Below are 123,808 nucleotides of genomic sequence, written 5' to 3' on the forward strand. Positions count from 1 at the left end.
CACAATGAAAAAGCCAGTGTAACCAGTGGTGGGCTGATAAATGTTTAACAATCAAATCTCTGAAGGAAGAAAATTAAATGATTTATACGGGCATACCTTGTTTTACTGCGCTTCACAAATATTGCGTTTTTTACAAACTGAAGGTTTGTGGCAACACTGCGTGCAGCAAATCTATCGGCGCCATTTTCCCAACAGCCTTTGCTCCCTTCACGTCTCTGCGTCCCATTTTGGTAATTCTCGCGATATTTCAAATCCTCCACCAGCAAAAAGATTATGACTCCCTGAAGGTTCACATGATGTTTAGCATTTTCTAGCAATGAAAAGTACTTTTTGTTTTGCGGTACGCAGGCTTCTCACGTTGCGGAGCACAGGATCCAGACGCGCAGGCTCAGCGGCCACGGCTCACGGGCCCAGCCGCTCCGCGGCATGTGGGATCCTCCCGTACCGGGGCACGAATTCGCGTCCCCTGCATCGGCAGTCGGACTCTCAACCACTGCGCCACCAGGGAAACCCACAATAAAAGTATTTTTAATTAAGGTACATACATTGTTTTTGTAGACATCATGCTATTGCACACTTAACAGACTACAGTATAGTGTAAACATAACTTTTATATGCACAGGGAAACCAAAAAATTCGTGTGACTTGCTTTATTGCGATATTTGCTTTATTGTGGTGGTCTGGAACCGAACCCACAACATCTCAAGGTAGGTCTGTATCTTTTGCCAATTTCCATGGTGTGAATACTTCCACAATGGCTGATTTCAGACTACCAGTATGATGACACTGAATGCAGAGTTAGAAAGAAACACACACCCCATCTGCTCTCATGTGACTTGGCTCCAGCACACCACTGAATAAAAGTGAAATGAAATAAATGGAAAGTAATTTATAATAAAAATACATATTTCACTAATTTTCGTGCCCAGGGCTGGCTACTCTAAGAAGACATAACAGAAGGATCTAACTGTGGGCTCACTGTGATTGAAACTGCTGTGCCTACAGACGTGCCAGGTCACTCAAACATCGTGAGAAGTACTGCCATCAAGTGATGTAATTTTTCCGAAATGGTGAATGGTGAACCAGTCTTAACAATGTTTTTTTTTTTTTTTTTTTCTTAACGATGTTTTGAACAAAGGACAGTCTTCCCTCAATTTACAAGGTAATTGTATTTCTGGAAAATTCAGGTGTATTCAGGGTGTATTAGAATCATGTAAAAAATACTTTGTGCTTATACATAGAATAGAGGTAGGTTTGAGGCACAGATGATTCCGAACAGGATTTTCATTCACACAAATGTCCCACAAGACTTTCCAATGTCCTCATTCTCAAAGTGTCAGTGGAGATCCCCAATCACTGTGACATTGAAAAATCACTCCACAGATTTCCAGTACAGTCCGTTGGTTTCGTACTTGGCATCTGTCGAGATCCAGTGTCCCAAACACATACCCCTTCACCCCGGCAGGCCACTCTCCAAGACCCCTACCACACTAGCTTTGTTAATTTGATCATGTACTATCTTCCAAATTGTGACTAGAGTTTATCCATCCATCCATCCATCCATCTCCTCGGTGCCAGGCCCAGTACTGAGACATAAGGATCCAGGATGAAGCCAACCTGACCCCTAACCTCAGGGATCTTCCAGGTAAGCGGGGAGACAGACACACAGAGAGACATCACAGAAAATGACAGCACAGTGTGCCAAACGAGATGACAGAGGTGAGTGTCTTTGGCGGGTGTAGTTTACAGGCACGAGCAGCAGCTTTGGTCTTAACACCTGAGCATGAACCCTACCTGGGCAGGTAGTCACTGTGTGACCTCAGCAGAGTGATCACAGTCTCTGGGCTTCAGGTTTTTTCCGCTATAAATTGGGGAGGTAAAAAGTCTGATTTCCCCTTCTCCCACCTCAGGGCTGCTGTGCAGATCAACTGATAAAGTTCATGATGGGCCCACATGCCCTGTCAGAGGCCTCACAGAATCAGAAATGACCAGTCAGTGGTCTTTCCTAGTGGACCTGTGTAGCTGGCCGCCAACCCCTGAGGTAAGAAGGCTATTCTCTGGAGACCAGATTGGGTGGATTTCCGCTGATGGGATAGTTAGGAGGTCGTCCTGGGCTTCCCAGACCAAGAGTCACAGTGACGTTAACTTCCAGGGTTGCCCCAGTGCCCTCACTGTGCCCTTGTCTGACAGGGCTGGGTAGCTGGGTGAGGGCCCACCACTCTGGGCCAGCCCTGATGTCCACTGACCATGTGGAAATCAAGAGAAGCCAGACAGTCCTAATGCCAGGGACACCTCACGCCCCGCCCCCAGTCAGTGGGGAAGGCAAACACCTCACGGGGTCATCGGCCCCTCCCCATCTTTTTGGCTTGTCTATGTCCCTCGCCAGCGACCTCCATGTTATCGGTGGCTAACGGCCACGTCTCAGTCCCTGTCATCCACAACGTCCCGGCTGTCACTGGGCCTGTGGCCTTCCTCCTCCTTGGCCCCTGTGACAGACCCCACACTTTCCTGAGGCCGGGGTGCCTCCCTCAGAGCCGGTGTCCCGGCTCTGGCCCAGCTCTCCTCTGCTGCATGACGCCACCTGGGGGAGAAGGAAATTGCCCCACTTCTCTGTCTTCCCCCAGCCCCGTGGCCTGCAAAATAGCAAACAGCTGCTGTGACCATGGGCTGCCCAGACCCCAGGGGCCCGGGGGGAAGCTGGCCAAGGGGAACTTGGAGAGAAAGCTCTTAATAACATACCTTCCCCAAGCTGCTTCCAAAGAAACTTCTCCTCACAAATCATTCCATAAACACTTAGCAGGCTCTCAGGAAAGCGTGCACGGCTCTCACCCAGCTATTAGGAGGCTCCTCACAAGTAAATTGAGACCAGGCAGCAGCGGCCTGTGCCAAATCCCCCTTCCTGCCCTCTTCCCACACGGCCCCCCTCCACCACCCCGGGCCCTTCAGCTCCAAGGGCCGGGGTCTCCTCCCTTGCTGCTCTGGCCTCTCTTCAGCCTCCGGCCCCCTCTCCCTGCTGGGCAGAGGGTAACCTGTTTCCCTGGAAACCAGCCCCCTACCACCCCCAGCTGCCGGGTTTCCAAGGGGCTGGTGTGTAGGCCTAAACCCCACTAAGACTCCTGAGGGCCACACCAGCAGGCCAGGCCTGGACAGACGGGGCCGGCCCACTCCCCACGCTGTCCCAGCCGTCCTCAGCCGAGGCTGCTGGTGCCTCTCAGGCTGGAGCTCCTCAATCGGGAAATAGCTCTGGGTTCATCCAAGTCACGAGCTGGAAAATCCCTCCCATCCAACAACTCCCCTCCAGGGAGAGTGTTGTGCAACTCAGCTGGCCAATATCCAGTGCTCGGCTAATATCCCACACGGATCGGGAATCACTTGATTGTTCGTTAAGTTGACACATTTGCTCACAGGTTAGCAGCTTGCTCGTGTAATGACTGCCATTAGGGTCTCTGAGAACAATAGCAGGGGCTGGCACCCCGTATCGTCCTCCATTTTCCAGCATTGGCTCTGGAAAATGCTTCAGGACTGACTTCCCCTTTTTCTAGGTTTGCCCGATATCATTTTGGAGAACAAAAAGCTCTATTGCAAACAAAAATCATCAGTGAAATAAATAAAACGTTTGGATGAAAATAAACATGCAGATTTGTGGGCACTGAAATTAGCATTAGATGGGCTTTGAGAGACAGGCCCCAGTCACAGATCTTGGGTCAAGCTCAGCCCCCCACTTACAGGAAGGCTGATCTTGAGCAAGCCTCTGTAAACCTCAGTTTATTCAACTCTAAAATGGGGATAAATCCTACCTACTTCAGAGAGCTGCCAGGAGAAGCTCACCTCACTCCACCATCCTTTACGAGTGGTCGGTGGTTCCTCCCGGGGAACTTGGAGTCTGGGATCCTTGCCCATGACCCCGAGTACTGCTGTCTGTTCACTCTGAGAGTTCAATCACCGGTCATTCATTCAGTCTCTCTTTCAGCAAATATTTGGGGAGCTCTTTTATACAACAGGCACTAAGCAAGACACAGACCAAAGCAGACACAGGCCCACCCTGTGAGGAATGAGCAGAACAGGAGAGACAAACACAAAAGGATTAGTAATGAATCACAATTGTGGTGAGAGTTACAATGTCCCTGAGTCAAAGGACTGAATATTTCCTTACGGCAGGGTAAGAATAAGACAAACCCAAAGCTGTAGGGAAACAGAAATCCAGGCCCAAAAGGCACCAGGGAGAGGAATCAGTCTGCAGGTCTGTTGTCTGCATGGGGAGAAAGAATGGAAGGAGGAATGGGTTCAGACATGTAATAACAATAATAGTGATGATGTTGAGGATAATAATAGCTACCATCCTTAGGGTGCCTACTCTGTGGCAAGCTTCGTGCTTTACTCTCATTATTGCGAATCCTCATCGCACTCTATAACTTGCAGATGGGACACCAAAGTTCAGGAAGGTGAAGTGTGTTGCCCAAAGTCACATGTTTTAGAAGCAGAAGGGCCAAAACGCAAGCCCAGGGCTGTCAACTTTGAGGTAGGATGATAGCAGAGCCCTTCCCAGATCTGAAACAGCGGGGTCACCACTGGAACCTGAGCAAAGTGGCATCACTCCACAGTGTGTGATCTAGGGGAGTCAAGACAGACCCTCCTGCCTCTTCCAAATCCCATCTTCTCAGACATCAGGGGCCTAATTTCCACCTGTGGTGCCCTGCCTCAACCTCTGCACCTGTCCTTAGTGGGTCCTAAGTCGCCCGTCCCTCTCCACCACACCTGCCCCTTCCACCTCCAGGCTTTTTCTCATGTGTTATTTTCCCCCCTGAAATATCCTTCCCAACTTCTTCTATTGGAATCTTACCCATTCTTCAAGGGCCAGCTCAAATTCCACTCTTTCTGACTCTTCACCTTCTGGGAAGGGGAGAAAAAGCATAAGTTTTCATCTTAGGAAATCTGTCCCTGGCACTTAAATAATGTGCCACCATGAACAAATGAAATCAAATCAGGCTCAGTTTTCTTATCTATAAAATAGGTGCATAATCTTTATGTTATGAGCTTAGCGTGATTATCACATAGAATCGTGGCTATAAAAGTTCTTTGTAAATGGGAGACTACTGTAAGGATATTATTTATAATCACAATCCCATTGCCACATAACAGTCCCGTTGCCCAAAAATTGGCTTAAGCAAAAATTAAAAAAAAAAAAAAAGTCTTGACCCATGTCACCAAAAAATCCAAGGGTATGAGAATTTCAGACATGGCTTTTTTCAAGGGATCAAATTCTGTCCCCAAGACCTGCCTGCCCCATCTCTAGATTCTCCTAGTTTCCATGCTGGCTTCATTCTTAGGCTCTATGTGGAGGAAAGATAACTGGAGTTATCTTCCAGGTTCAGATCCAGCTCTAAAAAAAGAGTACTCCTTTCTCAGCAGTCCCAGCAAGTATTGCAATAGTTCACCTTTTTGGTTCTGAGGTCACGTGTCCATCCCTGAACAAGACCTTGTGGTTAGGAACGTGTGGTGCTCTGATCGGTCAGGCCTGAGTCTCTAGAGTTGGAGGGTGGAGGAGAGTGGATGAGAGGAATGATTACCCTCAAGCAAAATCAGAGTGTTGTTACCAGAATAAAAGGGGAAAGGATGTTGCTGGCAAAAAGAATAACTGCCCCACACAGTTCACCCCTTTGATGGACTAACATCCACACACGCCCTTATTCACGTACAAGATACCTTCCCATCTCCTCCTCTCCCCCAAATGGAAGACAAATCAAAGACTCCCATATTTACTGAGTTCCAAATCTCCAGGTGACTTACATTCTTTTACTAAAGAATTACATGTGTTCTCAAGGTCCTGTAAACTGTGGCCTGAATGATAACCTCCCCAGCATGCCATTGCTCCACAATGGCCAAGAGAGAATAGAGTAACTGCAATCACAACTCCTATCTGAAAGAGGAAAGAAAGGAAACAGCACACAGGGCCCCTCGTCTACAGCATCAGTCAGTTCCTGATGAACAGGAATAGCATAGTCTCCCTGTCCTGATGGAGGAAACAGTTACTTGGACAGAGCAATAGGCAGAATAATGGTCCCCCAAAGGGGTCCACATCGTAACCCTCTGAACCTATGAATATGTTATATTACATGACAAAGGGAATTAAGATTGTAGATGGAATTAGGGTTGTGAATCAGCTGATCTTAAATAGGGAGGTTAGCCTGGATTACCCGGATGAGCCCACTGTAATTGCAAAAGTCCCTGAAAGTGGAAGAGGGAGGCAGAAGAAGAGTCAATGTCAGGGCAATGGGACGTGAGGAAACGCAATCAGCCACGGCTGGCTTTGAAGAGAGAAGGTACCATGCGCCAAGGAATGCAGGCAGCTTCTAGAAGCTGGAGAGTGGATTCTCCCCAGAGCCCCCAGAAAGGAACGCAGCCTTGAAGACAACTTGCTTTTAGCTCAGTGAGACCTGTTTTGGATGTCTGGCCTACACCATTGTAAGATCAAGCTGTGTTGTTCTATGCCACTAAATTTGTGCTATTTTGTTACGGGAGCCATAGAAAATGAATAGAGAGCAAAACAACAAAGCCCACTCCCCCAGGACTTCTCTGGATCCTATTTTTATGCCTCTGGCTGGGCATTTAACAGATACCGCCACTTTCACTCCCCTCGCCATCTTGGGAGATGGGTGTGACCATCCTTACATCACAGCTGAGGAAGCTGAGACTCTGGTAACAGCCCACTTGTCCAGAATCAACCAGCTAATAGAAGAGGGAGCCAAAATTCAAACTCTCGTCTGTCTGGCCTTGAGCCTGGCTGGGTCCCCATAAAACTTCTTTGTCCAGTGGGCCTCTCATCTCTGCCCGAACCCTCCAGCGATGGGGGCTCACGCCCTGCAAAGCCGCCTTCCTGCCCCAGGACTCCCGGCTCCTTCTTGGCTTCACTCCCTGCCCGGTCCTGATGTGCGAGACGGCCCAGTGGATGGCGGCTAGAATGTCGGACTCTGGGCCAGCCAGTGGGCAATAAATCCAGGACGGAGTTGCCTGGATAGCGGGACTGCGGCTGAGCTTTCCCATCCCCGGGGGAGCAAGTTCTTTTTATCAGAATCTAGATTTCTGCTCTCCTCTCTCCTCTCCAGCCTCCAGCCTCCCTCAGCTGTAGGGAGAAGGGCCTGGAATGCACCACTTTGTATCAAACGGAGGAAAAGTGGAGCTCTGTCTTGCAGGATTTATTCTTCTCTCTGTTGTCACCTTCACTCTGTTCTGACCCAAGAATGTCCCAGGAGTGGCTGAGGTGAGGAAGGGCAGATCTGGTTCCTCCAGTTTCTCCCTGACAAATGTGAAATGGGTCGGGGGCCTCAGGGGAGGTAAACAGATTCCTAAAAGCGCCTTGTGTGTAATTTGGGGCTGAAAGTTCACGCAGAGATAGAAATCCGTGTGTGCATCCCCAGGGCCTGGCCCAGCTGACTGCCAGCCAAACCCAGCCTCCCATACCCCAACACACACAACCCATGCAGAGGCCAGGCCTAGCCCCCCAGTGACTGAGTGGAAACACTCAAGGGCTCCCCGCTTCAGACCACAGAACCTAAACACAGACTCCAAAAGATCAGATGAGACCCAGTGAGCTTCTAATTTGATTCCTTCATTGGCCCAGAGAAGGGAGGTGATTTTCCAAAAGTCACATAGCAAAGCCAGGGCTCGTGCCTCCTCAAGCCTCAGTTTCCCCAGGGGTAACGTGCAGGCCTGTGGTGAACTCAGATGAGGCAGAAATTGCCAAGTGTCTGAATGGGAGAGGGAAATAATAACAGCCCCCCATGGACTGAGCACGCTCTGTGTACCAAGCACCACGCTAAATGCCTGACAAGCTTCATCTCATTTTGTCTTTGTAACATTCTATGGAGCTATTGCTTCCCCATTTTGCAGATGAAGAAACTGAGACTCAACAAGGAAACCTTCTTGGGGGATAAAAATCTGTATCTTAATTCAGGTGGTGGTTACACAGGTATATACATCTGGAGATGTATACTTAAAATTGGTGTACTTTATTCTCTGGCAATGACGCTTCCATTTAAAAGTGCTGTGATGAAAAAAGAATAAACTGAGGCTCGGAGAGGTTAAGCGACTTTCTCAAGCTCATTCAGCTGGCAGGCAGCAAAGCCGGGTGGGCCTTGAACTGGATCTGTCTGACCACAGAGGCCACAGTCTCTACCCTTGCCATATTGTTGTGTCACATATCTGCCTCACAGTGACTCTCCCCATACCTCAAGTCTGCAGCCCTGTTCCAATTTGCTGAACCCAGACTCAAGAGAGTGACTGGGGGGCCTGGGAGGCTCTGAAGAGAGGTCTGAGTCTGGACAAAGGGCAAGGGCAGGGCTGCTGTTGCCCCATGTAGTGGTGCCTCAGTGCAAATTAGGACAATCTTCTCTTTCCCCTGACAGTGCAGCCTCACACCAGGGTGCACGAGCATGGTATGGACTATAGCCCCCAGCCCCTCAGTTCTTTGTGCAGTGCACAACCTGAACCATTGTACATGGCCCTGGCAGGGTGCCTCACGCTGTGGGCTTTGGCCTTGGGGGACTGACCTTCCTTACCCACTGCACTCTCCCACCTAGCCATTTCTGATGTCCCCCCATCTGTCTGGGGCTTGAGGGCCCTCTTTTTTGAGTTCAGGCCCTAACAAAGGTCCTCAGCTGCAGGGCACATGGGAGGAGGGGTGGTGGCAGCACAGGGGTGTCACTCAGTCACTTGGCAAATGCTTGGCAAGGGTCCTTTCTGTACTAGGCTCTGGACAGAGGTGATCAGACCCAGTCCCTGCCTCGGAGCAGTCCTGTGCAAGTGCAGGAGATGCAGGAAGAGATAATGACGAAAGGAGAGCTAGCACCTTCACACGTATATGAAAGGTGTCTTTTCCTCAAAGCAGAAAAGCGTCTTAATAAATATACAAATCCCTGGGGCTTCCCTGGTGGCGCAGTGGATAAGAATCTTCCTGCCAATGCAGGAGACACAGGTTTGATCCCTTGTCTGGGAAGGTCCCACATGCCGCGGAGCAACTAAGCCCATGCGCCACAACTACTGAGCCTGCGCTCTAGAGCCCACGAGCCACAACTACTGAAGCCTGCGTGCCTAGAGCCCGTGCTCCGCAACAAGAGAAGCCACCGCAGTGAGAAGCCTGCGCACCACAACAAAGAGTAGCCCCTGCGCGCCGCAACTAGAGAAAGCCCGCACGCAGCAACGAAGACCCGATGCAGCCAAAAATAAATGAATAAAGAAATAAAAATTTTAAAACAGTTTTTTAATTAAAAAGAAAAAGAAATATACAAATCCCAGGTGACAGTAATGCAAAGGATGGCCCCCAGAGTGGTACAGAGCCAGCCTGCCTAGCTGTATAGCCCTCCTGCACCCCATACCTCCAAGCCAAAATCTGACCTGAGGTCTGTCTGACTCCAAAGCTGTACTTGCCCAACAGCGTGTCCCCAGCTTCTCTCCCTGCAGCGCACACGCTTTCCTGCACTTGCTTCTCCCTGACCTAGGCTGGTAGCTTCCTGACCAGGCCCCTGTACCTCCACTGCACGAGCAGGGTCTGGATGAGGGATCCCCAAGGCCCCCGCCTGCCTGGGATGGTCTGGGTTCTCTGTGTGGGAGAGTGTGCAGACCTGGCCCTCAAGCCAGGGTAATGGTCCTTGAAGCACCCGAGAGCATTCCTCTTCAATGTGACGTGACCACAGGGGTCACTAGGAAAGGGCAGGAGAAATGGGTCATGCGAGAGCGAGCGAACATAACGGGAGCCCCTCCCATCCACACAGGCTGTGCAAAGCCGATTTCCACACCTTGGTTCACTGAAACTGCAAAGGAATGGGTGAGGCAACAGAGACTCAGAGAGCTCCAGTAACTTGCTCAAGGTCACACAGCCATGCTGCAGCCCAGCTGAGCCAGGAATGCCAGCCTGCCTCTCTGTTCCAGGCCTCCTTCACCACCCATGGCCCCTCTCTGGCTCGCACGGGTGGGCTCAGGGATGCAGGGGACTGAGCCTGGGGCCTGGGCCCCACCAAGCGCACTGAGGCATTGGAGCTGGCGATGATGACAGAGCTACAGTCTGCTGGGAGGAGGTCACGGTCTGTAGATGCCACGGTCTGTTGGCTTTGCGAGCAGGATGAACTGGTGAGGCCCACCTGGGGCTAGGCAGGCCTGGGCCAGGGGCTCTTACCCCAGGTTGGCCGGGGGGCTCTCGGCAGAGCCAGGGGAGACAGCAGCACCGCCTAGGCCCTCCTGCTTCCCCTCTCCTGTTGGGGGAGGGGGTGGCCACAAATAACCCCTCAAAGCCTCCTTTGCTGGGGCAGCTGGATGGGTGGCGGGCTGGGCAGGGGATGGGTGGAAGTGGACTGGAGAGGACCAGGGGGACCTCAGGCCCAGGGCAGCTTTCCCCAGCACCCTTGGAGGGCCAGCAGGCAAGCTCCAAGTAGGTTCCAACTAGTGAGGACAGAATAGCTAAGCCCGAGGGCTCTCTAGCTACACTCCTAGGTTCAAATCCCAGCCACCTCTGTGTGACCTTGGGCAAGCCACTTCACCTGTCTGTGTCTCAGCTGATATACAATATCTTGAGAGCTGATATCAGTGTTTACCTCATAAAGTTGTTAAGACGATTAACTCCTAACCCTCACAACTTGCAAGTCAGGGCCAGGGCTGCTACTTCCCTCTCAAAAACAAAAGTGTGGCAAAGTCTTCCTCTCTGCGTATGGATTGACAAAGATTACAGTGTGTTGGGGCCAGATAAATGTAGGTTCCCAGCCCACTTCCACTTAATGCTGTGTGACTTTGGGTAAGACACTCAACCTCTCTGTGTGTCCATTTCCTTGTCTGTAAAATGAGAATAATATCCCCTTGCTCACGGAGAAATGACACATGGGAGAGCTCTCAAACCAGAGTTGGTGCTCAGAAGACAATGGTTGCTTTCCCTCCTCTTGGTGATTCAGTCCAACCACCTTGATGCCCCCTAAAATGAGCTAGGCCCAGGTGTAGGCTGCGTACCCATATAGACCAGCCTCAGTCCCTGCTTTCCAGGAGCTCAAAGGACCCTGAGGAGGCCAACGCTGTGGCCAAAATGTTGGGATGAGTGAAGGCTTCCTGCTGGAGGTGGAGGTGACTGGATGTTTCCTCATAATTGTTGAAGTTGGGTGATCAGTACATAGAAGTTCATTATCCTATTCTATCTAATTGTGTGTATGTTTAAAATTTTTCCATAATTAAAGTTTGTAAAGCTTTTTCATTAATCACCTAAAATTATCTCAAGTACCACCAGCTATATGTAAAGTCTTTAAGAAAAACTAGACAATCTCTCTCTTCCCCAGTTCACTGCTATTATCCTTGAATCCAGGGGTTATCAATCCATGAGCCATGAGCCAAATCCTAGCTTGCTGCCTGTTTTTGTAAATAAAGTTTTATTGGAACACAGCCAGCCCATTCATTTGCATTTTGCCTGTGGCTGCTTTTGCCCTAAAGGCAGAGTTGAGTAGTTGCAACAGAGGCCCTATAAGACCCAGGCTGCCAAACCTAAAATGTTTACCATCTTCCTTTTAGAGAAAAGTTTGCCAACCCCTGTTCTAATCTCCCACCCGTCCTCCATTATTCACAGACAACTCTGCTATCAGGATTGCAATCGTGCTCTCCAGCCCTGGGGTGATCCTGGGTGATTTCCAGGACCAAGGAGATGATGATCCACGCCCGGCCCCTCAGTCCTTCCCACTGTTGTCTCCACTCCCTTTCTCCACCCCCTCCAGCCTTCATTCCCACAGTCTTACCTCAGACCTTGCCACCACCCACTATGGCTCCACCTTCAAAGCACTGATTTAAACCCCGACTCTTCCTTCCCGTTCATCTGTGCGGTCAGTGCCCTAGTTAATGGTTCTCTGACCTCACAGCGCCTTTCCATCAGTTGATCTCTCTACTTCCTCCCAGTCCATAAGCTTTCTCCTTTCTTTGCTTTCCTCCTGATCCACAGTCCATCATTTCAATAACACCCTTGCTAATACCCCAACCCTGTTCCCTTTTCTCTTTGCACCAAATCTAAAATAAATCCAGTGGTGGATGAACCCAGCTATCCCCTTTTTAATGCCTAGACCCAAGCAACTGTTGAAGAAAGAAACCACACAGGGGCAGAAATTGTTTTCACTAGTTTCATACCACACTCCAAACAGTCGACAATGACTCAAACTACAAATAGAATGACCTAGTTAACTCATTTCCCCTCTATCCACAGTGCCTATTTCAAGCCTTCTCCAGTCTCTGGTGATGGGATTTTTAACAGCCTGAGATGGGGTGCAAAGGGCATTGCAAGTGAAGGGAACAGCAAGAGAAAGGACCGGGAGGTGCCTGGAAGAGATGGAGCTGGGTGTGGCCAGAGTGAGGATGGAGAGGGAGGCCAGGCCCAGGAGACAGCTGCATCCTATAGATTTAGAAAAATGCCGTGGGCACTGGGGAGCCACAGAAGGCTCTGGAGCAGGCAGTGGTCAGATGGGAGATGGGTTTCAGCAGGGGCAGGGGTGGGGAATCTGGGAAGAGGTGTGGGGGGAAGGGGTGCTCATCCACCTCCCACTCTGCATTCATCTGACAGGTTGCAACTTCCTTCTGAGGAGAGAGTACGCTTCCAGGCACCCCCAGTGCAGAACTGCTGCCCATCCCCAGGGAGGCCCAGCCCATCTGCAGCACACAGCTTCCATGTCCCTCAGTCAGGGAGCACCAGCGGCAATGTCCTCTGGAGGGAGAGCCTGGCCCAGCGGCTGGGTGTCCTAAAACAGATCATCAAACCTAAGAGTTTTATAAAGCAGGAATGATGACATTTTCACGTACCAGATTTTCTGTGGGGTAGGGTAGGCATTCCAGAGCACCTACTGTGTGCTGGGCCCCATCTCATAGACTGTCCCACGGCCACGAGAGGTAAGCATGAGCACACCCACGTTACAGATCAGGAAACTGAAGCTCAGCAGGACGGGGGACCAGCGTCCGATCCCACAGTCCATGATGGCGCCAGACCTGGAGGCCACGGGTTAGGCTCCCTTGCAGCGCTTTCCCTGCAACCAGCTGCCCCGTGGGACTCACCAACTGTGAGGATTCAATACCCTGAGGCAGGAATTCACATCCATCGCCTTGCATGGCTTCCATGGAGGGAGGTCAGCCTCCCAGGGCCCCTTCCCACTGTGAGCTGGCTCCATCCAGGAGAATGTCATTTATCACGTGGAGCTGTGATATGACACGCTAGGGAGTCCCAGTTCATCCAGAGAGAGACAGCTGGCAAGGGTGGCCTCCCACCCTCACCTCCAAGACTGCCCTTCTCCAGGCGGGCACCCCTGCCGTCTCAGCCACATTTCACAGGATACACTTGAGGACCTATCCAACATCTTGTCTCCTCTGAACAAGCTCCAGTCTGTCTGCGGAGCCCAGAGGGGGCAGTTTTCCAGAGCAGGACATCCCCTCTTGTGGTCCTGGTCCCTACGCCTCTGGTGATGGAGCCAGAGGTTACTGGCATCCTTTGCAGCCTCACACTGTTGGCTCGTGGCCACCCTCCCCTCTGACCCCATCCTGGGTGGCCTGCAGATGCGCTGAGCCACAGGCAGCAAATATTTGCTGACCGAGGGAACGCACTGTCACTGAAGCCACTCAGCAGGTGTCTGCCTGCGTAGGAGGTGAAACAGGGAGCAGTGGCTGGGGAAGGAATTGCCCAAAAACTCACACCTGTGGGGAGGCCCAGACAGTATGTGACCCACCTCCAACCCCAGTCAAGTTCAAAGACTGAGGGAGAAGACCGGGCCAGATGGGACCCTTAAGCAACGGGGTACGAGTGAAGATGTCACCAAAGGCCAGGATGACAGCTCCACAGCTGCGTCTGAGCAGGGAAGAGCTGGGCATGAGAAGGCAGCTCCAGATCAGAGGCAAGGGCACCAGCAGCCCCCTGGGAAAGCCTGGGTATCCAGAGACCCGAGGGGTGCTGAGCACGAGGGGCCGGAGGGAACAGGACATATCAGTGTCCGCCTGGGGAAGGGCTGTGGCTGCGCTGTGTGCTGGACAAAGGGTCCCATAGACTCCCCATTCCACCCCGCACATCTGTTCAGCCTCAGCCAGGACACTCCCCCTCTCTGAGGTCCTCCTCCCCTACAAGGTCATCCGACCAGAGGTGATGACGGATATGCAGCGGGTGTTCAGTAGAGAGGAACTCACCCCTGTCTCTAAATCAGGCCCAGCCTTCACCTCTGGGGCTGCACCTGAGTGAAACTGGCCTGTTTACCGCTTGTTTAAAAATATTCATAATATTAGTGGCTGCATCTAGTAAGCGCCACCGCTCGTTAAGTGCTTGGCAATCCCTCACACTGGATCCGCAAGGCAAGGTCATCAAGTAGGCGCTGCTATCACCATCCCTTTAAAGACAAGGATCCCGAGACTGGGAGCTGGTGGGACTTGCCGCGGTGCAAAGCCAGCCTGTGACAAGGGACTCTGGGGCCTGCGGGTCATGCTGCAGGACCCTGTCCATCCTGTAGCAGTTCGCCCCCTGCAGCTGGCCGCCTGGGTCACTCGTCTGCCCCAGAACCACCTACCACCGTAGAACAATTCAGAAGTGGTGTCCTGGGTTTCCCACTGGTCCTGTGGGCAGAGACTCTGTCCACTCCCCCCACCGCCGCTCTCCCACTCTCGACGGGGAGAGACTGGGCGGCCTCGCGTCCCTGTGGAGAGATGAGGGCCTGGGTGTGGGAGGTCATGGCTGGGGAGGGGTCTGCAGAGCAGCCAAGAGTCCAAGGCTCAGAGAGGAGCTCCCACAGCTTGCCGCACGTCCGGGGACGGGTGAGGACCTGGCCTCCTGCCCGCAGCTAGCTTCCAGCCGCGCCCAGGGAAGGAGAGGCAGGGAGGAGGGCCAGCCAGGTCTTCAGCAGTGGGACCGAGGCCCCTGCATGGAACCTCCCCTGCTCAGCGTCTGGGTTGGGTGCAGAGGAAAGGGTGCCAGGCATGGGTCTCGGACCCTGGGACCGGTGAGGTGGCCTTGGCAAGCCCTGCCCCCTCTCAGAGCCTCAGTTTCTGCCCGCTGACGCTTTGAGCTGCAGAAGTGTCCAGAGAGACAATGTGTGTGAATGCCCTTGGGGGGATGGGGGAGCGCCCTCTCTGTTTTCTTACTGTCATTGTTGTTGATACGTAACCTCAGGGCACTCTTGAGTCTGTCCGGGCAGGGCTCAGATGGGGGGCAGAGGTATGCTCTGCTCAGATAAGGGGTCCCCTGGCTCCCTGACCAGATGGCAGGGGCACCACCGTGTGATTATAGGGGCCGTCAGAACAGTCAGGTGAGCCAGGAAAATAATAACACGGCCTGCTCCTTCCTGCCGCCAGAGATCGCAGCTGGGAGAGAGCAGGGTGGGACCGCGTGGCATGGCGGGAGTGGGGTGTGCTGGTGAGGGCCACTTGCCCTTGTGCCTGCCTGTTCCGTAGGTGGATATCCATGGGGAAAGCCCCAGCCCAGGGCTGGTCTCAGCTAATTGTGCCTCCAGCCTCCCACCCCCAGGATGGGCACCAGTGCGTGAGAGGGGGCTGGGCTGAGCTGGGCTGGACTAGGATAGACCCCTGTCTCTGGAGGGACCTTGGAGGTCCTCGGCCCTCTCTGGACATTAGGGTTCCCACCTGTAGATGAAGGATTTCTTTCTGACTACTTCTCCAAGATGGGTGATCCTGACAGAGGCTGAGGGTTGATGTTTGCAGGGCCCTGCGCTGGGAATAGGCTGAGGTGGCGAGTTAGGGCTGCCCGTTCAGGCCTCTGCAGATCACTCCAGCCCCACGTCTGTGGCCTGTTCCTTAATGCCCCTCATCTGGACTTTGCCACATCGTCCCCCAGAGTCCCTGTCTCCCTGCACCTGCCTCACCCCCTCCAGGGTGTGCAGACCTCACCCCCATGCAACAAAAAGTGCTCCTCAAGGGCAGGTCTCTGGCAGGTGCCTGGCACGGAGGACGTACTGGGAGATGTTTGCTGAAGGACCAACTCCAGGCAGAGAGAACAGCACGGGAAGTGCTCAGAGCCGGAGGAGACCTGGCCCACTTGGGCCCCAGCATGTCCCTGGTACAGTTCAGGGACCGAGATGGGCTGGGCACAGAAGTGGGAGAAGAAGGAGCTAGAGTGGGCATTTGGAGTAGACTGAGAGGGCCTTGAATGCTGGGCTGAGACCTGGTGTCGGGGAGGCCGCTGCACAGGACACATTTGTTCTAGGAAGGAGCCCCGTGTCCACAGTGTGGAGCCCACAGCACGGAGCCAGGAAATGAGGGAGAGACCAGGGGCAGTGGGCCTGGAGAGTATGGCGGGCGTGGGAGAGACTCCAGAGCCTTCACAGAAGTGCTAGGATGGTCACAGAATTGGTGCCCGCCCCGCTGGATGGGGGCCTTGCTGGGCCCTGGGGTCTCCCACCACAGGGCAGAGACAGGAGTGGTGCTGGGGTTCAGTAGCTTCAGTGCCTGGAGCCCGATGCAGCCCTGGGGGGCGGGGGGGCCGGGGCTTAGTCTAGGGAAGACCACCTGGGGTGGCCTGGGGCAAGGGCAGTCACCAGCCACCCCAAGACAAGCTTGGCCAGTGTGGGGCTGGGGTTCCCTGGGCTGAGGGCTTCTGCCTCAGCTGGAGACTGACGTAGCCCCTGTCCCATCCCTCTCTGACACCCAGAGCCTCCTGCCCACCAGTGCCTCCCGCCCTGATCTCCCCAGAACTGATCTCCATGCTTCAAGGCTGGGATCAATGATATTTCTTCCAGGCAGCCTCCCTTGAGCCTTCCCTGCTCTGGGTTCCCAGGATTCCTGGGCTTCCAGCTCTGTCATACTGTGTTGGCAACATCTGAGTCTTTTTAAAAATTAATTAATTAATTGTTTTAATCATTCATTATTAAATTAATTATTAATTTTAATAAATAATTGATTAATTATTTTTGGCTGCGTTGGGTCTTCATTGCTGTGCAGGGGCTTTCTCTAACTGTGCCAAGTGGGGGCTACTCTTCGTAGTGGTGCGTGGGCTTCTCGTTGCAGTGGCTTCTCTTATGGTGGAGCATGAGCCCTGGAGCATGTGGGCTCAGTAGTTGCGGCACATGGGCTTAGGTGATCCGCGGCATGTGGGATCTTCCCGGACCAGGGCTCGAACCCGTGTCCCCTGCATCTGCAGGCAGATTCTTAACCACTGCGCCACCAGGGAAGTCCAACATCTGAGTCTTTGTCCTTTGCCCTGTGCTCCCAGGATCACCCTGAAGTCTGGGACTCCTGGGTGTGACTGAATCAGGGGTGTGTGTCCCCAAGGTACTGGGTGACTGTGGGTAATTCGTGCGTCTCTGAGCCTTAGTTTCTCAGTCTGTAAAGTAGTGTGATGGTCATCATCAGGCCCATCGCACAGGCTGCCCAGGGCCTGTGCAGACTGTAGGTGAGAGCGTTTCTGGGTGTTCTAAGTATCCTGCCCAAGGAGCCATGTCATCACTAAGCATCCCCTGGGGTGCAGGTGCTACATGTGCCTGGCACCCACTGGGACCAGAAGAAGGGAGGCTGCTCCCTGTCTGGTCTGTGGTTTCATCTGAGCCACCCGCACCCTGAGGGCTCTGCCCAGCTCGTGCCCTGCCCTGTCTGTCCCAGAAGCTGCCCCCCACCCAGGCCCCCATTGTCCTCAGGGCCCTTCCACCTGGGATCCTGCTCTCAGTCTGGAGCTCTGGAGAAAACGCTCATTCCAAGGATTCCATAGCCCCTACCTCTGCCCTCAGCCTCCTTCAAAGAGGGCACTGGAACTGGGGTCCTCTTCACAGAGGTGCCAGGCCGCATGCCCCTCCCACGCCCCTCAGGCTTTACCAGCTCAGCTGCTTCTGAAGTTCTTCCAGGGGTGCTGAGGAGGGGCCCGTGCTGCGGAGGGCGCAGCTAGGGAAGCCTGGCTGGGATGGTGGAGCTCAAGCCAGGCCCAGAGCTCGGGCAGCCCCAGTGAAGCCACTGCCCTCTTGGGAACTCAGTTTCCCTGAGATTTACAGAAATAAAGCCTGTCAGAGGCAGCAGGGCGTGGTGGTCCCAAGCTTCGGCTTTGGCTTCGCAGTCAGATGCCTCGGGCCCTGATCCTGGCTTTGACCTGTGCAGGTCGTGAGGCCTCTGTATGCCTCAGTTTCCTCCTTCATCAAATGCGGATGGTACCAGCACCTACCTCACGGGTGGCTGTGTGGTTTAGATGAGTGATGTAGACACGCCACCCAGCTCAGGGCCTGGTCTGGTGAGCGAAAAGGGGAACAGCCATCCCTAAGGGGCCTTCCAAAAGTACCCCTCACCCGTGTCACCTCCTGCCACTCTTTGCTCCCCATCGCGGACTGTCCATGCGGTCCTGCCCTGTGCCTTTCCCCACACTGTCCCCCTGCCTAGCATCCTTTTCCCCTCTACAGCATTTGTCTCCCCAGAGCCTTGCTGGCCCTGCCCATCCCACCCTGCCCTCTCCCACGTCGACCTCCCCGTCTCTTCATTGAGCCCCATGGACCTAGCACAGTACACACCACACACACACACACACCAGGACACATACCCCCTCCAGCACACCTCCTTGACCAGAATCCTGGCTGACAGAGACATTCTCTGCTTTACAATTCAGCTCTCCTGCTGAGCTCCTCTCCTGGAGCTGCCCTCAGGTTCCTCCCTGCTGGGAAGGAAGGGGAGTTGGGAGGTCTGTTGGGAAGACAGGCACGTGACACCTTCTGAAACACAATGATCTGAGCATGTGGGAGGCCAGGAGCTCCCCAAGGAGGGGCCTTAACTCTGTCCCGGAAGGGGATGATCAAAGAAGGCTTCTCAGAGGAGGCGGTGCTGAGCTCGATTTTGAGTGGTGAGCACGACTCTTCAGGCAGACAAGGGGTGAGGGGTCCTGCCTCACAGTGGGAGAACACAAGCAATGCCCCAAAGCCTGAAGCCACAGGGAGGGCTGAGGTGCACAGGGTGGAAGGGCTGGGAGAAGGGGGAGGTCTGGGGAGGCAGTGGAGGCTGGATCGAAAAGGGGGGCATGGGACAGACTCAGGCACTGGGGAGCGGCTGGACAGATGTGATTGGCTGCTGGCAGCATATGGGTCGGAATGGGTGAGACTGGAGGCCCGAGGGGGGGCAGGGGCCCAGCCCAAGTCCCACTGTGGAGGGAATAAGGGAGCTTAAATAAGGGAGGAAATAAGAAGCATTCATGGGAGCTTCTCAGGCTCTGGGCTGAGCCTCTTCTAGACTCTCCTGGCACTTCTCCTCCTGGGCAATCTCATCCCCACCCCTCACCTGGACCTGCAAAATCCTCCTCACTCGTCCCTCTGCCCCTGCAGGCTGCTCTACCCAGGAGTCCAGGTGAATTTTTTTAAGTCTCTTTTCCAAGCCTCAGTGTCCCATCCAGGCTGGCGAAGCCTTGGGGCAGGGCTGGGGCATCACCTTCGTGCCCAGCTGGGCAGTGGCAGCGAAGATGCAGTCACAGAAAAAGCCTCCAGTGATTCCGACGCCACCTAGGATGGCGCCCCGCCTCTGGCGCCTCTCCCCAGGCTCCGCTCTCCAGCTGTGCCGGCCTTGAACTTGCGCTGCCTGCTCCTTCTTCTTCAGCCTCCACAGGCTTTTGTGAGGTTAGATGACGGCTCCCTCCAGGGTGTAAGTCCCACCGGGGCAGAGAGCAGTACAGCTTGGGCCACAGAGTGAGTTAGACAGAGCGGGGAGCTGAGCCTCACACTCCTAGGCCCTTGCTCAGGGATGTTTCCAGAGCCCCTCTCAGCCTCCACGGGCTGCACTGGGCAGGGTCCTCCTGGTGGGCCTCACAAAGAGACTCGGGCAGAGGCGGGACTGAACCGAGGCCAGCCCAGGGCCATACGGCCACCTTCCTGCCCCTAGTTCTCCCTGAGGCCTGAGGCTTTCCACCCACACTGCCGGGAGGGCCACATCCCCACCTTCTCCTGTGACATCTCCTTTTCCCACCAAGACCCAACTCAGATGGTACCCTCTCCCTGAAGCTGTTGCCGACCTCCAGGCAGGGTTGGCCACCCCTGCCTCAGGACACCCCTGTGTCATTCATTAGCTGTCTACCAGTCAGCCTCTCCTCCCCATATGAGGTCTGGGGCCTCTTGACGGCAGGGCCTGAGCCTGCCTCTGTCTCCGAGTTCCCCACTCCCAGCCAGGGGACCTCAGTTGGGTTTAGTGTTGACTGTGGTTGGATGGGGGAAGGCGGACGGATGAGTGGGGTGACAGAAGGAACACACCCATCTCCAAATGGCCTCCAGCCAGTCCTCCCGGCCCTTCCCAGTGAGCGGGCCTCATCCTGCCCTTGCTGGCCTGATGTGTGGGGGTCCCTGAGGTGGTGAAAGGAGCCTGGGCCCCTTCCCCTTCCTGCTTGGCCCACATGCACCTCTTGGAGGCTCTGAGACAGAGAACCTCCTCGGAGGAGGCATCTCTCAACAGCATCAGGAAAGGGACACGGTCAGCTCAGTCAGCCCATTCGTCATCCCCCTGGTCGACACCTGCCTGGCTCTGGCCTCCCTCCGTGGCCTGTTTCCCTTGGAGCCCTTTCCCAGAGCTGTCTGCTCCCCATGAACAAAACCCACTCATTTCCTTCTGAAAATACAAACCACTTCCTGGCTTTGCAGAGAACTGCCCGGGTGAAATGGGCCATGGCCTCAGAATAGTCTGTGCGCCCCTCTCCACTGCCCAGCTGGTCAGGGATGTGACCTGGCCCTTTTCTCTCCTCTCCCCATCACCCCCTCCCATCCCCCATCCCGGCTCATATACCTCCCCACAGGCATACACACTCAGCCCCTCCCCAGTCTCGACCCCAGGCCTCCCAAGTGTCCAGCCCTACACAGAGGACTGGGACAGGTGCAGAGTGTTCTTTTATGCAATAGACTCTCACCAAGCATCTTTTCCATGCCAGGGCCTGGGCTGGGCACTGGGGTGTCAGGTGGGCATGCCCTGGCCCTGCCCTAAGACTCTGTCAGTCTGGATGGGAACACTGAGGTATGGAGAAAAGTCAGATCCTGTAACCCCACATCTGGGTTTGCATCCTGACTTGGCCACTCACAGGGCTGTGTAGCCAGGACAAATCCCAGGACCTTGTCCCTGAGTGCCGATGGCACAGGGCTGGGCTGTGTGGAGGAGCAGAGGCGGTGAGCAGATGCCACAAGGTGTTCTCAGGGGGGCTTGTACCCCGTACAACCTACACAGTCCTTAGTTAATGAGCAGGCTACAAGGCGACAAGTACTCGGGGCTGAGGGAACAATTCACTCTAGGAAGTACGGAAGAGTTTCCCAAGTGGGTGAGATTGCCCAGAACCCCTGGAGGTGGGAGCCTGGAGTCTGCTTCTCACTCCCTCCAGGAGGGCCCGCAGCCCAGGCCTCCCATTGGACAGAAGGGAGAACTGAGGTTCAGAGAGGAGCGGGAACTTGTCTCAGTAGATTGTGGTTCAGAGCGGCTGGGGCAGGAGGGGCACTGAACCCGGGTTCACTGTAGGTGTCCCCACAATGCCAGGTGAGGCGGAAGAGGAGGGTGAGAAAGGAGGGGGAGATCTGCAGAGGAATCGGTGGCAGGGTGGCCGCACCGGCATGGAGTCCAGGGGGCTGATGAAAAGTCTAACAGCCCCTGGACATCCCGCAGGCCCTGCAGACCCAACCTGTCCAAAACCCTCACCACCCACCCTCAGCCCCGCTCTCCCGGGGTTCTCTCTCTCTCTCTCGGCAGGGTGATCCTACCCTCCCGAAGCCCAGCCAGAGTTCAGCCATTCCCCGAATGTCCTGCCTCTCCCTCCCACCCCACAGTGAGGCTGGTGGCTCCGCCTCCTGAAAACCTCTGGATGGTGAAGGTGGGAGCACCCGTAACTCTCACTCGCTGCTGGAGGAGCAGGAACTGGCACAAGCACTTTGGAAAACAGTGCTGCCATTCAAGATGAATATTGTGAGTTACGGCTCCTGTGAGCCAGCACTGGGGATGGACCCAGCGAAGGGCTGGTAAATGTTGACCAGCCAGCTCTTTTTAAAAAGCCCCAATCTGTAGCATTTGCTAATTCCTATGGTGTAAATATTTCCCCAGGGTCCGTTTTGAACTATGTACCAAGGTGATGTCACCGAATGCAGAGTTGGGGAGAGAAGCACATAACGGGCCCTAGTGCTGGCACCACGAGATACATCCCACACAAAGGACTAGAATATTCACACAGCACTGCTCCTAATAGCCCCAAACTCACGCTACCACATGCCCACCTGCAGTAGAAACAGTAAATAAACTGTGGTCTGTTCACACAATGGAATATCATGCAGCCACGCGAGGGGACAAGCCACTGGGGCTACGTGCAGCATCCTGGGTGACCGCCACTTGTTCTGTGTTGAACAAGAGCAGCCGGACACAAATGGGTACACACTGTGCTAAGAAGCCCCAACACAGACAAAATAAACCTGCAGTGACAGAGGGCAGGATATCAGTCACCCTGGAAGGAGGTCCTGCTGGGACAGGGCACAGGACGCTGTCCTGTTTCTGGACCTGCTTGGTGGTTACTCAGGTGTGTTCACTTTTGATAATTTGCTGAGCCCTGTATCTATGATTTGTGCACTTTCCTGTATCATGTTATACTTCAGTAACGAGTTTTCATGAAAACACCACCACCACCCAACCCCCTCGGCTGCCCCAGGCCACCCACGCTCTAGCTCCACCAAACTTCTTTTTTTCCTCATAGCATATCAATGGACAGAGCTTTTATCCATTTTTTTTCCTTTTTTATATTGAGATATAATTGGCATATGACAGTATATTAGTTTCAGGTGTACATAATCATTCACTACTTGTATCTATTGTGAAACGATCACCACAGTAAGTGGAGTTAGCATCTGTCACCATATACTGTTACAAAATTTTTTTTCTTGTGATCAGAACTTTTTTTTTTTTTTTTGCAGTATGCAGGCCTCTCACTGCTGTGGCCTCTCCCGTTGCAGAGCACAGGCTCCGGATGCGCAGGCTCAGTGGCCATGGCTCACGGGCCCAGCCGCTCCGCGGCATGTGGGATCTTCCTGGACCGGGGCACGAACCCGTGTCCCCTGCATCGGCAGGCGGACTCTCAGCCACTGCGCCGTCAGGGAAGCCCGTGATCAGAACTTTTAAGATCTACTCTCTTAGCCACTTTCAAATATACAATACAGAATTTTTAACTATAGTAGCACCAAATTTCTTAACATTCATTCAAGAGATAGTCAGTGAGTGCTTACCATGCGCCAGGCCCTCTTCTCCAGCCGCGCTGTGCCCTCTTAAGGACTGTCATTTTGCACACGCTGTTCCTCTGTCGTAAGGGCCTTCCATAGCTCAGCTGCCTGAGAACTCATCTTCAAACTTCAGGCCAGGCTTCATCTCCGCATCCTCCCACGGAACTCCCTGACCCCAGGTTGTGTTAAGGGCCCCCCTGAGCTTCCCTTTGTCCCAGCACTGAGCACTCCGGTTTGTCATTGTCATTGCCTGTGTCCACACCTGTCTCCCCACCAGACTGTGACCTCATCCTGGACAAAGGCCAGGTCTGACTCATCTTGCGGTCCCCAGCCCCACCTCAGGGCCTGGAGTGGAGCTGGCATCAGGAAAGGTGTGTGGAGGGACTTCCCTGGCAATCCAGTAGTTAAGACTCTGAGCTTCCACTGCAGGGGGCCTGGGTTTGATCCCTGGTTGGGGAACTAAGATCCCACATGGTGCATGGCGTGGCCAAAAAAACAAATAAACTGTGTGGAGTGAGTGGAGGAATCGGGTGATAAATGAGCCAAGGGAGCAGAGTCCTGGAGTTTTCTAGGCGGTTCTGATTTCACAGTTTCTTTCCAGTTGTCCCCATAAGAACTCAGCTATTGGCAGACCATGTGTCTCTACTGATGTTTCGGAAAGCACCGTCCCCATCTCCAGGTGGGCGCAGGGCCTGGGGTCGTGGGGTACACAGTGGGCTGTGTGGCTTGAGTTGAGGTTTGAGCTCTGGTTCTGCCTCAGTGGGTCCCCATTCCCTCCACTCCCCAAAACTTCAGTCCCCGATTTGTGATTGGAGACCAGAAAGTGTCTGAGGGTCCTTGCCAGGCAGCCATTTCTGCCCTTGCCATGTCTTCTCCAAGCTGCCCTTGGGCCTCACGCTCCAGCGCCTGTGGCTCTGGGAGGTGAGACCGACAGCAGCAGAGGTGGAACCCCCGGCGCATTAATGGCGCTTGTGTTTACCCAGGCTGGGCCCATAAAATGTCTCAAGTGGAACTGAGCTTGGCTTGGAGCTATCTGGCATTGTCCGTTCCAGCTCTTGAACCTTGGAATGGACCACCTGGGTGGACATCTCATTCCCTAGACACCTTGAAAAACTCCAGAGGGAAGCCTGGCAAGGCCTTGGAGCAGAGGAGTAGACAAGGTTGGGTTTGCAGGACTTGGGGACCTGAGAGGTCAACTTGTCCAGCCCCCGGTCCCATGCAAGGATCCCCTGCAGGCTGCATTATGGCCTAAGGGAAGAAGGACCTGTCCTGCGTGCTGCCTCTCAGCAGAGCCCTGCACTAGTACCCAGGAGGCATGGCTCTCTGACACGCCACCTCTACCCAGTCTGTGGCTTCTTTCCGTACTGAGTTGCTGAGTTCCTGAGGTCAGGAACTTGAGTCTCCTTATCCCTCTGTCCCCAGCCTGGCCCTTTTCTAAGTTCCTCCTCTGTGCCCTGCCCTGTGCTGAGCTCTTTGGACCGAGGAAGCATCAGACTCAGTCTTTCCTTTGGGTCACTTATGTCTAGGAGGAAAAGCACCTGGGTACCCAATGCATCAGAGGATAAGTCAGGAGTCCATCCCTCCATCCATCCACCCACCCACCCTCCATCCCTCCATCTACCCATCCATCCATCCATCCAACCATCTATCCATCCATCTCTTGACAACAGTCCCATCAGCTTCTGGGGAGCAAAGCTATAAGCACAGGCTTTGGGGTCACGTGGTTCTGAGTTCAGAACTGTCCCCCATTGCATGACCTCTCTGGGCCTCAGTTTCCTCCTCATTGAAAAACCTACCTCAGAGGGTAGTTATGAGATTCCCTGAGACAAGACAGGCGAACTGATGAGAACAGTGCCTGCACTGAGGCAGACTTACCTGGAAGGTAATGAAATCTGCGTTTAGGGGGCCTTTGCTTACACTTGTCTCTTCTCTGGAAGATACTCTCGAAATGTGTTCTCATGGTCATATATTTTTATAAAATTTTGTAAGAAGTAAGAGTTTTTAGCCACCAACGGTTGATGGTACTTTTTCTTCCTGAATCCCCCTCCGTCTTCCTTTCCTGTTGAGTAGTGTTGAGTGGCAGAGGCATTTAGGGATCCGGCTAATGGGAAGTTGAGTTGAGGGTATATTTACTGTATTGGGGGATTAGTGGCGTATACGTATATGCTTTGCAGTCACTTACGGGTATAGTTATTGTTAGCCGTCCTAGCATAGGAACAGCTTCCGGCATGAAGAACCCTGCTGCGCACCGTGCAGACTCATTTAGCGTTGGAACTGCAACCGGCCCTGGAAGCATGTGGATGGTGGGAGAGAAACAAGGTTTGACACGAATGCACCCAGAGGTTAGTCTGTGGAATATTCTTTCAAGCATCGGTTGTGCCAAACTGTAGGCGAATAATTTGGGCCTTATCAAAATAGAAACTCTCTCCTGTCAGTAATGGCACTGTGGCCTGAATAATTAGAAATGATAAATGTATCTTTTTTTTCTTGCTGGGAATCACGTGGAATAGAACTGATTAGAAGTTCTGTGTTTGCAGGGCACCATCTGTAGCAGTATACAAACAGCAAGTACCTTTGTGTCTAAAGTTGCTTATTTTATGAACCCCAACTGTTATTATGAGGAGGCAGAGAAAGAGTACGCAGTCCAAAATTACAAGAAAAAAGTGTTATGAAGGTATTTCTGACACTTAATTTTTAAAAAAGATTGTATTACTTTTCTGAATTTGTTGATGTTTGTGGTATTCAGCCGCTTTAAAAAATTTGTAATTAATTATGACTTCTTTTCTCATTCTGATTATTTACTTTTTTTTTTTTTTTTTTGTGGTACGCGGGCCTCTCACTGTTGTGGCTTCCCCGTTGCGGAGCACAGGCTCCCGATGCGCAGGCTCAGTGGCCATGGCTCACGGGCCCAGCCGCTCCGCGGCATGTGGGATCCTCCCGGACCGGGGCACGAACCCGTGTCCCCTGCATCAGCAGGCAGACCCCCAACCACTGCACCACCAGGGAAGCCCTGATTATTTACTTTTGTACTTGGTTGTTTTTTTTTTTTTTTTTTTTGGTATTTTCTTCTTAAAGAGGGCTCCCCAAATCGTATAAGTTTCGGGTCCCTGAAAACTTGATCAGGCCCTGCCTAGCACATAGTAAGTGCTCAGTAGTGCTGGAAATTTCTGACTTGGTCCTCTTGCTCTAGCCGGGAGGCCAGTCAAGGTCTTCCCCCTCCTCCCACCATTGAACCCAACGCCCCCTACCCACGTTGCAATTATAAACAGATACATGGCAGCAGATTTCAGGGCAGATGCAGTGTCAATGCTGGCACAGCCAGCCAATATCCCTGTCACACATCTGTCTCTCCCACCAGAAGGGAGGCTCCCAGGCAAAGACGTGTCTGACTCCTTTGGGTCCCCAGTGCCCAGCACAAGCCTGGCAGGGATGAGGTCCTTGATCTCACAGGAGGGATCTGTCTTGGACTCAGTGTCAGCCACAGCTGGGTGCCCCTAGCTTCCTTCACTTTTCACGTGATGGAAAGAGAAGAGTGTAGCTTGGTGGTGTTAAACTGAGCCCTCGGGACCCTCAGAGGGGCCCCAGGAGCGGCCAAGAGGGTGGAGGGAAGGCTAAGGGGTTAGGGTTCTAAGACCCCCTCACCTCCCTTCAACCAGAGCACCTTCCCTTTTGTTGGATGCATTGGCTGGGTCATAGCGTTACGGGTCACATAAGCGTTCATCTGGAAAATGTGTTGCAATGTGAGAAACAGGATGGAAAAGCACTGGTGTGCTCCTCCCTCCTGTGCACTGTAGGAAGCACAGAGCTGTGCTCCAGGCTCGTGCTTGGTAAGTAGAGAGACACTCCCAGCAGGCATTTTGTGAGTTGACCTCACCCCTTGCATCCTTGTATTTTTTTCTTCCCTTTTGGTCCCTCGTTCCTTTAAAAACTGGTTAAATTCTGTATGTCTGCAGTCCACCTCCTTTTGAAATGAGGTGGGCTAGAAATAAATTCATCAACACAAAAGTGTGTTGAATGAAGGATCCTCCAAACACATGTCCTCTTGCCCAGCCCAGTCCTCTTCACAATTCTCGTTCCCTCCCTCCCCGCTTCATGGGATAATTTTCAGCTCCCTGTCTGCTTTCCCCACTGGATGATGAGCAGGGGCCGTATGTACCCATCTAGCACTCTCCCCAGACAGGGCAAGTTCTCACTACATGATTATGGAAAGAAGGAGGGGAGGGAGGAAAGGATGGCCTATGTCACAATCCGTCACGCAGGGTGTGTGTCAGAGCACTCTCGGGCTCTGGACTGACACACACCCAGGTTCGAATCTTGCCTCCACAGCCTGCCAACTATGAAACTATGGGCAGGGACTTCCCTGGCGGTCCAGCGGTTAAGACTCCGTGCTCCCAATGCAGGGGTTCCGGGTTCAATCCCTGGCCAGGGAACTAGATCCCACATACCGTAAAAAAATCCCGCAGGTGGCAACAAAGATCCCGCGTGCCACAACTAAGACCCGGTGCAGCCAAATAAATAAATATTAAAAAAAAAGAAACTATGGGCAAATCACTTTCCCTCTCTGAGCCTCGTCTCTAAAACAGGAATAATAGGTGCTCAGGAAAGGGCTGGAGAATGAACTGAACTGGCTTGGAAAGGGACGGAGCCTCTGCATGCAGAGCCTGTCCCAAGCTGGGGCCTCCCCTCTCCCACGAGTTCCTCAGCCCCGCAGGCTCCAAGTCCAGTGGGGCAGAACCTTTTAATTGGGCCAGGCCCGGAGGGTGAGTGGAGGCAATCAAGCCTGCCCAGGCTTGGCAGGCGGCCTGGTCCCCCGAAGCCTGCCCGTGTGGCTGCCAGCATCCAACAACAGGGCATTCCAAGGCCTGTCTGCCACTGGCCACGCAGCCTGCATGGAGTTCTTGAGGCTTGGTGTACATGGTTAGGAGCCCAATGTGACAGGATGGACACAGAGTGGGTACCAAGCCAATGCCAGGTGAGCTGAATAGTTACATTCTGTGGGCACATAGATACATCTGGCCCTAAATGGGAAAAGTGAAATAATACAATACCAGCCATTTATTGAGTGCCTACAATAACGAGACATATTTGTATTATTTAACACTCTCTCTGAGTACTATTCCCATTTTACAGGTGGAGAAACTGAGGCTCGGGGAGGTTAAAATTTGCTCAAGGTCACAGAGAAGGCATGTACTGTGGTCAGGGTTTGAGCCCCACCATGTACTCCTCAAGTGTGCGCTGTTGCCCTGCCAGGGCCACCCAGCTCTCAGTGCACATCCATGTTAACGAAACCCTCCTCTGCCCAACCTGGTGCTGGGGCTGGAGGTACAAGATAAACCTGCAGGGCTCTGCCAGGGAAGGTTAGCCTCATACACAGACAATGCTAAGAGGAGGTAGCCACTCCCAGAGAAGGAGCTGGAAGAATCTGAACTGGGGGCATTAGAGGGCTAGAGGTGGCCTTTGTGCAGAGCTTCGAGGGCTGGGGAGAGAGGATGACCCCTCAAGATCATCTGCTTTGGATCACCCGTTATACAGAAGAGAGACATACATGCCCCACAGAGGGATGCAGGGAGCTGGAGCAGAGCAGCACCTGTAACCCCAGCCCTCATATCCCGCCTAGGGGCCTGGCCTGTGCTTCGCCTGCAGCTTCCTCTGGGCCTTTGATAACTGTTCAGAGGTGCAGCCAGGGGGCAAGAAGCTGGGGCAGAGAAAGAACTGACCGTTGACACTGGGGGCAGCCTCAAGAGGGCCCAGTCGGGGTGCTCATATCCCAGAGGGGCCGACTGGGCAAAGGGGATGGCAGACACAGGCGCTACCCACACTAGGCTCATAATTATTTGCTGAAGGACTTACCTGGTGGTCCAGTGGCTAAGATTCCATGTTCCCAAAGCAGGGGGCCCAGGTTCGATCCCTGGCCAGGGAACTAGATCCCATGTGCCACAACTAAAGATCCCACGTGCCACAACTAAAGATCCCGCATGCCGCAACGAAGGTCGAAGATCCCGTGTGTGGCAACTAAGACCGGGCACAGCCAAATAAATACATAAATATTGAAAAAAAAAGTATTTGCTGAATAAATGAACGAATGAATGAGTGAGTGGGGTCCCAGTGGGCAAAGTGAGGGCCAATAGATAGGTGGCACAGAGAGGTAAATGTCTGAACCAGTGTCTGCAAGGACCTTCTCCCAGGAGAGCGGTCCCACACGAGGGCGCTGCCCCGGGAGGAGTGAGCTCCCCATCAGGGGACAGAGGGAAAGTCACTCTGTGAAGGGCCCGTGGTCAGGACTGCTAGAGCCAGGGTTCTGGCTCCTGAGGAAATGGTATCTCTGGTTCTGAGATTCTTTCCACCTTGCTGCTGGGGACAAGAGCCAGTTCCCACGAGGAGGACGAAAGTGCTGGCAGGCTGGAGATCCAGCCAGCTGAAAGGTGACCCCGCTGAAGGTCCGGGAGAGGCGGGAGCCTGCTGAGAGCTTGAGGCCTCCACGCCAGACAGCCTCCAGCTCACTGTGTGGCTTCCTGTAAGTCTCGACCCCTCAGGGCCCTCATCTGCCCTGTAGGCTCTCAGGGCTATTCTGAGGCCAAAACAATTCCTATTTCCCTCCACACTTTGCAACATAAAAACATGTTTACATTATTCCATTTATATAGAGTGGGGGAAAAAAAACCACAACTCAGCTTTGGGTACAATTTCTTAGGTACAAGAATCTCCCACTATAGTTGGGGGTGGAGTGGGAAGTGGCCCCCAGAATAGGCCCGTTCTCATCCTCATCGTCCCCAGAGCCATCTCACTATTCAAGTCCCTTCACCTCTCTGAACATCAGTTTCATCTTCTGTGAAATGAGACTATAAACTATTTTACAAAATCAAAACAAACCACAAAAAGTTCTTAAGAAAGGGATGGGGACTTCCTTGGTGGCACAGTGGTTAAGAATCTGCCTGTCAGTGCAGGGGACACGGGTTTGATCCCTGTTCCAGGAAGATTCCCACATGCCACGGAGCAACTAAGCCCGTGCGCCGCAACTACTGAGCCTGCGCTCTAGAGCCCGCGAGCCACAACTACTGAGCCCGGGTGCCACAACTACTGAGCCTGCGCTCTAGAGCCCGTGAGCCACAGCTACTGGGCCCACGAGCCACAACTACTGAGCCTGGGTGCCACAACTACTGAAGCCTGCACGCCTATAGCCCGTGCTGTACAAGAGAAGCCACCACAATGAGAAGCCCGCGCACCACAACAAAGAGTAGCCCCCGCTCGCCGCAACTAGAGAAAGCCCATGCACAGCAACAGCAACAAAGACCCAACGCAGCCAAAAATAAAATAAATAAATTTATTAAAAAAAAAAAAAGGAAAGGGATGCTCTGGGGACTTTGAGGGCTGACAAGTTGCCTGGAAGACGCCCACCCTGGGCCTGGCTGCCGTGGACACCCCCTGTGCCCCCGGGTTAGGCGCCAGCAGGAGTAGCCCCACCAAGTGACGCTTCTGAAGCTGTTTGCTTCTCTCACTTTGGCCCTGGGCTGGGAAGACATGGAAATTCTGAGAGCCTCAGACTCCATGTGTTTTATGGGCCCTGAGAACACAGCAGCCCCATAAAGTCACTTCAGATGGCTTACAAGCCCCAAGACCATCCAGGATCGCCTGACCCAGGGAATCCTGAGCTCACCGGGGAGCGACTGGGCCCCCAAACCAAAGGACGAGACTCCGGGGCCGATGGGACTGGACCACCAAGATAAATCTTCCGCCTGCCTCGCGGCCCCTGTGGCCTGACGGACTTGGGGAGTGGCTCTCAAACCAGCCAGACCCGACTGAGAAGGTGCTGCAAGACTGCTCACCTGTGTGCTGGGTGAGCTAAAGGATGGCCTTTGTCCCCAAACCCAGGCTGAGCCTGTGTGGCTCTTGGAGACCTATTATAGAGAGGGAGCCGGAGAGGCTCAGGCTTTACGGTGAGCCCCGGGTTTGATCCTGCTTCTGCCGTTAGCCCTGTGACCTTAAGGCACCAGCAAGCCAGCTCCCAATTTTCTCATCCCTTCAGTGATAATGACCAGGGCAGCTATTTCTACCTCACGTGGTGTGTGGGAGTCAAACAAGGTACCCAACTGGGGCTATTATTTGGTCCCGGCTTTCCCCTCCAGGTAAGAGGGCGCCAACCGCTGACTCAATGGATGGGCACGTCCTGTCCTCACCATGGTTGCTTCTCTCTGCGACTTACCCCACTCTCACTGACGGTCTTCTTTTTCCTGGATTGCCAAGATCTTCCAACAGAAACCTTGGCTCCAGTGTCCTCTACCCATACCCAGTAGCCCCCCCTCAAACTCTCTAACCTGACTTTCAGGGTTGTCCTCCACCCAGCCCATGTAGACCTATCATTGCCCTCCAGTTCCCCCAACCAGAAGGACCCAACGTGTTTCACTCACACAGGTCATGTTACTACTATTACTAATATTAGTAATAATAATAACTAGCATTTATGGAGTGCTCACTCCCTGTATATTACATGTGACCTATCACTGAGTTACATGAACCAATGCAATTAATCCTCACAACCACCTTATGTGGTAAGTACCCAAATTATCCCATATTACAGATGAGGTCACTGAGGCACAGAGAGAAGTAACTTGCCCAAAGGTCACACAACTAAGAGGGAGCAGAGCTGGGTTTCGAGCTGGTGAAGTCTGGCTCCAGAGCCCCAGAATGACCATTCTTAGCTCATGCTATTGTGTTCCTTCATGAGACTGGAGGGCACAGAGAACATGGGGATGAGGGGTGCTGTCTGGCCTGGGCATTCTGGAGCTGCCCCGTCATCTGCAAAGTTATTCTCACCACAAAGTCATCAAGGTGAGGGTGGGGTTTCCCAGGACGTGCTCTCTGGACCACCTACCTGCACCGGAGCCTCCCAGGTGCTTATGAAAATGCAGAATCCTGTGCCCCACTCCTGATCTGAATCAGAGTTTTGGGGGGTTGAGCTTGAAGGTCAAAAAACAAAACCCACTAGACTAGAAAGTTCTGCCCAGGGAATTCCCTGGTGGTCCAGTGGTTAGGACTCGGCACTTTCACTGCCGTGGTCCCGGTTCAATCCCTGGTGAGGGAACTAAGATCCCACAAGCTGTGTGGCACTGCCCCCCCCCCAAAAAAGTTCTGCCCAGACACTGGAATCCATTCAAATCCTGAATCAAGGGCCCCTGGGCAAGTCACTGATTTTCTCTGAACCTCCATTTTCTCATCTGTATTAGGGAATGAGAAATTGACCCCAGGGATGGCTGTGAGAGCCAATGAAATAATGGATGTATAACTGGCATGTGGAACAGGCTAAATTCTGTGGTGTGCAAGTGAAAAAAACTTAATTTTTCACCCCTGTCTCTCAAACCTGCCCTGTGGGCTCTCCCTCTCCAGCCCTAACTGGGATCTAGGGTGGACCCCAGCCTTCCTGCTCTAGGTTAGGGATAAAGTGACAGTCTCATTCCCAGGTGGTGACAGATGCACCCAGTCTGACCTCACTAGGTCACTCTCATATCTGATTCAAAATTCCTCCTCCCCCTACTCAGGCCCATTTCCAGATTTAGCTGCTGGGAGAGGGAAGGGGCTTGGGGGCTTCTTCTATTTCCTCACCTCCCTCCACTCTGTGTCGTCCACTGCCTTCAGAACTAGGTCTGGATGCGGGGGACAGTGTGGAGGGGGGAGTGGGAGGGTAGACGCAAAATGATGACAGTAGGACTGGCCTGAGGCTGCCGGGACCTGGCTTGGGGACTCACTCCTTTTGCAGCGGCAATGACCCAAACCCAGCTTTCTCTCTTTGGGGTATATTGTGGATTTTTCAATGACCCCCACCCTTGCTAAGAAAAATTTACTGACATGGGTAATGCCCCCTCTTCCAGTTGATGTCTCCCACTCTCCCCTCAATCCCAGGCAGACACCTTCGGTTTGGGTCACATGACACTGGCAGGCAGCAGACCCTCAACTGGACCTTGCTACATGATTCGTGTCCCGATTCATTCCAGAGCGCCCACTTGGGCCCACAGGAATCTTGTTTCTTTGTCTGCAAACCCTAGCAGGGCGTGCTTGACCCTGCAGTCCCCTGTCCTCTCTCTCCAGCCTCAAGGCTTCAGACGGTGTTTCAGGCGAGAATCAGACACACAGCCCTCTGCCCGCGAACTCCAGGACCTACACGAGGAAGGGACAGTCCTTGCACACCAAGTTTGTCCTTCCAGCCCCTACTTGGGCTGGAAGCGGGTGCCAGACACAGAATTGGTTTGGGGCCATTCCTTTTTCTTGTCCTGCACAGATGCTTTGAAATGTGGGGTGCTGGGGATTGTGGTATGCAATTTGGGGCCTCAGCACCTAACTCAGAGAAGGTGTCCATAAAGAATTCCAGGCCCTTCTCTTCCTGAAACAAGGGGAGCTGGGGATTCAAGGAAGGAAGCAGAAGAGCCAAAAGCAGGGCTACACAAAGCATCAGGCAGCGCGGAGCCTGCCACAGGCTCCCAGAGATGCATGTAAAACCAAGGATTGGGAGGGATTCGTTTTTAATTAAAAAGCAATCGAGGCCCAGATATAAAGTATCATGACACTAATGGTCCAGGAAATCTGGAACCTTAAATCACAGCAATTTCTCCCCAGAGGGCAGGCCTGGGACCCCAGGATTAGATAGGGGGCTTGGCGTGTGCCAAGGCAGGTAATGCGGAAGGTGAGTGCAGATTCCTCCCTGCGAAAGCATTCAGATAGACGGCAGGTGAGAGCTCAGAGGCCTCTGGGTCCAGTTTGGCGCCATCACTTCAGAGATGGGGAAACTGAGGCCCAGAGAGTGGTAGGTTCTGCTGAGGGTCACACAGAGAACGGGAGCAAAGCCAGAACCAGAACCTGAGCTGGAGGCCCTGTCCCTGTACCAGCTTTGTGATCACATCCCAGGATGGACGCTTTCCCTGCCAGGGCCTTCCAGTGAGGCCTGGGGTCTGGGGATCTGCCGGGGTCACTGAGGCCAGAGATGTTTAGAATTTCCGCACGGCTCTTGGGTGGTGGTGGTGAATGGGGTTAACCTGGAAGCCTCGCAAATAGGGTGAGCCAGCTGTCAGCCCCAGGTCAGGGGCCACCTGCGCTTACATCATCCAATGTGGTCCTCACCACCTGCCTGAATTGCCTTGCATCAGGGACTCACTGAGTGACTCTAGGAAACCTGGCCAGCCTCCCTCTATCCAGCCTTGGTTTCACCATCTCTATGATGAGGAGGTTGAACTGGACCCTCTGTAGAGGCCCCTCAGTGCTGACAACCTGTGAGTCCGTAAGTCTTTTAAGCCTGCTGTCCCATCCCCCAAAGAGGGGTATTGTGAAGACAGCAAGCAGCAGGGTGGGGTGATCACGAATGGGGAGACAGGAAGCATTTTGAGCTCCCAAGGAAAGCCTGCAACACAGCCCCCAGCTGCAGGGATCCTTCTGCACCCCCTAATTCTCTGGATTTCCCTCCTGAGGGCTGGCCTGAGCCAAAAGTCAGACACTTCATTCATTCATCCCACAAGGATTTATCACTTCCCTGGAATGCTCTGCGCTTCTACAAATCTTGAGATGTCTGAGAGCATCTAGCCAAAGTGGGTGGGTCTCCCTGATGCACCTGAGTGAAAGGCAGGCTGCCAAATAACCACTGACTTCTTTGGCCATATCAGTAGAGATGGTGCCAAATCCAAGGAGGTGATTTTCTCAATCTACTCCGTACTGACAACATTCCTAGAGAGTGATGACCAGTGTGGGAGTAGAACTTTGTGACCAGAGGAGGTGATCAGGGAGGTGAGAGTTCTAGAACCTGGAGAAAAGAAAACTCAGGGGACAAAGGTACTAGTCCCACACCTCTACGAGGATGTGGGGGATAGATGGCCGTACGTGTTTGGTGGCATTACAGACCTGAGAACTAGACGACTTCAGAGATTTCTGGTTCAAGCTCTCTTCCCATAGCCTCCCTGACTGATGATAAACTGATAAACCCTAATGCAGGGCACACACCTCCTGTGACACGGAGTTTAATCCCCACCTGGCAGCTGTTTCCATGGTAAGAAGACTCTGGAGGATAGAAAGCTCTGCTTACTGGTGGTGCCCCCTCTGGCTACCTCTGCGCTGACCTCTGCGCTGACCCGGGTGGCATGCTTTACCTACCTTCTTTTATTTAATTCCCACAGCCTCGAGAAGTTAGAATTATATCCCTTTCTCTACAAACTGCTAGGCTCAGACAAATCAAACAACCCTGTAAGTCTCACAGCTAGTAACAGCAGAGCTGGGATCTGATCTTGGGTCTCTCTGGTTCCAGAGCTATTTACACCAGAAAGCAGTCACCTCTTTCCTGATTCAGCCACACAGAACTTTGTGTCCCTGTCCAAACCCACGATGTTCTTTCATGAGTCACTGTCTTTGCCTTGTGCTCCTTCTGCCAGGAATTGCCCTCCCTCCACATGCATTTGAAAACTTCTGTTCTCAGGGTTATGTCTCTCTTCATCTCTGTTTAACACACACACACACATCATCGTCATCATCATCTAGTGTGTTTTAAGACATACAGTAGGCACTCCATGTTTATCTAATCAATACACAAATGCACCAATAAGTCCAGTCCTCGGGACTTCCCTGGTGGCGCAGCGGTTAAGAATCCACCCGCCAATGCAGGGCACACCCGTTCGAGCCCTGGTCTGGGAAGATCCCACATGCCACAGAGCAACTAAGCCGGTGAGCCACAACTACTGAGCCTGTGCTCTAGAGCCTGCGAGCCACAACTACTGAAGCCCGTGCACCTACAGCCCGTGCTCCGCAACAAGAGAAGCCACTGCAATGAGAAGCCTACACACCACAACGAAGAGTAGCCCCTGCTCACCACAACTAGAGAAAGCCCATGCGCAGCAACGAAGACCCAACGCAGCCAAAAATAAATAAATACATAAATTTATTTTTAAAAATAACAATAATATTGAAAAAATAATAATAATTCCAGTCCTCAACAAAACTCTTCATCCTTGCCTCCTGCCTCCAGATGAGCCAGCTAGCTCTGGGCTCCCTCAGCCCCATTCCCTGGCCCCCCGCCTCCCCTCGATACACTAACAGGCCCCTGGCATCTCTCTAGACCCCAGCATTGGCAGAGGAGGGAGTCAGAAAGGAATGTGCAATGCAATGGAACGTGAGATCCCTAATAATAATACAGATGACCTTTCTGATCTAACCTCCTATTGGTACAGAAAAGGAACCTGAGGCCCGGAGAAGGCAGAGTGGGGAAGGTGGGATTCCAGGCTCTGAGTCCCCGTCCATTGGCTGTCCTGACCAGAGAAACGTGGAGAGGAGGCCTGTAGAGGCAGAGGGCCGGAGCTGGCCCCAGGCATCCCCACACATCAGCCCAGCCCGCAGCTCAGCTAGCCAGGCCTGGGTGAGCCGAGGGTCAGGGGAGTTACTCAGGCTCTGGCCTCCCCACAGATGCCTTTCATTTTCCAGGCCAAGGGCCTGCTCCCGCTGGCTGGAGGAAAGACCCCCGCCATGGGTGCTGAGTGTGGGGCCGAGGTTCAGAGGCTGCCTGCGGTAGGCGCCGACCCTCAGCTTCCCCCGCAAATTCACAACCCCCAAAAGGCCCAGCGTTTTCGGACGGGAGTGGGGTGGGGAGGGAGAGTTTTTCCGTGGTTGGCCCCATGGCCCTACAGAGTCAATGACTTGTTGGAAAGCCTGAGGGAGATAAAGAGCTTTGTCCATGCTGGGCCTGGGGGGTGGGGTTGGCCCCAGGGACCCCATGTGGAGGAGTTGCAAAGCAGGCTTATCGCCTGAGCCCCCATCTGACCAAGCCATTTCCTGCCTGGCATGGACTCCCACATTTCTAAGGTGACATTCAAGCTCTTTTATCTGGATTCAAAAAACAGAGGGTTGGGCTGGGGGAGAGGGGAAGTTGACTCCTTACCCCCGGGCTCTCTGGTGGGCTCTCTGGGGCTCAGAGCCCTGCAGGCCTGGCCAAAGCTCCCAGTCCTGCAGATGGCAGCCAGGACCCCAAAGGGGAGTGTCCCTGGCAGAAGCAGTGCCAGGGACCAAGCACAATGAGCAATTTGAGAAACATCTGTGGAGAGAGCCCTGCCTCCGCAGGAGAAGACAGGCAGTAGGCCCAGGTCCTGGGAAATCCCTCATGCTGCCTGTGGGCTGGGACTGAGCCCCGAGGACCCACCTCTGCCATGCTCAGCTGCAAAGCATCCGCACTGGCCTCTACTTGGTGCAGTAAGACCTACACCAGAAACTGCTGCAATCCCCGATAACCAGATACAGGACACTGAGTCCCACGTTCTGCAGAATGGGAAACCAAAAGGGGCAGGAAGTAACTTGTCTCAGGCCAGTGGCTAAGCTGAGTCATGAATGAGGCCCTTGGTTCTTCACCCCATGTGGCCCGTGCAGCTCAGTGATCTCCCGGTGCCTGGACTAGAACCGTGACAAGAGTCATGGCATTAGCGCTGCAGGGGAGAGTCAAGACTATCTAACCTTCCTCGATGCTACCTCTGTGCCAGGCCTTTCCTGGCCCTGGGGCCACGGGGGTGATCAGATCTGCCCCTGCCTTCCATTTCCCGGAGAGACAGATCACCACATCCAGGGTGTTGGGAAAGGATCAGGTGCTGTCTAGGGAAAGTGGGGGGAAAAGACATCCTGGACCAGGAAACCACAAGTACAAAGGCCCAGGGGGTGTTGGGAAAGCTCACCAGCCAGAGAACCACAGGTGGATTCAGGGCATCTACAGTGTCTGGTGGGGTGGAAGGAAGAGGGTCAGGGGCTGGATCCGGAGGGCTCTGTGAGCCTGTTAAGGAGGTGGGCTTCATCCTGAGCCCAAAGGGGTTCAAATATGCTTGACCTTCACACAGCAAGTTGCCTACAGAGCCCAGACTGAGACCCAGGTGCCCAGCCCTCTCTTGCACCCACCCACTTACCACAGAGAGCCACATGTCCCCTTGCCTGGTGTAGTGAGGACAGAGGCTTGGCCATGGGTGAGGACCTCTCCAAGTGACCCCTTCAAGGTTTCCCCCTTAGACCTTGGGAATCGGGCCTTAGCCAGACCTGCCAGTCCTTACCTTCTCTAACCAGGAATTCGCTTCCTGAAGTCTTTGTTTAATGAGGGTCATTTTCTCCCGACCTGCACATCAGACTGAAAACAAAAACAAAACCACAATCCTGGCCTCTCCCTCTGCAGCTCCAGCACTGCCTTCCCACCAAGGAAGGAGCAGCCCTCACAGCCATCTGCCCGCTGCCTTCCAGATCTCCCAGCGTGGGCTGGGCCCAGGGGAGGAGGTGCGGTGCCTCAGGCCTGCTCCTCCACCGAGGGAGGGGCCCAGAGCATAGAGTCCATATAAATTAATTTAATTGGGCCCTATTATCACTTTGTTCCAAGCCTGCAAGTATAATCTAGCATTGAAGTAATTCATTGAGTGTGAATGTTCTGGAGCCAAGACTTCCCTCTGTTCTCAGAACAAAACTCTCCATGCTTGGCCCAGGCTCCGGGCCACTGCAGCCTGGCTCAGCAGAGGGGCTGTGTGGGGAGCAGGGCGAGCAGGGGAGGCCTTAAAATAGCTCTTTGCTTTGGCTGCGTCCCCTGACTTTCCCAGAACAAGGCCCCGGTCCACACCTCCAACACACACGCAGTCAGCCACACAGGCACACATTGGGGTGACACTCGGGCCTTGCAGATCCCAAAGATGGCTGAAGAGGCCCCAGGAGACCTGGGTGAACCCCCAATGACTACAAGAGCTTGGACAAGTCTTTCTCTCCCTTCTGTGCCTTAGTTTCCCATCCTACCAAATTTCCTGACTTCTCACTTTAGCAGCTGTGTGACCTCAGGCAAGTTATTAAACCCCTCTGAGACTCAGCTTCCTCATCTGTGAAATCCAGTAATGCTTATCTCATTGGGTTATGAGGGGGATTAAATGAGTTAACATATGTAAAATGATTAGAACTCTGCCTGACAAACTGTACGCGCTCCATCAATGTTCTCCCATTAGAGCTGTGAGATTCCGATGGGATAGGGGCAGGGAGCCCTCTGTGCTACTGTAATTGCTGAGGCCAAGGTACGCATCATAGTTATAATTTCAGAAAAGTAGGAGGGAGCTGGGTGGTGCAGTTCCCACGGAAGTTTTATCCCAGGAGCAGGGCACCCCGAGAGCTGAGAGAATGCGAGTTGCCCAGCTCAGTGTTGTTATGATTAGATTTACATAATTTATGGCGCAATTATTCATACCCTGATGCCAAGCTCATTAAGCAATCAGTCACCATGAACAGAGTGAGCCCCAATCTAAAAGAGAGACATGGCCTTGGGGGCCCCTGGGGGCCCTGGTCTGAGGGCAGAAGCAGCATACTCATGCATGAATGCAAGTGCGCACACCACACACTCACAGGGGGCCCAAGCCCTGCAAAGGAACCTCTCAGGGAGAGGCAAGGGACACAGGCCCTAAAGGGGGTGGGGTAGCTGAGGATTTACGGGTCTGCCTGCTCCTTCCCTTAACCACCCTGAAATACCAACCAACCTTTGTAGGGCCCCCCTGTGCTCCGGGCCCTGGGCCTGCGCTAACCCTTGAGCCATACAGCATCCAGAAAGCAGAGTTTATTAGCGCTACTCCTAGTATTAATACTGATTTAACAGATGGGGAAAATAATGGTTGGCAGGTCCAACCAAAATCTCTCCCCAGCAAAAACAAAGTCAAACCAAAGGTTCCTGCCCACGGATATTTGCTCCCTAATTCAGGGATTATACGAGATGGGAGTTGTGTTTTGGGGCAGTAACTAGTAAAAGAGAGAAGCTTGGGCTGGGAGTTAGGTCATCTGAGTAAATCCCTTCATGTCTCTGTACCTCAATCTCTCCATCAGAGCAATGGGAGTGATAATCTCTCTCCCACTGGGCCCTTGTGTGGATTGGATGAGACCACTGATTACAAACCTCCACGTAGGGCTCAGCACACGTTAAGTACATGCAAGATAAAGCAGCGTGTGAGCACGGCCCCAGAGCTGCCAAGTTAGGACAACACTCAGGTCGTCCTGACAAGTTCCAGCCTCTGGTAAGAAGAGGTTTCTTGATACTAAATCCCTGCCTCCTACATCTAGCCCTAGAAGGAGAATCTCCACCCAGGGCTGGGACGTGGGAAATCAGGCCCCCAGCCTCCTTACCCAGGATGGAACTTTCCTTGTTCTGTAGCTAATGGCCCTGCTGGTGGGGGGAGGGGGTCTACTCCCCCTTAGTCTCTTCCCCCGACACCCAGGGCTCAGCAGAAGCAGAAGAAAGTTCAGACAAGATTCATCTAGGGCTCTGTGGCTGAGGCCGCTTTAACCTGTCCCACCTCAACACACCTCCAGGCATGGACTCAAGATGGCCTGGCCAGGCCTGGCCTTGTGGGGCTTCCTCTCCACCCTCCCAGAGGGCTGCCAGGGCTCCAGGAAAGTGGCGGTGGCTCAAGTCAGGGACTCCCTCCTGGCTCCCACTCCTACTCTCCATTCTGAATTCTCTTCCTCCCGTCCGGGTTCCTACTGCCCACCATTTATTCACTGGACACCGCTGTGCAAGTCACTGCAGCTCTCCAAGCCTCAGTTTCTTCATCTTTAAAATGGGCTAATAAATCGTACCTCCTCACAGAGTTGTGAGAACTACCTGCAGTGTATACAGAGCTCAGGTAAAGCACTTGACAAATACTTCTAGATGGCTGGTGAGTTGGGTGTTTTGTTTGTTTTGCTTTGTTGTTTATCCTGTCTAACCCATGATCCTGGGAATGGCAGGGCCCAGCTCTGGCTCACCCGTCTTTCCGCTAAAACATATACTTACCTCACCTGCTGGCTCTCAGCCGGTACCCAGGTACAGACAAGTTGCTGAGGCCCAGAGAGAGGAAGAGCCAGGCCTGGCTCCCGGTCTAGAGTTTTTTTTCCACAAGCAGCTTCTCCATTTCTACAGGCACCTTCAGGAATACTGGGCAAGAGTTATCTTCCTGAAACAGATAAAGAAATGAGCCCCAGAAGAAATCACTCACTTGCCCAAATTCACACCTTCAGGCAGATCTGGGTATTGAAGTAAACCAGTTTGGAGTTTAAGACTTGATTTCAGATTCCCAGCTGGGCCACTGGTCACTCAGTGCTAAGGGCCAGTCTGGCCCCTCCCTCTGCAGGTCCTACCTTCCTCACAGAGAGGCTGGCCCCCAGGCTGCAGGGAGGGGCACAGGCCTGGTGACCTGCAGAGCATCGCAGACACCATCCGATCCTGGGTGGATTTCAGGACCTGTCCCCAGCAAGCCCTGGCTGCTGTCAATGGGTCCGCTGGCCAAGCAGGCTTGCTCAGGGTGGAGCATTTCTGAGACGAGGCGAGGTGAAGCAGCATGGGGCTAAAGCAACTTGATGGGTCCTTCCCGCACCCTGCCCCGTGGAGCTCAGGGCTGAGGGGACGAGGAGGGGGCAGGGAGTGGGGGGCAGCTTCATGCTGAGCACGCACCTGTGCACGCAGCCCTGCCCTCACTCCCAGTTCCTGAGGGGTGGCTGGAGGGTCCCATCACCCCAGTGGACAGATGGGAGATTTGAAACCGGAGTGGAACAGGGCTCTGCCCCACATCACCCGGCAGCTGGTGGTAGAACTGAGGCCCAAGGCTTGCCAACTGGGGAGACTTTCGCTGCCTGTTTCTTTTATCCATTCATTCTTTCGTTCATTCATTCATTTATTCACTCATTCAACAACCTTCCTTCCTGGCTGTGTCACGGGAGCTGCAGACTCAGAGAGGAATCAGTCAAGGCCTGCCCTCAGGGAACTCCCAGTCTGATGGGCAAACAACCACGTAACTAGTCAATGACAACATGGAACTTTTGTGACAACAATTCACAAGGCTGGGGAGCAGAGAGCAAAGCCCAGTCCAGGCTTGGGAACAAAGAGGCTTCCTGGAGTAGGTCGAGACTATGGGAGAGGAGGGGCCCCCAGGGGTATATTCCCAGCTGAGTGAGGGCACAGAGGTAGGAGAGCCACACGAGAGGGCAAGATACGGGAGCCCACAGAGGGGAAACCCCACTGTTAATTCAGTCCCCACGCAAATCCTGGTTCTCGGACTTGCTTTGCTTACCCCTCAATGGTGGAGGGCGAGAGAGAGGAAATGACACCCCAGCCAGATGTGAGGGACAAAGGTGGTTCTGCTTTCAGGGTCCCAAGGGGCAGCCCCCTCCCTGAGTGGGGACTGAACACCATTAAGGGCAGGTCCTCTCATCCAGCCCCCCATCCCTGAGAGCTAGTTCATTCACTCACTCCTTCCCTCAACAAATACTTCTTGAGCCCCTACAAGGTGCTAGCTGAAATATATATTTATTCTCACTAGTTCCAATCATTTTAAGAAACAGCAATAATGGTCTTTCCCTATACACGAATGGAGACAGCTTCTGATTCTGTAAGGATTTGGAGAGACTTAATTAAAGTCCTGGTTCCCCCGCTTAGTGGCTTGGAAATTTGGGGTCTCAGCTGGTCATTGGGGGTGGTGACACCCATACCACATAGAGTGGCTACAAGGACTGCCAGAGAAGGCCTTCACACCAAGCACGAGCAGGAGCTCGGTAACTGCTTGTCCCCTCTCCCCTGACCATCAGGGCGAGCACCTTCAGTGCGCCCTTCCCCGGGAAGGGAGAGGATGTTTCAGGAATGAGGCAGGGCCTGAGGAAGAGCCAGGAGGCCAGAAGCAGAGGCTCTGGGGCGTGTTGAGACTCGTCTGATTTCCTCACTTGCGGGGGGGATGATGCTTTTCCCCTCAAGTCCCCCAAGGGGAGCTGGTGGCATCATCCCAGTGGCTGATCAGACATCCCCCCCCCCAGGAAACCAGCAAGGATTCTCTCTGCAGCCCACAGCTGGGGAGCAGTGACCAGAAACCCTGTCATCCAGAACTGGATGGCTGGAAGAGGTGCCCCACCCTGAGATTGATGACCCAGGGGAAGAGTTGCCTTCTAGAAGTGGCAGGGCCCCTTGCTGAGCCTGGGAGAAGACTTGAGTGGGACCCCATGGGAGGCCCCGGGAGCAAACCTCCCAGAGAGCGGATGACCTCACCAAGCTGAGCGATGCCATCGGGTGGGCATGTGTCAGCCTGAGCTAGGCAGACACCCCTCTCCTCACCAGCAACTGCTCAAACACATCCCCAAGCAGCCTGACTGCAGCTAGAGAGGGCAGTGGTAGCCTCAAGGAAGTTCTCCAGCGCTGTCTGGAGTGGATTTAGGCCAGGAAGGCATTCTGAACACTATCTCCTAGAGAGTAAGGATTAAGTCCAGCCACAGGGGCTGTACCAAATGACCCCCAGAAGGTTCCCCCAAAGAATCTGAGCACAAGTCTTAGAAGAACAGGAGGGAATGTGCTTAGAGTCATCACCAATCCAGACTGGGAATCGGGAGACCTGGGTTCTGGGCCTGCCTTGTGGGACTGGGCAGGCGCAGTCCCTCTCTACACCTCAGTTTCTCCTTCAGACAACACAGGGCCCAGGATTAGACACCGAGGGCCCTTCTATCTCCGACTTCTGCATAGCTTCAAGACTGGGCACCAGACACAGGGGTCCCCGGGCGGACTCCAGGCTAGAAGTTTCCTCACTGGTACCTAGACCAAGCCAAGGTCGCACAGCAAGCTGAGGACACTCCCATCATTGATACTGTGACCCAGAAGCCTGAGACACTCTGTGGGCCCCTCCTTTTGCCCATCCCCAGCCCTGGGATTCTCTGCAGCAAATATTTGCAGCTCGTTACCACGTCCTGCCCGTCCTGCCCGCCTGTCTTCTGTGGGCAGCCTTACCTCTGGCTTCCTGGCATCTGGCCTTCTCACCACATTGGAAAATCTTGGTATTTTGGCCCGGCCTGATCTCAGACCATGAGCTGCCTGCCCCTCCCTGGATCACCAGGTCAGCCTCTTCCCCGGCCTTGGCCACTGATCTCTGCCTCATAGCCGCCACGTGAACACGTCTGGTACTCAGGCCTTAGGTCCTTGCCTGACTCAGAACGGCAGGGGGCTCCCCAAGCGCCAGGAAGGGAGCTCACTTTTGAGGACCGTCCACCCCAGGCACCCTGAGTGGCCGCCTGATAGCCCTACACTAGCCTTACTCAGACCACTGGGTACGTGTGGCTCCCGCTACCCTTCAGCTGTGGCCCGAGGCCTTGCCCTGCCCGCAGCCTGCTGAGCCCTGTTCCACTTACTCACTGCCTGACCTTCTGCACTTCTGTTTCCTGTTCTGCAAAACCGGGATAATAACTGCAGCCTCTGACCCATCCGGCTTGTGGTGTGGACAGAGAGGCTGTGAGCGTGCAAAAGCGCCTAGCATGGCGCCTGGCTCGCAGCGTGCGCTGACCTGGTAACGCTCCTCCCAGAGCGTTCCTATTGGTCGTTCCGTCACCCGGAGAGGCTGCACTGAACTCCAGCTGGGGGTCCCCGCCTGGAGGCCCTCTGGGTCACCCGGCAGAGGAGCCGGGCACAGGGGCGCCCAGTCACACGGTGCAGTCACAGCCACGGGAGCCCAGGAGGGGTACCTAAACCTCCACGTCTCAGAAGCCCCACGAGACAGGGTGGGTGAAGGTTGGATCTGTGTGTGAGAAGAATCCTTGGATGGGTGCGGGCTGCGTGGGGCGGGGAGGGGCACAGGCAGGCACGGAAGAGACCACCGTGCAGGGACCTGTGAGGAGACTGGGACAGTGATCCAGGCCAGGCAGATGGTCGAGGACTGAGTGGAAAAGAGGCAGTGGGGATGGCAAGGCGGAGGCGAACTGGTGAGAGATGCAGGAAGAGGGACAGGAATACTTCCCGCGGAACAACCCCGGAGCTACTAACCCACGCAGGGGCTCCAGCAAGCCCCTCCCTCTCTGGACGTTAGTTACCCTACCTGTGAAATGGACCCGAGGAGCCCTGGAGGCCCTCCCTGCTCACAGGTCCTGTGGTTCTGTAAAGCAAAGCAAGTGGCCCTCTTTACTCTTGGAGGAGGGGGAGTAAAGCCCAGCCCCACCCCACCCTTTCACGGGGGCCTCATCAGCAGAGGTAGTGCCCATCAGCAGAAATAGGGCCCAAGCAGGGCTAGGGGTCTCACCGCCTAGGTGAGGAGCAGGTAGCACCGCCCATGAGTCTGGATGCACAGGGATGCAGCGCCACCTACTGTCCTTGTGGGAAGAGGCCACCAGTCCCAGGAGCCTGGCTCTGACCTAAACAAGTCCCAGGGGACTGAAGCACAGGCAGGGGTTCCTAATGGGCCCTCTGCCCCAGTTCCCCTTCCCCCAGCCTCTCCAGGTGGCTTACCAAACACAGAATGTTCCCTTCTCTAATGAATTCTGACCACATCGTTCTCTTGTTCAGAAACATTTCATGGCTCCCCATTGCCCTGGGGTTCCGTGCACACTCAGCCTAACGTTCAAGGCCCTTCCCATTCCCCCCCCTCCTGACTACTACAGCCTCATTTCCTAAACAGCAAAACACTCACCAGCTCCCTAAACACTTCATATTTTCCCCTCCCCCATGGCTTTGCATGTGCTCTTGCCTTTGCTTAAAATATACTTCTCTGACTTCTTGGCTTAGAAAACTCGTGCATAGCCATCAAAGACCACTGCAGATGTCACCGCCTCGGTGAAGCCTTCCTTAACATGCCTTTTATCCCAAGTTCACCACTGAGCCCCAAGCCTGCCCCACAGCAGAGATTCAAGCCTGTCTTCTTCTGGGTACCCCCTGCTAGTCCCTGGGCTGCCCTTTATCTCTGCATAAGCCAGGAATGTTTCTGTGTACATCTTTTGGTCTTCCCAGGCTCTGAGCTCCTTGATGAAACAGAGAGTGGGTGTGACCCATTGCTTCCCAGCATAGGGTCTGGTGTTCAATTAAGTAGCATTTATTAAGCATCTACTCAGTGCCATTGGACTAGATGCTTTCCCATGCCTTATCCCATGACAGTGACTCAGTTCACCTGTGTTGAACACAGAAGGCTTTACCACTTTGTTCCTGCCAGTAGCCTGCTGCATGACCATGGTGGCTCACTTAATTTTCATTTGGGCAAAGAGAAGGGTGTGATAACACCACTGCTATGGCTCCTTCAGCTGGGACCTACCCAAATCCCATGGCTTTGCTCACATGTGTCTCATCCTGCTGTTCCCAAGATGCCTACCTCCCATGCCCTGACACCTGCTGCAGCTGCTCCGAGCCAGGCCCTTGCTAGTTTGTCCTCTTGGAACTGCAGCTCTGGGCTTGTGTTCCAGGTGCCTTGGTCTCCCAAGGAAACCCAGGCCCAATCCCACTAGCCCCCAAACCCTGCTGGAGGACCAGCCCCAGCTCTGGTCTCTAGAGGTCTGTAGGAGGGGGATGCTTTTGCTTCCCCATTAGGATGGCTGTAGGGGGAAGCCAGACCCACAGGCCGGGGGGAGGTCATGGCAGCCTGGGAATGAGCACCGCTAAGCCCTCAGTGCTCAGGGCTTTCTGGGAGCTACGGAACTCCACTGGAAACTGGATGACCGAGGGGCAGCAGCAGGGACTCCAGGTGGCATCTTATCCACTCCCTGTTGTCCAAGGTGGGTAAGGGGGCCCTGACTTGCCTGAAGTCACATGGGAAGTCCAAGCAGGGCCTCGTGCCTTCCAATCCCAGCCTTAAAATCTTTCTATTACCCCACTCTGTCACTTCTATCCAAAAGCTCCAGAAAAGAAGTTTCAGGAGATACTCTAGAGAGTTTTGTTTGGTTTTCCAGGCTGACCAACTTTAGTGGAAAGAAGAGCTCGCTCACTGAGCACACACCACATGCCTGGCACATAGAATCCTTCAAGGGAGGGATTCTTAGCCCCACTGTATGGATGAAGAAAGCAAGGCTCAGAGAGAATAAATGACTTTCCCAGGTTACAGAGCAGGACTGCTAGGATCCTAATGTGATCTTAACCACTATGCTGAGCTCCCTTGAAGGCTGATGCACACACATTAATTCTAGAACAATGCAAGACAGCATTTAACCAAACACAAGTTTTGACGTTCTGAAATCCATAAAGGAGCAGGGAAGGCTTCCTGGAGGTGGAGGGGTCAGGCACTGAATGAGGCCTTGGATCCAAGCTGGATGGATAGAGAAGGAGGGACACACTGTGGGAGGAGGAACCCTGCTCCCCCTTGCTTCCTACTTGGGAAAGGCTGGGCCATCCACCCATCATCTCATCCAGTCTATCACTGAGTCCTACCCATAACACTCAGAATTCTCCATCCCCTTTTTTCCATTCCCACTGTAGCTACTTTGGCCAGGCACCATGACCTCTGTCTACAGATTCGTCACTCATGTCCTGCAACCCCTCTATTCCACCTCCCACACCAAGCCAGAGTGGTCTTTCTTTCCTTTTTTTTTTTTTTTTTTTTTGCGGTACGCGGGCCTCTCACTGTTGTGGCCTCTCCCGGTGCGGAGCACAGGCTCCGGACGCGCAGGCTCAGCGGCCATGGCTCACGGGCCTAACCGCTCCGCGGCATGTGGGATCTTCCCCGGACCGGGGCACGAACCCGTGTCCCCTGCATCGGCAGGCGGACTCTCAACCACTGCACCACCAGGGAAGCCCCAGAGTGGTCTTTCTTAAAAGCAAATAATCTGGCCGAAGCACAGGTCCTGCTTAGAATCCTACAGTGCTTGCCCCGCACTGTTTACAAGGCCCTGCTTGGATTGGTCCCTGCCACTCTCTCCAGCCCTGCCTTGTGACATTTCACCTTAACTCAATACTTCATTAACACAATATACCTGTAATTTCCCCGACTGCCGCCCTCTTGGCCTTTGCATATTCTATTCCCTCTGTCCATCGCATGCGTTCACCTTTCAGAGCTTATCTTAAATATCCCCAGGAAGCCTGTCGAGTGCAGAGCCCTCCTGCAGATTTCCATGGTGCGTCTGTTTGCCTCCGCTGCCCAGGTCCCGCACTTGGGCAGCACCGGCGAGCTGGGGCGCGGGAGCTAATCCGCTGCCCAGTCCCGGGTCGCACGTGCGCCCCTCAGGCTTCGCGGGCCGGAGAGGTTAAGACTCGAGTCCAGGCTTCTCCTCCCATGGTTCGCGCGGGGGGAAGGTGGGCCAGGGCCAGAAGGGGAGCTGGAAAGTCCGTTTCCGCCCCCTCCGGACCCACGGAATATTTATGGGCTGCTGCAGGGGTGGACGGAGGGAGGCGGCCTCGGCTGCCCGGGCCGGCGGGGAGCGCCGTGCCCTCGGGTCCCGGTGGGGGGCCGGCGCATGCGGAATGGGGACCCCGAGACCCCAACCTCAGGGCGCGTCAGTAGTCGATTAGAGGCGACCGCAGCCTGGAAGCAAAGAGCCCCCAGCTGTTTCCTTCCACTTGGGGCGGGGCGAAGCGGATGAAGGCGGGAAGGAGCCTGGGGAGGGAGGGAGGTGTGGAGCGTGCCTGTGCTACTGGGGCGGGCAGCCCGCGGCACGTCGGCCCTCGGAGTCTCGCGTGACTCGCCCACTTAGAAGGCGGGAAACAGAGGTGGTCCCTAAACAGAGACAAGAAGGGCAGTGCTGATTCCAGGGTCCCCGCTCTGCCCACTGCGCTGTTCAGCATCACTGTGGGCCCAGGGCGGTTCACTCTTAGGTGAGCACAAGAATCACAGGGACAGTTGTTAAAATGCGGGTTCCAGGGCCCCATCTTCTACTGATTAGGTATGTCTAGGGTGGGACCCAATAACCGGCTTTTAAAAACAGGCGGGTCATACACACACATTGTGAAACAATGGTGAAGAGATATTTCGGAATAGGAAGGCTCCCCTCAACTGATGGCCAGGATGAAGCAAGAGTGAACAGGGTGGGAGAAGCAGGGAACCTAGAATTGGAAGGGATGGATTTGAATCCTGAAACCAACATTTTCTGCTGGGTTACCAGGAGCTGGTGATTAACCTCTCTGTGCCTTCATTTTCCTCTTGCCGAAAATGGAAATAACATTCAGCCCACAGAGTTCTGTAATATCAAAGAGATCTGTGTAAAAATGCTTTGCACGCTAAACCACCACCATCATTATTACTCGCTGTCGCTGCCAATCCTCTGGGCAAGGAGAGAAGCCAGCCTGAGGTGGTGGTGGTGATGAGCTCAGATGCCACCTCCTATGTTAAGCCCACCCTGATTCAGTCACTTGGGATGAAGCCCTCCTTCCTCTGGACTGCACACCACTCAACTTCTTTATCCCTATTCGGTACTCCTTTTCTGTGCCTGGGGCTGACTTTGCAGTACATGTGCCAATTTTTTTTTCACCAGAATGTGAGCCCCTCCTTTGAGGAGCCCCTGAGTTAGGGATAATGTCAGAGGGCCTGGGTAGTGGAGACAGGAGTTCAGTCCTGTCACTCATTAGTCATGGGATCTTGATCTATGGATCCACCTCTCTGAGCCTCTATAGCTATAAAGTATAAAGGTTTAAGTGGAAAAATGTCTGTAAGGTTCTGTAATGTCTGTCACTCAGTAAGTCCAACTTGGGCAAAACAAGATACAAGCTTGGGAGACTGAGAAAGGCATCACAAAGAGTGGCTTTTGACCTGGGCTTTTAAAGCCAGGAAAGATCTTTTTTTTTTTTTTTTTTAAGCCGGGAAAGATCTTAACAGGTAAAGAACTGGTGGGGAAGGCCCCTGCAGGCCCTCTTCCATATTCTGGTTACACTCTATTTACTTCTGTAAATTGGAAGCAGAGAATTCCTGCTTTGAAATATGTTGCTGTTCATTTAAAAATTGAAATGGGATAAAGATAACAAGTTGAACACGCACTGTGGTCTTTCCTGAAACCAACTAAAACAACAGTAAAGGGATTTATCAAAATATTGGAAACCAGACACAGCCAACAAAGAATGGTAACTGACTGAATCCTAAACAGGCAATAAAGAAAGTTGAGGAGCAGCCCAGTTTACACTGTGAAACCCCCATATAGTTTAGGAATTGGCTGTCCCAGGTATTTCTGGAAATTAGATGGGTAGGGAGGCTTAAAAACAGGAAAATTGTTTGAAAATATATTTAAGAAGCAATCAGACTCCAGATACCCTCCCCACCTGGTCGAATACTGAAGGTCTATTCTCAGAAGAGGTTAACAGAGGATCTCTATTCCGGGGGCACTCTGACAACAGGAATAAAGTGAACACTTTGTACTCAATATTGAGGCCTCTAGCCTTCTTTCTCCATTAGGCTACCCAAACTCTGGCTGCCAGGAGAGTACCCTCCAGGCAGGAGATTGGAAGAGATTTTCTCTTGACCAGCTCAACAAAAAAAGACATGGAATGGCCCAACAGATCCCTGTACACAGCCCCAGCCATGATCATCATGTATCAAGTCTTTTAGTGTCCCATTCTTAAATATAAGAAGACAGCAAAGGATGAATAAACATTTGAGGGAAGCCTCTAATAAGAAAGAGGTTAAGGGACTTCCCACGTGGTGCAGTGGTTAAGAATCCGCCTGCCAATGTAGGGGACACAGGTTCGAGCCCTGGTCCGGGAGGATCCCACATGCCACGGAGCAACTAAACCCATGTGCCACAACTACTGAGCCTGTGCTCTAGAGCCTGCGAGCCACAACTGCTGAAGCCCTCATGCCTAGAGCCTGTGCTCTGCAACAGGAGAAGCCACCACAGTGAGAGGCCCATGCACCGCAGCAAAGAGTGGCCCCTGCTGACCGCAACTAGAGAAAGCCCGCGCAAGCAACAATGACCCAACGCAGCCAAAAATAAATAAATAAATTTATAAGAAAACGAATGAGGTTAAAACAAACATCAGGGGGAAAAAAAAAGGAACGTGAAAGATAGGGACTATGCAAAAAGTAGAAGATTTAAAAGAGAAAACTGTCATTAACGTCCTAAGAGATAAGATATTGCATCCATGAACAAGAATGGGATGCTACAGGGAAAAAAAAAGAAGAAGAAGAAGAACTCTTGGAAAACTTCAACAGCAGAAAATGAAAAACTAAAAAAATACAAAGTGGTTGGAATATAAATTTGAGAAAATAGAGCAAAAAGGCTAAGAGATGGAAAACAGAAAAGACATGATAGTTTGAGGGCTAGTCAAGGGAACTCAACATCTGAATAACAGGAATTTTAGAAAGATGGATTAGAGAAAATGTCCTAGAATTGAAATACATCAGTTTCAGATTGAAATGCCCCGTTGAGGATTTAGCACAATTGATGAAAGCAGACTGACACCAAGACATCAAAATTACAGAATCCTGAGAACAAAAACATCACAAAAGCTTCCAGATAGAAGAAAAAATAAGCAGGCTTCAAACAAAGCTTTAAGAATCACACTGACATTGGATTTCTCAAGAGTAAGGTGGGAACTAGGAGACAATGTGCCTTCAAAATTCTGAGGGAAATTATTTCCATCCCAGCCAAATAATCATCAAGGGTGCAGATAAAGACATATTTAGTCATGTAAGGTCTCTTTGCACATTTTGTCAGGAAGCTACTGGAGAATGTGCTTCAACAGAAATGAGTGAGTAAACCAAGAAAGAGGAGGACACGGCATCGAAGGAAGAGAAGACGCCACAAAGCAGGAGGCAGAGGAATCCCCAGGCCAATGGTAGAGAGGTAGAAAGTAACTAATCCTGACTGGAGCAGGTTGAAAGACTCCAGAAGATGAAATTGGTAGACTATCCAAAGAATTTAAGCATATCGAGAGGAGATTACATAACTGTAATTGTTATGCAGGAAAGGAAAAGTAATCAGCGCGTATTACATGGCTCACTTGTCAACAGCATTTATATTGCCTAATAATGCAAACAGTGAATACTGTTCCAACCACACTTGTGATGTAATTATACTGGGAGGATGACAGGGAACACAAAATGGACATGTGGGTGTGGAGAGAGCAAGGAGAAAGGTGGTGGGTGGGTGGGAGAAAGGTACTTAAAACTAAAAAGAAATCAAGAAGTAGCATCATGAGGAAATAATTCAGAACTGAAAGCAATTGCCTCTGCAGAGTGAGAAGTGGTCTGTCTGTGTGTGTGTATGTGTTGAATGGGGGACTACTATTTTCCACTACAAGCCTCATAGACTTTCTAAACTATGTGCAGGTACAACTAAAGTTTTTAAACATTGAGTGAGTGACAAAAAGCCCCTTAGCCAAGGTCACTAGTGGCCGGAGGGCAGTCGTTTTCAGCAGAAGGCTTAGGCTAACACTGACCACCTCTGAAATGCGAGCAGGAGAGGAACATTCTGGGGGACTCAGGGGAGCTAAGCTGAGTAGGTGGAATACAATTCATCTGTCGAGGGCAAATTCAAATACCACGCCTTCCTGAAGCCTCCTGTGGCCCCTGCAACCTCATGGATTCTTCCTTCTCCCTCATCCCTTAACCCATTGTCATTACTGTGATCACTGCCTGTCTTCAGCTGTAGATATTCTGTCTGTCCCACCAGGCTGTGAACTCCCTAAGGACAGTGACTTCAGCCAAGTGACACAGAGAAGCTGCTCGATACATACTTGCTGTGTGCATGCATGGTCAGCACCTAGTGAGGCCTGGGGACATACTTATTGAACAGAATAATAATTAATTGAACAGAAAGGATCTTCTTCCTTAGAATCACTTTCACCTGTGTTTTTAGTACAAAGCAAGTCCTTGATAAATGTGCTCAGTGGAGCGAATATGGCCTCCTGGACTCCCAGCCTGCTGTATGATTTTAACAAATGTCTTAACCTTTCAGAAAGATGCCAGGATTTCCCCATAGATCAATAAAGAGAAAAAAAGAGGTAGAGAATGATTTTCTGGGTCTGGGGAGAGAGGAGGTGGCAATGATGGTGCACAAAAGAGCCCCTGGGGATTCTTAGGTGTCCAGGAGGGCGGGTGGGTGGAAGGGAAGAGTTATAGCTAATGAAAAGCAGCTAGAGAGAGGCCTGGATGGGAGGAATGATTCATCCCTGGCATCTCCTGCCCAAAGCCACTCCTCCTCGCCGTCCCCTGGCCCTGGCTTCCAGCAGCCAGCGGTGCTGAGTCCCGCATCTGGAGGGACATTTGTCCAGATCCTCCCTATCCCCTAGGACTGGGCGGTGGAACCCCAGGCCAGGCCTGCCTCCCTCTGGTTGGAGCATCTCCAAAGATGCCAGTTCTAGGGACTCAGGTAGAACCACAGAGTGCTCACACTGCACGGGACATGAGATCATCTAGCCAAATTTTAAGTCTTACAGATGAGTAAATTTTAAATAAAGATGGGGGAGACCAGGGTAAAGTTGCTAACATTTTATTTTGCTCGGTAAAGAAAATTAAAAAAAAGAATTACCACAACCTTCTGTTTCTTAATCTGGGTGGTGGTTACAGAGTTTGTTCACTTCGTGGAAATGCATCAGTCTGGACACTTGTGAGTGTGACTACTCTATATGTTAGAATTTGTAAAAAGTTTACTCAAAGAACTATCATGGGGACTTCCCTGATGGTCCAGTGTTTAACAATCCACCTTCCAATGCAGGGGACGTGGGTTCGATCCATGGTTGGGGAAGTAAGATCCCACATGCCGCGGGGCAACTAAGCCCACGTGCCAAAACTACATAGCCTGCGTGCCACGACTAGAGAGAAGCCTGTGCACCGCAATGAAGACCTGACGCAGCCATAAATAAATATTAACCAAAACAATAAATAAAAATAATATCATGTACTATCACACCATTATTCATCTTAAAAGACATTTTAATGCTATAAAATGGGAAAGGCATAATCTCAATAAAGGTCAGTCCTTCTAAAAAGGGGCAGTGGTAAATTTACAATAGCATAGTTTGCATGTATGACAGTAAAACAAATTCCAGGGGAGAAACAAAACTTTATATTACTGTATTACTCATTCATTGGTTTTGTCAATTTAGGAGTCTATATCTAGCTTGTTCTTAAGCTTTATCATGGTTCTTGAGAAAAACCCTGTTTCATTTTGGTTATCTTGTGGGAAAGGGAAGCCACACCCAACATAGTTCCACTGAATTTGGAATGTTCCACCAGAGCTGAGAGAGGCTGAGGACCAAGAGAGCAACCACCAGCCCCTCCTCCCCCTACTGCCTGAGGGGGCAGGTGGCCAGGTGGTGGGACTCAGAGCCAGCGGGCACCCTGATCACCCAGCACAGCGTAGCAAGACGTTTACCTGAAAGGAATGCTGCAGACCAAGGAGACTTTTGTTAGAGACCCTGGCCCATCAGTGCATCTGCAGGCTTTTGGAAACCACCCTTCTATCAGACTCCTTTATGTGAACACTGAGGCCCAGAGAGAGGAGGTGGTTTACCCAAAGTCACACAGAAAATCAGTGAAGAGCTGGGGCTAGAACCTGGGTCTCTGGCCTGTCAGCTCCACATTCTCGCCACCCCTCTGGGCTCTGGGGCTCCCGGTAGTCTCCTTTCCTGACCCTGAAAGAGGCTCACAGGTCCTGCCATGTTGCCATAAACTCTTCAGGGTTCCAGCTCTGGAGGCCAGAGATAGGCTGCTGCTGGGCTGCAGAGGATCAAGTTACCTGCTTGGAGTGGGTCCCTCCCAGGAGCCAGCCGCTCTCCAGCTTGGCAGGAGGACAGTTAGGCGAGGCTGGGCTCATGGAAGATGCCAGAGCTTCTACAATGGAGGGCTTCAGCGATCCAACACCTCCTTTGGGGCTACTGTCACCAAATCCAAGCTGACACCCTGGCTCTGGGCAGAGGATGGCGGGGGTGGGTAGGGGCGTGGGGTCTGGTTGTTCAGAAGGCTCTGCCAGGTATGGGAGGGAAGGGGGTGGGAGGGCTTGGCCTCTGCAAGGCGGCTTCTTTCCCTCCTCCTCGAGGGCTTTGCTTAGGCTATGCCTTTTTCCTGCTTCTGTTTCCTCTTAGACATGCCTGCCTCCACAAAGCCTCTTTGACTGGGGACCTGAGGTCTGGTCTACATTTTGGGCCTCCGTCACCTAATCTGTGAAATGGACAGTTGTGAGCATGGGAATATCTCTAAGGGTCCTGTCAGCACAGACATTGAGCCTCTCAGGTCAGTTCTGTGGTGGGTGCGCTCCCAGATGAGGACGTGGACACTTGGCAGCCCAGATGGCTGATTCCTACCCTGAGCGGAGGAGTAGCTACCCTTAGTTTTTCTACCTTATGTCAGTGCCTCAAATCAGGAAGAAAAGCCTGTTAACCATATGTTCCAGGCACCTGGAAGGTATCAATAAATATTTGTCGAATGGATGAAAGAATATTAAGGTTTAGCATAAGGTTATTTTTAAGAAAGGTGCCACTTTAAAAAAGAGAATCAGGGCTTCCCTGGTGGCGCAGTGGTTGAGAGTCCACCTGCCAATGCAGGGAGCACGGGTTTGTGCCCCGGTCTGGGAGGATCCCACATGCCACGGAGCGGCTAGGCCCGTGAGCCATGGCCGCTGAGCCTGCGCACCCAGAGCCTGTGCTCCACAACGGGAGAGGCCACAACAGTGAGAGGCCTGCGTACAGCAAAAAAAAAAAAAAAAAGAGAGAATCAAAGACCTAGTCCAGCTGTGCTCATCTGACAAAAAGGAAATAGTCCCGATGAAGGTCCTTTCTTGTTAAAGGCCACACAGGGAATATACATGGGTCCAGGCAGGTGCCCTGAGCCCAGCTCTTTGAGTGCTGCTCTTCTGATGGGTGACAGCCCATCGAGGGTCAGGGCTGAATGAACAACCCCACTACTCCACCCTCAAATCTGTAGCTTCCAGGGACACTCTCAGTCTTCAGTGGGCACCCTGAGCTTCTTGAAAATTCCCTGTCATTCCTTGGGCTAGCTTGCTCCACTCTACACCCCCTTCTTTTGAATTTCCCCCAAGTTCCCCATCTTCTGCTGTAAGCTGTGTGACCTTGAGGAAGTTGCTCAGCTTCTCTGAGCTTGCATCATTAAATTGAGAGAAACATTACTGATCCTGAAGGGTTGCTGTGAGGTTCACAAGCTCTAGCAGAGAGAGTGCATGATAAACTCAACATTTATGGGACACCCCCCCTTACTCTTTGCCAGACACATGTGAGACACAGGATCATTTCTTGCACAAAGCAGGGTAGGGGTTAAGCGGAAATTAGATTCACAGGCAGGCAGGGCCGATCTGAGTTAGAATTCTGGCCCTGCCCTACCACTGACTCACTATGTGACCCTGGCAAGTCACGTAGCCTTTCTAGGACTCTCTTTTCTCATCTGTAAAATGGAGATATTAATAACTACCTTGCTGGGTAGTTGAGAGGATTAAATATGAACACTATAAACACCCAGTGTTTGGCATATGGTGCTCAGTGAAGGGCAGCCTTGCATTTCTTTCTCCATGAAGTGCCCACTGGGCCAGGGCTGTACTCCTACCCTTCCCCCACGCCCTGCACACTCCCGCCTCCCAGGTCCTCAGGTAAGCACTTGCTCCTTGTGTGTAGTAAGTCCTCAGTTCAAGGCTGTGGAATCCTACTCGGGTCTAATAAGGAGCACCAAAATAAAGGGAAATGAGGAGGCCCCAAGATGCGGAGCTTGGAGTGAGGGTGCTGTGCTTGGCTGGCAGCCAGCAGGCCTGGCCCTGAGCCCCCGGCAATCACCTTTCTAAATCATATCCTTCCCTCCAAGCAAGCAAGCCGGCCCTGGTGGAGGCCCTGGCCAAGCACAGCAGAACCTTTGTGAGCTCTTGGCTCTCCCCACAGCTCCCCGCCTCATCCTGTCATCACCTGCAAGGAGCCCTGGGGCGGGGCTCCAGGCAGGGGAGCAGAGCAGTTCCCAGGCTCCCTGGGCCCCATCACCTCCAACAATCACTAACTGCCTGAGCCTGGCATTCAAGGCTCGAGGGTCTGGTCTCAGCCCGCCCTCCAGTCACATCTCCCTTCAGGGCCCCTCCTCCCCTCCCGGGCTGACACCTGGTCTTTGATTCTCTGGAGAGGTGTTCACAGGGCCAGGGCTGTGGAGAGGCAGGAAGAGGCCGTCACTCCAGGAGAGGTCAGCATTGTGTCCCCATCCTCTGCTGCTCTTAGAACAACACACTTCATCGCTACCCTGGCCGGTCCTAACCACTCAGACCTCAGTTTAAGTCTCCACTGGCTGGATGGCTGCAGGCCCGAGAGTCTCTTTCTTCCCTTGTACAGAGAGAGGAAATCCCTGCCTAGAGCAGGGCCTAGTGGAGCAGCTTTCTGTCCACTCAGGGACTCGAGGAGACCCCTTAGACTCTATCCTGGCCCCCCCACCACAACCCAGGAATGGCTGTGCCAGGTGCCTCATCACCACCCAAGGACAGCTTGGGCTCCAGAAACCTGACTCTGAAACCTCCATCTCTCTGAGGTTTAGGCTTGTATGAGTCACTGCTCAGAACTCTCCCCCTGCAGCTTGGACCCTGGGTAGTCCCTCCTCATTCATCAGGTCCAGCTGCGGAGGTGCCCCTGTGACATTCTCGCTGAACACTGCCCTACTGCCCATCACTGCCGCCACGGCAGAGCCTCTGCCTATCTCCTTCACCACTGGATTCCCAGGGTCTAGAAGAAGGTAGGGGCTCAAAAACAAGAACAGTCTGCCTGGCCCAGGACCTCCACCCCCTTTGTTGTCAGCAACCAAACCCACCTTCACGTCACTGATAAGTAAGCGTTTCAACATGAAAAAAAATCATAAAGTCAGACAAATGACAAATGGAGAAAACATACACAAGCCAGAATGCTAATTCCCTTAACATTTTATAAAGTGATAGGAAAAATACCTTTGTTCACATTTTTTTATCCAATTGGAAAGAAGTAAAACCTACAAAAAAGAGAAAAGTAAACATTTATACCTGTGAAAAGATGCTTAACCTCACTCAAAACAAAAGAAAAATCAACTAAAAATAACAGTGAAATGTACTTTTTGAGCTATGGCCCTCAGATTGGCTTAGATGAAATAGAATGCTATTTATGAGATCTACTTGCATGTGTTTGCAATAATGGATAAGGATATTCGTTGCAGTATTTTTTAGAACAATAATGGACCAGATAGTAACCATTTTAGGCTTGAGGACCATACGGGCTCATTGCTACAAGAATAGGCAGTGGGCCAGATTTAGTCAGCAGGCCACAGTTTGCCAACCCCTGCTTCAGATTAATAAAAGATTAGAAATGATCTCCATGTCCATCAGTAGAAGAACGGCTAAACACACATGACATATCCCTAGGATGGAACATGCCTGCAGAAGAAATGTGCTCATCAGTTGTCTCCAACTACATTTTGAAAGGAACACATCCTGTGTAACCTAGAACTCCCTAGGAAAATACAGAAGAGCCACAAATAACTTCCTCTGGAAGGAGGAAACTGGGAGTCCAAGGGAGCAAGTGTGGGAGGAAAGCTTTGCAAAGCATACCCCATTGCTCAGTTTGAAATGTACGCATACTGTAAACACACATTAACTTAAAAACAGAATTAGTCCCCTAGTCCCCCAAACAAAAATGTTCCCTGAAATAAACGGACCTGTGGTGAAATAAGTTCGGTCCATACAGGGTTAAGCAAAGTTAAAGTGTCTTTGCGCAGGACTTGGGGCAGGGGTGTGGGGGTGTGTGTGGCCTTTAATATGCTGCTGTGCCTTGTGACTCCCAAGGAAGACACTATATGTGGCACTTCCTATGCTTATTGTGGTACCATGTTTCCACAGAGCATCTCTGGGGTCTACTATTCTGTGACTAGACCTCTAAGAGCAAGCACAAATGCCTTCACCCTCACTATATTTTCTCTCCCTCCCTCCCTCCCTCCTCCCTCCCCCTCTCTCCCCCTCTCCCTCTCTCCCTCTCTCTCTCTCTCCCTCCCTCTCTCTCTCTCTCTCTCTCTCACACACACACACACACACACACACACTTACACACACACATACACACACTCACACACACATAAGGTACCAAAGAACCTCCTTAAGGGCATTCCTCAGGTGACTGATCTCATGAGATGCTCTGTGGTCACATATTCTTGGGAAACGCTGTTCTGCCAATGCGGATGATAAATTATCGCTTACACTTCTCACAGATTTTACAGCTTCTCTGCCTTTGCTCACACCATCCCTTCCATCTGGACTGCTCTTTGTTTTAACCCACTTCTTCCTGCCAAGTTCCAGCTTATCTGTCGAGGCTTGGGTCTCATGCTTTCTGCATCATGATGAAGACTTCTTGGATCCTGGCAAAATCCTAAAGATGCCTGACAAGGGTCCCAGACCCTTGCTGAAAGAAAGAAAGAAATTACTGAGTGCAATAGAGGAATGCCTGAGGGAGGGAGGAGAAAGGGACAGAGGGCTGGATGGGTGGAGGGTTAGACCGCTGTGGGTGATTGTGATTGGGTTAATGAGTGGGGATGCAGTAGCTTGTTATACCTGTGTCCACAAATCTGTTCATCGTGGATGGCGCCGGCAGAACTTCAGCTCTGTAGATCTGACTGATTGCCCCAAAGCAGCTTGTTGGCCTGTTCTTGGGCAGTCCCAGGAAGAGGGGAGAGGTCCCTCTCTCCCAAGCCTCTCCCCTGGGCCCTCATCCCTATCCAAAGCCCCACCAAGAAAAATGCCCACCTTTGGATGTGGATCTGGGGATGTCTTGCCACATTATGTGTTCCTGCCCTTGTCTGCATGGGCACTCCCTAGGAAGTGGGCATCCCCTGAGTTGTTTTGAACAGAGAACCTGTGGGGGTCTGTAGAAACTGAGGTTTCCTCACTCCCCACCCGACTCTGCAGCCTGCTAGACACCCCAACACTGTGCCTCTAGGGGGCCCTATGAGAGTAGACCGGCACAGGGATCCAAAATGGAGAGGCCAATTCACCTGCTTATCTTTAAGCAAGCTTCCTCATAAGCAATTTCCTCTGGAACCTTCAGCAAAGTGCCTAACCTCTTTGAACCCTATTTTCCCCTCACTCCACAATGGGCATGTCTACCTCATTGACTACTTATGAATATAAGTTAAACAAAGTAGATGAAAGTATCTGGCACATAGTAGGGTTTTTGCAGCAGTTTCTCTCTCCCTTTTTCCCCAGTGTGGATTCTGAGCTGCTAGAGACTGCTTCTTCGTTTTCCATTGTGTGGTGTCAGGACACTGAAAGAAGGATAAATTGGGACGGATGGGAGAAGGCAGCTGTGGCCCAGTCTGTGCCAAGTACAGGTAGGCAAATTTCAAAAGCAGCCTCAGCCCCAGGGAAGGCTTCCCTGAGCCTTTCCCTTCAAGGGCTGCTTTGATCATTCGGCTTGTGACCAGCTGGTTTTCTCGTCAGTCTCCCCTCTCACCCCCACCCACCTTCCGCAGATGTAGATTCCCCTCAGATCAGGTGCTGGGGATGACTCACCTCTAGGTCCCCAAGCCCCCCTCAGTGCTTGGCACAGAGCAGGCTCACCAGACGGAGTAGTGGAAAAGGCTAGTCTCTTCAGTTGTCACTGAAGGTCCCTTAAAGAACAGTTTTACTTGCTGCCGAGAGGGTGCCAAGCTCTCGGCAAGAGAGAGCAGGCGCTGGTAGCCCAGGCAAGGAGAAGGGATGAGGTTGTGAGAGGCAGGGATGGACAGAGCTGGATGAGGGACAAGCTACTTTGTGATCTGCCCTTGGGCATTCATTCATTCAACACAATGAACAAATATTAAGTGCCTAGTGTTCGCCAGGCTCTCTGCACGTTCTGGCTTGTGATACTGCAGGGTATTGGTCAAGAGTGATGTGGATCTGGCTCTATGCGTTCTCGGGCAAGTTGCTTAACGTCTCTGAGCCTCAGTGATAGCATCAGCAGTAAGGTCAATGTTTCACAAGGTTGTTCTGAGAATTATATCAGTTTATTTATGTAAATTGCTTGACACAGTTCCTGCTAGATTACTGTTTACAGATATAATTGTTAAAGATAATAATAATCCTGACTCAATCCTGTGTGGGTAGAGCCAGGGCCCCAACAAGCCTTGGAGTCCAGGCCAGCAATCCAGTTCCTTCATCTGAGAGCTGAAAAAACTGGGACCAGAGGAGACAGAGGAGGAACAGGAACAGATCCCCGGCCAGGGGCTTTCAGGGCACTCTTTCCATCTGAGCTGTTGTTTTTCCCTAAGCTTAGAGCCTGCAGAGCAGGCATGCATGCCGATTCGCCAAGTACTCCTCTGGGGAAAGTGGTATGTAAAGCTGGGGCGCAGCCTGCACATAACAGTGCAATAAAGGCAACTTCCGGGATTCACAGCTGAGGATGTACTTAAGATGCAATCCACTGCTGGGCCTGAGATATTCTGCTCTGAGCACCTCCTCTCTCTGGCTGTCCCTTCTGCTGAGTTACAGCCTGGCCCAGGAGAGTTTATTACTTCAGCCCCAGAACATTCTCTTACTGGAGTCTGAGGCAATAATAATGATACAAGTGTATTTGTAAGATTTTCCAGATTCCATCGTGCTGTCATATCCTTAATTTCATCTGACCTCCACAACATTTTTTAACAGATGGAGAAACTGAGGCACAAGGAGTTAAGTAACTTACCTGAGGTCCTGGTACCAGGCAAGGTATTGTCACAAACTCTAGCGTTTATTCAATGACTTAAAATAAAAGCGGATACTCACTAGGTGCCTCATGGAAGCCAGTCTCCATTCGAAATGCTCTACCAACATTAAGTCCCGGTAACCCTCACAAGCACCCTCTGTGGCAGAAACTTACTATTCTTTCCCAGATGACAGAGGACAAGTAACTGACCCAAGGATACACAGTTCTAGCAGGTGGCAGAGCTAGGGTTCAAATCCAGATAGGTGGGCTCCATAATCCCCATTCTTAATCTCTACGTCAGGGTTTCTCAGCCTTGTGCTACGGACATTTGGGGCCAGAAAATCCTCTGTTCTGGGGGCCTATTCTGTGCGATGTAGGATGTTCAGCAGCATCTCTAGGCTCTACACACTACACGCCAGTAGCCTCCCCACCACCACTACCACCATAGTGGTGACAACCAAAAATGCCTCCAAACATTGCCAAATGTCACTTGGGAGGTAAAATCGCCTCTGGTTGAAAACTACTGCTCTGTTATGCTATTCTAAAATGATAATATGTACAGTTTTTTTTTTACTATAGCAACCTCTGATTTCAGACAAAATATGTTCTGTAGACCTCTTTCCAAAATGAATCAACATTCAGATTCAAACAACCTTAACTGCTCACCTCCTATGCCCAGGCAATTTATAGACCATTTAAAAAATGAATTGATGCTTAGGAAAATCAAGCAACTTGCCCAGAATAACAAAGCTGGTATGTCGCAGAACAAGAACACGAACATCAGTCTCAAGGTCCACATGACAAACTTTTCTGGTAGTATTCATTCTAAAGTGACATATTCTGTATCTTCTCAATTCTAAGATACATTTTCTCCCCACAATTTAATAGTTTGGAAATTGAGATGCAACTAAAACCAATATTTGTTTACATAGAAAATTTTTTATTCTCCCCAAAGCTGCTATTTAATTAAAATTGCGTCTCATAACTAATAGCCTCTTAGAATTGAGAATTGAGGGCAGGAGCTGTGAATGTGAGAGATGCTGATGGAGTCAGACGGGAAGGAAAGACAGAGCAGTAGCCCTTCCTGTACTGGGATGTTGCCTGGTCCTCTACGCCAGCCGTTCCACCAAAACCCTGCCTCCTTCCCTGCTGACCCCTATCCAGCCTTTGTAACCTAGCTCATACCACACTCCTCCGAGAAGTCTTTCCAGGTCCTTTGGCATGAAGCTCACCCTTTCTAATTTCATCTACAGACTTTTCTTCTTTCAGAGCATTTCAGGGACATGATAGAACATACAGCTGACTAAACACTTTCTCCTTAATCATGGGTGATACTAGCATCCTTGCTTTACAGATGAGAAGACTGAGGCCCAGAGAGGGGCAGCAACTTGCCTAGCCTCTCTCTCAAGGGCAGGGAAGAGAAGTGAGTCTCCAGGTCCTTCATATCAGTACTCAAGCTTGTTCTGGGATAGTTAACCATAACCAGCTGGTTAGCAGTCAGGTTAGCAGAGACTTTCCCTTGGAGAAAACATTATTCCATACTGTGGTGAGGTTTGACCATGACTGTACAATAAACGCCGTGGTATCTGTGCTCAGAGTGGTGAAGTGGTTTGCCTAAGGCCCCACAACTCCCAAGTAGCAGCCTTCAGACTGGGTCTCCTCACACCAAACCTCTGCTCTTTCCCCTGTTCCTTACTGCTGGCTTGTCCAACCTTCTCTCACTCCGATGCTTCCAGCTCCTGGGCAGGCCTGCATCCACTCTCACAAGCAGGAAAAGGACAGCAGCTCTTCTAGGCCTCCCTCAGAGAACGAGCACCCACAGCCCTGCTCTCATGATGTCACAGGAGTTGTGGTCTGGCCCCTCCAGCATTGCCCACCAATGATCTAACTCTTCTAGAGCTGGATTCGAATCCTGCATCCAGCACAGTGACGAGCACAGGACCCTGCCCAAGCCCCAGACTCCAAACCAGAGAGCAAGAGGGCTGCAGGAGGTCCCCGTGATGGTGCATTTTCACAAGTCAGTTGGGGACGACCCTGCCAACCCTACAGGTTGTTATGAAGACTGAAATGACGATGCCTGTGAAGACCCTTTATGCACTGTCAAGTGCTGTGGCAGGGCTGGGGCTGGCTGTGCAGTGTATGCAAGGACACAGGCTCTGGCTTTAGACAGACGTGGACTGTGTGACGGCGGGCAAATAATTTCTTTGAAATTCAGTTCTCTCATGGGGATAATATATCAACCTCATCAAAATATGAGTCTTAAATACGAATATACGCATAAAGCATCTCACACAGTGCCTGGCATACAGGAGGCACTCAATAAATATTCAATTCCTCCCTAAGTATAAGCAGCATTACATGAAGCACAGCAGAAATCAATACTTCAATTCTATTATTTAAGCACACTGACAAATCTCACGCTATGGGTAGCAACGCTAACCTCAAATGAGCACTGAGATTACCAATGACTTTAAAGCACCAGCAACCACCTTTGTGTTTAGTCATCTATCTTCCAGGGGGACTGCAAAGCTGGAAAAGGAACTGCAGTCCAGAGGAAAACGCCACTATGTAATGGAGGTAAATTAACAATGTACATCTCCCTCTCCACACTGTTTCAGGTCTGCTCCACTTCCCTATAAAAAGGCTGGAGCTGAGACACAAGAAGGTTCTAAAGAGGGCAATGAAAATTATATGGGCTGTGGTTTGAGAAGGGAAGGAAGAGAAGAAAAAAGCAAGGCAGAAATTACTTGACATAGAAAGGAAGGGGTAAGACAGGTGATAAATAGAAGGGTATTATATGGCAGGGGAGGGTGGTGAGTCACATGCCAAGGTTGTTATTGTGGCAGGGCTTGGGGGGACCAAAGGGAACATGTCTCAAGACCTGGAACACTTTGGAAGAAAGATCATACAAATCACAGACATTACTAATTATGATTAACAGTGACCAATGTGGGGTTTGCTTTTTTAGTTCAACCATGTTCTCTCATTTTCTAAACATGCCCAGAAGCTGCAGGCCAGACTTCACCACACACCTCACCTTTGAAAGGCTCTATTCCTATGGCCAGTTCACACAGACAAGGGGTTGAGGTTCAGCATTTCTTGGAAGATTCCCCTGACCAGAGGGTGATGGCCAACTCCTGAGTGGGAATTTCAAGGGTTTTCATGGATTGGCCCCTAACTGCCTTTACATCTTTATCTCCAGTTGCTTTCCCCTTCCCTCAATCTTCCAGCCACTCTGAATTTCCCATTGGTCCTGGAACACATCATGTGTCCATTCATTCAACAAATATGGAGCACCAGCTACCTGCCAGCACTATTAAAGGCAATGGGATACAACCACACAAACATTACAAGGTCCCGGCCCTTGTAGAACTTATATACTAGTGCAGGAAGTCAACTTATTTTTAGAAAAGATAAGCTAGTTTCAAAAGCATCATCAGAGAAAGCTGCTCTTTGGAGATAATGTTTAAGCAAAGATCTGAATGATGTGAAAAATGAGCTAGGAACTAATTGGGCTAACAGCTGTCATGGCACAGCAAGTGTAAAGGTCGTGAACAAGCTTCTCTGAATGTGCCTGGTGAGTGGGAGAAACAAAAAAGACCGTAGTAGCTGGGCAGAGTGAACAAGAATCAGACTAGGAGATGTGGCCAGGGGTAGGCATGGACTAGATTGCGTAGGGTCTTAGGTCATGGTCGGAGTTTGGATTCTGGCCTAAGACCACTGGAAGGGTCTGAGAAAAGGAGGTTCATGATAACTCTGCCTGTTACATGGAAAACAGACTTGGAGAAAAAGACAAAGTGAGAGGTGATAGTGGTTTGAACTGAGGTGGTAACAGCAGAGGCGGTGAGAAGCAACTGGGCACAGGTGATGGGGATGCACTGGCGACAGACACTTGAGCTGGGCCTTGAAGAATCAGCAGCCTAACAACTTGCCATCAGGGCCAATGACTTATCTTTGTAGCCCAAACACTTGGAATAACGCTTGGCATGATGTGTGTTAAATGGAACTGGAAAAGTAGCAACAAATCTTTTGGAAGAAAAATATTTTCATGTAACTAATCTTGAGTTTTCCATTTCAGAATGCTATACAATCCTTCTGAAAATGAGAAAAATAAATACATTGTAGAAAATAAGGAAAAATTTTAATCCCCCATACTCCCACCACCTACCTAGAGACGAACAGTAGTATTTTGGTGTACTTCCTCCCACCCCAGTCTTTTCACACAGATTTTTCTTTAAAGGTGAGGATTTCCACTCTGAGGAGCAGCCTGCTCTACCAGCAATAGCTGGCCGGGTTGACTGCCACTCCACAGGTGCATGGCCTTTTATAAGTCACTTTCAGATCCATAAAATGAGGACAGTAACACCTACCGCCTCAGGTTACTGTGAGCCTAAATAAAATGATTCATACAAAGTACCTAATATGATGCTTGGAGCATAGTAAGTGCTCAGTACATAGTAGCTGCTATTAATAAAAGGAAGTCCAAATCCCACAAGGCACAATTATAAGGAAAGCTTTCAACATCTCATTTTTTAGGAAAAAGGCTTTGAAAACCCACACTGTAACCACATGTATCCTTCCAAAGAAAAATAATCATACCAAGAATAGGAATTTGCCAAATAAGATGTAGCAATATCAAATATTTTTGAAACCAAAATTTTACGGTATGCAAAACAGCACTGTGCCAAGAACTAACCCCAGACCCTGGCCTGTTTAATAAACCTCTCTCCTATAAAGCTGACATACTTATGGGATTACTGTTTACATTAATAAGTTTGAAGGGTGGACACTGCTCACCTGCCAAGAAATGATTCTTTCAGGCTTTCCATCTTCAGTTTCGTCTGTGTGGTAGGACAGAGCACAGCACTGTTGGGACACTTTGGTTCTCCCCTGGCCTCTGCCACCACCGAGTGGTGTGATCCTGAGCAAGCTGTCCTGTCTAGTCCTCTGTAAAATGAAGCGTCATCTGTGTAACTCTACTGCTCTAAACTCTACCATGCAGATTTTAATTTAATATGTATAATACTGGTTTAAGGAAGAAGTATCACAACTTAATCGGGTATCTTGAAAGCCTTAAACAGCAGGTGATGACTGGAGACAAGAGCATGTCTCACACTTTTCTAGGTCTAGCTAGGGCATCACCTCCTCTAGTCACTCAGGGCCCTCCCTTCACACCGTGGGTTTTCCGCCAGCTAGGGTGACCATACGTCCTGGTTTGTTCCAGACAGTCCTGCTTTATCTGTTGTTCTCGCATAACTAATAATCGTACCCTTACACTATCAAAAGTGTCCCAGTTGGGATGATGAGTGATAGGATTACCCTACCCTTAGCCCTGCTCCTGGCAGCTCCTGGCTTGCATGTCTGGCTCCCCCATGTGACTGAGCTCACTGAGGGTACGGGCTCAGTCTTACCTTTGCATCCATGGCATGGGATTCATCTCATTCATCTTTGTACCCGTGACCCTAGCCTCAATGCCTGAGGCTAAATTTAGATTAAGCACCACAGGCATTCAATACAATATTTGAAATAAAATGAAAAGCAAATATGAGACAAGGAATTAGATTTGCAAATCTTTACATCACGTTAGAATCACGGTTCCACTTTTCACTAGCTGTGTGGCCTTCTAATCGTTAGGTTTTCACCTGAAAAAAATACGGACGATATTACCTTTTTCATAGGGTGAAAAAGTTTAAATGAGATAATTCAGGTAAGGTGCTTGAGCACAGCACTGGAATACAGCGAGCACTCTTCCCTAGCAGCAGCTGCTACCAGACAATGATGAACACTCCTGCTGCCGCAACTCTGCTCTAAGAAACGTAAACCAACACCTAACAAGCATCCAGTAGGCACTCAATAAGTGTGCACTAAACGAATACTTGGTCTTATGCTAGACCAAGCTGGCAGCAGACCAGATTCTTGGATTACAAAATGCATTAATCAAAATTATAATTTAGTGGGACTTCCCTGGCGCTCCAGTGGTCAAGACTCCATGCTTTCACTGCAGGGGGCACGGGTTTATTCCCTGGTAGGGGAACTAAGATCCCACATGCTGCGGCCAAAAAGAAAAAGAAAAAAATTACAATTTATAAGTCAAACGGTTTGACTCTTCTAAGTCCAGTTTAAATAATAACAAAAGAAAACCGCACCTCATATCCACAAGAACAGAACATACAACACAGCAGCACTATCTGGCCATATCCTAGACATGTTAATTAACAGCATTTAAACTTCATCCTTGTTATAACTATGACCTCTTTTAAAAGTTATTTTTCTACAAGCATGCCAACTTGGATATTTTGGTCCATCTCTTCTCTTTTTGAACTGTCAGCCTCTCAAGTTTTATGTGATTAATGTATATAGAGAAAATTAGAAAAGGCTTCAGATTGAGTCAACAGTAGTTTTCTTTATCCCTCAATTACAATATCCTCTTTGCAGTATATCCTTCTTGAACATTTGGAATGAATTAAGACTTTAAACTTCCAGATGTTTAAACTACTACTGTAAATTCAAACTCATTAAAAAGGGCAGATTTACTACCTCTACTTAATTTTGAAGTCTGTTGTTCACCCTGTCCGAATAATTTATGAAACCAAATACAGTGGCAGGTAGTGTATTCTATTTACATAGTATTCACGGTGAGAAATAAGGGGCATTTTAAAAGGTCTGGAAATTAACTGCCATTTTAGCCAACCTATAGATCACACTTGTTTCTAAGCTAGTAATTGTTTCCTGAAACTGATCTAGTAGAGATTTTTATGCTAATCTGTACTAAAAATTACTTTGCTTTTTCTGGCCACAAAAAGCTGGCTACAGAGGAACATTTGATTACAGCAAGAAGACAGCTGCAGCCACTCTAGTGAAGTAAATGGACCTGGATCTACAGCCCTTTGTGGTAGTGTCTTGGCAGCCAAACAAAGGTGGCAGCATTTCTACACCTAGTTTGCAGAGTCTCAGAAGTTTCAGACTTGTTTTTTTGTTTTGCAAGGAACCCACGTTGACTATAATGAGCACATTTTAGAGATGCTGTGCTGAAAGTTGGCAATGGATAAAGCAAGAACATAAAAGAAGCCTATTCCTAAAGCAAATATTTCTCTTACAAACCTTAAGAATGAAGTGGCTTTCATAATCAGTTTTAAGATTGAAGGATTGGATTGAAGTACCTGGCTCTGGCACTTAATAGCTATAATTCGGGGCAATTCATTTACCTCTGTGAGCTTGAACTTCTCAACTGAAAAATGGGGATAATTCTTGCCTGAATTTTTCTTAGAACTTGAATGATACAATCAAGGTGCTTTGTAAGCTCTAGAGTATCGTATAAATATTAATAAACACTGCAAGTACAATTTTCCTGTTTTATGAATTACTCACTTTAAATAGCACTTAAAAAGTGGCTGTCCCTAATATGAAACAAAACCCAGATCCAACGAAGTTACTGCAGAGGAAATGGCCACAAGAGGAGTGGGCAGTGGGGGGGTCTCTTTCAACTCAATCAACTACTATTTACTTCAAGGGGCCATTGTTAAGAATTAAATAAAAATTACATAAAATTATTAATAACGCATTTGTTCTCATCAATTTACAGGTAACAAATTCTATGTTAGGCTTCAGCTTTTTTTCCCCCAAAACGAGAGTGGATATGTCAAAAGCAAAAATTCCCCCTATTATATATATTAAATCTTGAATGTATTTCCTAGTATCTTTTGAAAACTGTTTAGATATGATACAGAAAATTTTTAATATTTATTTATTTATTTGGCTGTGCCGGGTCTTAGTTGCTGCACGCGGGGTCTTCATTGCCATGTGTGAGATCTTTAGTTGCGGCACGTGGAATCTAATTCCCCAACCAGGGATCAAACCCGGGCCCCCTGCATTGGGAGCGCAGACTGTTAACCACTGGACCACCAGGGAAGTCCCCAGAATTTTTTTTTAAATCGCACAAGGCTTTTATAGATACCCTAATGTGTTATTTTCTTTTAATTTCAATAATCTGATCCATTTAACTATAAGGTATGTGTGTTTGTGTGTGTGTGGTTATAAATAAGTACAACTGTAGTCCTATGGGCCAACCCTAGGCTGTAAGCTCTGTAAGAAAGTGCATGTTATTGCCAGCACTTAACCCAGGAAGAAGCGTGGCACACAGTAAGCATTCAACTAATATTTGAGGAATAAACAGGCACTACATCAACCTCTTTCTGACTATCTAACTCGCAAAAACGATAATCTCTGTTTCATCTATGGGGAGACTACCATTGACTCAATCTATCTTCAAAGACCAGAGTTTGTGAAGATGCTTCTTAACAAATTAGGGTTTTCAAGCTTTCAATAAATTCTCAAATTAACTTTGAGAACATACAGAGATTATAAAAACAAGTGGTGGGCACCTTTAAAGCTTAACCAATGCTTGCAGCATGAATGTTTTGGATAAATTAGTATAGTTGACTGAAAACAGGGCCCTATTTTATAGCTCTGCCCATCAAGACAAGGTGCCTATTATCCTTACCCCTTCTGGGCCAGCCTCATGACTTGCTTTGACCAAAAGATGTGGTGAAAGTGACGTTCTGTGAGTTCTTGAGCCCAGGCTTTGAAGCTATTGCCTTTGCCTTCTTGGTACTCTGAGACCACCGTGCCATAAGCCCAAGATGAAAGACCACATGACAGGCCCAGCTGTCCCATCTAGGCCCCCAGCCAATCTACCAGCTGAATGCAGAGTCCAGATGAGACCAGCAAAAGAACCACTCAACTAAACCACAAAACTGTAAACTTTTTTTCTAAGCCACTAGGTTTTGAGGCACCAATTAAGTAGTAATAGATAATTGATAATAAATTACCTTAACCCTCATAGCACAAGCTTAAGTGTGGTTTTATAGTTGAGGAAATATACCCAGATTATATAATCTGCCAAGGTCACACCACTATTAAGTGTCCTAAGAACTGTATGCAGCGATTAAAAGGCCAGCTCTGTGTCTCTTTTTCGGTCATCCTGCCATCATGAACCCATCAGTTCTTTCTGTCAAGGACAGAGGCACCTCTTAGAGCTCTGGATATAAGATAAACTCTGTTATCTTTTTTACAGCCTGCATGGGAAATGCGTCCTGATTTGACACATCTGCCAGGTTTGTCCACAACAGGGAAATGCACTGCTATCAGTAAGACCCAGCACTCCGCAAATATACCCCCATCCTGTTTTCTGAAACTCAAATAACACTAACTTATCCCAACATAAAATAATGCAATGACATCTTTGCAATATTCATTCATTTACATTTTAGCCAGCAACAATTACGCAAACACTAACAATTTATATCAGGGGTCATACAGCATATAATACTTAAAATGTTAGATAAATCTTACATTTAATAATTTCACAATTAAAATGGCTTTTTTTTATTCCCCCAAGTAGTAAACCATACACCAAAAGAAAAAAAAAAAGACCTGATCTTCAATTGTGAAGGTGAGAAATATTTTTGAAAAGAGAATTTACCACAAGAATCTGTTTTGTCCCCATCAAAAACAATGTACCTGAACTTTAAACAAAATTCACATTTTATTTAGGTTGAAATAAACTATACAAAATTGATTTTCTTCACCAAAAATAACAGCAATATTTTCTATATTATTCCTAGATAAACCACAAAACACTTATTTTTGTAGGTTTTCTAGGTTTTGTTTGTAAATCAAGATGAGGCAGTAGATATAGTCATGGAAAAAGACAGAAGAAAACAGACAAATCAGTTGTCAGTATCCATGGTCTCTGATCCTGTCTTGACCATGAAACAGAAGTGTTCAACGTATACCTGTCAAAAAGCTTATGAAGATGTAGGCTCAATAAAGGAATGTAAACAGCAACAATCAGATGTGGAACAACAATGGCAGGCTCTTCCATTCAAACTTTAACTATAACTTGTTCCTTCAACTTCATTTGATAAAGGCAAAATCTACACTGAAATCCCTGTTTGGTGAGCTCACACGTTTCTCTTACAGTCTGATCATTTTAACGGTCCCTTACAGATTTTTAACAGCATACTTAAAATTCCTACTATTCAAAGGTCAGTCATGAGCTTCACTGTAATGTTTTATAAAATGTATTCCTTCCTCCCATACCTCCACAAAATTTATTTCTTCAAAGAAATGATAACTAAGTACCTGACAACTGGATCCACAGTGACAAATGTTATATCTAAAATGACTTAACTAATACAATTTCAAAGTGCCATTAGCAGAGATCACACAGAGTGTAACATGGTACTTTCAATGCTATCTTCTGGAAGAACAGTTAGGTCTCCAAAGCATGGGCCTTCAAACGGGCCATTTAAACAGGCAGATTATCAATGACTAATGTACTCAAAGGGAGGCCTACAGGTCAAGATATTCAGTGATTAAGTGGCCTACGTACACCTTACAACTTTTCTGTAAGATATTTTCAAATTTCTTACAGATTTTTTCAAATATCAAATATAAGAGAAAGCCTATGTTAAAAGTCTCTTAGGTATTTTCAATGGTTTCTGAATTATCTGTAGGAAGTTCTGACTTACTTGTATAGAGTTTGATATATGTATCCACCATTAAATCCAAATCGTGTTTTATATCAAAATTTATGTTAAGCAAAGCCAAGTTACTTGACCTTTGGTCTGTCAAAGTGTTCCTCAGGTATGCTTTGAGACGCTTTCGTCCATTTTCATAGCGTTCATTCTCAACCTTCATCACAGGAAGAATACACAGGACCTTCAGCAATGCATAAACATTAGGAAAAAACTTGATGTCTGGCAGATGAAGGGCTTCATAAATAGTGGATGGAAGTTCTATATCTTTCCCTCTGTGTTTCCACTTGATTCTCCAACAATGCAGCTCAGCAGACAGTGTGTCAGGATTAGGTAAATCACTTCTGTACATGTCAGCATGATGCTCCTCTGATGTATTGAATTTAAGCTGTCCCATGACTGAGGGTACGAGAGATAAGCATTTAAGAGCTTTGAGGTGTTGTTCTGAGAATATATCTTTCAGTTCCTGAATAATGTGTTCCACTGTTGGAACACTTAGAGTTTCTTTATAGTAACTCTCAGAGGTTAGCTGAGATTCCAGGTTACTGTGCTGAGCTCTGCGAAATTTCCCTGGGAGTTTCATCTGAATATCAAGTTTGGCTGCCAAATTTGTGGCTTCCTCAAACCAAAATTCATGATAAACTTCGATATTTTCCATCACTTCATTTAGTGAATGCAGCACTGCAGTCAAACTACTGGCTGCAAAGAAGACATCAGAAGTTTGCCCCTGAAGATTTTTCCCAAAGGCTCTTGTAAAAGATAGAACATTTTTGAGAACAACAATGGTAACGATGAAATCAAAATCTGTTACTGCACTACAGAGTACAAATGCTCGGCCAGCTATACAGTTATTCCATCTAACATTTGTGTCACTATTTATACCATCTAAACATAAAACAAGTGCTTGTAGGAGGTCCACTAAGATTTCAAAAGCATCGTGCCTGCCTGTCCACTGAGAATGGCAAATTTCCTTCAGTTCTTTGCCCCTTTCTTCATTGTTCTGAAATAGGACAGAAATTACATTGTCAAGTTCTAAAAGCAGTTGTGGTGATCGATGGAAAAAAGAACAAACTTCCTCAATTGTTCCTAACGCGACAGATACTCCCATAACAGGCACTGATTTTGCCAACCACATATTTAAGGCACAGGAAGAGCAGAGTGTGTAGATAGCTTGGGGATATTTCTCTAAAAGTCTAGAAGCAACAACTTTCATTTTGGAAGAAAATCCACTGGACACAATGTAAGCCTGGCCACGACAGTACTCCATGTTTAATCCCCACTTCTCAGTTATCGTAGTGTGAAATTTCACAGCCAAAATTTCTGCATCAGCTTCATAAGGCAGGAAGCCCACAAATTCCTCTCTCAGGTTGTGAGCTTCGTCAACAAACCTCACCAACACAGGCAGGTGCTCTTCCCCTGCTATGTCCACCACGTCGTCAGTGACGATGGAAAAGAAGTGAGAGTCTCTCACTTCCCTGAGGGTTTCTTCCCGAATGCAGCTCTCACAGATCTCTAGCATCTGTTTCTGCTGTGTTTTTGAACAGAACAATGTGTTAACTGCTGTTGTCTCAAAGCGCTTTCTCAGAACCTCTTCACCAGAATTGATCCGGCACTCCAGCAGTGCTTGAAAGTTATCAGGAGTAAAGAGACCTTCTGGGATTTCATCAGCTTCATGTCCATCCAGAGGTATGTTCTGTTTTCCCATAAGAATCAAAATTTCAAATAAAGATTTTAAGTATTCTTTGTTTTCCTTCTCTTCAAGGGTTAAAGGTAAAATGTCTTCATCCTGCTCTTCACCCCCTTCTTCTGCACTGGGGTTCTGAGCATTGCTGTTGTTTATTTCCTTATGTTTTGGTTCCTGTTCAGAAGTTTCATCAACTGGAAAACAAAGAATTAATTTTATAAACAGGCTCATAAGGAATCATACAAACAAAAAAATTACATTTTTGATTGGTTAAATATTTAAAACCCACAAATTCATTCATTCAACACTCATTGGGTACCTACTGGACCACAGACTAGGATACACAGGTTAAGATACACTCTAGTGGAGGAGACAAACACTGTGAATGGATATATTTTAATCCTGTATGTCAATGCTATCATGAGAGGAACAATTTCTTATAAACTTAATAAGGCACATCATATATAGAGTAATAAAAGATAGTCCACGTCCTCACAAAAAGGAAGGGGAAGAGAACTAATATGTACTGAGGCACTGCGTTGGCATTTTATACGTAGCACACTGCTCCCTAAACAGGCACGTGGTATCAACCCCATTTGACAAATGAGGACAATAAATAATTGTCCAAGGTCACAGATGGAGGTGAAATTCAAATCCAAGCTTCTCTAGCTCCAAGGTACCTGCTGACATTGTTTCTATCAAACCATTAATCTACGCTTTTATATGGGAGATGAGACAATACAATATAAAGCATATTCATGCAATTTTTAGGGCTATATTAGAATATTAGAAATCTTAGCCTAATCTCTTCATATTTGGATGGGAAAACTGCGGCCCTGAGGTTAATAAGGCTCCTGACCATAGTCATACACACAACCCTGAAAGTCCTGACCCCTGTGGTCCCTTTAGGTTTATTTTTTAACCATCACGGGTTATTAGACACTCCAACAACAAAATGTGTGTAGTTTCCCAAATCTGGCATCCTGTTTCAAGGCACTGCACAGACTATCTTTCCCTCCTTTCTTTGCCTGAGTCCATGTCTCATCATCTATAAAGGGGGAAAATAATAGTACTTTCCTCAGGGCTACTATGAGAATTACATGAATTAATATAAGTAAAGCACTTATAATAATGACTTGGCACACAGTAAGCACTCAATAAAAAAAGTTATGTTAATAATAATAGTAGTAGGAGGAGGAGATAGGAAAGGAAGAGTAATAGTAATAACTGACAAGAACAGAAAAACCTTCCAGTCCTCATTCTTTAGTGACACAGCTCAGGCATCAGTACCTGGAGAACAGCTATTGTGACTCCTACTCTCTGTAAGCCCAAGTGTCTCAACAGCATTTATTCCTTAAATATTTACCAAGAACTTAGTATGCACTACACATTGGGTGGACAGAGATTCTGCTCCTTTCTTTCCCTACACTAGGACACTCTGCCTGTGTGCCTGCCATCCTTACCACACTGGGAGCACCTAGTGGAGAGAGAGAAGGCCAAGTGCATGCCATAGTGGCACTCAATAAAGACAAACTAAGACTTTATCTCACAGACAATTCAGACCACAGGACAATGCCTATCACACTCTTACATCATTCTCACAGTAGGTTTTTGGACATAAAACATATTTATTTGTCCTTACCAGGTCAAGAGCTTTTAAAAAGGCATTCAGAAGTTGAGTCATTAACACTATCACTTACTTTTTTTCTGTTTCAGTGTCCTGATTTCATCTTCACTCTAAATGACAAGAAAAAAATAACTTTGAGAAAACTGAACTCTAGTATTATCATCACAGACTCACAAGTAAAAAGCATATTATGAGTCAAATTTAATTCTTTTTTTTTTTTTTGGCATGCGGGATCTTAGTTCCCTAACCAGGGATCAAACCCGTGCCCCCTGCAGTGGAAGCGTGGGGTCTTAACCACTGGACCAACAGGGAAGTCCCAAATTTAGCTCTTTTAAGAGCATGAATTCTTCATAAAGAATACATTCTTCAAACAGACAGATGACAGGAAAACTGGAACAATGATTTGTTAATGACTCCAAGTTTATAATAAAATACTAGAGGGTAAAGAATACATCATTTAACTTACTTTTATACCTATATCATCATAATTTGGGGTTACAAGTGTGTATTGGCTAATATTGATAAAAGGCATGAAAGTATATGATGGCATTTGAGGTCAAATCCAAGGGGCCATAAACCATGCCCCCCGCCCAATCTAACCCCTGGGATTGCCATGTAAAAGGGAGTTGCTGGATCCCAGAACCTAATACAAAAGCTATAAGAAACCTCTGGGAAGCAGAAAGTGACAGTGTCAATATGGAAGAGAAATGGATACATATAGCATAGAGAGCCAAGTGACATATACAGGGTTAGACTGAGGAAGAACTTTTCAATTATGTCCTTTTCTCTCCCTCTAACCCACTAGAATTCTTAGATCATAACCCATCCCATTACTATTGTGGGGCATGAAAGCAGCAGTACCAGTGACAGCTGGAGACGTCAAGGTGCCTGCTGGGTAGCACAGGACATGATATTGATAACAAGAATGTCAGCAGGTTAGCCAATCTGAAACATTCCCTCCTTATCCTATGGGCTGTGGAGTTACAAGGATGGCATATCTGGAAGAGTGTGCCTGCTGTAAGATATCTGAGGTTCCTTGAGGGGCAGAGCAGGGAAATGGTAGCTACAGGATGGGAAGTCGTTGAGCTCTTCACCCCTGGTTCATATGACTAAGAAAAAAGCTGAGGTGGAAGACTGTTGTGTAGTGTCAGCATTCAACTATAAGAAATCCCAGAAAAAAACAAATAAATAGAGGAGAAGAAATGCATGAAGAAATAAAAACTGAAGATTTCTCAGAACTTTAAGATGTACATCTGGATAAGAAAAAAATCTCCCATCTAGATACAGTTTAGTGAAATTTGAAATATCAAATATAAAGAAAAATGCTGAAGGCTGTGAAGGAGAAAAACGCAATCACCTAAAAAGGAACAAGAATCAGGCTGGCATCAGACTTTAATACCAATGATGGATGCAAAAAAACTAGAAAGAATATCACATAGACTATACATACCCTCTATGCATCAGTTAACAACATTTGGGGGAAAAAAGTTTTAAAAAATAAACCCATGTCTAGAAACTAAGAACAAAAATAATCTTATACTAAAGAAATAGGGGAAATTACAAAATACTCACAGATGAACAATAAAAGCACTATATGTCTAAAATTGTAGGATATAGCTAAAATATATTTAGACATTTATAGCTTTGAATACACATAAATGAGTTAAACATTCAAGAAGCTAAAAAAGAGCCAAAAAGTAAATCCTTCAAATCAAGAAGAAACCAATAAAACAGCTCATAAGTAAGGCAATCAGTGATAAAACTCACTACTGTTTCTTCGAAAAGACTACTAAAGTAATTTTAGGAGCAGAGAAAGGCAAGCGTCCTAAAATCCTAGATGAAGTTCATAAACTTTTGGAAACATATAGAACACAAGAAGAAAGAGAAACTACTAATAAACAAACAGAAATGGTAATCAAAATATTCCCTCATCCACCCAAAGCTCTGATGGTTTTACCAAAGTTCAACCTAACTTTCAAGAGCAGACAATAGCTACCTTATACAAGTTTTTCTGGAAAAATTAGGAGAGGGAAAAAAGAAAAGCTATCTAAATTATTTTATGAGGCTAACAGAACCTTGATATCATAACTGGATAAATGGAATACGTGAAAAGAAATTATAGGCCAACACTTATAAATGCAAAACCGTAGATAAAATACTGACCAACTGAATCAAACAGTGTATGAAAATGAAGGGAGATATACTGCAATCAATTAGGGTTCATCATAGGAATGCAAAGATGGTTCAACAACAGAAAATCCATCAATGTTATTCACAGCATTAAAGAACAAAAAAAAATGAGAACTCAACAGATGCAATGAAAGTATTGATAAGTTCAACAAGTTATGATAAAAACTGTGAATGTGAGGACTAGAAGGAAATGAAGGGAATTTCTTTAACTTGATAAAAATTATCTAACAATACCAACAAAACTATCATACTTAATGGAATAAGGCAAGTGTACCAGCAGTGACATTACTGGGACTACTCAATACAGTACTAGAGATGATCTTGACTAAACAATAACGACAGGCTACAGAAAAAATTAAAATTGGAAGAACTGAAAGAAGAGGCAAATTTGTCCTTATTTGTAGATGATACAATCAACTACATAGAAAACTCAGTAGACTATTAGAATTAATAAAAAGGGATCTTCAAAATTGGTGGAAACAATCTCTCAACCAGAAATACATTATCTATATCAACAAAAACCATAAGGTATTTAGGAAGTAATTAATCTAAGGTAATTGGGAGATTGGGATTGACATATATACACTACTATGTATAAAACAGATAACTAATAAGAACCTGCTGTATAAAAATTAAATTAAATTAAAAAAAAATTAATCTAAGGAAGGATGTACACGTTCTCTTCTAAAGAACTGCAACAGGGCTTCCCTGGTGGCACAGTGGTTGAGGGTCCACCTGCCAATGCAGGGGACACGGGTTCATGCCCCGGTCCGGGAGGATCCCACATGCCGCGGAGCGGCTAGGCCCGTGAGCCATGGCTGCTGAGCCTGCACATCTAGAGCCTGTGCTCCGCAACGGGAGAGGCCACCACAGTGAGAGGCCCAAGTACCACAAAAAAAAAAAAAAGAACTGCAACAAAAACCCTGAATTTTTATCAAATTTTTTACTTTTTGCACTCCTGAAAGTGTTTTAATAGTCTTTTCAAAGAACCAGTAGTTTTGTCAATGATTGCTACTACTTGATAGCTATTCTATTGGGTTTTTTTTTTCAGTTTATGGATAAGACTAATTAACATTGGAAAAATATTAATTCAAAGTACTTATAATGAAAATCTCAACAGAATTTCTAGAACATGACAAAAGGATTCTCAAATTCACATGGACAAATAAAGGTCTACAAATAGCTAAGACAATTTTGAAAAAGAAGAATTAAGAAATCATCCTTTTTGAAAATAAGATATAATATAAAGCGATGGTAATTTTAAAAAGTGTGGTATAGCTGTAAACAAACAAATCTTCCAATGGAACATAACAGAGTTCCCAGAAACAGCCTTGCATATATGTAAACTTGGTATACGACAGAGGTGGCACCTTACACCAGATGGATTAACAGACCATTTGGGAAAACTTGATCTCTATTAAGAGAAAAATAAAATTAGGTCTCTACTGGACACCACACATACAAATTTAAATGGATCACAGATCTAAATATGAAAGGTAAACAGAGAAGAAAATGAGGAAAATTGGACAGTTATCTTAAAAAAGCACATAGTCGGTGGACTGAAATGACATATTAAGTGCACTAGCATGGATACAAAAGGGAGGGGAGGAAAGGAAATGGTAATAATGGAAGAAGGAAAGAAAATAAACAAACAAGGGGCTTCCTGGTGGCAATGATGACAGAAAGCAATGGTCTGAGGAGTCTGAGTAATTTAATTCTGTTCATTTGAGGTCAACAAAAAACAGACAGGTTTCAAGGATATCAAAGGTTTGTAAAAACATGCACAAAGATGCCACATACAGAGATTTAAAAGCTTTTTGTAAACCCTGTCAGTACTTAATAGTGATAGAATCCTTATTTCTAGTAAAACTACCCATGTCTTAACTTTCACTTATCCCTTTGTGCTTAATTCTGGAAATATACCTCAGCCCCATTTTCTTTACTACAAAAGAAAAGGTGGGTTTCTTTTTTTTCTTCTTCCCTGGAAGAGAATGAGTTAGGAGCCTGTAATTAGCCGCATACTTTGGCTCAAGTCAACGAGTATCAATTGGCTAAATTTGAAGAAGATTTTCCAACGTAAATACTAAAACAAACTAATCATCTTATGTCCACACTACTTCAACAATAACCATAGCATTAATTTCCCATAATGCTACCTCTGGAGTAGATAGTAACTTGGTTCCATTTTTACATGAATGCATCTATATTTGATTTCATAATATTATAGAGGATAGGAAATCTGGAAGCACACTGACATACCAATTCTTTTATTCGTTTTCTGTGTCTACTGTGTGGATTATTCAAATGGCTGGTAAGATCAAATATTGTTGGTATTGCATTATCTCGAAGAACTGTCCTATAAGGGCTCTGAAAAAGAAAAATGTGTTAATTCAGAGACTGTCCTTAAGAATGTATCACACATAAATAAAATTCTAGTGTTAATGATTTCCCCAGTACTCCTTCAACTCTAATTCTAAAGTGTAGAGACTTGTAGAATGGATGATGTCAGTCCAGATCCACTTATTATTTCTAACTCTTTTTGCATTTGCCCTTCTGGCAATCTTACTACTATAAATGAAGGAACTGAATTGATGGTAGGCATAAAAAATAAAATGTATTTGCACTTTACATATATTTTTCTGATTCAATCTCCCAGCTACTTTTCTGTTCTTCTATGAGCCCACAAAACACAGCAGGCACAAAAGTTTCTCAAATAATCTATCCGCCTGTATGTTTTGTAATAATTCTTCCCTCCTTTACCTGCTGTTCACTCCACCTTTGCTACTATTACTGAGAAGCATCAAGGCACCATGAAATAATATTGGACTAGGACACAGGAGACTTAGGGGCTAGTCCAAATTCTACCAGTGACTCACTCTCAGACCCTGACTAAATCTTTTCCCTTTCTGGACTCAGTTTCCTCTTCTTAATAAAACTCAGGTACTGAATTAGATCAGTATTTCCCAAAATGAAGTTATTCACATACTAATGATCATAATGTTTGCCATTTCAGTTACACAACCATCTATACTTTTTCATAATCCACTCACTTTTTTAGTTAACATTATCTTAAGCAATAAAAACTATACAATAATGATTTGATGAGCTAGTTATACTTTAACACATATTACAAAACTTCTAAAATAAAAATTGGTTCATGTGCCACCTGAAATCACTCATATACCACAAGTGATATACATAATCACACTTCTGCAAACACTGAACTAGGTATTTCTAAATTCCCTTCTAATTCTAATGTTCTTATCATTGAAGGATGACCATTCTCTATCTTAATTCCTCTTAACCTAATCCAACCTGGCTAGAAGCTAGATGCATACTTAGATGGTGACAGTCTTCCACAGCCAGACCAGAGGAGGTCAGGTAGGGACAAGAAGTTTATTAAGAGGTAGAGTAACAGATGAATAACTGCTACTACATTTCCCTAGCTAGTCCAAAGAAACAGTGCCTTTAATTTCTTCCCAAATTTGCACTGAAATTTATTCCCAAATTTGCACTGATAAAAACAAAATACACTTCAGTTTAAAAAGCTTTTGTAGGAGCAGTGATTGTCTCAAAGATGACTAATAGGGCTTCCCTGGTGGCGCAGTGGTTGAGAGTCCGCCTGCCGATGCAGGGGACACGGGTTCGTGCCCCGGTCCAGGAGGATCCCACGTGCCGCGGAGCGGCTGGGCTCGTGAGCCATGGCCGATGAGCCTGTGCGTCTGGAGCCTGTGCTCCACAACGGGAGAGGCCACAACAGTGAGAGGCCCGCGTACAGCAAAAAAAAAATACAAAAAAAAAAAAAAGATGACTAATAAAGCGTATTCAAATATATGCCAAACAAAAATAACAATTCCTATGTTTTTGCACCCAAGGAAAGGTTAGGAAAATATGATGGAAAAATATATAATTAAAGGGAACACACTATCTTAAGTTTCATCTGAAGAGTTGTTAAACACATTTGGGAAGAATTTCTATTTACAGTCAATATTTTCTAGTTCAATCCCAAGCCTCATAGAAAACACAAAGAAGAAAATCTATTTCTTAAGGATGTTCAGCTTCTAGTGTTGGGCCAAATATCCTGAGTCTACTACGGAGTTTGAATCAGGGATTGATTTTGGACACAATCAGGGAAGGGAACAAAAACTATACTATACCCCAAGTGTCTCATCTTTCCTACTTAGCAAACATCTCAAAAAGCAAAGATATCCACATACACAGTAAATTCTTGATATTTTACCAATTAAATAAAGAGAGGAGGGATAAAACATTGTAAAGACTTTAAAAATTCAAATAAAATTAATTTGCTACCAAGGAAAGATATTATAGACCAGAAAACAATATATGAATAAAAAACATGCAATTTTTTACATCTATTTATAAGTACACATGCCAATAAGGGTTATATTCAATTCATGTGCATGATAATTTTTATTCAGTATCAAGATTTAATCTTTATTAAGCTGATTTAAGGTTTGAGCATAAAGTAATGATCTTACTCTAGCATCGAAGATAATATCTGGCTCTTGTTGAACTAGCCACAAATGTTTACTGAGGAGATCTTAAATGCCAAACTAATGAAGTCAAAACTCTTAAAACATCTGGGTATAAGTATTAGACAATCCAGATTTAACAGCAATATCTTCTACATGTGTAGAAAGAAAATGTCTCACATTTGCATTAATTGATCCAAGATTAAAGAATTATGTAGAAATTTAAAAAGCGAAAATAGTTCTGTTCTATCCTCTAACTATAAGCAAGAATATGAGTAAACTATATTTTATATTTCTCACATTAGTCTTATTGGAATTAACTAATTAAGAGACCATATTTATTAATAAAATAAAAATGTAAAAATGCATAAGGCTTGTGTATTTTAAATAATTTGGGATATTTTTACTTAATGTCAAGAACATAAAGTTTGCCTTTTAAACATATGAAATCTCTTATTTTGATCATTATTACCCTCTTAACAAAGCAAGGCAAAAATATCCCTCAAATATTTGTGATTAAACTGTTGAACCGGAATTGGCTCACCTCCCAATGACTTCACAAGTATCTGCTTCAATTAATTTTGAGAAATAAAATAACCCAATCATTCTTTAGTTTTCTGATGCCTCTGCAAAATGTATCTGAAAAAAATATCAAAATAAATTGCTGCATAACAATATATAGTGTACCTTCAAATCAAGTTTATGTCTATCCCAATAACTGAGATGATACATGTTTTAATACCTAAACAAGAATATATTATTTGTTTAACAAAACTGTCTTCCTAACTAGTTAAGTGTTTCAAGTCTGCTTCATTTCAATCAAATCTGTCCTATTTGTGCCTTTTATGAATCATAGCAATAACAGAATCACAGAGGGTTAAAAGTCTTAGACCTCAAGAATTATCTGATCTAATTTCTTCATTAGAAATTGGGGCTCAGAGAGGGGAAGTGACTTGGCCAAAATCACAGTTAACAGTAGCAAGGCTGAGAGAGTCGGGTTTTGATATGAAATTGCAAATTACTGACAGAAACGTTTTTTCACATTAATTGCATGATTTGCTTCCTGTTGTGTCCAGCAAATAAAAATTAAGGGTTGGTTCTAACAGTACATACAAAACTTTGAAAACAAAGAGCTCTATTCCTTGATGAAGATTTCACTCATAAAAAAGCTCTAGAGAAGCTGATCCAAATAAAAATGCCAACTTTACTTTAAATATACACATTTATACTCATCTAAAATTTTCTGAAGGCTACAAAAGAAGTTTAAAAGTGGCTACCTCTGGTGAGTAGGAATGGGGCATCAGAAACAGAAGGGTTTAGAAAATAAAAACAGGTTTTTAAGAACAAAATAGATACTATTAAGCTCCAAATTTGTCTTCATCTTAAAAAAAAAAAAGTGGCAGGCTGTAAGGATACTCTCCAACATTAATATATAAAGCTTTACATTCCAACCAAATAGTAAGTGAGAGAATACGAAACAAAAAAAACAAGCCCTCTGGTTACTTACAGTTCTACAGATCATAGAAGTCTCAAAGTGTTTGGCACACAATCGATAATGTTTATTTAGTTGATCAGGTGTTTTATCTTCTAAGTCTGCTCTCCTACAGTTCTCCACCCACTTCTGGCATCTATAAAAGTAAAATCAAAATACAATAATGGAATATGAGCTCAACACTTAAATTTCAGTATTCAGTTTTAAGGTAAATATCTATTATGGACAATGGATTCCTGCTCCCCTATAACCAAAGAACATAACATAATTTGGAGAAGCTGATTAATAACAAAATGAGAGCTGGAAGAAACCTTAGAAATCATTTAGTACGTTCAATTAAAGACAAGGTTAAGAAGTAACTCACTCAGAGTCATGTACAAAATCAGCAGCAAAACTAGAACTTAAACCTGAATCTTTCAACTCCCAGGACATCCTAGCATCAGAGAGGACCCAATCATCAGCAATACAAGCAAAAAACTGCACAACCATGAGGCCAATGGCTTAACATTCCCCTCAGGATTTCAACTTAAACAAGCATATGAAAAGACACGGTCATGGTAGAAAATTAGTAAGTAGATGTTCTATAAATAACTAGTTGATTATGGAAGCATGATGGCTGTATTCATCTGCTTTATTATAAACATGATTATCTACAATGATGTACAAACTAGACTGCAAGCTCCATGAATGCATGGATTGTGTCTACACAATCTAGTACACAATGTTAAAGATAGTGAATGAGACAAAGTCCACGTCCTCTTGGTGCTTAAATATCTGCAAAAAAACATCATCATCATCATCTTCTTCTTCATCATCATGCTTCTTCTTCTTTTTCTTCATCATCATGCTTCTTCTTCTTTTTCTTCTTCATCATCATCATCATCACAATGCTTATTAAGCACTTATTAAGAGCCAGACACTATTCTAAATTATTTCCAAAGGGGATAGAAATGTTCTATGTACCTAAAAAGGCAAAAATAAGCTCTACTGGTAGAAATTTCAGGAAAACAAAATTGAATATAAGTTGATTAAAAAAAAGAAACAAAAACAAAGGGAGTACTATTATTATTATCCCCCTTGTGCAGATGAAGAAACGAAGGCACAGAAATGTTATTTGTTAAAGGTTACAACTAGATCTTTCCTTCATTCTTCAAGCTTCTAAGAATAAAAGTCCACCATGAATATATAGTGTCACAAACTTGAAAACATATTTATTTTATAATTACATCATAGTATATTTTCTTATGTCTTAACATTACAAATTTACCCCTAAACACACACAACACTCTGACACTTAATTTGCTCCACTCTCAGTATGTAAAACCATGGTGAAATGTCGATTACCTAACCTAAAATAAAACCACACCTAAATTGTTCAGCATCTCATTTGACCAAGAAGTAATACTATACACAGTAATGATGACTAAGATGTCCATATTTTAATCACAGAAACCACACCTAAATTGTTCAGCATCTCATTTGACCAAGAAGTAATACTATACACAGTAATGATGACTAAGATGTCCATATTTTAATCATAGTTTTACACAGCTGTACAATATGATTATAAATATTTCATGTTTCAACATCTAAATTATTTGTTATAAAAACTCTCACCATAAAATAATTTGCCATATTGCTAGAGTTAAGTTTGTTTTTTAATACTTAAATCTCTGAAGACCTTCTACACAGAACACTACTGTCTGTATTACTTCTCAACTAAGTTGAAGTAGCTTTCTGGTAAAAAGAACACTCAGATTCAATCAAGAAAGGTTGAGCATCACTTTGTTATAAAGCAGAAACTAACACACCATTGTAAAGCAATTATACTCCAATAAAGATATTTTAAAAAAAGAGAAAGGTTGAGCAGAGAGGCCAATTAACTACACCTACATGTTCCATATCAAATACCTAGAAATAAACCTAGTGAAAGATGTGTAAGACCTCTAGCAGAAAAATTTTTTTTAAATAGCTTAAATAAATGGAGGGATATACAAGTTCATGGATTGGTACACTGAATCCTAAAGATACTGGACTTCCCTCGTGGCGCAGTGGTTAAGAATCCACCTGCCAATGCAGGGGACATGGGTTCGATCCCTGGTCCAGGAAGATCCCACATGCCGCGGAGCAACTAAGCCCGTGCACCACAACTACTGAGCCTGCGCTCTAGAGCCCACGTGCCGCAACTACTGAGCCCTTGTGCTGCAACTACTGAAGCCCGCAGGCCTAGAGCCCGTGCTTCACAAGAGAAGCCACCCAATGAGAAGCCCGCGCACCACAACGAAGAGTAGCCCCCACTTGACGCAACTACAGAAAGCCCGCATGCAGCAATGAAGACCCAAAGCAGCCAAGAAAAAAAAAAAGATATCAATTCTCCTCCAAATGATTTACTGATTTAATACAATCACAACAAGTTCTATTGGGCATGTCTCTGTGTGTGTGTGTGTGTGTGTGTGTGTGTGTGCGTGTGTGTGAGAGTCAGAGAGAGAGAGACAGAGAGAGATACAGAGAGAAATGACAAAGATCATTCTAAAACTTTACACAGAAATTCAAAGGACCAAGCATAGTCAAGACAATCTTGGGGAAAAAAAGTTGAAAGACTTATACTACCAGACAGTAAGACTTATTATAAAGGTTATTAAGACAGTGTGGTTGGTATTGGCACAAGGATAAAACAATGGAACAAAATTGAGAGCTGTGGATGCTTAAGACAAAGGTAACACTGCACAGCAGTGAAGTCAAATTTTTTCAATAGTGCTGAATGGGATATCCATATGGAAAACAATGAATCTTGACCTGTATTGTTACACCACATACAAAAAAATAAATTCCAAGTGAATTGTAGATCTAAATATAAAAGGTAAAACAAAGTTCCTAAAAGATAACACAGTAGACCATCTTCATCACCTTGGCACAAAGATCTCTTAAAAAGGCAACAGAAAACATAAACTCTAGAGGAAAAGATGAATACATCAGGCTACTTTAGAGTTAATAACTTTTCTTCATTAAAAGAAGTCACTTAAGAGTGAAACGGCAACCCACAAAATGGAAGAAGGTATCTGCAATACACAAATCCAACAACGAATTCATATCCAAAATATATATGAAGAACTCCTACAAATAAATCAGACAACCCAATATAAAAATGGGCAAGAGACTTGAACAGGCAATTAACAATAAAAAGCTGGCCAATACACATGAAAAAAATGCTCAGTAAAAAAAAAATAATAATAATAGGACTTCCCTGGTGGAGCGGTGGTTAAGAATCCACCTGCCAATGCAGGAGACACGGATTCAAGCCCTGGTCAGGGAAGATCCCACATGCTGCGAAGCAACTAAGCCCATGCGCCACAACTACTGAGCCTGCGCTCTAGAGCGTGCGAGCCACAACTACTGAACCCACGTGCCACAACTACTGAAGCCCGTGTGCCTAGAGCCCATGCTCCGCAACAAGAGAAGCCACCACAATGAGAAGCCCCTGCTCACCGCAACTAAAGAAAGTCCTCATGCAGCAATGAAGACCCAACACAGCCAAAAATAAGATATAAATAAATAAATTAAAAAAAAATAATAAACAATTTTTTCAAAAGCTCAATCTCATTAGTCATGAGGAAAATACTAATTAAAACTGTAAATATTACTACATACTCATATGAATGACTATGATATAAAAGAAATATAATACCAAATGTTGATGAGAAGGTGAAACAACTTGGCCCATCAAGGGTGGAAAGGATAAACTGTGGTATACTATTATATATAGACTACTATGGCAATGGGAATGAATGAACTAGCTAGATCTCACAAACATAATGTTGAGCACAATAAGCCAGGAGTACATACTATGTGATTCCTTTCATATTAAGTTCAAGAGTAGGCAAAACTCATCTATGGTCATTGTGCAGAAAAAGAGTTAACACAGCAGGCCTGAGACTGCTATCCTCAGAAAGGCTTGTTTTTAAGGCTGGTCTTTTGGCTGATGTCTGGGAACTTGGCTGGTAAACAGTTTCCTACACTGACATAAAACTTCTTCTAACTGATAAGGTGACTTATGGCGCCTAGACTGTGCAAACAGTATGACCTTTAATGAGCACCTGCCTTCCTTCTGGGAGTCTGGAATTTTAGCATATGCTAAGCAGAGTGTGTCTAAATGACCAGACCTCAATAAAAACTTTGGGCACTGGGTCTCTAACGGGCTTCTCTGGGCAGAAACATGGCACACATGTTGCATTTTCATTGGTGGGGAAAGTGGGATCTGAGTGACCCTCAAGGGAGGGAGAGAGCATAAGGAAGCCTACACATGGATCCTTCCATACTCTACCTGTGTCTTTTTCCGCTCATGATCCAGATGTGTGTTCTTATTACATTGCTGTAATAAATCTTAGCTGTGAGTACAATTAAACACTGAGTTCCATGGGTCCTGGTAAATCTCTGGATATGGGGGTGGCTTGGAGACCCCCAAAACGGTAATGATAGTGAGAACAGTGGATACATTTGGGGAGAGGTAATGACTAGGAGTGGGCACAAAGGAGGCTTCTGAGGTGCTCGTAATGTTCTATATCTCGAATGTAACCTGGGTATATTCATTTTGTAAAAATTCATCAAGTTCTAGACTACCATTTTTGCACTTTTTCCTATGTATGTCATATACCAATAAAACAGCTCCCCATCACTCTTCCCCTTCTCCTCAATAACCAACTAATCTAATGTGTGTGAAGTCAAACAGCGTCTATTATGGGGGAGAGTAGGGCCACAGGGGAGAGGAAGTTTGGGATGTTAGTAACATTCCATTTTTTTTAAATCTGGGTAAAAGTTTCATGGACATGTTACTCTGAAAATCTAACAAGCCATACACTTATGATTTGTGATCTTCTGTATATATATGTTTTACATCAATAAGTTATAAAAATTACATATAACCACAAGCCTTTTTTACATGCATACATGTATTTGTTTTGTTTTGTTTTGTTTTAATAGTAGTTATGAGACTTGTGGCTACATCTTGGGGGTTTTTTTCATACATGTATTTGTGTATGTGTTAAGATGTATACACACACTTACAGTTATCTCTCAATTATTTTTTTTAACCAATGTCTTCCCTGTCCTAGCTCTCCTTGTCGCTGTTCTGTGCCCTGTACTCCAGATTCTGTAGACTTTTTTTTTTCCCTTGGCAGAGTGTAATGACTCCCCAAATCCATCTACTTCCAAACTAGTCTTCCCTTTCTCTCACCCCTTCTCCAAGTGTAAAATGCTTTTAAAAAGCCAATTTGAGAATATCTTTCCCTGCTTAAGATCCTTTAGTGACTTCCCGTTACCCTTAGGATAAAGAACCTCACGTCTCATAAGATTCTGTACAATCTAGATCTTGTCGACCTTTCCCTCTTCATATCGCCACCCACCCTTGCACTCTGCCCCCTCACATGCCTTACTTCAGTTTCATGAATGCACTGTGATCCCTTTTATCCTAGAGCTGTTCCCCATGCTGTTTATTCAACCTAGAATCCTCTTCATTGCTTTTCACTTCCTTTCCAAAGCCTTTGCAAACATCAGCCGTCAGATCTTAGCTCAAACGTCACTTATTGAGGAAAACTTTTCAGATTTGAAGAGTATGTACCCCCACACACACACCCAGATAGGTAAAACTCCTCTACCTCTCTGTACAGTAGTCTCCCCCTTATCCGTGGGGATATATTCCAAGACCCTCAGGGGATGCCTGAAACCACGTATAGTACCAAACCCTATATATACTATGTTTTTCCAATACTAACGGGTGGGTAGTGTATACAGTGTGGATGTGCTGGACGAAGGGATGATTCACATTCTGGGCAGGACAGAGTGGGACGGTGCAAGATTTCATCATGGCTACCCAGGACAGCTAAAAGTTATGAATTTCATCCTGCCAAATCCAATGGTCACTTTCTATCCTCACTTTCACTCTTTCAGTACTATTCAACCATCATTGACCACTCCTTTTTAAGTTTTGTTTGTAATATTTTCCTTCAATGGTCTTCAACTTATGCAGAATTTCCAAACCATATTCCAAGGAACACTAGTCAAAGAACTGTTCCAATAAAAAAAAAAAAAAGAAGGTTTCACGGTCAAGTAAGTTTGGATAATATTACATACTTTATCCTACATTTGGGGTTTTAGATATTCCTGTAGGACCTTGAATAAGTTAGCTAACCTCTCTGTGTCTGCTTTGCTCATCTGAAAGTGTTCCCAGTAAATTTAAGGTTCTTGCCTCCTCGCAAAAGAATGTGAAGATGATGTGATAGGTAAGAAGTAGATTTACTGGACTTCCATGGTGGTGCAGTGGTTAAGAACCCCCCTGCCAATGCAGGGGACACGGGTTCGAGCCCTGGTCCAGGAAGATCCCACAAGCTGCGGAGCAACTAAGCCCGTGCAACACAACTACTGAGCCTGTGCTTTACAGCCCTGCAAGCCACAACTACTGAAGCCCGGGTGCCTAGAGCCTGTGCTCCACAACAAGAGAAGCCACTGCAATGAGAAGCCCACGCACTGCAACAAAGAGTAGCCCCTGCTCGCCGCAACTAGAGAAAAGCCTGTGTGCAACAACAAAAGACCCAATGCAGCCAAAAATAAATAACTAAATAAATTTTTAAAAAGAATGGGATTTATTTAGAGAGAAACACACTCTACAGTGTGGGCCATCTCAGAAGGCGAGAGGCCTTGGGAAACACACTCCATAGACAGAGTGTGGGCCATCTCAGAAGGCAACAGAACCTCAAAATATGGCATCGTTAGTTTTTATGGGCTGGGTAATTTCATAGGCTAATAAGTGGGAGGATTATTCCAACTATTTGGGGGGGGCGGGGAGGGGGCGGGGATTTCCAGAAATTAGGCCACCTCCCACTTTCGGGCCTTTTATGGTTGGCCTCAGAACTGTCATGGCGCTGGTGGGTGTGTCATTTAGCTAATATATTACAATGAGCATATAATGAGGCTCAAGGTCTACTGGAAGTTGAATCTTCCACCATCTTGGATCTAGTTGGTTCTAACCAGTTTTTGTCATGTCCTATGGCTAGCTGGTTCTAATAAGTTTTTGTCATGTCCTATGGCTATGTCATTCTTTTAAAGGTTGTGCCCTGCCCCCTTCCCTCCTGTTTCAAACTATCTCAAAATTTATTGCAAGGGTTAATTGAAATAGTGTACATAAAACACATAGAATAGTACCTGGCACACAGAATAAAGTATTCTCTAAGTATTATTGTTATTATTACAACTCACAGCATTGTTTGGAGGATTAAATGAGAGCATATGAAAGTACTTTAAGACTGTACCTTACAGAAGTGATTCTCAAACTTCGTAATCTCAGGACCCCTTTACCTCTTAAATTATTAACTATCTAAAGAACTTTTGTTTATGTGCATTTTACCTAACAATGTTCATAATTATAGAAACTAAAACTTAGAATTTTAAAAAATATTTATTAATTCATTAAAAATAGCAATCCCATTACGTTAACATAGAAAACATTTTAATAAAATAACTATTTTTCCAAAACAAAAAACATTTAGTGAAAAGAATGGCACTGTTCACCATCTTTGCAAATCTCTTTAATGTCTAACTTAACAGAAGATACCTAGATTCTCACATCTGCTTTTGTATTTAATCTGTTGCCAAATGTTATTCTGGTTGACTTCAACCAAAGACAATGACTCCTCAATGCCATGTAGTTTCAAAGGTTATTACAATATTCCTCTGTTTCCCATTTAGTTGTGGATGTTCTTTGATAGGACACTGGAAGTCCACAAGTGGTGGTTTCTTAAAGATTAGCTGCAGTGTGGAATCTGAAACCAGACCGATGAGCCTTTTCACACTGTTTCATTAAAATCCATTAGTCTAACTTGCACTTTGAATAGAACTTTTATCCATGCATGTCTTTGTAAAATCATGAATTTATCAGTTTGAGTTAGGCAGACCATCGGAATGGTAACACATTTCACTATACAATATATTAAAAGTCACATTTATCAATATCACCACTGATCGCATAAGAAAAGTCTAAATATTAGAGAGCTGTCAAGCTCAAAGTGATGAATATAAATTTTCCAAAATTCTAATTTTTCCTTGAATGCTTGGCTGTCAGTTGCTTTCCTTGAAGTAGCAGGCTTATTTTTGTTCATTTCCAAGAAAATATCTACCAAACACCTGCATCTGAATAATCACAGTTAGAAAATTTTATAGAACACAAAATGTAATTTATCTGAGCAGTGATTTCACAATGTTACGTAGCCCCTAAAAAACTCCACTGTGCACTCCTGAGAGAATGAGCATGAAAAAAGCAAATAATATCAGTGTTATTATGAAGTAGTTTTTACCTTGTAGACTCCTTGAAAGGGTCTTGGAGACCCTCACAAGTGCCTGGGAAACCACCGTTTTACATTTTACATCTTAGAGCACATCAACTCTCAATTAACTTTGATTAAATTACCAAAGAAACTTGGAAGACCTCACTAGCTCAGGGATGAGTCAGTACTAACTGCCTGAGGAGGAAGGAGAGCCCTTTAACTGCCCAACTCTCTCTAATAATAAGAGCAATTCATTAGCTCTACCTTTACCTGGTCTGGGGATGAGTTCCACTGTAACCTGCCCCCAGGTTCCTGCCAAGCTTGGGCATTAGTCAAGCCATCCTGGGGCAATCATGATTCAGGCGTTTTTCTTTTTAAACTTTAACTTTAGGTAATCTATCTCTCTGCCACTGCCCTAAGGTGAGTTGATTCTATTATTTTATATTTTTTAAAAAGTACATTAATGCCACTTTTGCTAAACCAATGAGATATTAGAGTATGAAATTCCACATAGTGCCGTTTATTGATTACACTCTTGAATTTTTTTTTTTTTTTTTTTTGCGGTACGCGGGCCTCTCACTGTTGTGACCTCTCCCGTTGTGGAGCACAGGCTCCGGATGCGCAGGCTCGGCGGCCATGGCTCACGGGCCCAGCCGCTCCGCGGCATGTGGGATCCTCTCGGACCGGGGCACGAACCCGTGTCCCCTGCATCGGCAGGCGGACTCCCAACCACTGCGCCACCAGGGAAGCCCTACACTCTTGAATTTTAAGTTACCTCTAAATAGATGTTTCTAAAAGTGTGCAAGGCATTTATAAATATGAATGGGAAATGTACTATTTAATAGCATTAAATATACTTATCTTTATTGTTAGTTAACAATGTGAGTTAACTTTTGAATAATAGGTAGGGTGGCAATGTCACCTTTTATCAATCCTCCCTACAACCCATTTACAGAAAAAAAAACTAGTTATAATCACTAACCCTAAGAATACTGTTATTAATTCAATAAACAACTCTGGAAACTATGTACTCCTTTATTATAATTAACTCTGGGCACAGTGGAAAAAAACTGTCAAATTCAGTAGAATTTGAAATCCTATAGTATTGACCTTTGGTTCAGAAAAAAGTTAAGACCTTTAATACACTGTTAAGTAAAATAAGCCAGACACAAAAGGACTGTTATTGTATGATTCCACTCACAGTATGAGTAGAAAGTACCTAAAACAGACAAATTCATGGAGACTGAAAAGTTGACTGGGATATGAGGAGTTATTGCTTAATGGTTAGAGTTTTTGCTCAGGGTAATGAAAAAGCTGTGGAAATAGAGAGTGGTGATGATTGCAGAACACAGTGAATGTAACTAATGCCACTGAATTATACACTCAAAAATAGTTTTAAAAAAATGGTTAAAATGGCAAATTTTATGTTATACTACTGCCATTTTTTTTTTTTTTTTTTTTGTGGTACGCGGGCCTCTCACTGTTGTGGCCTCTCCCGCCGCAGGGCACTGGCTCCGGACGTGCAGGCTCAGCGGCCATGGCTCACGGGCCCAGCCACTCCGCAGCACGTGGGATCTTCCCGGACCGGGGCACGAACCCGTGTCCCCTGCATCGGCAGTCGGACTCTCAACCACTGCGCCACCAGGGAAGCCCACTACTGCCATTTTATATAAGGGACTTGAGCATCCATGGATTTTGGTATCCGCGGTGGTGGGGGGGGTCCTGGAATTAGTCCCCTGCAGATACCAAGGGACAACAGTATATTTTTATCAAAAAATTTAAAAATTAATAATGTAACATACCAAAAGCCACTGAATTGCACACTTTAAGTGGGTGAATTGTACGGTATGTGAATATCTCAATAAAGATTTTTTTTAAATAAATTTACTTATTTTATTTATTTATTTTAGGCTGCATTGGGTCTTCATTGCTGGGCACGGGCTTTCTCTAGTTGCAGAGTGGGGGCTACTCTTCGTTGCGGTGCACGGGCTTCTCATTGTGGTGGCTTCTCTTGTTGCGGAGCACAGGCTCTAGGCGTGGGCTTCAGTAGTTGTGGCTCACGGGATCTATAGCACAGGCTCAGTAGTTGTGGCGCACGGGATTAGTTGCTCCGCGGCATGTGGGATCTTCCCTGACCAGGGCTCGAACCCGTGTCCCCTGCATTGGCAGGCGTATTCTTAACCACTGTGCCACCAGGGAAGCCCAATAAAGATGTTTTCTTAAAAAAATTAAGAAAGTTCATAATTTGGTCTTGAAATACTCAAGGGGCTCTTACATAAAAAGGGCACCAGGGACCTCCTTGGCGGTCCAGTGGTTAAAACTCCACACTTCCACTCTAGGGGGCACGGGTTTGATCCCTAGTTGGGGAACTAAGATCCCGCATGCCGCACGGCAAGGCCAAAAATAAATTAAATAAAATAATAAAATTTAAAAATAAAATAAAACAGGGAACAGCTTTGTTCATTGTCACCCTAAGAACAAAACTAGGACCTCCCAAACATAAATTATAGGGAGGCACATTTCCACTCAATAAAAGGAAGAAACAATAGCCAATGCTGTCCAGAATCCTCAAGTATCCCCTCACAAAGCAGAGAAACTGGTACTGGGGGTGTTTTAGCAAAGGCTCACCTGTCAGAAATGCGCAGGATCCCTAAAGGGTCCATAAAAAATTTGACATGAAATTGTGTCGATATCTTCTCTCAACGGTCCTTACATTAGATTCCCAAAGGGGACAGAGACCCAAAAAAGGTTTAAAAGTCACTATTCTTGAGGGAATTCTGACACTTCAAAGGATACTGCACTAGATCTAAAAACTCCTTCCAAATCTGAGACTGTAAGCCCCTAAAGGACATACTCCCTGACTAAGAAGTATAATGAAAAGAGTATCCACTACCTATGAACATGAACAACCTGTGGTCCAGAATTGACTAGCGGTGTCCTCATTACGCAAGTGAAATATACTCCCAATTTGTCTCAAAGGAAGATAATGCTGAATGGAGTGAGGCTCAGGCAGATTAAGATGCTCCTCTTCTCTGCTCCCACAGAACCCAACAGCTTTTCCTCACTCTCTTGAGCTAGTTCCTCCTCATCTCCCGGAATTTTAAACACTAGGAACACCCCAGGGCTCAATCCTCATACCTACTCTGCTTCATTTACCTGGTTCCACGGTTTTAAATACCCTCTATAAATTGAGAACACCCATATTTACAATCTCCAGTCTGGAAGTCTCTAAATTCCTGACTTGTATATCTTTTTATGGTTTTAGCTCTTAAATATTTAGATCATTGATCTAAATATGGACCATTTTGAGTTCACTGATGTATATAGTATGAAGACATCTATTCTTGAATGTCTACCAGGCCTCTCAAACTTCACATGTCCTAAACCAAACTTTTAATATTCCTCCACCAAACCTGCTCCTCCCTGTCTTCCATAGCTCAATAAAGGCTCAGATTAAAAATCTTAGAGTCATTCTTGACTTCAGTTTTTCTCTTACAACCTACATCTACACCATTAACAAATCCTGTTGGTTTCACCTTCCAAAATATATCTCAAATGCAACTACTTACCACCTCCTCCTCTATTAACCTGGATTATCGCAATTGCCTTTAACTGGCCTTTCTGCTCCCACCTCTGCCTCCCTACAATGTATTTAACAAGTACCCAGTGATCCTGTTTAAAGTATACGTCTCTCCCCTCTAAACCCTTCCACGACTTCCTATTTCACTCAGTATAAATGCCATAGTGCTTTCCACCGCCTACAATGGCCTACACAATTTGCCCCTACCACATACACACACACATTTTTCTGGTCTCATCTTTTCCTCTCCCTCCTTCCTTAAACCAGCTTTAGCAGTCCAACCAGACTTCTGGTTGACCTCTAACAAGCATGCCCTGCCTATGCATTTACTGTTTCCAGAGACTGAAATGCTCTTCCCCTAGATACCTCCATGGCTGACCCCCTAACCTACTTCTGGTCTTTGCTCAAATACACCCTCTTAGTGAAGCCTTCTCTGATAATCCGATTTAAAATAGCAATCGTGCCTCCCCTGCTACTCCTATTCCCCTACCCTATCTCCCATCAAACACTTGCTTTTTCTCCATAGTATTTATCACCGTCTGACACAAGGTATATTTACTTATTTCACCCCACTAGAACGTGAACTCCATGACAGCAGGGACTTCGATTTATTTATCTGTACCCTCCCAGTGCTCAGAATAATGCCTAGTACCTAGTAGGCCTTCGATAGATATTTGTAGAATAAACAGCATGCTATATTATAATCGCTTGCTTACATATCTGCCTCCTTAATGGACTGTAAGCTTTCTGCAGGCAGCACCGCTACCTCGTTCACTGTGAATTTCCAGTACCTCTAATGTTAGTGCCCTAGCACACAGTAGGTGTTGATCTGAAATGAATGAATCAACAAGGGATGCCAAGGAAAAAATCCTCAGCCTTTCAAACACAGTCCCTACTCTACCACTCTCTAAATACAAGTCAGAGCGTGTGGGTTACCTCAGAGAAGAGGTTTCAATACCAACTCCCATGCCCTCTTGCGTACCCCGCCCCCGCCCCACCCCCCGTTATCCCCACATTAACCAAGTGAGATAATGAGTAACGGTCAGAGCCAGAATATGAACCATGAACAAGTCCGAAGGAGGGAGTAGTTGTGACCTGACTTGAGATCAAAGGTGGCCGGACTCCAAAAAGAAACACTGTCCCGGGGGTAGAAGGGCCCCGGTGACCACAACCATAGAATCCAAGTCCCTCTTTTGACAGCTGGGGAAACTAAAGCCCAGGGAGGACAGAGACTTGTCCGAGGTCACACGAGCTCATCAGGGCGAGAACCCACCTTACCCCGCCCTCGCCGCCCCAGTTGCCTCTAATTTCGGGTGGAGCCCTACGCGCCGAGCCCCCGCGGGCGCACGTGCTCCAAGGCCCTAGAGCGCCACCCCGTCCACGGCTAGAGGCCCGCTCCCCACCTCGGAGCTGGACTGGGGTCGACAACTGTGCCCCCCCAGCCCCTCTTAGCCCCGGAGCCTGCCCGGGGTCGGCGGTTGGCAGCGCGCATCGCGGAGGAGGGCCCGGGCTGCCAGCTCCGCGCCCACCGCTCACCTGGCTGGATCCCGCGGGAACCTGAAAAAGGCCAGGTCCGACTGCGTGCTCTTCCGCGTGCAGTTGGGGGCCGCGCAGAAGTTCGGCATCGTTGTCTGCCCGCCGGCCGGCCCAGCCCTCCCCTCCCCGCCTCCTCAGGGCAGCCCGCCCGCCCGTCGGGGCCGGGGAGGGGAGCCAGGCCGGCCGGCCGGCTCGTTAGGGCCGGCGCGCCGGGGGGAGGGGCGGGCGGGAGAGAAGCCGCGAGGGGCAGGAGGGGCGCCGCGGTCCGAGGCCGGGCTGGGGATGCGGCTCGACAGTGCTGTGAGCGGCCGGGAGGATTTACCGCCGCCGCCGCCGCTGGTGCACCTCCCGCCCGCCCGGGACGCTGCCGCCTCCTTCCCACAATGCACCCTGGCGCCCGTGGGTGCCCTCTCTTCCCTCAGCCTTCCTCCCCGTCCCCTCCTTTCCGCCGACTTCTCCGTAGGCGGGCACGCGCAAGGAAGCGCGCCTGCTCGGGCGTGGCGAGGCGGAGGCGGAGGCGGGGCCTGGCCCAGGCTGTCGCAGTGCGCCTGCGCACGGCCTACCCCGAGAGTGGAGGGAATGGCGCGTGCGGGCGTGTCTCCCGGCCTCTAGAGCCTCGGATCCCGGGGCAGCTCCGGTAGGTTTCGCGTGCGCGGGTTTCTGCAGGTCTGGGGCGAGCTTGCACGTTGCATCACCGGTGCATCGCTTCTTGCTTGCTTAAATTAACACCACATAGACTTTTATTGCGGAAATCGCCATAGACTCTTAAGGGCCGCGGAACGGGACGGCCTCAGTAACTGGTTTTCACACCCCCAGCAGATCTCCGTGACGCGGAGTTGGACGCAGACGTGGGTTCTAGGAGCTTTCATTTTCCCCAGCTTTGCAGCTACTCTTTGGCCCCGTTAGCTTCTAGATTGGAAGCCGAGGGTCTGAAACTCAGAAAAGCAATTACTCTTCCCTGATGAGTCTTCAGAGGAGCAAGAATAGCGACATGATTCCACCTGCAGCCCTATAGAGATTGGTCCCTCTGTCTTCCCCTCACACTCGTGGCATTTTAACGTTCCTGTGTTATTTGAGTGCCAAAATGAGTGACCGATATCTAGAACAAAGGATTAGTATCAAATTCTGCGTGAAATTGAACAAGTCTGCAAGTGAAACTCACCATCTTTTAAAAGAAGCTTATGGGGATGAAGTCATGTCAAGGGCCAGAGTTTTCGACTGGCATAAAAGGTTTAAAGAAGGGCGGGAAGACATTCGAGATGATGCCCGAAGTGGTCGTCCAGTCACCCACCGGACAGATGAAAATATCCAGAAGGTCAAGGACTTGGTTTGTTCGAATAGGCAGTTAACTGTGAGGATGATGGCTGAAGAGTTAAATTTAGATAAAGAAACCGTTAGGCTCATTCTGAAAGAAAACTTGAATATGAGGAAGGTATCTGCAAAAGTTATATCGGGTATTTTGAAGAATGAGCCTAAACCTCGAAAACTTGACTTTCGGTCTGATCATTCAAAGGAAACTAGGAAAAATAGCTCATGTGTGAGGGAAAAAGTAACAAATTCTGAACCATGGAGTCATCTCCAGTGCGAAGCCGGTGGGGAAATGCCTCTGCCTGTATCCCATCCCAAAATCCCTCCTGCCAGCCAGCTGCTGCAGACTTCATCTTCAACAAGCCTTCCCAGCAGGGCGGCTCAGGATTGGTTCACACCGTGGTGAAAGGAATCTGGGGTAGCTGAACCCAAACTAGAAAGCTGCCTCAAGGTTAGGCACCTTCATTTGCCGCTCATCTATTTTCAGCTTCTTTACGACTCCTCTCTACATGTCATGGCCCTGCAACTTACTCTTTGCTGGACTCTTGGGCCATCTTCCTTGCTGTTCTCCACAACTTTGAAGAACTTCTGGCTGTTGGCTTCTGGTACTTGCTTGTGCTTGATTTTTCTTTTTTCTTTCCTTACCAAGTTTTTTCTTCACTGTCCAGACCTTAGCTTGTTGTGACTGTCCTCTTCCTTTGTTCTCAGTATTCTGCCTCAGGGGATCATACGAATGAAAAGTGGGAGCAGGACCTCTTGGAGTCTCTCTCTCTGTGCCCAGGGAGGCATACTCTGCTGGGAGGACCCCAAAAGAAGGCCTACAGTTCCAGCCTGCTTCACAGTCAGGGCCTGAGGTATGGTACAGGAGGCAGTGGCATACTGACATAGTGAGCAATGCTAAGGGCCGATCCCTCCCAAATGACTCAGTGGGAGCCCCTCAGAACTCAGGGGTTGGCCACCCATCCTGACCTTCTCACAGACCTACCCCTCACAGAAGTGCTGGGTTTGTTTCATGCTAGTCTTGTGCTTTGGAACCCCGCCCCCCCCCTCATTTGGGTGTATCCCCTCTGATGGAGGAGGAGGATCTGGTCCTGGAAAATAGAAACCAGGGCACTAAGGTCCAGGCTGTGATATGTGAGGAGGAAGACAAGGTGACACTCTAGACCTTGAATTAAGGGAGTCTGCTGCCTACGTGCTGATTGCCACACCGCAGCCTGTTTCTAGTAACTAATATCAACCTTGTCGGGTTTTTTTTTTTTTTTGAGCACCTTCAGTGTTTAGAACACTGCTGAGCATTCACAGTGTGATATTATGAAATAAGGTCACCAAGGGCTGGGTGGACTCCATGGATGAGGTAGTTCCTGGACTGGATCCGTAAGGAAGGATGGGACAAGGAGGCTAGGAAATGAGGGCATGCTTCCCAGGCGGGTAGAACAGCATGAGGCTCCGAACCTCCGTCAGTAGGACAATGAGGGCACTATTAGCTGAAATAGCAAAGTCCAAAGAGGAAGATAATGGTGTTATACAGAAGATAAATAATTTGGGATGACTTGCTTCCTCTCTCCGCCCCCAACTCTATGCTAGTAGTTTATAAATTGCTTCCCCTGAGTCTGTGGATAGGTTTATATAATAGCCTACTTATTTGATTGGGTTTTTTAAGTTTCTCATCAAACCTTCAAAAAAGCAGTCTTTCCTAGTTGAGACTCCTTTATCTCTTTCTGGCTCTCTGCCAGGATTTATGGAATGGAACGTTTCCCAATTGGGTTCCAAGTAATACCACATAGACTGGAAACATCTCAGAATGGCTGGTGGAGGAGTGTGTGTGTGTGTGTGTGTGTGTGTGTGTGTGTTGGGTGGGGGGAATGGTTAGTAACAGCATTTCACAGGATTGGCCAATGTCTATGTTTTAACCCAAGGATTCTTACATTCCTATTATTTAACTGGTAAGTTAGTAAACAGTATTGGTTGATAGTAGAGGCCCAACATTTATTCAACACAGCTGTTTTTAGTTCTTTTCACTATCACCTTCAAAAAATTACAAGTTTCCCACTAATACCTGTCAGCTTTGAGGCACTCTGAAACTTAGACCTTATCTCACAAATAAAAGATATTGTTCAGGAAAGCTCTCAAACCAGGCAACAGCTCACAGACGTCTGCATACTTAGCAATTTCTAGACATTCCATCTCAGGACCATTACATCTTCCTACATCGGATAAGGCCCTGGGCTCCCCATAAGGCCTTTGCGACAGGGACACTGCACTTCTGGAAGAAAGCCGCCACAGCTGGCCACTTGGTGACTGAACCAATATTAATCCTTGCTCAGCCCAGGGGGTAATTGTTGCAGAATTGTATGCCCCTATGCCTAGGCCAGGTTCCCACAACCGTACCTACAGGCATTATTTCCAATCTGTGATAACACAGAGGTCCTGAGAGAACTTATTTCTGGATTTATCCCTGTCCTGTAAACAGGGCTGGAGTGACCCTGCCAAAGGTGCTGGACCAAGACCATGTTGGAGAGTAGAATACTGGAAGCCATGTTGTCCCAGACAGGGTTTGGACGCAAAGCAACCAGAAGCAGGTAATCAGGAGGGTGAATTCAAATTGTTACAAGTAGCTGTAATGAAAAGGACTTACCTTATTACCTTAGATCATGTCCTGGGCGGTAGTCAGGTTGAACTGCACTACCTGAACCCATTGCCCATTTGCACGGCTTCTCAGAAAATATTCAGTAAGATGATAATAAACCCTAGGAAGCCTCAAGTTTGGAGGGAAGTAAAAATATTCACGCAGAGCAAACCTTTCACACATGGCTGCTCAGTATCTCTACACACCAGTTTAGAGCATAATCTCAAAAGACTGTCCTCAGACAAGAGAGTTCTCATGTAACAGTACCCCTTATCTGTCCACCTGCCGAATCTGTTTTATTTCTGACATGAATTTTGCCCGGCCTGCACCTTGCTGCCTAGGCCTCTTGAGCTTTTTGATCCTATAATCTCAGGGTTCCACCCATCATGCCCTAGGCCCTTGTCCTTGACTTTTCTCAGATATCACTCAGTTTATTCTCCAGTTTGCTCTTGCTCTTCTGTTTCCCTGGGCTTTGTTTTCTGGTTCTGGACCGCACCCTCCAATAGCTGCTTTTGGCCACTTTGGTATGCTTGCCTTGAATTCCCCTTTTGGTCATGGTTTTCCACTCAACTGCAACTTTTCTCTCTTCTGATTTTTAGATCCCTCTTCCAGCTCCCCACTTCAGCCCTATAGTCTTTTGTTTTGTTTGTTTTGTGGGGGGGGGGTTTTGGCAGTGCCGCACAGCTTGTGGGATCTTAGTTCCCCAACTAGGGACTGAACCCAGGCCTTCAGCAGTGAGAGCACAGAGCCCTAACCACTGGACCGCCAGGGAATTCCCAGCCCTATAGTCTTGAGTAAAGAAATTGCTCCATCCCTGGCCCCAGATTGCCTTCATATATAAGGGGCACACTGGGAAGGAACAAAAAAGCTCCCTCTCACCCTTAGCCACCAGGGGTTCCACTCCCCAGAGGCAACCAGTATTACCAGTTTCTTGAGGCAATTTGGTTACCTCTAGTACTCAGGAGTTATGAAAGTTTTTCAGAGATATAATATGCAAATCGCACTCTCCCAGCAACTGTATTTTCCCTGGCAGGAGAAGCTCCATCTAACCATAAGAGATGAAGCCTGGCTCTCTGTAGGATGTCAGGAAGAGAGCTGGCCATCTGCAAACCTTGACCATAATTCTCAAGCTAAACACACAGTCAAGGAATCTCTCTGGGTTTCAGGCTGACCTTCCCCTTCCCCATTCTGGTTCAAAATCCACATGGAATGTTATACACTACAGCTGGAAGTCTGGGAGGAATAAACACTTTCCAGGGCAGATCATTTCATCATTGAGTTTATCCAGTCCGTTCTCCACCCATCATCCCACCTTCCACCTGTCCCACTGGTAATGATCAAAAACAGAAAGAATAAAGTATTCACCAATCTTTGATTTCGAAAAACGTGGGTAGTTCTGCAGTCTTCTGAATTCTGCCCCTGGCTCTGAGTTCTCACTGAAATGTTATTGTTTGGGAAGAATGTGTACATGGGGCCTGCTTTCCAGAGTCTTCCTTTCAGATCCATTTCTTAGAGTTCAGACTTTGGAGGTGCCCGGATAAATCTGGATGCTAAATGACTTGAGGATATCTAGTACAGGAGTGGGGTACTATTGGGAACTGTCGCTGTATCACATCTGCTGATCAGCCAGCCTGCCGTTTACAGACCTCATTGCCAGCAAGTCTCACTAGGCTCCTTGGGATTGGTCACCAGGGTCCTATGTGGCTCAATAAGAGTCTTCTTTGCTGCTGGGATTGTATATGTAACCCTGTGTTCTCTAACTCCTTAGTTGGATCAGACCCCTCAGATTCTGCCAGGCTTTGACATCCTATTTGAGGCAATACTCATATTTATCTTCTCGAGTCTCTGTCTTATCAGATCCTTGCAAATACTGTCCCAGTTGCATCACCCTTCTCCCAGTATTAATATCCAGAAACAAAAAATCTGTAGTGGGAAACTTCAGTACTTCTTAGGTCCCACTTGCATTTAGTGAAGAGGTCAGCAAACTTCTTCTGTAAAGGAAATGTCTTAGGCTGTGTGGGCCATACAGTGGCTATTGTAATTTCTCAACATTTTAATGCAAAACCAGACATAGCTAATATGGAAACAGATGAGCATGGCTGTGTCCTAATGAGACTTCATTTATGGATACGGGGATTTAAATTTCATATAGTTTTCACATGTCACAAAATATTTTTTTCAAACCACTGAGAATATTAAAAAAATTCTTAGCTTGCGGTAAGTTCATAGAAAACCAGATGGTGGGCCAGATTTGGTCCATGGGCCATAGTTTGCTGACCCCTGGTCTAATGTATATAAAATGTGTGTATAAAAATGACAGATGATTGATCCATCAGTAACATTGTTAATGCCAAACTGATCTGGCAATGTCTGACAATTTACTACTATAGAAATTGTGGAATATTGAAGGTAGTCTTTATGGTGCCAGGAGCGTGAACTAGAGCTGAATGATTGACTGTATTACCTTGACCATATTCTGATTCACAAAATAAGTTTTGTGCTGTTCTCGGCTAAAAATTATAGTACACAAACTACCTATATTTTGCCCTTGTAATATTTCCAAAAAAAATTGGCAATACTGAAAATGGTGCCAAGTTACAACCAGTGATAACAGAATGAACTGAAGGTAATTCCAAAATTGCCTTGACCATGAGCAGCATTTGAATAAGTTTGTTATCATCTATGAAAGGGACTACTATGGAGGTGACAAAACTCATTGAATTATATTTTTTTGCATGCTTGTAAAAAAATTATATATATATATATTGGCAACTGGTACCAAGCTATGTTCTTTTAGATATGTTTACTTGTTTTTCTCCTAAAGAGTGCCATATTGTGTCACCTTCACTTAAACTGATTTTCCAAAGTTGAAATAGAATCTCAGAATTGAACAGACCTTTGCAAGGATGTTTAATCCAGCCAGTTATGTTTCCTTTGAATCCAGGAGTGGCTAAATCCTACAGCTGCTGAAAAACTGCATCTGAAAGGAGATTCTGTGTTAATTCAGCAAATTTTTATCGAGTGGCTCTGTGCCAGGCACTGTCCTATGTGCTAGGGTACAGCAACAGACAAAGCAGACACAAGCCTTAGATTTGAGTCTGAAATATAATTATATTGCTGTTCACTCTTGCAAAACTTCTGTTCCATGTGCTCACACTAACTCATTGTTAATTGCATACCTGGAAAAAGGTATGACGTTTGCCACAGGCCTCTCTGCTGTGGTCATGATGCCTCTCCAGCTGCATTAATAATTTAAGGACTATATGTTCCACTTAAATTTTATTATTCTTTAGACCAATCTGTATTGGTAGAAAAACACGCTGGCAATGTTGGAAGTGTAAATTGGCAACAGCTTTCTGAAAAGCAATTTGGCAGTATCTATCAGGAGCTTTAAAAATGTTTATAACTTCTGATCCTCTAATTTTACTTCTGGGAATCTGTCCTAAAGAAATAGTCTGGGCCTTCCCTGGTGGCGCAGTGGTTGAGAGTCCGCCTGCCGATGCAGGGGACACGGGTTTGTGCCCCGGTCCGGGAAGATCCCACATGCCGCGGAGCGGCTGGGCCCGTGAGCCATGGCCGCTGAGCCTGCGCGTCCGGAGCCTGTGCTCCACAACGGGAGAGGCCACAACAGTGAGAGGCCCGCGTACCGCAAAAAAAAAAAAAGAAAAAGAAATGGTCTGAAATGTGGGCAGAGTTTATGCTTTAACAATCCAGAAGTCCAACAGTAGAAAATTGGTTAAGTAAATTACACTATGATGATATAGTAGACTATTATGCAGTCATTATAATTAATGTTTGTGAAGTGTTAAAACAGCATGGCAAAATACTTATAAGTGAAAAGAGTGACATACAAAATTATATACATAAATCTAAAAATATTTTTCTAAAATATTAATACTTTTATTATCAGAATAAAACAATAGCACCAAAAGTTGGCAATGGAGAGAATGGGGCCAAACCATTAGTTTGGTCCAGGAACAATTAACTGGCTGGGTCCACATGGAGACTGTATGATACTATTGTATTGGTAGCAGGAGTGGGACAGAAGGGAAAGGGGCCTTCCCCGAAGGAGAAGGGGACCAGAATCCCTACAAAAATCCTGAGTGATATGAGAAGACACCACAAACGGCATGTTCCTGTTATGTGGTCCTAGGGAGGTAAAGGAGCACATATGGATCAAATATATTCTGACAAATGGAAAGGATTTGAAGTATTCTCCTGGGTAAAATTAACCTCATTCTTCCATTCTCTCATACAAAATGAATATTCTTGAGATGGATTTTATTACAACTGATTCTCTGAAGAATCCTTGAGCTTCCCATATAATTTCTTTAGGATAGGAATGGCTTTTGATGTGCCGAGTCTACCTCTTCCCATGCTGGGACACTCAACACGGATGTACATGGGAGTATTTGATATTCCACACTGAGAATACCACATGAATATCAATAGTCATCTTAATGATGTAACTTAGGAAACTCGAAAGTTTGCAAATGTTTTTGTTGGTGTCCAGAATTACTGTGCTTTTATTTATATCTGAAGAGTAATTATTCACAGGATTTTCAGGTATGAAATGATGTAGATAATTCCTGTCTATCCATAGATGAAATTGTTCTGTTGGGAAAATATGTCTTTCATTGTTATTTTAGCAAAATGTTTACCATTAAAATGCCAAATATATCTCCTCGGTGAAATTTCAGATTTTCAAATGAGTACCCAAAGTAAATACATGTTTTATAGGCATCTAGGCTACAGATTTGTCAAGCTGGAAAAGTTTTTCAAGGTCTAAGTCTCTTGGTCTATAGAAAGAACAAAGGAGTGAGACTGGGGTTTGTCCTGCTCCTTAACAAGCCATGGGACTTTGGGCAGTTCATTTGCACCACTGGAGCACTTCAGGTTACTCATCCATAAAAGGAGAATAATAAAACCTGTCTCATGGAGATGTTCACTTTGTTCATTCAACAAATATTTATTGATTGTTTATATGTATCTGATCCTGTTGTAGACACTGAGGATACAGCAGTGAACAAGACAAAAAAAATGTTTCTTCTTATGAGCTTACATTTAAGTGGGGGAGACAGACAAGAAATAAGATAAATGAGTGAAAATATAGTATGTTAGATAGTTATTGTTAGATGTGAGGCTTACATTAAAATAATGTATATGGGGTGCCCAGCACAATATCTGGCATGTAGTAAGTACTCAACAGAGAGTAATTTCCTTTGCTTCTTCAGTCTTCCGAACAGTTCCTGAATTAGTCTACAGCATGGTAGTAATCAGCGGAAGGCCTGACCCATTGCCTTCTACCTCTTTCAAGTTAATACGGCCTAAACCTATTTTGCTTAAGAAGACAAAAGAATGCTTACAGATGTGCTTTGTACTTCCTATATGGCAGATTAATCAAGGTGGTGCCTAAACACTGTTGATAAATGGCCTTTTCTGAAGCCAGTTGGCAGGGGTCCTTGCTTGGAGCTAGACGGCATTTGTCCACAAAGACAAATGCATTGTTTCTTTGCTGTTTAAGCAAAATGAACTAGGAAACTGTACTAGCTGTTTCTCTTAAAAGATGTGTGACCTTTGTTCTGTTCCAAACATCGGAGAACTGGACAAAATTTACATTATTTATGGGAAACCAGGGCATTGACTAAAAGCCTGGAAAAAAAGGGTTTAATACTTGTGGTTTCTATATATTTTTGCCCATTGTAGAAAATTTGGGAAGTTCAGAAATGTTTAAAGAAGTAGCCAAAAGTTCACCCCTAGGATTCAGTTATTGCACCAGACCCATCTCTCTGCCTCAGCTTGCTCCTTCAAAAACATCCAGTGAATAGTCATTTACTGAATTCCTTCTTTAGGCCTGGGCCTGTACTAGGCATAGAGGGTATAGCCCTTGCCCTTAGGCAGTACCGGCTTTGTGGGGGTAGGGAAAGGGCCAGAGGTGGAGAGACCACTGGGAATGGGCTCCTACCTTAGACTGTCAGTCTCTCCCAGAGCACAGCTCTAAGGAACAAGCTTTTGTAAAGAATTTGGAACAAAAGTTGTTATCATCACAGTTAGGGTGATTGTAGGAATGAGAAAGTGGAGTATAAAGAGGCAAAACACACAAAGCATTGGTAAAGCATTGGTAACTGGCCTGCTGGCCTTGCCATCCCCGGCTCCTCTTATGTAAAAGGGCCCTCAGTTCTGTCCTGCAGTATCACCTTTCAGAAGAAACTAGACATTAGGCTGTGAGCCAGTACCCCTGTATCTTGCTTTAAGAATCTAATAAGTGAAAATTCAGAGGTACAACCCAGATTAGATGAGGAAATTGGCCCAGGGAGATTGAGTGAATTTTCTCTAATCACACATCTAGTTGGTGGCAGAGCCAGGATAATAATGAAGGACCTTGAATTTCTCTTGGTCCAGTGAGGTTTTTTTCCATTACTCCATTGGTAATAATATCCTTTACTAAAGTGTACATTCTTAAGATAACTTTAAAATAATTGTCACCCTTGCATTTGATAAATATGATTTACCAACAACTGATTTACATGCAGTTTGTGGGGAACATATTTATGACAGAGAAGGTGGTGCAAAGGTTTTTCCAAGTTTTCCTGGGGTGTCCAGGCCCCCTGGTCCTTCTCCCAGACTGTGTATTCACAAGTAAATGTTGGCATTCTGTCATTCATTTTTTCCAGATGTTCTTCCCTAGTGTGTTATGTTTTGTGTTTTTAATATTTCTCATATACATTTTTAAAAATCTGGGCACATAAATTCTAATAAAGTTCTCAACTATCTCTTCTATGCTGTCTCAAATTTCCGGGTGTGTTTATATTTATGACACAGTGTCTGAAGGCATGAACGCTATCACATCGTTAGGGCTTATATTCCTAAACCCTAGACTTGCGTTTCTAGATGTTCTGAAAATTCTTTACATTTCACTTGTAAATGCCACTATACTATGCCATGACATTTCCAGAGTAACATATATTTCAAACAGGAAAACAGAGGAAGCCCAAAGAAAAGGGAAGTAGGTTTCAAATATAAATACAAAAAGAAAAAAAATCATTAAAAAATAGTAGAATACATAAGATGGGGGGGAGTGTAAATTCTAGTTTCACGTCCCCTGAGAACAGAATGTCCTGCAGACCCACTTTAGGGACTGGCAGTTTCCACTACCAACAAAGTAGCCCAATCTTGGCATCATACTTCCTTTGACTCTCACATGCAGTCAAGTCCAGGTCATTCCCCTAACATGTCTTAGCGTCACCTACTGCAACCGGACAGGGTGGTCACCCACCTCTCACATCACTGTCCTGAAGTCCATCCTCTGCTCTGCTGCACACGTGCTATTTAGTTTGGAGTTTGCTGAAAACCGGAGGCTTTTTGATGCCAGCGTTTTGAGCCTGCTCAGGTCACACCCGCTGTCTCAAATCCATCCTTGCTGCCATCCACCTAGAAAACTCCTACTCAGCACTCAAGCCTCAGCCTTACCGTTGTAATTCTCTACCCCTCACTTCTTGGCAAAGCAGTGCCCACAGTGTACAATGCCCATTCTTAAGTGAAGGAAACCCTAACACTTAATTGAACTTAATTGTCTGCAGAATGTTTTTCCTCCCCTACCAACCCATGAACTTGAAAGCCAAGATCACATCTGATTTCTCTGTATTGCCTGCATCCGGAATAAAGCTTCCCTGGAGCTGTTCAATAAATGTCTGATAGATGAATGAAAGAATAGACTTATGGAAATTGCTTCTTTAAATTTCTGATTAAACTCACCATTTTAGCCATTTTAAAGTGTACATTTCAGTGGCATTTAGCACATTCACAGTGTTGTGCAATCATCACCGCTATCTAGTTCCAGAACACTCCAAAAGGAAACGTTGTATCCATTGAACAGTCACTCCCCATTCACCCCCTTTCCCCTAGCCCCTGGCAACCACTAATCAACTTCCTGTCTCTGTGGATTGGCCTGTTCTGGACATTTCAAATAAATGGAGTCATGCAATATGTGACCACTGTGTCTGGCTTTTTTCACTTAGCATAATGTTTTCAAGATTCATCCATGTTGTAGCGTGCATCAGAACTTCATTACATTTTAGGGCTGAGTAACAGGCTGTTGTATTGCTATACCACTTCTTGCTTATCTGTTGATGTTTAAATGTCTGATGGATATTTAGGTTGTTTCCATCTTTTGACTCTTATAAATGGTGCTACTATGAACATGTGTGTACAAGTTTTTGTTTAAACACCTGTTTTTCTGTTTTTTTCCTAATAAATTTATTTATTTTTAACTGCCTTGGGTCTTCGTTGCTACATGCGGGCTTTCTCTAGTTGCAACAAGTGGGGGCTACTCTGTTTTGTTGTTTGTTTGTTTGTTTGTGTTTTTTTGCGTACGCGGGCCTCTCACTGCTGTGGCCTCTCCCGCTGCGGAGCACAGGCTCCGGACGCGCAGGCTCAGCGGCCATGGCTCACGGGCCCAGCCGCTCCACGGCATGTGGGATCCTCCCAGACCGGGGCACGAACCCGCGTCCCCTGCATCGGCAGGCGGACTCTCAACCACTGCGCCACCAGGGAAGCCCGAATGCATTCTTGTAACCAACATACAGCTGGATTTTTAAAAATCCAATCTGAGAATCTGTCTTTTCTTAAGCGTGTTTACATTTCTTCTACTTATGACCTATTGTGGATATTTTCCCCCTTTGTTTTGTCCTTTGCCATGTGTTTTACTTGCTTTATTCTCTTACCCTGCCCTCTTTTACTTTGGTTGTTTTCTTTGCTCCCTTTTTTGCCTCACTAGTGATTTGGAAGTTATACATTCTAATTATATTCCTTCAGTGGGTGTTCTTATGTTATCAGTGTGCATGCTCAACCTAACATTGTTAAGTTAATCACTATCTTTAGCACACTGTGAAAATTTCAGGAACTTTAGAGTTCTTTAATTCTGTTCTCCACCCCCTCTATCTTCCACTTAATTTGGTTTTTAGTATTTTAGTTCCAACTGACTTTTAACCACTCACCCCCCCTCCATTAGATGTTTTAACAACCAGAATTTATTTATATTTACAAACATGCATACCAATTTCTCTGCCTACCTTTTAGTCCTTTCTTTTTATTGAAATATAGTTTGTGTACAATAAAATTCATCATTTTAAAGATACAATTCAATAGTTTTTAGCATATTCACAAAATTGTGCAACCATCACCACTATCTAATTTTAGAACATTTTCATTATCCCCAAAAGAAATCTCCCCATTCCTCCTATCCCTAACCCCTGGCAGCCATTAATCTACTTTCTGTCTCCATGGATTTACCTTTTCTGGGTGTTTCATATAAATGGAATCATGTAATATATGGCTTTTTGTGTCTGGCTTCTTTCACTTAGCACAATGTTTTCAATGTTCATCCATGTTGGAACATGTATCAGTCCTTCATTCCTTCTTATGCCTGAATAATATTCCCTTTTATGGATAAACCATATTTTATTTATTCATTAGTTGGTGGACTTTTGAGTTAGCTCCACTTTTTGGTATTATACGTAAGGCTGCTACGTACATTTGTGTACAAGTATTTTTGTGGACATATGTTTTCAGTTCTCTTGGATATATACCTAGCAGTGTAAACCATTATTTCTTATATTCAGTGGTGTTTAGATGTTTAACAACCAGTTCTCATGTAGTAGGAGTAAGGGAGCCCTGACCTGTAGCATTTGTTGAGCTCTGAGGTGCAAATACTCAAGTTACCAACGTGACATCACTGAAATATAGAGAAGGAAAAAGATGCACAGCAGCACACCATTCTATAGTATTTCTACCATATAGATGTGGGAGATAATAACCTCAGGTGCATAGATAATAGAAAAATTGTAGTAAAATAATTAAGAAGTGATGCACTGTGAGGATTTTTTACCTTTATTTTGAAAGTAATTCGTTTAATTGCAAGTTTGTATAATTTAATTTTTAGCAATGACTGTGTTTTACAACCAGTTCTCAAAATTCCTTAAAATTTAACAGTCGCTCTTTGGGCTGATAAGAGCTGACTCTAGCACCTCACTTGCATCCCCCTCCTTACATCTAACTTATTTTTCTAGATTGAATTTTCTTCTTCCTTTTTTAAAAATAATTAATTAAAGAAACAAGTTTTGGCTGAGTTGGGTCTTCACTGCTGTGCACGGACTTTCTCTCATTGCAGTGAGCAGGGGCTACTCTTCGTTGCGGTGTGATTGTGGTGGCTTCCCTTGTTGCGGAGCACAGCCTCTAGGCGCGTGGGCTTCAGTAGTTGTGGCACACAGTAGTTGTGGCTCGCGGGCTCCAGAGCACAGGCTCAGTAGTTGTGGCGCACGGGCTTAGTTGCTCCGTGGCATGTGGGATCTTCCTGGACCAGGGCTCGAACCCGTGTCCCCTGCATTGGCAGGTGGATTCTTAACCACTGCACCACCAGGGAAGTCCCCACAGTCTTTATTTATTTATTTATAGTTGAATAGAAAAGAGGTTTAATTTAATTTTTTTATATCTTTATTGGAGTATAATTGCTTTATGATGTTGTGTTAGTTTCTGCTGTATAACAAAGTGAATCAGCTATATGTATACATATATCCACATATCCCCTCCCTCTTGACACTCCCTCCCACCCATAGTCTCTTTTAAATGGTTCTATTTTAACCCTTCTTCTCTCTAGTTTATTGTGTTGGTTGATTCTCCATTTTGCTCATTTCTTTCCTCATGTGGTTTGATACTTTTCAGGAGCAGCTTCATCAGGGATTGTTTTTTCTAGTGGATTCTGCAAGCCCTGGATTGGTAAACATCCCTGCAGAGCTATTTTGAATTCACTTCAGCCTAAACCTAAGAATTTTAATAGGTCTTACTTCAGCCCTAACCTAAGAATTTTAAGGTCTGGACCAATTTTTCTGTTAATTTATCTCACTAGCTGTCTGCACATACAGGTAGAGTAAATTTAAACCTCCATATGCATTTGGCACCGATTGGGATTTCTGCTTCTCTTGAGTGCCATTTCTTCCCTTCCCAAGGCCTCTTCAGACATCAAGGTTCCTTGAACTTCTCTAACCTTGGGGTAGAGTTTTTCCAGTCTCCTTTTCATGGAAGGGGACAAAGCTTCCAATGTCAGAGCTGTATGCAAGGGGCTCAGTTCCAGCTTTCTCACCTGCCCAGGACTGAGCCCCATCTCCTACTCCTTAGTGTTCGGTGGAACCCTGGCCTGCAGATCTCAGGAACTATAGCTAAGTGTGTAATCCTTGTGGCAGCTAAGGCACGTCACCTATGACCTGTTCTGGCTTTGAGCTTTTCATTTCTTTTTCATTTTTGATATCTGGGGATTTTTCTTTATTCTTTTCAAATTTGGCAATAAAAATATAACGTCTGTTATAGTTCATCCAGCATCTCTACGTGTCTGTAGCAGGGGGTGGGATGGGAAACCCATCTATATTAGGATAGTTGATCATGTTTCTGGAAGTTCCCAGATCAGAAGGAATCATTCTGTGAGAAAGACATTTATTGTCTTCATTTTTTAGATAAGAAAATGGAAACTCAGAATGGTTGTCCAAATTGCCAAAGCCATAAAACTTTAAATGGGGAAATGGGTTTTGTGTCCAGTCTATTTGCAAAATCCCATGCAAGATATCTAGGCATCTTAAAGTTGACTTGGTACCTCTGGCTTCTCTCCATTATTAGCCTTTATGGATAATTCACCCCTGGCATTTTGCTGACTTAGACATTCCATTTCTAGGAATCTTTCTTAGGGAAATAGTCAAAGATGCAGACAAAGATTTATGTATACAGTTATTTATTTTATTTGTAAAACAGTAAAAAGAAGTAACTGGTCCAAATGTCCCACAATGAGGAAATTGTCAGGTAAACTGTGGTATACTCATTAAATGAAAATAATGCAGCCATTTAAAATGATGTTTTTGAAGAACTGTCAATGACGTGTTTATGTTCACAATGGAATAGATGCTAAAGCCAGACTATAAAACCAGATGCATTGCATAGTCCATTTTTACTTTCTATATGCTAAAAAAAGACTCAAGATATACTCAAAATGGTGCCAGTGGTTTTATCTGGGTGATGAAATTATAAGTGATTTAAAATTTTCTTCATTATACTTTTATATATACAATTTTTTATCATTATATCTATAAATATTACTTTCATAATTAGAAAAATATGTATGATGAAAATTACTTTTTAAGAAAAAAAGAAATGTGTTTTACTAGAGAGAAGAGATCTGTCCCCAAGGTGCTGATGGTTTGATGAAGGAAATGAGACACATACGCAAATAAATTCATTACAAGGTAATAAGGGCTATAATGGAGGGAAGGATTAGCTCTACCTGGAGTTGAAGTTGGGTGAAAAGAGGTAACATTTGTGCAGGGTCTTGAAGGATGAACAGGAGTTCTCTAGGGCTTTGTAAATTGTTAAGCACTATATAAGTGTAAGTTAGTTTTTGGCCTTTATTATGACTGTCAAAGCTTACCTCATATAAAGCTCTCTTTCTTGTCTCTTTCTCATGCTCCCTGAGGCCCAGGATCCCTGGGACAGGAAGCAGCGGCAGTTAAACAGTCACACATCAGTGCTCCAGCAAGTGAACTGAGGTGCATCCAACTAAGGAGCAGATCCAGGACCAGAGGACATAAAATTACCTGGGAGCAGGGCCAGGAAGGTGCTGGTGGGTAAACAAGTTCCCCCTTATTTGCCATCCTGTGGAAAGGCTGCCTTTGCTTGGGACCTCCACCCTGAGTTATAGGGCCATCTCCACCCGGGGGATGGTAAAAACTGAGAACAAGCATCACATATCAGTCCGTGATTTACACTGGCAGGAAATGGTGTGTCAGATGTCCTTACAGCCTCCAGACAGAGTGGAGTAGAAAGGAGGAGTGTGAGTGAGGAGACCCGGAAGGTTGGCAAGAGCTGATTTGTTTGGGAGAAAGCCTTAGAAGCTCAAGGTTGGAAGAGATTGAAAAGTTATCTTACTTAGTCCTCCTGATCCCCTCCCAACATCCCCATCACATTGTCATCCTTCTTGGCCTTCAGGGAGCAGCTCAGAGGCCACCTCTTCTGTTATCTCCCACCTCAATTCCTCCAGCCTATGCCTTAGGTATTCCTTGTTGTTCAATTTTATGAGAAAAAAATTCAATGCCCGCTGTGCACCAGGCTGTGTGCTTATGGTTCTTTGATTGCAGTAGGCCCTCCTGTGCCTCCTGTTGTTTATTTATTTATTCAGGCAACAAACATGTATTGAACACCTACACTATGCTAGGCAGTGTTCTAGACATTGTGATAGAGTGGAGAGAAAGACAGCCAAGATCTTGTGTTCTCTTGGACCTGTCATTCTAGTCAGGGAGACATAAAATAAACAAAGGAATGAATAAGAAAATACCAGGTTGGGCTTCCCTAGTAGCGCAGTGGTTGAGAGTTCGCCTGCCGATGCAGGGGACATGGGTTCGTGCCCCGGTCCAGGAAGATCCCACATGCCGCGGAGCGGCTAGGCCCGTGAAGCCATGGCCGCTGAGCCTGCACGTCCGGAGCCTGTGCGCTGCAACGGGAGAGGCCACAACAGTGAGAGGCCCGCGTACCGCAAAAAAAAAAGAAAATACCAGGTTATAAATGTCAAGAAGTCCCCTTTGGGGAAATTTAGGGGAAGAACTTTCCATACAAAGAAAGCAGCTAACTCCAAAATCTCAGGGGATAACCGCTGCTTGTTCTAGAAACAAAAAGAACACTGTGGTATTGCGCATGGAATACCCTTTTGTGCTTTATCTACAAACAAAAATCTTCTCATTTTTTAGGACTTAGCTCAAGCATCGCCTCTTCAGGCAAATCTATCCTATTTATTTTCCCTGGGTAAAAGTGACCACTGTCTCCTTTCCTCCCCACTGGCTCAGAGCAGACTTCTGTCAGCACACATGTAACGACTTGCCATTCTTACCATACTATAGCATTGCTACTCCCTAGTGGATCTCAGTCTTGTCAATGGCAGAACTTCCTGTCTAAATCCCTAATGCCCATCACAGAGCCTGGCACAGAGTCTGTAATTGGTAAACATTTGTTCCTTGAATACATGAACTCTCACATAGCACTTTCTCAGAACCTCCCTGGTACCGCTTATTCAGAATTAGCAACCGTTTACTGGTCGGTGCCAGGTCCTGCACTGTGTTCTTTCAACTCTGCTACCTCTTATAAGCCTCATGGCAGCCAGGTGCAGTGTTATTATCCTATCCTGTAGTTAAAACTCAGAGGATCAGAGTGACTTCCATGGTGACTCAGAAATAAGAATCAGGGCTGAGATTTGAACCCAAGTCCTCTTGATGGCAAATCTCAATGCTTCATTTTCTGTGATGCACCCATCATGCATCAGTTCATTTGTGTACCCATCCTCTCCTTTCTCCTAGATAACCTTTTCCCTTAGGGAAGGATCTGTACTTGACACCATTCCATTCTGTATTCTCCATGACACCAGAACAGTGCTATGTATTTAGGACACACTCAACACAAATCTCTAAGGATGGAAAAGAAAGAATGAATGTGTAAATGAATACTTCACCCAAAGCGGATCAACGACTGATATCAGTTCATAGGACGGTGATGCGCTGGAGGAAGAGATGTTTCTGAGGGGAGGGACCTTCCCAGATACCTCTGCGCCCATCTGGGAAAGCTGAGGGTACCATCTCCATGCTACAGCACTCATTCCTTAGAAATCACACCTTTCACTCAGTTGTACATCTCAGCAGGAAGCCAGGGGCACAAAGGGGAACATGCATGGCTTCCAATGAGTTGGGAAAATGAGGTTAGGTTTCGATTCAGATAGTTAATTTTTGTTTTCTGGGTCTGCACGGTCAATAAATTTTCAACGAGCAGTGATTCTGTTCCTCATCTTTCATTGCTTTATGGGACTTCAGGGAATGAAAGCATAACATCCTGCTTTCCCATAAGTTCTCTGGCCGCTAGCCTGGCACCAATTAAAGACATGTCCATGCAATTAATCAAAACCAATTTGGAAGCTCTCTGGCACTGCTCCTCTGACGTGCTGCCTGCTCCACATACAGTAGTTCCTCAGCTGCAACGATGGAGCCAGGCATATAGGAGCTTTTGATGAACTGGTCATGCCAGCCCCAAGTGTTAACTGTGTCATCTGACATGACTAATGAGGTTCCCAACTTGATCTGTGTGAGCGGAGCAGTCCTGCTGTCTGGAGGAAGCTCGGTTTCCAAAGCCAGCCTGGGAAGAGGCTGCAACGTGCAGGGTACACACTCCATCACGTCAGCTAGAGTCCTGGAGGCCTCTAGTGTTGGAGCTGAGAGTCGTCCATGGGGAGGCTGATGGAAACTGTGGGCCAGGCTCTGTGCTGGGCGCTGGTGGGAATGTGACCCGACTTAAACTTCTAGCTCAGCCTCCTCATTTTATAGACATGGAAGCCAAGAGCCAGCAAAAGTGAGGCGCCTGCCAAAGGCCTGAGCTGTGGGGAGAGAAATAAAGGAGAAGGCATGGATCCTACCTTTGAGGAGCTAAACCCCTAGATGAGCAAACAAACATGTGTGAGGATAACAAGTGGGGTCTGATGCAGGTACACCTCCTCAAGGGTTAAACTGTTGGTTTCCTTCCTTCATTCTGCAAACATCTATCAAGAGGAAGAGTCTGTGTTTTTGTCGCCTCTGCAATCCCAAGAGCGTGTGATTTGAAGTCAACAGGTCTGGGTCTGAGTCCCAGCTCTCCTTTGAGTTGATGTAATCTTGAGCAAATCACTTCATTTTTCTGAGCCTTGGGTTCCTCAGCTATAACACTGGGACAAGCCAAATATTGCCTACCCAGCCTACATCCTACAGTCCTTGTGAGACCCAGCAGAGTTAATGGGGGTAAAAGTATAAGAGTCCCTGCACACGTTAGTTATTATTCATATTACTACCCTCTCCAAGGACCCCTGGCTGAAATCTCTGCAATATGGATCCGCAGATAGCTTTAACTCTCTTCCTCTTCCAGCCCCTTTCAAAATGCACAGGAAAGAAAGGGATATAAAACCAATTGATCATCTGCCCACAATCTCAACAGCTTTCCCAGAGAATCCATGACACAGGAAGACAAAGAACTCAGCCCTTGTAATTTAATGTCATTCCACACTTTGATTGAGCACCTACCATATAGCAGGCGTTGGCCACGCTGTGTGGGGAATCAGAGTTGGATAAGACATGCTCCTTGGCCACATTGAGAAGCTCGCCATTCAGTGGGAGAAACAGACATGGACACAAATAACTATAACATACTGCAGAAAAATACAATTGCCATAGGAAAGATACAAATCAAGTTCTGTGTGAGTCAGAGGAGGGAATGATTCATTCCCCAAAAGGAGATCGGGAAAAGTTTCATCAAGGACGTGGTATTAAAGGATAAGCAGGGTTTAGCTCTGTCAGGAAGCACCAGAAAGGGTGCTCTAGACTGAAGGAACAGCGTGGGCAAGTGCATGAAATCATGATAGGAATGGTGATCTAGAGGACAGAGTAAAACTGAGTGAGATAGGGAGTGTGAGCATGAACAAAAGAAGACTCGCTGGGCCCCAGCTCTGAAACCCAAGCATGGATGTTGCTATTTCACTGTTCTCTTTGCTGGCTGAGGTTACCTTGGCCTCTGTCCCTCAATCAGAGAGAATCCTGTACTGGCTCTTCCTCCAGCAAGGCCAAACTCAAGCCCCAGGTGGGAGAGCCAACAACAAAAATGAATGGGGAACAGCAACGACCATCAGATACAAAGTGGCCTGGACTGGGAAGCTCTGGTCACAACCATACATCCCTGGCCCAGGTGAGAAGGTCACGTAGATGCAGCCATGACACCAACATCTGAAGCATGATGGCAAGGACCTGAGGCCTCTTGGCATGGGTCACACACTACGTTTCTCTCCTTTCCTCCTTTGTTCAGAAGAAGCCAACTTCTTCTTTATGTGTGTTGCTGTCAGAATGGTTTTGGAAGGCCAGGAGCTGCAGCTGGGCTCCAGGCATGGCCATGGGCCACCCCAGCGACTCATATTTTCTCCATGTTTCCATTTTTCATTGTAAATTGGTGTTTTTTGTTTTTTAATATTTATTTATTTCTTTATTTCTGGCTGCATTGGGTCCCCGTCGCTGCACACAGGCTTTCTCTAGTTGTAGTGAGCGGGGGCTACTCTTCATTGCAGTGCACGGGCTTCTCATTGCGGTGGCTTCTCTTCTTGTGGAGCATGGGCTCTAGGCACATGGGCTTCAGCAGTCGTGGCTCTCAGGCTCTAGAGCACAGGCTCAGTAGCCGTGGTGCACGGGCCCAGCCGCTCCGCAGCATGTGGGACCCTCCCGGACCAGGGCTCGAACCCGCGTCCCCCGCATTAGCAGTCAAACTCCTAACCACTGCGCCACCAGGGAAGCCCCGTAAATTGTTTTTTTATTGTGCACATAATACAGTGATAAGAACAGAAACCTCAAAACTAGGAGAAAGAGATAACCCATTCACACATTATCTGTTTCCATTTCTTTTTGCCCCTTCCTGCTGTTGACTGTGAGCACAATTTTGGGGGGCAGCTTTGATCACTAATACAATTACATATTCTTATTGCTCAGCTTTGTAAGCAATAAGAATATGTCATCATACAGCTTTTTCCATTTTGCTACTTACCGCCAATCTCTGGTGTCCACACAGTCTTGGCCCTGTTACCCCAAGACTGAAGAAAGATGCCAGGACCATGTAAAAAGGGATGCCCCATAGATAACGTGGTGGTTGTTGACACTTGCCGTCATGGTGCAGAGGAAAGCACTGACTGCTCTGCCATCACATAGACTTGGGGTGGAATCTACATCGAAGCTAGATAGCCCTGGGCAGATCGCTCCATTCCTTTGAGCCTCAGGTCCTTGTCTGTAAAATCGGGTTGGTATTAGTACCACCCTCATAAGATTGCTATTGCTGTGAGGATTAAAAGAGATACCAAAAGGCAAATGCCCCATAATGGTGGCTGCCTTGCCTGTGCCCTTGCTGGGACTGGCCTTGGGTCCACTCTGCTTCCACCCTTCTTCTCCTGCCCACATTGGACCTTCTCCTCTCCCCTGAGCCCAGCAGGCCTCCTGGGTGAGTTCACCTAAATTCTGACAAGCACTCCAGTCTGTGTATTTATTATTATTATTATTATTATTATTATTATTATTATTTTGGCTGTGTTGGGTCTTCGTTGCTGTGCGCGGGCTTTCTCTAGTTGCGGTGAGTGGGGGCTACTCTTCGTTGCGGTGTGCGGGCTTCTCACTGCGGTGGCTTCTCTTGTTGCGGAGCACAGGCTCTAGACGTGTGGGCTCAGTAGTTGTGGCTCGCAGGCTCTAGAGCACAGGCTCAATAGTTGTAGTGCACGGGCTTAGTTGCTCCGCGGCATGTGGGATCTTCCCGGATCAGGGCTCGAACCCGTATCCGTTGCATTGGCAGGCGGATTCTTAACCACTGTGCCACCAGGGAAGCCCTGTATTTATTATTCATTGGATGAATGTGCCATCTTTTACTTAGGTAGTCTCCTCTGATGGAAATGTTGGTTGTTTTCCAATTTTTTATTGTTTCCAATATTGATGTAATAAGTATCTTAATGTATATTGCTTACTCCATCCTTTAAAAAAAGTATTCCTTAAGAACAATCCCCAGGAAAAGGATCACTAGAACAGAGGTTAGAAACATCTGAACAGCTTCTGATGTATATTTCCAAGTTGATTTTCCAGAAGGTTTGTACCTGTTATTCCGCCACCAGCTCGAGAGAGAGGACCACTTGGACTACATTACAGGCTCTTGGATTCTGGCCACAGACTCTCGTTACTGCTCATTTTTCACCATTTTCTTCCCCAACGTCTTTCTTTCTTTCTCGCCTCCCACACTGCAGCCACACAGGACAACTCAATATCTTCCCTCCAAAATAATGCTTCCATGCTTTTGTGCCTTTGTACTTCCTATTATTTCCCATCACCCTTGCCTGAGAATATCCTTCCCTTAACATACCCTCTCACCACAGAGCTCATCTTTTGTGGAACCGGGAACTTCTATACTATCTTTAAGACCCAGCTCAAATACCCCTTCTTTGTGAACTAGTTCCAATCCTCCTAAGCGGAGTAAGTCACTCTTGCCTTATGTGGTGATTGGAGGGACCCTTGGCATCCAAGTGCTCACCAAGAAACTGTCATCCTCTAATCCCAGCTTACACGCCCAAATCTGTGTGAGTCTCCTCCCTCTCCCCCTCTCTCACTCTTTGCACCAGGCAATTACCAAGTTATGCTAATTCATATCCTAATTATAATTTTGCATCCACTTATCTCTCTCATTGCCATCACCATTGACCATCACCTCTCATCAGGATTCCTGGAATAGTCTCCTAAAAGAAAAAAAAAGTAATATGTACATGGTTCAAAAGTCAAATTTTCTTTAAAGCTTATGATAGAAAACAGTAGATTCTTGTCTCATCTCTCCCACACCAAGCCCTTCTCCTCAGAGACAACTAGACACTTTCAACTCTTCCAGCTGTTTCTTTTGGTATTTACTTCTGTTTTCCACATAATATAGCTCTACTGTTATTTCTTGATTTTTAAGTTCAGACATTATATATTGACTTTGAACAATGGAAGATTTCTCTAACACCACTTCCCTGCCTATCTTCCAATATAATTATATCACAATTTTGGGTTACATCATTCTGTGGTATTTACATATTATGACCAGGAGTACCATTAAAAATATTTGCCATCTGAGATGCCAGCATTCCCTCCAGGACTGCTATCTCTCGGGGGTGAGGTCTGAGCCTGCTGGGGGAAGGCGGAACATTGAGGAATGGGGGTTGATATGTGGGAGGTGGGGCAGGCTGGCCACTGGCTAGTAGCCGGGTGTCTCTGGATGGTTCCTATGCAGGGCTCCCTGGGCCCCGGTAGGTGTAACAAGCAGTGCTGAGTTAAGCCTTCTGGGGAAACCAAAGGCAGTGCCCAGGAGGGGCTGTAGGCTGCTGACTGACACGGACACTTGACGGATCCAAAGAGATGCTGGCCTTTCCAGCAGGGTCTAGAGCCCCAGTCTGTGCCAGGTATTGTCTCTGTAGTTGTGGATCCTGAGAAGGTTCAAGGAGTTTTAAGATGGGGGGCAAGGGCAGCTGGAGCAGTGGCAGTGTGGTACTCAGGGAGCTTGGGGTAACTACTATTGATATTTACTAACCAGTATAGAAAAGTGTCAAAACGTTAACAACTTATAAAGTCTAATCTAACTAATACAGTTCTGTTGACCCTGATTACAGCTATGTAAATATTATTCATAGTCAAGCTGTGCAGGGCTGTGTGATAGCATTTCCATTTTTGCCAAGATTTTTCCTGGAGTTTTTCCAAGAGTTAATAATTGCCTTGTTTTCTTTTGCTTAGTTTCAATATACCCATCACTAATAAATCTTCTCCCAAACTCTTTGGTAGAACAATATGATTACCAAATCCATCAAGTAATTTCTCACTTTCAGCTATATCCCAGGCACTGTGCTAGGCACTGGGAACTCAACTGTGAACAAGAAAGACATGGTCCCTGCTTTCATTGAGTTTAAGTCCAGCAAGGGATCAGATATAAGTAATTACAGTAATTTTAAGTGTCACAATGGGAGAAGTATGGGTTCCTCTTAGAACACATAGCAGAAATACCTCACCCAGCTAGAGAGACAGGCAAGATTTCAGACCTTAAGAATGGATGGAAACTATTCATTTAGACAGTATATATTTACTGAGGGCCTCTTACATGCCGGCCACTGTTCTAAATGCTGAGAACACAGTATCAAACAAGACAGACAAAGCCCCTGCCTTCCTATGGCTTACATTCTAGTGAGAGGAGACATAGTAAACACAGAAGATAATTTTCAATTGAAACAAGGACTATAAAATAAACAGGATGGGCTTCCCTGGTGGCGCAGTGGTTGAGAGTCCGCCTGCCGATGCAGGGGACACACGTTCGTGCCCCAGTCCAGGAGGATCCCACATGCCGCAGAGCGGCTGGGCCCCTGAGCCCCACTGAGCCTGCGCGTCCGGAGCCTGTTCTCCACAGCGGGAGAGGCCACGGCAGTGAGAGGCCCGCGTACCGCAAAAAAATAAAAAAAATTAAAAAAAAAAATAAACAGGATGACTTGATGGCTGGGGCAGGAGGTAGGAGAGCTGAGGCTAGTTTAGACAGATTGGCAAGGTCATGGAAAGTCTCTCTGAGGAAGTGATATCGGACCTATATCTGAAGGATGAGAATAGCCAGCTATGTGAAGAGCAAGGGAGAGCGTGTTCCAGGCAGAAGGAACAGTATGTGCAGGATCTGAGGAGGAGCAATATCATAAGGTTTCAGGGCAGAACTGAAAGCAGTGCCATGTAGCTGGAACATAAAGGGCAGGGGGCAGTTGCTAGAGATAAAGGAATGGATGTGAGCTACAGGGTGGGATTCCTGGCGTCTCCTAATAATATTATTATTATTGATAAAACCCCTACTCTGCAGTTATTTGTCTGTTTGCTGTAAGATACATTTCCCCCCATCCTTCGCTCTCTTTAGTACTACAAGAAGTATAGGAACTCACAAATTATTTTTTAAGCCTCTCTTGCCAGATGGAAGGTATTGGCAGGAGACCGAAAGGCAGGAGGAAGGAAGAAGGCATCGTTTTGTCCTGCTTTCTGGTGGTGCCCCCAGCAGCGACACCCCTAATAGATCAGTTACCTACTGTGGGCTGGCTTCTCCCAGGGTGGCGGCACCCTCTTCATGTCCCTTTTTCTCTTCTAACCCTCCTAAGCCCTTTCTTCCTTGGTTTACTCCCATATGCTTAACAATTTCCTGTTTTAAATCCCTTTCTGCTTGAAATGATCTGGAGCAGTGCTGTCCCACAGAATGTTCTGTGATGATAGGAATGTCCTAATTGCGCTGACCAGTACAGTATCGACTAGGCGTATGTAGCTACTTGAAATGCGGCTAGTATGACTGAGGAACTAACTTTTAAATTACTTTTGATTTTAATAATTTAAATGTAAATAACCACATGCGGTTAATGGCTACAGTACTGGACAGCACAGACCTAGAAGGATTTGTTTTTCTGACTGGAAAAACACTGGCTGATACAGTAGTTGATATGGAAAGTGGTTGGGAAACTGACCCTCAGAGATGGGACTCTGGGATTGTTATATGACCTGATTGGGCTTGAATTCAGCTATAAGGTCTTTGTCAGTGGAAAATGGGATACTGGTCAGGGAAGAACCCCAACCTCATGGAAGATGGCAAGCAGTAACAAGACTCCAAGTTGGCTTGCTACACTCCAGAGGTCCCCAAAGTAGACAAGTTCAGTGGATCAGAGAAAGACTGTATTTCACAGCACTGCAAAGAGCAGGAACAACAGCATGGTACAGCTGGTTTCCTTGCCCTCAATTCCCATGGGGCAATGCAATGGGCCCAGATGGCAGCTACACATGCAATGGGGTTGCACTGTCACTGAGGAGCCCTGGACAAGGGCTCAGAACCTTTTACAACAAGCAACCAACAAGCCAGTCTCCTTCCCCAAGGGAGTGAGTGAATAGTTGTACAACAGTCATGCTGTGGTCACCTTGGTCTACTTAATTGCCTTTGAGACTAGTTACAGAAATGACCCAGGGTCCAAGCATGGTTAGGCCTTGCAGTTTGGCACGCTCAACAAGGGTGTACAGTGGGCTTCCCTGGTGGTGCAGTGGTTAAGAATCTGCCTGGCAATGCAGGGGTCACGGGTTCAAGCCCTGGTCCGGGAAGATCCCACATGCCGCGGAGCAACTAAGCCCCGGCACCACAACTACCGAGCCTGCGCTCTATAGCCCGCGAGCCACAGCTACTGAGCCCGCAGGCCTAGAGCCCGTGCTCCACAACAAGAGAAGCCAGTGCAGTGAGAAGCCCGAGCACCGCAACGAAGAGTAGCCCTTGCTCGCCATAACTAGAGAAAGCCCGCACACAGCAATGAAGACCCAACGAAGACCCAACACAGCAAAAAATAAATA

The 123,808-nt window shown here is 47.0% G+C and overlaps 2 protein-coding genes across 5 annotated transcripts; one reads left to right on the plus strand and one right to left on the minus strand.

Moving 5' to 3' along the window:
- Positions 1 to 70,720: 70,720 nt before the first annotated feature.
- On the minus strand, positions 70,721 to 97,251 carry THAP12 (THAP domain containing 12). Its single transcript, XM_030836034.3, has 5 exons — positions 96,899 to 97,251; positions 83,486 to 83,606; positions 79,745 to 79,852; positions 75,369 to 75,405; positions 70,721 to 73,862 (listed from the first exon to the last, which is right to left on the minus strand). The coding sequence occupies exons 1-5, from the start codon at positions 96,985 to 96,987 to the stop codon at positions 71,929 to 71,931; spliced, it is 2,289 nt and encodes a 762-aa protein (XP_030691894.1). The 5' UTR covers positions 96,988 to 97,251; the 3' UTR covers positions 70,721 to 71,928.
- A 226-nt stretch (positions 97,252 to 97,477) lies between these two features.
- GVQW3 (GVQW motif containing 3) lies at positions 97,478 to 115,992 on the plus strand. Of its 4 annotated transcripts, none has more exons than XM_060303734.1 (3): positions 97,478 to 99,060; positions 100,677 to 100,785; positions 103,777 to 105,512. In XM_060303734.1, the coding sequence occupies exon 1, from the start codon at positions 97,983 to 97,985 to the stop codon at positions 98,610 to 98,612; it is 630 nt and encodes a 209-aa protein (XP_060159717.1). In that variant the 5' UTR covers positions 97,478 to 97,982; the 3' UTR covers positions 98,613 to 99,060; positions 100,677 to 100,785; positions 103,777 to 105,512. The 4 variants fall into 4 exon arrangements, with proteins under 4 accessions (XP_060159717.1, XP_060159716.1, XP_030691893.1 ...); XM_060303733.1 differs by having other exon boundaries at positions 97,478 to 98,811; positions 98,915 to 99,060; positions 100,677 to 105,512; XM_030836033.2 differs by lacking the exons at positions 100,677 to 100,785; positions 103,777 to 105,512 and adding an exon at positions 115,630 to 115,992 and having other exon boundaries at positions 97,478 to 98,447.
- The last annotated feature ends 7,816 nt before the right edge of the window (positions 115,993 to 123,808 follow it).

Source organism: Globicephala melas, chromosome 8, assembly GCF_963455315.2.
Source record: "Globicephala melas chromosome 8, mGloMel1.2, whole genome shotgun sequence".
Lineage (NCBI taxonomy): Eukaryota > Metazoa > Chordata > Mammalia > Artiodactyla > Delphinidae > Globicephala > Globicephala melas.

Coding starts and splice junctions, on each gene's coding strand:
- THAP12 (XM_030836034.3), bottom strand. CDS start 96,987: ATGCCGAACTTCTGCGCGGCCCCCAACTGCACGCGGAAGAGCACGCAG. Junction 83,607..96,898: donor TTCCCGCGGGATCCAGCCAG/GTGAGCGGTGGG, acceptor TTACTTTTATAG/ATGCCAGAAGTGGGTGGAGA. Junction 75,406..79,744: donor GAAAACGAATAAAAGAATTG/GTATGTCAGTGT, acceptor CTTGTCATTTAG/AGTGAAGATGAAATCAGGAC.
- GVQW3 (XM_030836033.2), top strand. CDS start 97,983: ATGAGTGACCGATATCTAGAACAAAGGATTAGTATCAAATTCTGCGTG. Junction 98,448..115,629: donor GCTCATGTGTGAGGGAAAAA/GTAACAAATTCT, acceptor CGATTCAGATAG/TTAATTTTTGTTTTCTGGGT.